Below are 144,179 nucleotides of genomic sequence, written 5' to 3'. Positions count from 1 at the left end.
CACCTCATAACTATCAAGACTTGGGTATGAGCCCTAACAGCTACTAGCACCTATTTATCCAAGCATGCAGGGCAAAGGTGATAGCATTATCACAGCTAATTGCCTCCTGCTGCAAGCTCCTCACTTTTCCTCAAATATTTGAGACGAGATCTTGCTTTATAATTCGTCCCAAAGTGGCCTAAAATGACAAAGAAAACAAAGTGGATGTCTATTGGATTTGCTGTGCTGGGTGTCTTATAACTTCAATTGGAGAGATACCTGAAGATCTGAATCTGAATATAGCTACAACATCAGTAATGACATTGCTACGAATGTATCAGAAAAACAACAGTAACCACATAACACACCAAGATAAAGCAGATCTGTTTATCTTTAAAGATTGACAAACTAAGAAGGGTCCAGAAGTAGTGATCATATGGGGTTCTAACACCAGTGAATGAAACAAATATTGAACCTTTGTTAAACCACTGTTTGATTTCTCAACTCTTTTACCTTCTTCCTCTGGCACTGAGTAAGCAAGCATCTTCTGTCTGCTCTAGTTAGATATGATCCAACTGTATGTATGGTCATTAATCCCACATCAACTCTCCCCCCCACCCCCATCCCTGAAAGGGACGGGGGTGAAAGATGGCCAAAGAGGTTGAAACATCTGGTTCTGAATAAAACTCGCTACTCTAGCCTTAAAGTGTCATCAGTGGTGGCAGTACTGCACCACTAATTCAGCAACCCAACTTCAAGCCTTGCCCAGGGCCAAAAATTTCAGCATCACTACACTGTGAGCTGGTGTTCCAACTCTGGTGGGCAAGGAGTTGTGTGGGTGTAAGGTCACATCATTACCCACAGATCAGGCTATAAATTAGTTCTCATCCAGGAGGGTTATAACTTTTGATCACGAGTTCAACTTGTCGTAACTGGTTTTTGGCAGAGGCCATATAGGTGATTGTCTTGGGCACCACCAGCTAGATGGGGACCATGACAGCAAAAATATCATGAATGTTTATTAATTGATTAAACATTTTCTGCAATGAGATGACATTAGTTTGTGAACTTTGCCACTGTCAAATGAAGTTGACTGAGTTTATAAGTTATTATAAATTTACATTATATATATATATGTGTATATATATGCACATATGCCATATGCTTATGCATGCATAGTGTACATGTGTTGGACAGGAGAAAGACAGAAGGGGCAACAAGTTCTGATCTTGCCTAGGGCGCCAAAATAGCTAGAACAAGCCGTGCAACATGTGATCCAAGACTATGGTGAATCAAGAATAGAGGCTTCCTTCTTACATGGTCTTTATTCTGAAATTTTTGTCGGATTTTACATTTTCCTACTCGAGTTTCTTAGGCCGGAAACTCGTGGCCCCAAAGCAGTTGTTAACAATCCTTGTGTCCTCTGATAAATCTCTCCAAGAAGGAAAGCTGGGAGGTCAGCTGTCTTGAGTTGCATAAATTAAAAACCTATTGCCCAACTGTAGCTGGCTACAGTACTTGGATCCTCCCAAAAGATCTCTGGGAAGAGACTTTGGACTGTTGTCTGTGTTGTGCGAGTGTAAGACCATTTCTGTCACTGAGTAGGAGGAGAGGAGCAGTCACAGGTTGTCAGTTTCTCATATGTGATAAGGTGGAAGAAACACAGCTGAAGCTGAAGCTGTCTGAGAGAGAGAGAGAGAGAGAGAGAGAGAGAGAGAGAGAGAGAGAGAGAGAGAGAGAGAGAGAGAGAGAGAGAGAGAGGGAGAGGGAGAGAGAGGAGAGAGAGAGGAGGGAGAGGAGAGAGGTGAGAAGAGAGAGAGGGGAGAAGAGAGAGAGGGGAGAAGAGAGAGAGAGGGGAGAAGAGAGAGAGGAGAGGAAAGGAGAGAGATAGAGAAAGAGAGAGGAGAGAGATAGAGAAAGAGAGAGGAGAGAGATAGAGAAAGAGAGAGGAGAGAGAGAGGACAGAGAGGAGTGCGGACAGATAGGAGAGAGGACAGAGAGGAGTGCGGACAGATAGGAGAGAGGGCAGAGAGGAGAGATAAAGACTGAGAAAGAGATAAAGAGATAGATAAGGATAAAGAGAGGAGAAAGAGAGGAGAGAGAGAAGGAGAAAGAGAAAGATATATAAATATTCCTTGACACTCATGGCTTAGAATTAAAGTGAATTGTGGTTGATATATATATATATATATATATATATATATATAGAGAGAGAGAGAGAGAGAAAGAGAGATATGTGTGGGTCTCCTACAAGAGTGACCTGGGAAAATGGAGAGACTGATTGACCAAAGAATTTTTCATTCAGTCTACTTTTTATTTTGAGACTATTTGAGCATGCTACTACCTTGGGCCCATTCTATTCCTTTCTTATATAAGCAATTTTCTATTATTTAGTGTGTCTCTTTATCACAAAATTTCCTACGGTTAGCTTTGTTCAGAAATCCCTAGTATGCTGACAATATATCCTCTGACTCAACAGGAAACCAAGATGTAGATAACCATTACATCAAATGTCATCATGTGAGATTAGCATGTTGCCTCATATCCAGCCCTCATAAAATATCAACCATGCACATGCCTCATTACATTTTCCGTCCAAAAAACTTGGATATTTCTATATCCAATGGCAATGTATGTTGGAAATACGTGTGCTAAGGAAAGAGCTCCTGAGTTCTTGCAAGGTCTGGGAATACGACAAATACATAAACTTTTGCATGCAACTCCCTTCTTTATACAACTTAACTAGTCGTGTCTATCATTGAGCTTTCTTGAATTATATTTCACACATTTTACTCAAAATCTGTATTCTTGATTTTTTTTCCCTTTTCTTTCAATCTTGCCCCAGTTTGACAGTTGACTGCTCAAGCAATGAATTATAGTGTGTAGAGTGCAATGCTCTGTACTAATTTGACCTTGTTATTCCAATGAAAAGTTTGTGTACAGGAAAGAACTATTTCACCAAGAAGAAACAATTCCTAAACATTTTCAGTTTCTCATTACCAACACCCTGTAGTTATATGCAGTCAATACTTTAGGAACTTTCGTGGTATCTTTACAGACCAGTCATAGAGCAGTCTTTTATGTTTAAGGTCATGGAGGACTGATGGTTTACTTTTTGACCTTTACTGTTCTTAATTAAATCTCTTTAATATCACTCCTACAACACCACCTTTCCTTTTCTCATGATCTTGTGGCATGGGGATGAGAATGCCACTATAGTGTTTCCATGTGTGTTATCAAAGGCAATCAAATGGAGGTGGAAATTGAGGATTGGAAGTTTCTTTCCTGTATTTCTTTCCCATAGAGAGTCGATGCATGCTTTGATTTGGCTATTCCCTTTACAAGAGAGAAAAGGGGCACAGGAATACACAATAAATACATACTAATTACCAATTAGGAAACAGTAGCTACTCAATAGGCAATATCTGCTTGGATTGTATTTGTTACCCAGAAACAGCACTTATATCCTTGATAACAATATTGTACTGAAGAAGTGGAGTTGTAGAGGTGGTGAAGGAGATTTAAGGAAGGTAGTAGAATGGAGGGGTAGTGATGATGATATGGTTTAACGTCACACACTCCCCCTATCGGGAGGCTAGGATGGTGCCCCTCACAGAGGTGGCAGGATTCGAACCGCCCTCACCTCGACCTTCGCCACAAGTAACGACGCCCTAACCCACTCAGCCAGCGAGCTTCCTATAAGAACATAAAAATGGGAGGAGACTGCAAGAGACCATAAGCCCTACACTTGGCAGTTCCATGTCCATTACCACCTATCATCCCAATCCATAAAGTTATCTAAGCTTCTCTTAAAGCAACCAATTGTTTCAGTACTCATGATGTGGTTACTAAGTCTATTCCATCCATTAACCACTGTTGGTAAACCAATTCTTACCTATTTCCTTCTTAAACCTAAATTTGTCCAATTCATATCCATTACTCATGTCCAGCCCTGCTGTCTTAATATAAGAGAGAGACTTGATTAAAAGTGGGTTTCATGAAGTTATGGTAAAAAATTGAAAAAGACTGTCTGAAGGATATGAAGATTTAAACTTCTCCATGCATCTTAGCCTAGAAGATAATATAGTCCAAACAGGGACCATACATGAATTTAAATCTAGATATGATGACTATAGTAGTGTTCAGAGCATGCACAAATGTAATGTTATCAGTTGTGTCACTGCTGTATTCACAGCCAATCATAATAGTGAATATGGCATTGTATCAATTGAGCTGTATTCGTTATTATGATCAACTATGAACACGGGACTGCTCGGACAGACAGTCTAGGGAACAACAACAACTATGAACACGGCAGTGATGTAAGCAGAAGTTGGGTTCTATATTTGCATATGTGTATGCTCAGACCCTAACTTAACCTAAACCCTAACCTAGATGTAAACTAACCTTACCTAGACCTAACCTAACCTGGAATGGCTGTTGTATTATTTTCCACTATGGGTGCAATGCAACTCCAGCTTGGAAAATTTCAATCGGTGATTGAATCACCTTTTAAGGGTACGTTTTAATACCGATTCAATTGTTCGAGCTCTCTCTGTGTACAGTTTACAATAATGTTTTTGTTAGTAAGTTTAAACTGCATTTTGCAACTCTTCAAATGAAACTGATTTGAAATAAACTTCAAATTTCACCTGGAACTGTTCATCAGCTTCAGTCATTTTGAATTTCTAACTTGATGTGAGTAGAGCAGTGGAAGTGGAACTCAATTCATCTATGCAGAGAAGTGTGCTGTTTTCTTAGTCAAGAAAATTTGGAGTATGGTTGCTGTACCTCTAACCAGTTCATAAAAAATAATAATTGATGGAATTTATCCAAGTCTACCACATCAATCACATTTCCATTTTGGTATAATTTTAATTATCTACATCTAATAACCTTTTTCCCCCTCAAGAGATCTAGTTTCTCTGATTACATTAACTACATGATAAAATAATTGCAAACATATAATAAAAGCTCCACTGTATATACCTAGGTCGCTTAATGCAACACTCACCAACCGCCACTTGTGCAAACATTTGAGCCCAGGACATAAACCAAAGTTGGGAATTGGCCCAGGACATAAAACACCACCAATTCCCATTTGATACAAAATGAGCTCAAATGGATGGCAAGGTCACACTTCCCAGAACCTTTGAAAGAACTTACAAAGAGAATTGCTCTCTTATACTCTGTTTCACTAATTTGTGGCTCTATAGTAATCTGGCAATTAGTTACTTTACATACTAGAAAAAAAACAAAACAATAATAATAAAATAAAAAATAAAAATTCTGGCTTTTTTTTTTTTTAGAAGTGCACACCTATGGAATACATCATTAGAAAATTAAATAATAATCTTGTAAATTATAATACATCAATGTAATATACATTTTTTTTGGCAGAAACCAACAGAAAAAGTTGCTACGAGTGATACACAAATTAACAGAGCCACCATCTTTGTTTTAATAGATTCAGAGGTTCACAACAACAACAATGATCCTGATTACCTCTAGAATTACAGGTACTGCATTACTGAATGCAGGTTAGGTTAGGTTAGAACAGACGAATTTATCATACTTTAATTTCTTCGACCTCCACATCTATCAGCTGCTGCAGCTCCTTTTGTAAGTGTACTGCTTTTAGCAACTTTTTCTGTTATTGCTTTCTGCCAGGAAAAAGGTATATTATGTTGATGTATTATAATTTACAAAATCAACATTAATTTTCTAATGCTATATTGCGCAGATGTGCACTTCTAAACTCTTTTGGACAAAACAGGCTTTGAGTATTTATAGTTTTTACTGTATTTACCTAATTGTAGTATACAGGAAAGGAGCAATGCTCATTGGGTCCAGTCTCCTATTCTCTAATTTTCTAACATACCTAGACTCAAATTCATGTACAGTTCCAACTTAATCTATATCTTTGATTTCCAATTATCATATTTAGATTTGAACTTGTGTATTGTTTGAGTTTGGGATATATCACCTTCTAAGCTATTCCACATATACATCCATATGAAAAACTGTATTTCTTTATATCTTTTCGACATGTGGTCTTTCTTAATTTACTTCCATAACCTCTTAAAGCCCTCCCATCTTTACGCAGGAGATCTCTTCTATCAATGCAATCTATCCCCTTTAGTGACCTGAACACTATAATCGTCTCACCTCTTTCTCATTGATATTTCAAGGTTGGCAGACCCACTACCTTTAGTCTTTCCTCATATGATTTATCTGCCAGGCTGGAGACCAGTTTGTTTGCTGCCCTTTGTATTCTCTCAATCTTGCTTATATCCTTTACTTCATGTGGGGTTCATAATACATACATACATACATATACCAAGGCTCCTTCCCCCTTACAAGGGAGGTAACCAAAAAGGGAAAGGCATAAAATAATTTCCACCCATTCCATCCCTGAATACACTCCACACCCCTCCACCCTCCCTCTTATCTGAGCACCTCCTGGATGACGGGTCATCCCTGCACCTTGTCCACTGCCCTGGGTCAGAAGCAGTGTCGCAAGACACAGCACATCCACAGCAAGGCTGCTTCATTAAATCGGCAACCTCCCCTCTCTGTCCCCTCATTGCATAAAATGAGAGGACGGGGAGAAATCCCTTCGGGCTGCGTCAAATTTTGCTCACACATACTACCTCACCCCCCACCCCCTGCCCATTCCACTTCATGCAATCACAACATCATCCATATACAACCATTCTCCATTCACCCCTGTCTTCTGTCCTCTCCTGTCCTTCCTCAACAGACATTCCCCTCTTCCCCAAAGGCCCCTTCACCCCATCCATCCACCTCATCCTAGGACGTCCCCTCATGTTCACTCCCTCCACATCTGCCTTCCATACCTCTTTTACTAGTCTTTCTTCACTCATTCTTTCCATGTGTCCAAACCATCCTAATATTCTTTCATCAACCCTATCTCCCAGCTCCTTTTCCACCCCTGTTCTCCTCCTCACCTCCTCATTTCTCACTCTATCTAGCCTAGTAACCCCTATCATATTTCTCAGACACCTCATCTCAAACACATTCAAACTCCTCTCTTCTTCTCTTATGTTCCATGTTTCTGCCCCATACAGTGCTGTTGGCACAATCACTCCTTCATACAGTCTCCTCTTAGCATCCATTCCCAAATGTCTATTCCTCATTACACTGACCCATATTCCAGTTTTGGACATATCAGGGTTTTGATGAGTTTTTACATATCTCTTCACCCATATAATGGAATGTCACTTTAATCTTCTGCAGTAGTCCATATGTCTCTCCCACAATCCTGCTGCTATGTCCGTCATTTGACAGGTTGTCTTTTATCAACTCTCCTCTTTTGCTTTTGTAATGTGTTCACTTCCCAAGGAATAGTTTAATGATGGCCTTCTGCTGCTATTGCCTGTTTCCAGTACTTTGCATTTTTTGATATTGAACTTCAATTCCTATTCTTGGCTCCACGCAAAAATAGTATCTAGATCTTTTTGCAATATTCCACAGTCCTCCTCAATTTTCACTCTTCTCATGATTTTTGCATCATCAGCAAAGATGTTGGGATAACTTGTTGTTCCTTTCATCATGTCATTAATATGGACAAGAAACATTATTGGTACAAGCAACCTTGTGATACTTCACTCGTTACTCCTTTCCAGCTTGACATCTTGGCTTTGGTTTGTGCTTAATAGATTTAGTTTTCCTATACAAATTATACTACATAATATACAGTCAATAACTAATGACAACAATGATAAAGAAAAATTTCCAATTTTGTGTTACTCACTTGTGGGTGCCATGTTCTCAATGATTTTCACAAAATTACTTTGCTTTTGTGGTTGTTTTCCATTATGTTCCTATCATTCTAAGGTTAAAGCACCATCAAACATATATATTTTTTCTAATATTCAGCACTTTCTTACATCACTAAGTTTTGATGTGAAATGCTCAAAATGACAGCACTCTCCATATACTCACATAGACATAATACTGTGAATCCAGCTCTGGCTTTTAGGTCATAGGTGGTGGTCAATTTCTTATAATCAAATGTCTCACAGTTTTGGCTTCCACCACAGATCTCGGTAATGTGTCCCATTTGTTCACCACCTTAACATGAAGAGTTCTTTCTCTTATCTAACCTTGTCCTGTTCTTATAAAATTTCATAGCATATCCTTTGGTTGCTTGATCCTGTCTTAATACAAAAATATCCTTACATTTCTTGATCGAATACACCACATAAGATCTTAAATATCTCAATCATGTCTCCTCTTGCTCTTTTGTACAATAAGATCATAAGAATGAAGGAGACTGCATAAGAGACCATAAGGCTTACACTAGGCAGTTCCATGTCCATTACCACCTGTTATCTGCATCCATAAAGTTGTCTAACAGTTTCTTAAAACAACCGATAGAGCTGACAGAAGCCTTTCTTTATAACATAAGTTACTTAAAGTGGGCACCATTCTATTTGCACATCTCTGAACATTTTCTATTGCTTCCATATCCTAACTAAATGGGGGCCCCATATCTGATTTGCATATTCTAAACTGGTCCTCATAAGGGCCACATATTTCCTCATCCATGGTAGCAAACAACCTCCTTATCAATCCTACTATTTTGCTGGCTTTGTTCACTTTTTAGGAATGTTCTAAGAATTATAATTTGCTGTTGAAACAACACCTACATCCAATGGTGACCTATTCCAACATACCATTCAAACTGTATCCTTCATCTCCATTATTTTCCTGCATACTTAGTCCTGGCCACCTTCCTCCTGTTAGACTGCTATGCTCTGTCAGTTATTGCATCAGAGGAATCTTCTCCATTGGGTTTTGTCTTCGTATGCATTTGTTCTCTCAGCTTCTTCCATAGTGGTTCCTCTCTTCTCGATGGCCCTCTCTATGTTTGTCCTCCACCTCATTCGCGGTCTTCCTACAGGTCTTTTTCCAGTTGGTCTCCATTCATAATACCTTTGAGGGTATCTTTCTGGTTCCATTCTTTTTACGTGCCCACACCATCTTAGTTGTACTCGTTCAACATAGTCCAACACTGAGTCAAGTTCAAGCTTGTCAAGTATCATTTTGCTTCTAATGTGGTCCCACTGTGAGCATCTTCTAATAGCTCTCAGTGCTTCCATTTCAGCTACCTGAATTTTCCTTCTTGCATGCTTAGTACAATATATTTAAATTTGTCTGAGTGAAACCTTATTAACCATTCATCTTTCTATTTTTTCATATCATTGATGTCTTGCTAAAACTGGTCAACTTCCTCATTATTGGTTATCTGCCTACAAATCTTCGTATCATCAGCATATACATATTGCTTCCATTTTTAATATACCAAATTTGTATATTGCAAATCCAATACCAATCTTATAACAAGTTTCCAATTTTTTTTTTTATGGGACATATCGTCAGTGTACGTTCAACTCACCCCATTGGTAACTAGGCCCATCTACTTGACCAAGTCGGCCCACCATGGTTAGGTTACATGGGTTAGGTTAGGTTAGATTAGGTTAGGTTAGGTCTGGTTAGGTGGGTTTGGTTACAATAGGCAAAGTTATCATACTTATTTCTTTGACCTCCATATATATCAAAAAGATTAAAGATGGCATCTCAAGCAGGCGATGGGTCGAATTGGTGATGGGCCAAACTGGCCGGCAATCATCTCTTACGAGCATTATATATTTCTGGTGAACATGATTACCATTTGAAGCACTCTATTTACCAAAATAAGGGGGAAGGATTCTTCTCTTGAATGTTTTCATTTATAAAAAAAAAAAAAAAAAAAAAAAATTGCAGTGTTTAGCACCAAAGGGAAGAGGGAGGAAATTATATTAGTGGATGAGACCTCCAGGATTCCCATGCCCATCTGAACATATACTATTAAGATTTCAACATAGCAATTCTGATTACCTGAGACTATCCATAATCCTTCTACATGTCAAAAAAGTTATAAAAAAAAAAAAAAAAAAAAAAAAAATACTATCAGATAAAATTAATCAACTACGAATCTTGTAAAGTTTGATGGTGATATAGGTATTTTTAAACATAAGTAAAAATGGATACATATTCCTATGTGAACATTGTCAATCGAAAACAATCGTGTACCCACCTGATGTGCACAGATTTTGACAACCCAAAACTCCACTTGATAACCTGGTCCATAATAAACAGCGGTGGAACTCTAAGGGCTGTATCCATTATACTTAAAATTTTGAGTCTCACAGACATCTTGGAAGTTTAGTAGTGAGACCTATAATATATATTCAAACTGGAAATCCGCCAACAATTGTGGCACCGTAAAAGTTACAGACATCCACCATCGTTCGTTTGTTTACAAATGTTACAGTAGTATCAACTCAGCTGTTTGTATTCCAATAATGTGGTCTGTGAATAATTATAGTCACCTACTTCAACCCGTATTCTGGTTTTGCTATGAAAGCTGTTGTAGAGTCCACCAAAAATATGTTGTCACATATTTTTTTATCGCCCTTATTCTTAATTGTGCAAATTTACAGATTTTATCAAGTACATCTTGTTCACCATTTTCCTAGTTTCAAAGCGCTAGACAAGGGAAGAAATTACATGACTTATAACCACACGTTATGCAACAAATCATCTTGTCGATATTGAACTAAAATAATTAGAGACTATATAGAAATATACTATGGGTGGAAATAATCTACTCCATTTGGTATCGATAACAAAACACGGAAAGTGAATGGAGAACATTATCAAGGTTAAGTGAATTTCATTGTCCTGTGGCGGACAAGCCCCCTCATGTACTATGTCGGCTTATAGCATCGCAGACTCAGAAGTTAGAGGAACCTAGAGTTGAGGGACTGTGTAGAAATAGTTGACCAATGTAACATACGGTGATGTCACTTGTGCTTAGGTGCCGAAGGAGTGAAGGAGACTCCGGTGAGTTTGGTGACTTTATTCTGGTTAGCTTGAGAGTCGACAATGTAACATACGGTGATGTCACTTGTGCTTAGGTGCCGAAGGAGTGAAGGAGACTCCGGTGAGTTTGGTGACTTTATTCTGGTTAGCTTGAGAGTCGACCGAGGCTGGGTCGGCGGGCCGGGGCTCAGAGCCCTGGCCTAAACCACAAGGTGAGACCGCGGGCTCGGCCGAGGGTACAAGTACTGGTTACGAGGACAAGAACTGAACTGGGGCGCGACCTGACCCCGGCACCCCTTAAGTACTCTTTGTGAGTACCGAAAAGTAGCGTGCCTCTGGCTGGCACAGGGTTGCCGGGCGTAGGCCTGAAGTGTGTTTCTATGAGGATACAAATACATGCAATACAGGACCTCTAAAGACTTATTGTACACACAAATAATATAAGGCCGAGGGCCAGCTAATTCTACACAGTCTATCAATTCATGGTTGCTCTCGCTGCTGGCGCTGCGATGCTATAAGCCGACATAGCACATGTGGGGGCTTGTCCGCCACAGTCCTGCCGTTGTTCCGAACTAAAACCACTACAAAGGGGTTTTGTAGTGGACTGGTTGCGCGAGCTTTTGACTTCAAAAGTCCATCACTTATTAACAAGCTATATACATCGTTATTTCGTTCACATTTGGAATATGCTGTTTCCGTATGGTCACAGAATCTCATTAAGAAATCTTTAATCTCTTTTTGGTTATAAGCCACAAGGTGCGACACTAGAAGTGTCACATGAGAAATATAGGTGCAGCTCGGACTAAGGCCACAGCTTAGTGGAGCTGGTCAGTTGTAGCTGGACGGGGAACCTAACGTCAGAGAGGCTCGATGGGACGGCTACAGAACACTACTGACACGTGAACCCTCTCCCCTCCAAACCAATACTCCCCTCCTGCCCCTAACTCCCCACCACCACAGCACCTGCAGCAGCCCCCCAAACTCACACAGATCACACGTACACGACGGCAAACCCTTATCCTTCTCCCATCCCACAACCACACCCTTCTACAACTGTTCCCGGACCCCCCCCCCAAGATCCTCCCCACCCCACGCCCACGCTCTACCATGCAATGCAACAATTCTCACCCAACCTTATGTCACCACAGCTCCATACTCAACCGACCCCCCCTCGCCAGGCCTCCGACCTCGACCACACCACCCTGCACTCGAGCCCCCCTCCATCAAGGCCCTCCTCGCCAGACATGCCCCCTGACGGAATGACCACTCGTTCGAGGCGATTGATACGTAGGCCAGACCAAGGTCTATATACACCAGGTCTAACAGTTTGAGCCGTTCTGCGCAGCTCCTGACGTCATCTGGCTGCTTCCGTTTTCTCTTTGTGAAACACCGAAGAAAACTGAAACGCTAAGGAAGACTAGAATTATTATGTTTCCCCCCCGTTATCTCTCTCTCTAGCTCATTGCTATTGTCAGTGTGTGTGTATGTATTTATTTATATACTACTTGTATGTTACGGGAAGGGGAGGTATCGTCGTGTGTGCTTATATGTGTACTCGTTCACATATGTGTATTTACCTTACCTAGTTGTATTTACCTAGTTGTATTTTGCGGGAAGGGGAGCTATGCTCGTGGTGTCCCGCCATTGTATCTCGCAGTGTCTAGTTTGCTTTTAAACTCATGAATGGTTTTTGCGCATACTATTTCATTATCCAGTTTGTTCCAAGTGTCCAAAAATCTATGTGGAAAATGTTTTTCTTCAGTTCTCTTCTATAGCTATGTTTTTTTATTTTCTTTCCATGTCCTCTTGTGTTTCTCTTGTCCCAGTTAAGTAAGTCCTCTCTATCAAGTATCTCTGTGCCTTTCATGATTCTGTAGATGGTCAGTAGGTCACCTCTCTCTCTTCTTTGCTCCAGTGTCGGTAACACCATTTTAGCCAATTTCTCCTCGTATGATAGGTTTGCAAGTGCAGGTGCCATTTTTGTAGCTGCTCTCTGGATTCTTTCTATTTTCTTTATATTCTTTTTGGTACTGGGTGACCACAATGTCGCCGCATACTCTAGTCTAGGCCTTATCAATGTAACCAATATTTCTTTTATCATGTCTTCGTCCAAGTATGCAAATGCCACTTTTATTGATCTTAGCAAGTTGTAAGTCTCCCCGACAATTTTGTTAATCTGTTTATCATAGGACAAGTCGTTTGTGATGATTACTCCCAAATCTTTTTCGGATCCTACTTTCTTTACTTCCTTGGTTCCAATTGTATATTTTCCTGATATTCTGTTTTTGCTTTTTCCAAACTCCATTATGCTACACTTCTTAGTATTAAAGTCCACTTCCCATTTCTGGCTGCAGTTCCATACCCTATTCAGGTCTTCCTGCAGTTCTTCACAGTCCTTATCAGTTTCTACTTTCCTTAACAGTTTGGCGTCGTCTGCAAAGAAGCTCATGTAACAGTTCACGTCCTCGTCCATGTCATTCATATAGATAGCAAAAATTATTGGTGCCAGTACAGATCCTTGCGGTACTCCACTGATCACCTCTTTCCAATCTGAATATTTTTCTCTGAGCACTACTCTCATCTTTCTACCAGTCAGGAAGTGTGTATGTGTGTGTGCGTGAGCGTGTGTGTATATTTACCTAGTTGTATTTTACGGGAAGGGGAGCTATGCTCGTGGTGTCCCGTCTTCATATCTCATTTTATCTAAACTATTTTTAAATTCATGTATTGTTTTTGCACACACCACTTTCTCATCTAACTTGTTCCAACTGTCTATTACTCTGTGAGGAAAGCTGTTCTTTTTCAAATCTCTTCTATAGCTGTCTTTCTTGATTTTCTTTCCGTGTCCTCTTGTATTTCTATCATCCCATTTTATCAGATTCTCTCTATCAATAATTTCTATGCCTTTCATGATTCTGTAAATAGCTATCAAATCTCCTCTCTCTCTTCTTTGCTCTAGTGTCTGTAGTTCAAGTTTTGCTAGTCTCTCTTCATATGATAGTTTTGGGAGTGTTGTGCCAATTTTGTAATTGCTCTTTGTATTCTTTCAAGTTTTTTTTAATACATTTTTTTGTACTTGGTGACCACATCATTGCTGCATATTCCAATCTTGGTCTTATCAGAGTGATTAGAATTTTCTTCACTATTTCTTCATCCAGGTATGTAAATGCCACTTTGATTGTTCTTATTAAATTATAAGTTTTTCTAAAAATCTTATTTATATGTGTCTCTCAGGTGACATATTATTCATAACAATGACTCCCAGGTCCTTCTCATTTTCTACTTTTTTATTCCTTCTTCTCCCAATTCATATGATCCTATTATTCTGTTTTTGCTTTTTCCAAATTCCATTATACTACATTTTTTAGTGTTGAACTCCATCTCCCACTTCCTACTCCATTCCTGTACTTTATTTAGATCACTCTGTAATGACTCTCAATCTTCTTCCGTGTTCACTTTTTTTTTTAATAGTTTTGCATCATCTGCAAAGAAGATCATATAACTTTCAATTCCTTCATCCATATCATTAATATATATATAGCAAACATTATTGGGGCCAGAACTGTTCCTTGTGGAACACCGCTTATTACTTCATCCCATTTTGAGTGTTTGTCTCTTATCACTACTCTCATTTTTCTTTCTTGCAAAAAGTCTTCCATCCATTTAAGCAGTTTGCCCTGTATTCCTCCTTCAGTTTCTAATTTCTTAAGCAACTTCTTATGTGGTACTTTGTCAAAAGCTTTTTTTAGGTCTAGAAATGCACAATCAGCCCATCCATCTCTTTCTTGTATTATATCTATTAGCCTTGAATAGAAACATATTAAATTGGTGTTGTTTACAAATCTGTAAAATAGTTTTGGTTGATCTTTACATTTTTCTATGACATCTTTTTCATATTTTCTCTTCTCTTCTCTGCACGCTTGTACATATTCATTTCTATAACAAGTATATATTTTCAATTTTTCAGGTCTTTTGTTTTTCTTACATTTGGTCCAAGCTTTGTCTCTTTTGTCTTTTAACTCCCTGCAATTTTTGTTGTACCAGCACTTTACATATTGTTTTTGCCTTGGGACATACTTTTCCATTCCTTTTTTTTTATATAAATTTTTGTCAAAATATTCAATTTCTCTTCCACTGTTGTTTCTTCTTTGTATATTCCTTCCCAGTTTTCTTTTTGAAAGAATTCTCTTATTTGATCAAAGTTTGTTTTTTCATACATCATTCTTCCTTTTCTATATTGTTCATTTCTTTTCATGTTTTTTCCTCATTTAGTTCCAGTTCAATCAATATGTGGTCACTTTTACTTATTGGGGTTTTATATTCAATCTTTTCCACTATTCTAGGTTCAGATGTGATTATTAAGTCTAGTCTCAATGGTTCTTCTTCATTTCTATACCTAGTGTTCTCCTGTATCCACTGTGTCATTGTATGTTCAATAATCATCTCGAGTAGAACATTTCCCCATGAGCCGTCTCCACCCTTTACTGTCATCTCTTCCCAGCAGACTTCTTTGCAATTAAAGTCGCCCATCATAACTATTCTTCCTCCATCTTCCATTATCTTATTTAATGTTATCTTTGTGTCCTCTAACATACTTTTATGTTCATTCTCTTCCCACGAGGCTGTTTTTGGAGGCACATAATTTATCACAAACTTTCTGCTCTTCTTATCTCTGTCTTCCACTTCGATCATAATCATCTCTACTGTATTCTTTCCATATGTGACACACCTCACGTTTATATCCTTCTTAGTCAGGAACATAACTCCACCCCCTTGCTTTGTCTCTCTGTTTCTAATCCAATAATTATATGCATCATGTCCTATACTGTTGGGTGGTAGTGGACCTTTTAATTTCGTTTCTACAATTCCCATTATGTCCGGTTCTTTTTCCTTCAGATAATCATTCAGCTCATTCAATCCTGTTATTAATCCATCTATATTTGTGTAAGACACTCTTAGTTTTCTGCCACTTCCATTGTATTCTCTGTTTCCCTTTTGTTTTTCTCTAGTATGTTGTATTTCCTTACTTTCATATTCACTACTCTCCAATAGAACTTCTCTTTTTCTGACTCTGTTCTCATCTCGTTTTTTCCTTAGCTTCATGTCTTTTCATTTTTTCCTCTCTTTCCTCTTTATTCATTTCTCTTTTTATCCATACCTTTTTATATTGTTCACTTGCTGCTAGTTTCCCTGTTTTTGTTAAGATATTCTCTGCCGTCGTTTGTGACCTGAATTTAATCTTAATTGGTCTGGTCTTATCTGTACTATACTTTCCGAGTCTATACATCTCTTCAATTTGTTTCATGATTTCAGGTTCATCTTCCTGAACTAATTCTAGTAAACTGCTTACTTTTTCTTTTTCCTCATTGATTCTTGAAGTTCTATCTAGGTTATGTTTCTCTTCCATTCCTAATATAATTATACATTTCTTTTTATCTGCTAAGTCTCTTACTATATTCTCCTTCTGTCTCATCACTTTGATAACTGAGTCTTCAGTTTGTTCTTTCATTTGCTGTTTAATTATGTCAGTAAATGCAACTTTACTGTTTTCCTGGATTTTTTCCCAACCCTGTGCTTCTTTTGCTATGGCCTCTTTATTGTCTTTATTATTCCTCTTTAATTCTTCATTCTCCTCTTTTACTTCTTTTTAATTCTTCTATTTCATTAGTTAAATTTTTGTTCACCTTCTCTAGTTCTTTCAAATTTTCAAATCTTTGCGTAACTTTGGCTACGTTACCGAACCTATTTTCCCAATGTTCGGTCGTCTTATCAAGTTTTTCCTCTAGTCTTGCCAATCGCGGGAGGTTGGTATCCCCCCCACCCTCTTTAAATCCTTGGAAACTACTACCATCACCTTCCACTGTGCTGCTCTTACCTATACTTCTAATCTTTACATTTTTGTTGATTCCATCGTCACCAAAATCATTATTGTCGGTCCGCCTCTTGTTTACAAGACGCCTGGCCTCCTGGACCATGTCCCTTTCTTCCTCATTTCCCTCAATAATCCCTTCCCTTCTCCTTCCCTATCACTCCCCCACTACTCCACGAGCACTCCCCTTCCCTATAAATACAATAAGGCACTTCCTGGACGTTGAGATCCACGTAGATTTTCCTTTTTCTTCGGTACACAAATTCTCGCCGTCCATTCGACGAAAGTGTGTGTGTGCGTATGTGTGTGTATGTGTGTGTGTATTTATATACTTGTATTTTACGGGAAGGGGAGATATCGTCGTGTGTGCTTATATGTGTACACGTTCACATGTATGTGTGTATATATGTGTGTGTGTGCGTGTGTGTGTATTTATATACTTGTATTTTACGGGAAGGGGAGATATCGTCGTGTGTGCTTATATGTGTACACGTTCACATATGTGTGTGTATGTGTGCGTGTGTGTGTGTTTATACTTGTATTTTACGGGAAGGGGAGATATCGTCGTGTGTGCTTATATGTGTACACGTTCACGTGTGTGTGTGTGTGATTCACCTTGGTCTTTTGGATCACGTGTTGGACTCGTGATCGACAGCTATTTCCCTCCCAGAAGAGAGCTCAGAGCTCGTATGTCCGATCTATGAACTTACACGCACACACATCCCCAACTCCCCGCCCACGAGAGTTGGAGTAACGACTCGAAGCGCAGTGATACTGAAAAAAAAAAAAAAATCTTGGGCAGGGATCGAACCAAATACCGCCGATATCTCCGCAATAATTATCTGAGTCTCTACCAACCGCGCCACCGAGTCAATGTACAAATAATTGTTTGTGTGTATTTATATACAATACTTGTATTTTACGGGAAGGGGAGATATCGTCATGTGTACTTATGTGTACACGTTCACATGTGTATGTGTGTGTGTGTTTATATACTTGTATTTTACGGGAAGGGGAGATATCGTCGTGTGTGCTTATATGTGTACATGTTCACATGTGTGTGTGTATGTGCGTGTGTATGTGTGCGTGTGTGTGTGTATTTGCAGGGAAACGATGAAAATTAACATTTGGCTTACTTCCTCTTTGGTTTGAGCCACAACCCTTAATGGCACAATAAGCCATATTGTCAAGATCTATATATACCGGTATATATAGATCTTCATTGTCAGAATATAACTAATTGCGTGGAGCGGTGCGAGCGGAGGCAGCAACATTCCCATGCAACGAACCAGCTACAACTAACAGCGATGGGACGCGCGAACCCCACTTTGAGCAGCCAGGTGACGTCACGGGCCCGCTGCGCCAACACCCTCGAAATTCGGTCGGAAGTGGTTAGACCTGGTATATATAGACCTTGGGCCAGACCTTTTCAACTACGTCGCATGCGTCGCTCCCTATCCTTCTCGACGCCCGCTTTCGAAGAGAGGGGGGAGTAGTGTAGTGACGCAGCCGCGGGCTGTCTTACGCTGATCCAAAAAACTTCCGGCATATCGAAAATCCGGATAATGTGGGTCTGCGAAATCGAGGGTCGAGTGTACAAAGAATTGGAGCTGCAACTAACACATGGGAACATTTACACCCAGAAAAAACAACAACAACAACACTCTAATCATACTACAAATTAACATAAATGGACTCGCTAACAGAGCTAATTTTTTTTTACATGAACACACTATTCGTATAGCATTAATTAGAAAACAAAAGTGCCCTTATTCACTGATTATACAAAAAAGACAACTATTGTATTGCATTGTAAGATAAAATAGAGAAACCCACGATCAGAAATGTGTTGAAAGTTATGGGTATTATATAAACGCTTAGAAAAGCACTTAACTGTTTATTGTTCTTCAAAGGCACACTTACTTGACACACATAAGTTTATGTTCTGACAATAGTTTACACATCAACCTTTCCACACCGTGGCTCCACCATGACTGACTTGCAATGGCGTGGCTTCCACCTTAGCGCGGGAAAAACTCTCAGGCCTAGCAACTGAACTTTGTTATACAAGCAAATTAAGTACAGATTATACAATAAATCAAATGAAAAATTCCTATTATACATTGCATTGTACATTCAATAAAAAATAACACAAGATGCACCATAACAAATATTTATACTTCAACACTCCTCAGATTGTATTGTTTTTGTAAATTCTATTCATTCATTTTTGTTCAGTCATTTCCATCCCTTTTCTAAATTTTTTAAACTTAACTACAGGGAGAGCTTTGGTCAATATATCAGCCAACATATTATCACTTGGACAATATTTCACACCAATGGTTTCGTTATTGATCAACTCTCTCACAAAATGAAACATTATATCAATATGTTTAGTACGAGAATGATCTTTCTGATTCTTCGCAAGGACAATAGCAGACTGATTATCCTCAAAGATAGTTATAGGACTTTGACAATCGTGTTTCAAATCCGTTAGCAAAGATTTAAGCCAAACAGCTTCCTGTGCTGCACCAGATAGTGCTACATATTCAGCTTCAGCAGTTGAGAGTGCAACGCACAATTGCTTGTTTGAACCCCAAGAAACCAGTCCACAAGTCCCGAGCCTAAAACAGAAACCTGATGTGGATTTACGGTCAGATCTATCACCAGCCAGTACATCCATCTTTCTTCTCACAAACATACTGCCTATCTCTTCCCTTTTTTTTCGACACCCTTAAGCATCACAGCCTAAGAGATAAGAGATTTATGGAGAGCATCCCCGCACGTTTGCTTATCTCCTCGTCTACGCCCTGTATGCCGTCTATCACCCTAGATTCTAGCTCTGTTAGACGTGCTACAGCCTACTGAATTCGGAAAGTACTGTTACCCGAGAAAATTCCCCCTTCTTGTGGAATCTCGCTCTGGCAGGATTATGCCCTGCATAACTCTCCCTGCACGATCGGTGTAGCCCTTGTGGTTCTTTTAAAAATCACCTTTACGGCGGGAGAGGAGGGAACGCCTCGTCAAGAAAAGTCCGGTTTCGCACACTCTAGTGCACTCGGGCCTCGTATTTGATCGCTTACTGCTAGGTAGACAGGTATCGTAAAGCGAATCAGCACCAACCGTTAGTAAACGCCCTCGCCCCCCTGCCCCTTAGATTTCCGCCTTTTTTCACGAAGTTGTTGAGGATACATAGTTTTTTTTTTCTCTCGTTATCAGTGCTGCCATGGCGGCTACTGACACCGTGACTGGCGTGGTGAAACGTAGGCGCTGCGCTCCAGGATCAGAGCCTTCATCCGATGATGAAGCTGCCGTGGTGATGGCCCCTGCTCATAACAAGGGTGGCAAGCTCCCCACCTTCAAGGTCGTACCCTCAGCGGGGTACGATACAGCTTTTGAGGTGGTACGAGCTCTTGAGAAGGGCCCCCTCCACGGTAAGCTTGTATCCCTCCGGCCCCTTGGCGACGGTAACTTGCCTCTGTTACCGAGCAGTTACTAACTCGTCGAGGAGCTGGAGGCAGTGACATCATTGAATGGAAAGCCTCTGACCCTGGAGAGACTCAATCCCGAGGACAAGCGGCACAGACTCGTGGTGCACAATTTTCCGACCTCATACATGACTGAGGCCATTGAGGACCACCCTCAGGTAATTGGAGCCACGAGAATGCGCCGCTGGGATAAGACGCCCACCCGCCAAGTCTTGATCACCATAAAAGGCGAACCCTTTAACCGTATTGACCTGGGGATGTATGGCAGCTATGATGTGCGAACGTACATCCCTGATCCTCTCCGTTGTTCAAGTGTCAACGCTATGGTTATCACCAGGCGCGGTGCACTTCCAAGCTACCGAAATGTGGCATTTGCAGCATGTCTCATGCTACCGAGACTTGTCTCAACAAGTTTAAGGCTGGCACTGAGACTGTGGCCAAGTGCCCCAATTGTAGCAAGAAGCACCACGCCTGGAATACTTCTTGCTCAGCTCGTAAAGCTCAGGTCATTGCCTGTAAGGAGAGGACAGAGAAGCGACAGGACTTCATACCTGCCCCCCCCCCAGGAACATTTGTATGGGGCAGCAGGAAGCACTCTCCCACTGCACCACAGACACCTACACCTAATGCTCCTGATTTAAACAATCAGGAACACTTCCCTGCACTCGACACAGACACACGCACACACACCCGAACTCAGCCAGCTCCCAAAAAGACCCCCACACCCAAACCTACGCCTAAGCCCACGCCTACCCCTAAGCCCACGCCTACCCCCAAGCCCACGCCCCCAGTACCAACCCCGCGAGCACAGGAACGGCGGCCCCCTCCACCTCAGTATCCGTCTGATGTCATCCCCCTTAAGGAGGATGACATCGACTTGATTGTGACCGGTGTCGTGTCTGCAGTCGCTACGACCTTTGGGGAGAGTGATCCAGACAAGATGCTGGTATTGGTGAACAGGGCCGTCAAGAACGTGCTCAAACTCCTTAAAGAGAAGAGGAACCCCAGGCGAAAGGAGAGGACCCCCTCCCCCTCCACCTCCTCAACTTCCGCCTCTTCCTCCCCTTCCACTTCCCCCAAGCCCGCTACACCCACTTTCACTATTGGGAAGGCAACACCTACAACTTTAAAGACGAGGAAAGTGCCTTCTGCCAAGCCCCAACGCCATTTTGCGCTTAGGCTTGAAGACTCCTCTTCTGATGAGGAGGAAGATGTCCCCACTGATTCAAAGACGCAACCCATCTTGTCCTCTGACCGGGGAGAACAAGATGAGACAGTAATGGAACTAGACAGGGAAGACAGTCGCCCTGTTCAATAATCACCTAAGGTTGCTACAGTGGAACATAAACGGGTTCCGCAGCAAAAGCTCGTATCTCCTTGCGCATGCGCAAGAGCATGATTACGATATCATGCTTCTCCAGGAGACATTGGTGAGCGACGAGGTGCGATTTCCGGGATATCGCATCTTCTCCCTCCCTCGCTCACTCACTGCTAGGGGGTGCATGATCTTAGTCAAATCATCCATCCCCTGCAGTGAGATCACGGATCCTGTATCATGTGGGGATGGTGTAGAAGTTCTTGCGGTTCGACTCCATCGGGCCCACGAAACGTACACCATCTACAACATATACAGGGGCCAGAGAGCGGAACTGGACCTTGGAGAAGTGTGTGCTCTTGCTGCGGACAGGCTCCTCATCATAGGAGGGGACTTCAACGCCCATCATGAAATTTTGATGTCGTCCCATGGGCCCAATGTCGCTGGGCGCCACTTAAATTACGTGTTAGATGAATGCCCTGACATTGCGTTGTTGAATGATGGAAATCCGACGCACGTGCAAGGTGGACGACTTGATCTGACCTTGGCGACGGCCACTCTCCTTCCTAGGGTAACCTGGGAGGTGCATCCTATTGTCACTAGCGATCACTTCGCTGTCTCTGTGCACATACGGGATACACCACCCATACCAGCTGTATTACCTGTTCCCAGGTGGAAGACAGCTTTGGCAAACTGGCCAGTGTTTGAGAGGTCTGTTGAAGAATGGGCAGCGTCCTACGTTCCACCACAGGACGTGGAAACGTTGGAAGCTGACTTTTCTGCAGCCATTCAGGTGGCTGCCAACAGAGCCATCCCAAAGACTCGCCAGTCCCCCAGAGAACATAAGAACAGCTGGTATTATACCCCCGAGGTGAGAGAGGCCAACCATCGGGTGAACATGCTTAGGCGTGTTTTCCGACGGCGCCGAACTCAGACCAATTTGGCCAACTTGCGCGCTGCAGTTCATGACGCTCACGTCATAGCTGCAGATGCCAGAAGAGCTAAATTTCTTGAATGGTGTGAGGCCTTTAACGCTCACACCTCCCTAGCAGAGCTGTGGTCTAAGCTCCGTATGGCTACTGGCAGGACTCAACCACGACGCACTCATCATGCCCCTGATGCTGAGGCGCAGCGGCTGGTGCAGGAGTTTGTCTCTCGCTCCAGCAGCACCTCACTCCCGCAGTGTGTTCAAGACACACTGCAGGACCTCCAAGGAGTGAGGCACTATGGTGTTGAGGACATGATGAGTCGGCCGGATGATACTGACGCTAGCTTTACGCTTCAGGAGCTACGGGTCACGCACAGGACCAGCTCAGACACGGCACCTGGAGAGGACCTCGTCACCTATTCCATGCTGACCCACCTTGGGCCAGCGGGTGACGAGGCACTTCTAAGGGTGATAAACGCGTCTTGGAGGACTAGCAAGCTACCAACAGCCTGGAAGACGGCAATCATAACGCCAATTCCAAAGCCAAAGGAACCTAGTGCTTACCGCCCCATCAGCCTGACAAGCTGCATGGGGAAGACAGCGGAGAGGATGGTGCTAAACAGGCTGCTGTGGAAACTGGGCCCAATGCATGAGCATATCCATGCTTACTGCAAGGGCACTGGCACAGCAAAAAGTATGGAAACACTCCTCAATGCGGTCAGTGGCACACCGTCCATCGTGGTCTTTTTGGATTTGGAAAAGGCGTTTGAGCTGGCCAGTCCACTTGTGATATTAGACACCCTTGCTCGCAAGGGCGTAAAAGGCAAGCTGCTTTCTTGGATTGCTGACTATCTCAGTCACCGGTCTGCGAAAGTGCGCTTTCAAGGTCATATATCAGAGGCCAGAATGCTGGAGAGTGGCACTCCACAAGGGGGGATCCTCAGCCCCACTTTGTTCAATGTGCTTGTCTCCAACATTCTGGAACTACCTCTACCACATGGGTGCAAGGTCATCTGCTATGCAGATGACATTGCGCTCATAATTACTGGGAAACGGCAGTGCTTCAACAGGGCTCAGCGCTGTTTAAGCACTGTGGCGACGGAATGTTGCAGGTTAGGGTTAAAGATCTCCCCTACAAAATCGAAGGCCATGGCATTGAGACTCTGGAAAGAAGGGAAGCACCTCACCATCCAGGACCTTAGGCTGGACTGGGTTTACCAGTATCAGTACCTGGGGGTCTGGATTGATGAGAGGCTCACCTTTCAGAAGGAACTTACCTATCTCAAGGAGAGACTGAAGGCAAGAACCACAGTTATGAGAGCAATGACGGGGAAGGCACTTGGTGCCACGCATCGGGTCCTTCGCACATTCTATGTGCACGCAGTCCGCAGTCTGGTGGACTACGCTGCCCCAGCTCTCATAAATGTGGCGACTGCCAAGCTTGAAGACCTGGAGCCTTGCCAAAATGCCGCTGCAAGGATTATCCTGGGAGCTCAACCTTGGACTAAGATCGTTAACCTCCAAATGGAGGCTTCATTGCCTTCATTAACATCACGGGTCAGAAGGCTGGAGGTCGACTTTCTTGCCAAGTTGGTCCAGAGCCCCAGGATAACTGAGCTAAGTCAGAGCCTTGTGACAGCTCTGGGACGGGTGGGTACTCTTATCCACTCCGATACCTGGCTGTCACAAGCGGCAGGGATCCTGGACTCCTTCAGGCTCACCAGCACTCTCCTTGAGAAGGGTAGGGACTCTCCACATCCAGAGTTCAAGCCCCCACCACCATGGCTGTCGATACCTGCAACCTTCGTTGTCACAAAGCTTCCCAGTAAGAAGAAGTTATGTGACCAGGAAAGAGTACGAGCACAGGCCCTACAAGGCGTCCGCGCACTGTCGGAACCTGGAACGGCGGTCTATTACACGGATGGCTCCGTAGACCCCAACAGGCCTCGCAGTGCGGGGGCTGCTTTCGTGACGGATGGTTTGACCTACGGCAGGAGAGTATCTGATCATGCGTCCACTCTCCAAGCTGAGGCCATAGCGGTCCAAGGAGCGTTAGAGCATGCTCTAATATCTCGAGCTGGTCCTGTGGTAATCCACACGGATTCACAGTCTCTGCTAGGCAGCTTGGAATCAATACAGCCCAGCGACAATGTACGCCTACTGACCTCCATCCTAGCACTCCTGCTGAAGCTGCATCAGCAAGGCAGGAGTGTTACGCTCAACTGGGTGCCAAGCCACGTAGGTGTCCCAGGTAATGAGCTAGCCGACGCCGCAGCTGAAGCGGCGCGCAAAAGACCCGAAGTCGATGTTGTCGTCCCTCTCAGCAGAAATCAGTTGCGTCTACGCACCAGGGCTCTTAACCAGGTAAAACGGTTCCTTCAGCACAGACTTGAGGCAGAGGTGTCAGAGAGGGCGAGGTGGTACAGGGCAGTCACAGACTACGAGCCCCTTGTACTTCCTCGCTCCACACCTAGAAAAGTGGAAACTCTGCTCTTCCGTCTGCGACTGGAGGACCGTTGTTTCTGGCAGATAAAGAATAATGCAACACCTGAAGAGAGAAGATGCCGCCATTGCAGCCACCCCGAAGCCACCCTGAAGCACTACCTCAAGCATTGCCCCGCAACTGCTTTTCTGAGGAGAGGGCCTCCGACAACATCTGAGGGTCTTGTGCGTCGCCTATGCCGCCACCTTAGCGATTACGAACTGCGTCGGCTGGTGGAGTGTCAGCCCCCCCCTTTAATTTTTTCATATTATTTCCACTTGTACTCCGTTCACATTAGGAAGGGTGAATTCACCGAGATGTGCATAAGTATTTCACATAGGCATGCACATCCGGTAAATGTATGGGTGGGCGTGGCCAAACCACGACCACTCATACATTGAATCACCCCCTCTTTTTCTTACAATTTATATATGTTACCATCTTTTAACACCGTACACAGTTCACATTGGGAAGGGTGCATTCACTGAGATGTGCATACGTATTTCATATACGTATGCACATCTTGTGAATGTATTAGTGTGTGTGTGGTTGGGCCCACACACACTCATAAGTCAAATCACCCACCAAACGGGCCCAAAACCAAAGCCTGTGGGAGCTTAACTCCCGAATTAAACAGAACAGTCTTCCCTTTTATTCTCATCTGTACCACATCCACGCACATTAAAAGACCCAAACCTTACGGTACTGGTTGGAAAACTCCCAGACCCTCTTATGCCATTACTTTCTTTTTTAGGAATGTCCCCTTTTGGGGCTACAGGTAGTAGGACTCCTAATCCCATCCCCCATCCCGTTTTTTGTCGCCTTTTACGACTCAAGTGGAAGTAATTGGTGGCAGTATTCTTTTCCCCCACCACAGGGTAGGTAGGCGAAAAAATGAAATTAATATTCAGAGAAATGGTACAGGACAGTAACAAGGGGTTGGGGGACAGCATAACGGAGGGACAGTCGTAGTATAAAAGTGTCATCATTTCTCTATGTACAGAGTTTTCCTCTATCACAGACAAAATGATGTGTGGCTCTGGTCCGGAGGGGCGCCCCATATAGACCCTAAAGTATCAACTGCATGCTACTTTGCCACAATAACATGCAGCCAATACCCCAGACGGGGTATTATATATATATATATATATATATATATATATATATATATATATATATATATATATATGTATGTATACACACACACACACACACACACATATATATATATGTCACAACTTTGGGTTGTGACACACGGCCTACTATTCTTTCTCATTTTCTTACGTCTGCTCTCAAACCCCAGTTACCAAATACTTTCGCTCAAGGGCCTAGCCGACGCAGGCTCCACATTTTTTCATCTCCTTTCAGCCCTTTTCGGCTATCAATTCCCTCTACTCTTTGGAATTGCCGGAACTCTTAAGGCCTCTATCAACTACTTCTTAATATTTTTCCTTCTTCTTATCTTCATTAACTGTTGCGCTAATTTGGCAGTCAATTACAGTGCCTTAACGAATTTGAGCGAGACTTCTAATTGCTCAGGAAAACCCTCCCCCCTCCTCTTTATAGGTGTCTACATATGCCTGCGAGCAAAGACACGAATGTTTAATATTAAGTGTAGGATTCCACAACCTCTCAGTTTTACTGTTCCTTCATGCAGTTGTAATTTGCTACTTTATGAATAGAATTGGTGTATTGCATCCAAGTGTTACCGTTCGAATTGGTTCTAACGGTTCAACCCCCTTCCCTGCGCGCTTGCCATTTATTGTTTAGGCTAGTTTTAATTAGACTAGTTAGGATCATATCTTCCTCTCTCGTGATTAGTGACTACCCTCAAGGAATAATAGAGATGATTCAACTTCCACATAGACGTTGCATTGCGCTCCCTTCAGAACTAGTGATTTGAAATTAGAAGTACCAGAAACAGTGCATGCCATCAGTGTATGGGTAGGCAGTTGACCCGACAGTGCCTGTCCAGCAGTTATCCCCCTGGGTCCCCAAAAGGAAGAGGTGGGCCACTCGTACTCTCGGAAGATCAAACGCGCCCTACCCTCCCATATGGTGGCTATCGAGGATTTTTACATTAATACGACCCGTTTACGCACCGTCAGGCCCTACACGAGTGATTCATGTGCAAAATCCCCCGCAGACTTATCGAATTAAAGACAGTGATGCGAGTGACGCCCCGACCCTCGTGGGAACGGGTTTGAACGGTGTCGCGACGATGTCAGCCTCCAGTGAACACACCGCGCTTAGGGTCGGCGGAATCGCCACCATTGTGCCAATTCGACGATTAGCGTGAGCAGTTCCCCCTTTTCGGGACATCCTGACCAGAAAGGAACTTGTGCCAGAGTGGATAACGGGGAGAAGCTTACGGAATCGAACTCGCTTCCCGCCACGAAGTACCACCCCATGAGGACAGTCAGTTTCCCACCGAGCTCAACAGCAAAGTTATCCTGCCACAGCAGAAGCATCCTGCCTGAAAGAGGGACGCGCACCTATTTGAAGACATCCCCGTAACCAGCAGAAGTCACTTAGAGATGGGAGAGTATATCGACCTAGTGGTAAAGTATTAGTTAGATGTCATAGGCTTTGCGCAGGGGTTAGTTAGTCAGGATACATAAGTGAAATTAGATTATTTATAAAGAGATCCTACTAAGGATTTGAGTTGCATGCCAATAATGTTTGATTGTAGAAATAATCTTGATCATTAAAACTCACAATAGGATGATCTGTTTGATTAGCCTAGGTCTGTGCTTTGATTGAGTTGTCCCACCCCACTTTTTGAGTTATATACACGCGCGCCGAGAAGGGAGCGCGCGTGGTCCATGTCGGTGACTCAAATCTCCTGGACTTCGGCTTCCCACTGCAGCTATCCATCCCCCTTCACCCATCCCCTGAGGTAGGAGTATTTCCCACGCACCCACATCCACCACCTCCTCCTTCCACTGTCCAGGGATTTTGTGACAATATATATATATATATACATATATTTTTATATATATATAATTTTATATATATATATATATATATATATACATATATATATATATATATATATATATATACAGTATATGTATATACATATATATATATATATATATATATAAATATATATATATATATATATATATATTATATTATATATATATATATATATATATATATATATATATATATATATATAAAACTTGATGTATAATTTGTGTTTTATTGTACTATCTGCTGCAAGAAATTTGTTGTATTGGCAAGTTACATTCATCTATGACAAATCGTTAAGATACTGTGAAAACCTAAAATCCAGTTGTTGTAGTAACGGAGGTTTGTTATGGTTACAAGTACAAGTCAGAACTCTAGAATCATAAACAAGGTGGCTCCCTGTTAGGTTTACATGGAAAGTTGATAATAAGCCCCTGATCTATCACGTGATCTCACAAAAAACTTAAAATCAAGAATACGTGATAATTAATCAAACAGCTGTCCAGCTACCATAACCATGTCAGATAATGTAAATGTTCTTTTGCCAATAGTTAGTGGTGTGATTCACGGACTAAATGACAGCAACAAAATCAAAAGAAAGAAAGCTCTTGAAGAATTAAATTCTTTGTCTTTGATATTATCTAATAGTCAGGAAACTATTGTCCTTACTTCGGGTGATAGAGAACAATTCAATGAACTTACCACTAATTTTGTTTTAAGATTAAATGATTCATCAGAAGTTAATCGGCAACTTGCCATTGATTCACTTCTTAAGTTTACCAGACAAGGATGGCTAAATGAAAGAAATTTAGTTTGTATCATTCCTAGTCTTCACAGTCGTATTGGCAAAGAACCTATTCAAGAAGACAGTGAAGATGTGAGACATTTCAGGAGTTTTGTTGATCCAAGCACTTACACATCAGTTTCAATCCAAGATGGTACATTACTTGAATGATGTTATCAATATTCTAAAAGTTCTTGTACTGGATAAGAGCCCAGAAGTTCGGAAAGTTGCCTGCGAATGTGTCAGTGTGTATGCATTAGCTGCAAAGGAGAAATTTCAGATGCAATCGTCTTCTCTCATTAAGCCCCTGCTTAAGAGTTTACAACACCAGCGTTTCAGAATTAGGGTAGCGAGTATCATGGCGCTTGGTAAGTGTAATTTCATTTGGTCAATTCTGAGTTACAGTTAATAACTAGTTGACATTGTCTATTCAACCTTCTCACAGTTCTGATTTAGTAAGAATTTAGGGTAAATTTCTAAAAGTACACACCTATGTGATATAGCAATAGAAAATTAATTATTAATTTTGTAAATTATAATACATTTACGTAATATACATTTTTCTTGGTGGACATCACTAACAGAAAAAGTTGTTAAAATCAATACTCAAATGAATATATTAGTAAATTTTTAGTTATGCACACCTACGCAATATAGCAATAGAATATTAATTATTAGTTTTGTAAACTATAAAACATCAATGTAATATGCAATTTTCTTGTTGAAAATCAAGGTAAATGTTCAGTTTTGCACCTGGATGCAATATAGCAATAGAAAATTAATTATTAATTTTGTAAATTATATTGTATCAATGTAATATGCAATTTTCTTGGCGGAAATAAAAAACAAAAAAGTTGCTAAAACAGATAATTTCATAAGTAACGAAGTTGCGCTGGGCAAATGATATGCCATGTTTGTTATAATAGATGCCGACATCGAAGAAATGAAAGGATGATAAATTTGTCTAACCTAACTTAACCTAACCTAACCTGTGTTTAATAAATCGGTACCTGCAATTTATAGGTCATCTGGTCATTTAGTAATTCAGTACCTCAAATTCTAAAGATCATCCGGGTTGTCATCGTTGTCATGGATGCTGACGGCCTGATTATTATTGTACCTCAGGCAATTAACAGACAATGGCAGAACCCAGTGTTCCCTCATAAAGTCCAAGGAAGCCCTGTTGTCTGTAACAGCGCTTATTAACATCACCTGTAGTTGGAGAATACCCGGTCCACAATGTGAAAGCCATCGCCTATCTGACAGTGACTGGACTGGACAGATGACAGCATGATGTTCGTACTGTAGATATGCTTGTAGCAAGTTTTTTTTTGTTATCTATTTCCGCCAAGAAATTGCATACTATGTTCATTATTTTAATTTATAAAATTAATATTTAATTTTCTATAGGTGTGCACAACTCAAATAATACCAATGTAGCTGCTGCAACTGGTTAAGATGCCATCTTTGGTAGATTTTTAGAAGTGCATGCCTACACGATATAGCAATAGAAAATTAATTATGAATTTTGTAAATTATAATATATCAATATGCAATTTTCTTGATGGAAATCATTAACAAAAAAGTTGCTAAAAGTGATTTACTAATGAATGATGTCATGGTTGAATAATATGCCAAGGTCAAAGAAATGAAGGGATAAATTTGTCTATTCTAACCTAAAGAAAATGGAGAAAAGTGGGAGGTGAGCCAGCTGTTGTTTGCGGATGACACTGCGCTTGTGGCAGGATAGGAGGAGGGATTGAGGAAGTTGGTGACAGAGTTTGGGAGAGTGTGTGAAAGAAGAAAGCTGAAGATAAATGTGGGTAAAAGTAAGGTGATGAGATGTACAAGGGGTGAAAGTGGCAGCAGACTGGAAGTGAGCATTAACCTCTTCCCTCCGGGGCACATCGCACGTCTGGCAGCATTAGCTGCCCGACGTGCGATGTCTCGAAATAATAATCGCATTATAAAAAATAAAGTCAGTGCTAAATTGTCCGTTCTCTTTCACCCGTGTATTTTGATAACCATAGAAAACTGATGAAGCCAGTTTAGAGAGAATGAAAATTACGTAGGTACAACTACAATAAATATAATCAAGATGGCGACTTCGGCATCAGCGAGTACCTACTTGCTCCTCATGCCGCCTACGTAGGCGGCACCGTATGGAAGTGGTTAAGGGAGAGAGACTGGAGGAAGTGGATAGTTTTAGATACTTGGGTGCAAATGTGGCAGGAAAAGGTGGAGTGGGGGTGGAGGTAGAATGTAGATTGAGAGAAGCGAGTAAATGCCTTGGTGGAATAAAAAGTGTAATGAGGAATAGACATTTGGGAATGGATGCTAAGAGGAGACTGTGTGAAGGAGTGATTGTGCCAACAGCACTGTATGGGGCAGAAACATGGAACATAAGAGAGGAAGAGAGAAGAAGTTTGAATGTGTTTGAGATGAGGTGTCTTGAGAAGTATGATAGGGGTTACTAGGCTAGATAGAGTGAGAAATGAGGAGGTGAGGAGGAGAATGGGGGTGGAAAGGGAGTTGGGAGATAGGGTTGATGAAAGAGAATTAGGATGGTTTGGACACATGGAAAGAATGAGTGAAGAAAGACTAGTAAAAGAGGTATGGAAGGCAGATGTGGAGGGAGTGAACATGAGGGGATGTCCTAGGATGAGATGGATGGATGGGGTGAAGGGGGCTTTGGGAAAGAGGGGAATGTCTGTTGAGGAAGGATGGGAGAGGATGGAAGACAGGGGTGAATGGAGAATGGTTGTATATGGGTGATGTTGTGATGCATGAGGTGGAATGGGTGGGGGGATGGGGGTTGAGGTAGTATGTGTGAGCAAAATTTGACACAGCCTGAAGGGATTTCTCCCCGTCTTCTCCTTTTATGCATGGGGGGACTGAGAGGGGGGTAGCCGATTTAATGAAGTGGCCTTGCTGTGGATGTGCTGTGCCTTGCGACACTGCCTCTGACCCAGGGCAGTGGACAAGGTGCAGGGATGACCCGTCATCCAGGAGGTGCTAAGATGGGATGGAGGGGAGTGGAGTGTATTTAGGGATGGAATGGGTGGGAATGATTTTGTGCCTTTTTCTTTTTGGGTACCTCCCTTGTAAGGGGGAAAAAGCCTTGGTATATGTATGTATGTATATATATATATATATATATATATATATATATATATATATATATATATATGTATATATATATATACATATATATATATATATATATATACAAAGATGGAAGAGAAATGGAATATATTAAAAGAAATTTATAAAGAAGAAATAGATAAATATATACCAAAAAAGAAAGAGGAAAGGGTGTACATTAAGTGCTGGTACAACAAAAAATATAGTGAGGCAAAAGATAGAAGAGACAAAGCTTGGAAAAGATGGAAAAAAGAAAAAAACAGGGTAAGTGGCAAATATATTTCAAACTAAGAATGAATATGTAAAAATATGCAGGGAAGAAAGAAGAAACTACGAAAAAGACATAATAGACAAATGTAAGGACCAACTTAAATTATTCTACAGATATGTAAATGGTAAATAAAAAATAAACAAGAAATAGTGAAACTGCATCAAGGGAATGAAGAATATATAGATGTAGAAATGGCTAAAATCATGAACAAACATTTTAAATCTGTATTCACAATTGAAAATATACAAAATTGGGATGAAGAACAGAGAGAAAGATCACCCCAATGAAAGAAATAATTGTGACACAGAAAGAAATAAGGGACCAAATAATAAACCTTGATGTCAGAAGATCACACGGTCCAGATGGAATTGCAAACTGGATACTAAAAGAATGTATAGATGAACTAACAGACAAAATATATAAGTGCCACAAGATTGGAAAAATGCAAATATTATACCAATATGTAAAGGAGATAAGAAAGACTCAACAAACTATAGACTGGTCTCCCTTACAAGCACAATTGCTAAAATATGTGAAAAAATGATCAAAGTAGATGGATATCTGGAAGAAAATAAGATACTGAATCCAAAACAGTTTGGCTTTAGACACAGAAGATCATGTGCCATTAACTTGATTTGTTTTTATTTGAGGCTAATAGACATAATGAAAGAAAGGGATTTCCTAGATTTACGAAAGGCATTTGATAAAGTACCACACAAAAAGCTACTAAGAAAACTTGAAATAACAGGTGTACAAGGAAAGTTATTGAAATGGATGGAAGATTTCTTAAATGGGAGAAAAATGAGGGTGGTACTTAGAGACAAAACCTCAACCTGGGAAGAAATGATAAGTGGAGTCCCACAAGGTTCTGTATTAGCTCCAATAATGTTTGCCATATATATAAATGACATGGATGAAGATGTAGAATGTTATATGAATTTCTTTGCAGATGATGCAAAACTACTAAAGTACAGATAAAGACTGAATCACTACAGAGAGACCTGGACAAAGTCTGGGAATGGAGCCAAAAGTGGGAAGTAAACTTCAGCATCAAGAAATATAGTATAATGGAGTTTGGAAAAAGTTGAAATAGAATATCAGGGCAATATGAATTTGGTACAAAGGAAGTAAAAAAAGTTAGATCGGAAAAGGACCTAGGAATAATTGTTAACAAAAACAGGACACCAGACAAACATATTAACAAAATAGTCAGAGAAACCTACAATTTACTAAAATCAATAAAGGTGGCTTTTAACTATTTAGATGAGGTAATGGTAAAGAAAATATTAGTCACACTGATAAGACCAGGATTGGGTTATGCTGTGAGACTATGGACACCTAGCATAAAAAAGAATAAGAAAAAATTAGAAAGAATTCAAAGAGCAACAGCAAAGATGGCACCAACACTTTCAAAATTGACATGCAAAGATTGTCCAAACTGGAACTACCAAACCTGGAACAAAGAAGAGAAAGAGGAGATCTACTGGCCATTTACAGAATCAATGAAGGGAGGGAAGTTCTTGACAGAGAAGATTTATTGAAGTAAGAAGAAAAAAAAAAAAACACATGAAAAGAAACTCATAAAGGATAGTTATAGAAGAGATCTGAAAAAAAGTTTCCTACACAGAGTGGTGGACATCTGGAACAATTTTAGAATAGATACTTGTGCTTCTAAAATACCCGATTTCAGTAAAGCTCAGTTCATAGAACTACGTCAGGAGCTTCAGCTTACAGATTGGGAGGAAAAATTAAACGAAAGGCCTGTAGATCAGATGTGGGAAATATTTCAAAATACGCTCACTAAGATGATTCAAACTTACATTCCTTTTAAGGACAGACGTCCCCCAAATCAGGCTCGCCCCAAGTGGCTCGACAAAGAAACTGAAAAAAAGTATTGCTAAAAAGAGACAGGCTTATAAGAAATATAAGTGCTCGGGTGCATCAAATGACTATGAAAGTTATGTATCAATACAGAGAGATTTAAAAAAGACAATAAGAAAAAGAAAACGACAATACGAAATGAACATCGCTGAGAAATCCAAAGAGAATCCCAAAGAATTCTATAGTTACATTAGAGAATAAAAAGGTTGTTAGGAATCACATTGGTCCACTATTATCTGCTGACAGTCAACTTGAATATTCAAATGAAGGAATGTGTAATCTCTTAAACAATTATTTTAGCTCGGTATTCGTAAACGAAAACACCTCAAAGTGAATTCCAAACTGAAAAGCTGTGAAAAGTCTGGGGTAAACTTACTCACTACGGTAAATATAACAAAAGAAACAATTAAAAGGTGTATAGACAAACTCAAAGTTAATAAAACACCAGGGCCTGACGGTTGGCATCCAAGAATCTAAAGGAAATGAAAAATGAGATTGTTGTTCCATTAGAAATTTATTTTTCAAGAAATCCATCATATCCGGAGATGTCCCAAGAGAAATGGAAGCTAGCTAACGTTACTCCCATATTCAAAAAAGGTGACAAAAAGAAACCAAATAACTATAGGCCTATTAGTTTGACTTCGATCGTAGGAAAAAAAATAATGGAAACTATCATCAGAGATGCTATCGAATATCATTTAGAAAGTAACCGTTTGATAAATGATAGCCAACATGGTTTCAGACGGAAAACGTTCTTGCGTGACTAACTTACTCGAATTCTACAACACAGTTGTCTCGAATTATGACAAAAGAAACAATATAGATTTAGTATATCTAGACTTTGCAAAAGCTTTTGATACCGTCCCACACGAAAGACTACTTACTAAATTAGCTTTGCATGGAATAAGTGGTAGCCTATTAGGTTGGACTAGTAATTGGTTGAAAGGTCGAAAACAGAGAGTTGTTTTAAATGGAAAAACTTCTGGATGGAAAAGTGTTGCAAGTGGAGTTCCTCAGGGTTCCGTTCTTGGGCCACTTCTATTCATAGTATATATAAATGATATAGACCATGGACTAAAATCTACTGTTTCCAAATTTGCTGATGATACAAAACTGTGCGGAGTGGCAAATGATCACTCAAACCAATTAGATATTCAAGAAGATTTAGATCAATTACAGCAATGGTCTGAAAAGTGGCTAATGAAATTTAACACAAGTAAATGCAAGGTAATGCACATAGGTAAAAATAACAGTAAGTACGATTACAAGTTATTTGGAAATTCGTTAACAAAAGTGGATAGTGAAAAAGATCTCGGCGTAATTATCAGTAACGACCTCAAATCATCCAAGCAGTGTATTTCAGCCTCTGAGAAAGCAAATAAGATTCTGGGATTGATTGCGCGATCTTTTGATTTCAAAAGTCCATCACTCATTAACAAGCTATATAAATCGTTAGTTCGTCCACATTTGGAATATGCTGTTTCCGTATGGTCACCGAATCTCATTAAAGACATTGACAGACTGGAAAAAGTACAACGGCGAGCCACAAAACTGATTCCAAATATCAAAAATAAATCATACGAAAATCGACTTAAGCACATGAATCTGTTTTCCCTAAAAAAGCGTAGACTCAGAGGTGACTTGATACAGGTCTTTAAGATTTTAAATGGAATTGACAACATCAAAAGTGACCAAATTTTTCACATTGAATGAGAATCAGACAAGAAACAATGGTCTCAAACTGTCCGGAAATAGATTCAATTTGGAAGTAGGTAGAAACAACTTTGCCAACCGTGTAGTTAATGAATGGAATAAACTTCCTGCACAGGTAGTGCAATGTAGTTCAGTTCGAAGCTTTAAGAATCATTTAGATAAATACCTAAGTAAGATGCTGTAATTATTATAATTTATGTTATATTATTTGTTTTTGTTTTGTTATAATTTGTCTGTCTGATTTTCATTTATTATTAGTTATATGTAAATTTTTTATCATTTACTATTTACCTGTTTGTTTGTTATTAAACTATACCAATGAATTTATTTATTTATTTTAATTGTTATTTACATTTTTATAGTTTTAATTTATTATTAATATGATTTTTTTTTTTTTTTTTTTTTTTTTTTTTTGCATCCGACCTAGATATGGATCAAAAGGTCTCCTGTCGGCATGCTTTGCCTTTGTAATCCTTTGTAAAGTGGACAAAACAGTAGTATGTGCAAAAACCATACAAGAATTTAAGAATAAACTAGATGGTGAGAGATACAAAGACGGGTCACTACAAGCATAGCTCCCTTCCCATAAAATACAACTAGGTAAATATATATATATAGAGTAAGTCCTCGTTATACGGTACATATGCGTTCCTGAAAACCTTACCGCAAATTGAAATTACCATATACCGAACCCATTATAACATGTAATAATAGGATATGACAGACGTACCTTCTCTCTGCTCTTTCCTCTTCAAAACATGAGTGGATACTGTATCTGTGAATTTTTCTTACCATAAATAGAATCAAGGGTAGTAATTACCAAATACTGTAAATGTGAATTTGCCAGATAAAGAATTACCATATAAGGAGGACTCACTGTATACAGTACTTGTCAAAAGTATGCGACCCCTACCCCTTGCAGCCACATATTTATGTTGAAAATAGGAAGGCATTTTCTGAGGTGGAATTATGTAGGTAGAATATATTTCGCAACACCCTGCTGTAACACTGGGCCAACAGAGTGGAACATGAGGGAGAACCCAGCCAGTTGCTCCCACACTGCCATGGGAAGAGCATTTACAGGTAACCCCTCTCTTTGGGACCTTGCCTTTTTTCACACTGGTTTTCTTCATTTCCCTAGGGTCTGTATCATTACCATCCATGGTACCCACAAAGGAATTAACTAGAGTGGTAATTGCCCAAGTCATTGGATTAAAGAAGGCAGGCCATGGAACTAAAGAAATCAGTGAAATGTTGAAGGTGGCTAAGTCCAAAGTCAAGAGATACATGGTGCAATTTCAGGAGGGAGGAGGGCTGGAGATACCATCCCAGTAACTTGGTATAGGGGATCCTAAGAAGGCTTCTCCTTCAGAGATTTTGCTTTTGTTAGTGGATTTGACTCTAAAGTACATTTTATGATATTCAGAACCATTGGAGGAGTCTTCTTAGGACGCCATATCTTAGGTTTCTGGGATGATATCTCCAGCCCTCATCCCTCCAGAAATTGCACCATGTATCTCTTGACTTTGGGCTTGGCTACCTTCAACATTTCACTGATTTCTTTAGTTCCATGGTCTGCCTTCTTTAATCCAATGACTTGGGCAATTATATCTTTAATTCTTTTGTAGGGGCCATGGTAACGATACAGACCCAATGGAAATGAAGAAAACCAGTGTGAAAAAGGCAAGATCCTGAAGAGTGAGGTTAACTGTAAATGCTCCTCCCACGGTAGTGCGGGAGTAACTGGCTGAGTTCTCCCTCATGTTCCAGCGTGACAGCAGGGAGTTGCCAGATACATTCTATCTACATAATTTCACCACAGAAAATGCCTTTCTATATTAGTCATGAATAAGCAGCTGCAGGGAGTAGGGGTCACATACTTTTGATGAGTACTGTATATATATACAGTATATATACATATATATATATATATTGAGGTGTGAAGACAGAGTGAGTGGTAGGGTGGTGAGTTTAAATGCCAAGGAATTTCTCCAGGAGGAAATTAATTACATTTTTGACATTTAAAAAAAATCATATTACCCAACAGGCTTTTTATATAGAAACAAAGAAAAGGCGTTACAAATAAGAAACAGGGGTGGCAAAAGTAAAGAGGTTAATGATGAGAACCGTGGGTATCTGTCCGTACCCAACTCCAAGTGCTCAAATGCCATAGAACAAAATCTCACCAAGGCAGGCCTGAAACTGGCATTTAGCACGGGAGTAAAAATAAGAGACGTTGTGAGAAATAAAATTAGAACCAAAATCAAAGACGAAGATAAATGTCTAGTTGATAGAATTCCATGCAAAAGCTGCCCCGCTTGTTACTATTGCTAAACTAGCAGAGGAATTCACAAGCGGACGATTGAACACAAGAATGACATCAAAGCCTACCGGACATCCAACTCATTAGTGGTACACATCGACAACTTTGGCCACCTGCCGGATTGGGAAAAAACAGAGGTGCTCCATAATGGACTCAACAAAAAGGAAAGGACAATTGAGGCAGCATATATTACCTCACTCCCGTGCAGCAATCATCGGGACGGTTTTGTCAAGTTGGCGAGGTGTATTGGGTGGCTAAATGAGTGCGCAAGGGAAATTGTCAAAGTTTATATTTGGATATACACAATCACAACGAATGCGAGCACGCGCCAACAAGGCTGCTAAAATACTGACGCGCTTATCTACGGTCAGGTCTAGATTCCATACTCGCTAGTAGATGACGTCACGTTCAGTGGCCCAAAGAAAACGCAATATTAGACTTCAAGCTTCTTTTATGGAAGAAAATTAAAATATCAAAACTTTATAACATTTTTTCACGTGGAATGATGAATTATATAATATATAAATATATTACTATTACTGGGTGGACGTTTTTTACATTAAAAAAGTTTGAACTGCTAGGAAAAGACAAGAGACTTGATTTTTTTTTTTTTATATAAAAATGGTCTTATTTTTATTTACAGCAGAACAATATTAAAATACATGTATGTGGAAAATCTCAATATTAAAATACATGTATGTGGAAAATCACTTATTCTTATTTACAGCAGCACAATTAAAATACATGTAGGCCTATACATGTAGGTGGAAAATCTCTACTGGTAAAAACACTTTATTTTTATTTGCAGCACAATTCTCAATCATTCCTACATTGAGGGCAAGTGTAAGTGTCATCTGTTTACATTTCCCTGACATCATGCACAGGCAGATTTATACAGTTGTTATGATACCATTGTTTGCATCTACTAGCGAGTATGGAATCTAGACCTGACCCTTATCTACAGATTTTGCGCGCGAAGACGTGCATCGCATCTGCGATATCTTATACAAGTACTGTATTATTATACATAATGTAAACATGGTTACAATAAATAATAAAACAATGAACAATAAATTATACCATAACTTTACAAAGAGGGGGAAACACATAATTCCCCAAAAGCAACACACCAACACGACTGTACGACATGTTACAATCCCCCACGCCGTATCAGTACGACGTACGAAGCATATTACAACCCACGCCAACACAGAGGGCAGCAAGCGGCCTAATGGGACCTTTCGCAGTGAGCGTTTTGATACCAGACACCGCCAGATTTTGTAATTCTTGCCGGAAAATAAATACTTTTTTGGGCAAGTATTATAAACTTACAGAGGTGTATCGTTGTACATTATTGTGTCTGAAATTTAAGTCAATTAATTTCATGATTGCAAACGGCATATAGCATTGTTTGAGCCTCTATTTATAATTACAGATGATATTCGTAAAACAGCCTATAATTGTATCAAGCCGAGCAATTTGTCATTTTCTACCGATTTCAATGGACTTATACTGATATATACTTTCAATTGAATGCACCAAGCAATAGGCAAATCTATGTAATGTATAGAAAATATAATTTTGCATCGAAGACCTAATTTTTCCGGTACGATTACTAAAGCCCCGTCCACACGTACCATGACGCATCAGCGACTTGATGCAGTAGTCGTGTTTAAAACTTAACATTAGCGTCCGGACGGGCTGCACCACTGCGAATACCTTGCGCGAGCAACCAGATCTCCGTCATCATTTGGCTCTCACGGGATGAGGATGTCTACCGACGCTCTACTCATTTAATCATTAAACCACCACAGCTTTGGAGTGTATATATTTTTCGTGCCAGCACCAGACTTCTTTGATGCATTGATGGCAGTCATTTCCCTGTGAAACTGTGTTTTCAGTGTATGAAGTTTTTTGGTAATGTCTTCATTCCGCACATTACATTTTGTTAAAGAAAATAAGTCAGCTTTCGATGTTTGTACTTTTTATATTTCTCATCTTATATTCCAAATGGCTGGGTACTGCTTTAGTAGCTTAATGTAATGTAATACAATAGTCTTCGTCCACTCGAAAGGCTTTGCGGAAGTTGCTTGTGCCATTGTATGAAACTAGAAGAGCGAAGCAGAGCGCGTGCATCCTCTCCCTTCGACTGTTATTGACACACTGCGCAGTAGTGGTGGGCAGCTACCGGTAAAGTTACCGGTTTTATCGGTAACAGCCTTGACGGTAGCTTACCGGCAATAATTCTGCTACCGTTAAGGTTCCGTTAACCGATAAGCTATACCAAACACTCGTGGAGCGGTAAGCACGTCTCGGCTTGGTGGTACTGAGTGACGGTAGTGGTGGGCAGCTACCGGTAGTTACGGGTTTTATCGGTAACAACCTTGACGGTAGCTTACCAGCAAAAAATCTGCTACCGTTTAGGCTCCGTTAACCGATAAGCTATCCCATAATACTCAGAGAGCGGTAAGCACGTTTCGGCTTGGTGGTACTGAGTGACAGTACTGACGGCCCTACGTAGGATGAAAATTAACAGGAACGTATTCAACGTGCTAGATCGTCCTGCTCCCTTCTCGGCCCACAGATGCACAGTACGAAATGTACGTATTCGAATATGAAAATTAACAGTCGTGCTAGATCGTTTTGTTCGCATCTCGGCCCGCAGAGGTTCAGTGCAAAATGTACGTATTCGATTAGTCAGCCTATGTTCCGGTGGGCATGTATCCAAATGAATGCACAGAATAAAAAATTTAAATAAAACATATGCGTGTGTTTTTTTGTCCATTTAAAGGTACTATAATATAAATATAGGGATCGTAATTAACGTAATTCCAATATAAAAAATGGCAACTATGAACAATTGAAAAAAACTTTGACAGAAATTCAAAGGGTTGAGATTGTGTTCCTGAGCCTAATATAAGAGGAACTTGGTAAAAAAAACATTATGAAAATGACCTACGTATGTCAATTCATCTCGCACAAAACCTTTATTACCTCAATTGTACAAAAAAAACTTTGTCCTGACTAAATGAAAAATGGGTGATTTTGGAAATGAATTTTTATGTGTAATGTGTAAAAATGATGCATGTAATTATTTTTCTTTTATGAAATTGTGTTTCTATGTGAAAAATATATTCTTTGTATGAAATTGCACTTACATAGAGACGGAAGTGGGGTGTGAGAGGGGGAGGGGGGATTGGTGCGTAGGCCTATGCACTGAGGGAGAGGAGGTAATGCTGTGACCTTACACGCACCCCCTCCCTACTCCCCGCCCACGAGAGTTGGAGTAACGACTCGGAGCGCAGGATTTTTATAGTGACGACGTTACAAAACTTGTGACTACACACCATAGTAGGATGAAATTTGTTTAGATTTAAGTCATAAAGGCGACTCGAACTTGGGACGTCACTACTACCTCACGAGTCTTTTACCGGTAAATTACCGGTAATTCCGGTAACGGCATTGTTGTTTACCGGTAATTCCGGTATTGAAATTAGCGGTATTTGCCCAGCACTACTGCGCAGCAATTAGAAATCGGTACGCCCCATGATGCTGCGACGAATTGAAAGTCACGTTTTTCAACTCATCGCTTCAATACATCGCGCATCAAATACTCGTACGTCCGCCACCACTGTTGTTATATTTTATCTCACTGATTATCTTCATATACAGGACGTGACAGTGATATCCATTATTTTTCAACACTCAGATAAAATGCAAAACCGAAATCAACATCCTCTAATTTTTACTGCTTATACTTACTTCAGTAAAAATAATTACCTATTTTTAGTTTTATCTTATAATTAAATTAACAAAGCCTTATCACACACCAGTAAGTAAAATTTATAACATTAAGAGTCATGTTTTTAATTCTAAATACACTTATGCAGCAATTTATGTCGTATTTTTTTTTAAATATCGGTTTCCAAATTAGCTAAGTCACCCCTTTGCCTCATGAAATCTGAGACAATTGAAAATTCTAGCGCTAATAGGAAACTACGAGCCTGACTGCGAAAGGTCCCATTATCCACGAGGCAAGACGAAAGCGAGATGGCAACAGCATTGACCGGGGAGGAACGGGGTGAGCTGTGCGATTATATAACTTGTCTTTGTCCCACTTGTGTATACTCTGAAAAAGTCCTAGTTGGACGAAACGTCAGAAATAAAACTTCAACGGATTCTTGGCGTTTAAACTCGCCACCCTACCACTCATATACAGTCACTATCCGAGTTACGACCTAGATTGGTTCCGATCAACCAGTCGTAAGTCGCATCTCATTCAAAATGGCCGACACGAGGGTTATACGCTAGGATAAATTATATCAATCTGTTGCGTTTTTAAGTAACTTTTTCTGTTGAATACTATTATATACAAGTTCTTTACTGTTTATATATCAATTCTATGCTTTTTAGTTTCATTTTTTTTGTCTTTTAATGTTTTAATACTGTACTATTTTTCAGTATATATACGTATACAAGTATTGTATGTATATTCTATACCTGTATACACACACAACACACACACACACGCATTAGATATAACCTTGCTTACCATTTTTAAGGTTTTTAAATTGCAGTTTCCTTTTAATAATTTTTCTCTTAACTTATGGGATCCAATGTATTTAACGTTTCATCCAGCAGGGCTTCTTCAGAAATAACATAGTGGACAAACATCTGACTCCTTAAATAACCCAAGCTTGCGGGGAGAAACGAACATAAAACTGGTGTAAACACAATTTGCGTAAATTGCTTGTTACTTTGTTATCAAAATTGCTAGAGGTTTATTTATTGTAAAAAATCCATTGTTTTGATCTATATTATCAATGAGAGATATAAAAGCAGATTCAAAACATCTAAGTTTCATAGTATGGTTTTCATATTTAATAATCTTAGAATTATTCCAGTCAGCATTGTGGCCTGTATCGTATCTATATCTAACAATGGCATTATTCATATTGTAAGTTTTCATATCATATTTATGTTCCGATATTCTTTTATCAACACCACGGAAACTTTCACCAATGTAGACCTTTTTACAACCTAAACATGGCACACAGTAAACACCTGCTTGACGAACATTTTCCCTACTTTTATTTCTGCTTTTTATAAGATTGTCAACTGTTACCGAGCTGGTGGTAATGTTGTGAAAATCAGTTTGGTAAGCTTCCGTGGTGTTGATAAAAGAATATCGGAACATAAATATGATATGAAAACTTTCAATATGAATAATGCCATTGTTTGACATAGATACGATACAGGCCACAATGCTGACTGGAATAATTCTAAGATTATTAAATATGAAAACCATACTATGAAACGTAGATGTTTTGAATCTGCTTTTATGTCTCTTATTGATAATATAAATAAAAACAATGGATTTTTCCCCAATAAATAAACCTTTAGCAATTTTTATAACAAAGTAACAAGCAATTTACGCAAATTGTGTTTACACCAGTTTCATGTTCGTTTCTCCCCGCAAGCTCGGGTTATATAAGGAGTCAGATATTTGTCCACTATGTTATTTCTGAAGAAGCCCTGCTGGGCAAAACATTGGATCCCATACTCTGCGTTTGGCTTCTCTCCTACAGTTGTATATAGCATTGTTTTCAGTTGCAAGTTGTTTTCAGTTGTTAATATGATATGGTAGGTTAAAGAAAGAAAATACTTATAGAGTATTCTTATTAGTAAACTCATAATAGGTGTCACAATTTTTAATATTATTGTGACACCCGACTCGCTGTCTCCCCTTCCCATTTTCTTTCGTCCGATTTCTCACCGTCTCGGTCATTCATTCCCTATACTCTGGGGAATTTCCAGAGTCCTTAAGACTTCTAGTAGCTACTTCCTGTCCTTTTTCCTTCTCCTTATTCTCATCAACTGTTGTGCCATTTTGACAATCAATTACAGTGCCTTAACGAAGTGAGAGACTTCTAATTATCTAGAGAACCCCCCCCCCTCCCTTTAGATTAAAATGTTCTCACACGACGGAGGCCAACGGTTTTCGCGCCCAAGCACAAAGCGACCTTGTTCCAGCTTCGTGCGAAAACGCCCCCCCCCCCTGCGCGCTGCCACATATTTGTTTTAACCTAGGCAATTAGAATAATTAGGATCGTATCTAACACGCTCGTGAACAGTGTCTACCTCAAGGAACAATTGGAACTGTGTCATCTCCCACATGAACATTATTCGTAGTACCCTTCAACACTAGTGGCGGGAACGAAGAAGTATTGGCAACGTTGGATGCTAACTGGCGGGCCTTTTTGACCTCACATGCCGTGGGACAGAGGTCAGTCTTCACACCGGGTTCAACAAGGGAGGTCGGGCCGCTCATTCTCGGAAGTCCAATCGTGTCCTTTCCTCCCTCATGTGACTATTAAGGATTTTCATCCTTAAGTGACGTTCGAGTATCAAGTGATTTGGGTACAGACCCCTCCCGCCAGAACTCTACACAGTGCGGTACGATTGACCAAGAATACGTCGGTGAAGTGTCGCTTACAAAGCCCATCTCAGCGCCCGTCCTTAACCATCAAGCTACGAAGTCGGTCAGTTTCCCGCTCAGATCCACACGAAAACCGTCGCCTCCCGCCCCCACCAGAAGCGGAGCCGCGCCGGTCGTAACTCAGCAGGAGACCGCGCCAATTGAAGACGTCTCCACACGCAAGACACACAAGTTAAGGTTTAGTATAAGTTATAGCTAGGAAACGCGCGAAGGGAATAGTTAGGATGTATGTGAAATCCAGTTAATTGTTAACTCACATTGTTAATGATAATTCTAGTGTCTAATTATAATTCTAGTGTCTAATTATAGAATTATTTAATCCATTAAAACTCACATTAGTTCTGGGTTTCATTAGCCTAGGACGGTTCACTTAATGAGTTGCCCCATCACCCCCCCCCCCTCTTTGATTTACATTCACGCTCGCTCGCTGGAGGAAGCGCGAGTGGTCCCGGATGGTGATACAAATCTCCTGGACTTCGGTTCCCCAACTGTAGCTATCCTCCTCCTCCCTTCATCACTCACTTAAGGTACGTATTACCCACACCCCCTCATCCATCACCTCCTTCCACTGTCCAGGAAATTCGTGTCAATAGGCATCTACTAGACGTGGTCGTAAGTACGTAAATATCCTTAATCCTTAATTAATTTATCAAACTCTTCCACAAATGCTTTAGCTACAGGCGCATTACTGCTAGCAGCCTCACCTTTCGACAACACGTGGTGAACCTGGTAACGCTCTCGAAAGCGACGAAACCACCCGGCACTCGCCATGAATTCACGTGAAGCGTATTCTTCACCTGCACGTTCTTCCAACATGCGAAATTAATTTTTAGCCTTACTTTGCACTGCTTGCAACATCACTTTTACATTTCTTTTCATGTGATCTTCCAACCACGTGTATAGCAACTTTTCCATCTCTGCCATAATTGTCGTATGCGATGCCGGGTTGCCACAACAATCTTACGCGCTGTGCTGCCAGACATATACAGTAAACTCATAATAGGCATCTGCTAGACGTCGTAAGTACAGGTGGTCGTAACTCGCGTACGTCGTAACTCGGATAGTGACTGTATATATATATATATATATATATATATATATATATATATATCAAGGGCTACTATTACACAGGACGTGCGCACCCAGATTCCTGGCTCTGCTAGCGGAGGCCATTGCTTTCTTTGTAACCTAACATTTTACATTGGACAAATATATAAAAACTAGAAACCTAACATTATATATAGGACAAATATATCAACCATTGGCTTATTCAATGCAGTATAAGTTAATATAAACTTTTATAGTGAAATAAGAAACTATTTTTAAGGCACTGTTATGCTTTGAAATGCCAATTTTAGCCAGACTTAACAGGTATTATTGTATGAGGTTAGTGGACACCAGGGTTGGCACGCTCTTTGTCAAGAGGATGCTTGGCTGTGGCACGGCAATCACCCGGAAAATCAAACAGCTTACAGTACTGCTGGTTTATCTTGTGGTTGTCTGTGATAGACCCGATGACACGCCCACCTGCCCTCTCAACATCAGCTGCCGCCTCCTTCACATGCTCAAACTGGTATGCTGCTGTAAGCTTGTGGACGGGTGTCACAGAAATCATAATACTTGGCTCTCTGTGCAGCGACTTCATCATAATACATAGCATAGAAGTGGCCTTGCAGTCTGGCTTGTTCACTGCCATGCCACTCAGAACCCCACCAGAAAATGCAACAGTTGGCCGAATCTGTACTTCATCTATCAAGAGAAATACATTCTTCTGCTGCAGTGGCTTCACTTTGGCAAATGTTTCCCTCATCACCTGATCCATGTCAATAGATGAAGTGATGTACTGCAGCTTGTGTTTCCTTGGCAGCACCAAAAAGTCTCTGAGCTGTTCATAACTACACTTTGGGTATAATTCAAGAGCAAAACAATAATCATTCATGAAAAACTGTTTCTGTGATAAAAGTTCCAACTGACATGTCAAAAATACCAGCTTCTTCTCATTCTTGGTGTTTACACAGGCTGACGTGTGGGTTTGAAGAAGAGTAACAATAATCTCGATCTTTTTGTCAAACGGGATGTCATAGTTAATTGCCAAGCGCACAACCTAGGCAAACTGACCATATGACCTCAAACCATTGTTGGGATGAAGTGTCTTACCCAGTGGTACACTAATGCCCTTCTTGAATGCATGGCAGATCAGTGGGCTACACAACGTGGGCGTGTTTTCGACAATCACAGTCTGCACTCACTGAAATTTTCTGTCATGAACGGACACACTAATCTTTCTTCCGATCTTGAAATAATTAAGTTCTTGTACTGCTTCTGTAGGTCATGTTCAGGCCTAAAAGCATCAAATGAAGTAATCGTATCATTCTGAAGAAAATGCCTCAGTTGCTTGTCTTCGGCCTTTGCCGGGCAAGGTACAGGTTTTGAAGATGGCAGACATGAAGCAGGCACATTGAAGACACTGGGGGGAATCTCAGGTCGCGTAGAACCACCAGGCAATTTGATAGAAGGCGTGTTGGGACCCCAGTGTTTCTCACAAATGAAAAATCAGTCAGAATCAAAAACAAATTTCTTAAGCCACGTCCACACGGTCGAGCACTGTCCGCCGGGCACGAGGGCTTTGCTCGACAACGGGCAATTTCATCGGGCAAACCATCAAACTGTCCGTTCCCGGCGCCATTTGCGGGCAGTGGATGGAGGGCTGACATCGCTGCCAAACGCATGAGGTGAGGTACGAGCAAAGTTAGCAAACCCGCTCAGTACAGACCGAAGTTACCTTACTACCATGTCCGCACCTAGTACTAGTGTGTACTGGTCTCGACAAGACGTGCTATTGGTGCTATGCTTTTCCTCATATTTGTCTCTTGTCTTTGTATATATGGTTCCACTTTCGAAAGGAGAAAAGAAAAGCTGCTTATGTTCATTCTCGTGTAACTGCAAAACAATTGTTCATTTTCATCCTGCAATTCACGTAGGATTGTCACTGAGCTTCCCATTAAATCACGTCTTTGTAATCACTCCCGGCATCAGGCATGTCTCCGTGATTTCTTGTTTTTCTTTTTAATGCAGGCAGCAATTATAATGCTGTAAAGTGCTACCTTCTTTCCAAGTATGGCGGGAACCATGGTTATCGTACCGCACTGAATCACTCCCTCCCAACCTCTGCTTGCAGCCAACTAACCTCCAACCACCATCGTCAGCCGTGTGGACACTTTGCGGGCAGAGTCTGCGGACTTTGCCCGGTAAGGGCAAAGTCTGCCAGGCATAGCTCGACCGTGTGGACGCGGCATTACATGGTGGCAGCACATCAATCCACTTTTTCTGTCTTTCATAACGGTCTTTTGGCAGTGGAAACACTCGGCACCTGTTATCCTTGTTATAATTACTGTTGCAGTTCACAACACCACACTTATTCGGCATTTTGAATACACAAAATCAGCAAGAACATATGTAAACAAATACAATCCACTTCTAAATGCAGCCACGTGGGAAAGACGGAGTAACACAACCTTAACACCTCCATTGCTAGTAGCACACTGGACCAGTGTTGCCACTCTGGAAAATGAAAAAACCTAGACAGCTTGCCAAAAACTACTACATTGAACAAAAAACTACTAAGTTCGAATTATATTACACAACATACACATGAAAACATTTTGAAGTTAGAAAGCTGCATACATCAAACTAATTACCACTGCCTGTAATGGTGCAATAATCCAAACTTTCACAACCAATCACTGGTTAGTCATGTAGACAACTATGAGCTAAACTCGTCCCTTGTATGCAGGCAAGACTGTTGTTGCATTGCTCTTTACGATTCTGCACTTACAAACTAATAATTCGGATAATACAAACCTCAACCATCATGCAACCATCTATATACGAATGTAACCAATCAATCGCGCAAACATGCTATAAGCAAATAACAAGGGCGCCAATGTGACTGACAATTTCTATGGAGTTTGTATGATGATTTAGATTCAATTCATAGTAACTGCACGTGTGAATGTGTTATAGCTAATTTTCAAAACCTCTCAATGACAAATCATGCTTTCATGGAATAATTTGAGAAGTATTAGACAGAAATGATGCAGAAAAATAACATTTTGCGAAAACAGATACAAACTTCGACGCGAGCGCGACAGCCTGCTATATTTTGTGCTTTGTAGGATGGTTGCGTGATTAGTAGGCAGGGTTGCCAATTTAGCACTTTTGGTACCAGATCTGGCACTGTTTTTCTGTGTTTGGCTCAAACTTTTTCAATCTAGCATCTGGCTCCAATAATTTGGCTCCGTAATGCAAAATTAAACGTTTTTATTAGGATCTTCAAAATATACTAGATTCTTGATATCCATGACGAAAAACCACTAGACTACTAGATTGAGGCAAAAAATAATAGATCTAGTGGGAAAACACTAGGAGTGGCAACCCTGCACTGGACTGGCCTTCGCTAGTGGACCCAGGGATCTGGGTGCGCACGTCCTGTGTAATAATAGTCCTTGATATATATATATATATATATATATATATATATATATATATATATATATATATATATATATATATATATATATATATATATGGGGGAAAAGAATACTGCCACCAAGTATTTCCACTTGGATCGTAAGAGGCGAGAAAAAAGGGACGGGGATTGGGACTAGGCATCCTTCTCCTTGTAGCCCCACAGGGGACATTCCTAAACGAAAAAGTAAAGGTATAAGAGGGTCTGGGAGTTTTCCGACCAGCACCCTAAGGTTTGGGTCTTTTAATGTGCGTGGATGTGGTACAGATGAGAGTAAAAGGGAAGAGATAGGTAGTATGTTTGTGAGAAGAAAGATGGATGTGTTGGCTTTGAGTGAAACTAAGTTGAAAGGCTTTTTCCCCCTTACAAGGGAGGTAGCCAAAAAGAAAAAGGCATAAAATCATTCCCACCCATTCCATCCCTAAATACACTCCACACCCCTTCCACCCTCCCTCTTATCTTAGCACCTCCTGGATGACGGGTCATCCCTGCACCTTGTCCACTGCCCTGGGTCAGAAGCAGTGTCGCAAGACACAGCACATCCACAGCGAGGCCGCTTCATTAAATCGGCAACCCCCCCTCTCCGTCCCCCCATGCATAAAAGGAGAAGACGGGGAGAAATCCCTTCAGGTTGCGTCAAATTTTGCTCACACATACTACCTCATCCCCCATCCCCCTGCCCATTCCACCTCATACATCACAACATCATCCGTATACAACCATTCTCCATTCACCCCTGTCTTCTGTCCTCTCCCGTCCTTCCTCAACAGACATTCCCCTCTTCCCCAAAGCCCCCCTTCACCCCCTTCACAAACAATATATTAAATACAAAATTTGGCTTTAGAAGTGGAAGATCGTGTACCACAAACCTAATATGCTTTGATGTAGTTCAAGAAAGAGATGGTTGGGCAAACTGCGCCTTCCTGGATTTGCAAAAGGCTTTTGATAAGGTACCACATAAAAAATTAATAGACAAAATTGAAAAAATAGGAGGAATTCAAGGCAGTTTGTTGGAATGGATAAAGGACTTTTTAAATGGAAGAAAGATGAGAGTGGTTCTTAGAGAGAAAAACTCGAAATGGGAAGAAGTAAAAAGTGGCATCCCCCAAGGCTCTGTTCTGGCTCCCTTAATGTTTGCCATATACATAAATGATATGGACAAAAGAGTGAAATGTTATATGAACTTCTTTGCCGACGATGCTAAATTGTTCAGGAGAGTGATAACAGAAGAAGATAACAAATTGTTACAAGAGGATTTACATAGAGTATGGGAGTGGAGTCAGAAACATGAAATGAATTTCAACATCAAGAAATGTAGCATAATGGAGTTCGGTAAAGGCAAAAATAAAGTCTCAGGAAACTATATGATTGGAGATAAAGAAGTCAAAAAAGTGAAATCAGAGAGAGAATTGGGAGTAATCGTCTCAAGTGGCTTTACTCCTGACAAACATGTAAACAAGATATTTGGAGAGACTTACAATTTGTTAAGATCTATGAAAGTGGCCTTCGACTACATGGATGAAGAGATGGTTAAGAAACTAATTGTTGCATAAATAAGACCGAAACTAGAATATGCTGCATCATTGTGGGCACCTAGCATAAAGAAAAACATAAAAAAATTAGAAAGAATCCAGAGAGCGGCGACCAAGATGGCACCTACACTATCAAATTTAATATATGAACAAAGATTGGAGAAATTACAACTGATAACACTAGAACAGAGAAGGGAGAGAGGTGATTTGTTGACCATCTTTAGAATTATCAAAGGAATGGAAGTTCTTGATAGGGATAACCTATTAAAATGGGACAAAAGAGAAACAAGAGGACATGCAAAGAAACTAAAGACAGTTATAGAAGAGACCTGAAAAAGAACAGCTTCCCACACAGAGTGATTGACGTCTGGAACAAATTGAACAGTGAAACAGTTAATGCCAGAAATATACACGAATTCAAAAGCAAACTAGATGTAGAGAGATACAAAAACGGGTCATAACGAGCATAGCTCCAGGCCCGTAAAATACAACTAGGTAAATATATATATATATATATATATATATATATATATTTATATATATATGTATATATACAGTCGAACCTCGAAAGCTCGGACTAATTGGGGGGAAGGGCATTACGGTCATGCCAAAAGTCCGGTCATTGAAAATGTCGCCCTAACACCTGTAGATTTTCGTAGCGGTATACGTATAGGTAATGAATTATATGGCATAGAAACACATAAGAATAATACTCTAACACTGTAATAATAACAATACTGTAATAATAATACTATAATACTAATAATTCTGTAATAATAACTGTAATACAGGCATGTAAATGTACTGTACATACAGTGTACTGTACTATATTTTTTATTACATACTGTAAATATCGGAAGGTATGCACACGGGACAGTGGTGGCGGCCAGGGTTGCCGCGTTTTCTACACTGCCGTGTAGAATGGGAGTGTTGCCATACCGGGGCATACATTTTTCTCGGGCGTGTGCAGACTTTCATAGCAAGATATATACTTGTCAAACTTTGACAAAATGTTGGTTCTAGTTTTTTTATTCTTAAATGTATATAAGGCCCCCATGCCCTAACATATTCAGTAAGATATATTTTTTCTTTAATATTATTATCGCTAAAAGAAAACTGAAACTTATCTCTTGGGGTATAATATTTTATAAGTAACACAATTACCAATAAAAGTCATATTTTGATGTACCATTTATTATTTGATAACTAGTTCTATGATTTTTAAACAAAAGTTTGAGTTTTTGAATGTTTTTAACAGCCAGCTGATATGTAGAAAAAATTCCTCATGTCCTTGTGCAGTTGCCACATGCCGCTATTTTACTACGTTTTGGTACAAAATTCTACGAAACGGCAGCCCTGGTGCTAAAAGAAAGCTGAAACTTTAGCGTAGAATTTTTTTCTACACCGTAAAAACGTATCTTTTGGGGTATAATATTTTATAAGTAACACAATTACCAATAAAAGTCATATTTTGATGTACCATTTATTATTTGATGACTAGTTCTATGATTTTTAAACAAAAGATTGAGTTTTTGAATGTTTTTAACAGCCCGCTATGTAGAAAAAATTTCCTCATGTCCTTGTGCAGTTGTCACATGCCGCTATTTTACTACGTTTTGATACAAAATTCTACGAAATGGCAGCCCTGGTGGCGGCTTGACTGGGCCGGGTTTGAGTACACGTGTACGGCCATCGCTGCCACCTACCGGACAAATAGGAAACTTTGCTTGAAAAGTCCGCCCTTTGTTCATTTCGACCGGTCATACGAGGGTCCGGGCATTCGGGGTCCGGGCTTTCGAGGTTCGACTGTATATATATATATGTATATATATATATATTTATATATATATATTTACATATATACATATATTTACCCATATATACAGTACTTGTCAAAAGTTTGCTACCACACCCTTCCATCCCACTCCCCTACCAAGATATGAAAAAAAAAAACATCAATGAAAATGTGTTTATTTACTTTGACTAATACCTGATTGGGCCACCCTTATTCTTGATGGTGGCAGCTGGTATTTTGTTCCAAGATTCCTGGATAGCTGCCTCCAGCCGTGGAATGGAGCTGATGTCCTTGCCTTGTAAATCTTTCTTAACAATAGCCCAGAGGTTTTCAATAGGATTATTGTCTGGGCTATTGCCAGGCCAATCTTCAATAAAGGGTACCTGACAATCCCGCAGCCACTGGACAACAGGCCTAGCCATGTGAGATGTTGCAACATCCTGTTGAAAGACCCTGGCCTGACACAGCTCAAAACACGCTGGCAAATGGTCATTCAACAGTTCGGATTTGGCATAATGAGCCCTAAAATCATGTATGAGCACCCACCACTCATCAAATAAAGGGGACCTCATGGAGTGGAGCGTCACAAATAACCTTGCACCTGGAGTGCTCACAGCACACTGAGGGTTTGCTGCAGGATCTGGCATGTCCTTGAGGCATCCCATAATAGATGTATGTGGTCGCAAAGATCTTGAAAAACATGGTAGACCCCCAAAAACACCATTCTTTTTTTGTCAAAAATTTGCAACCACTCGGGGCAGTGGTTGCAAACTTTTGATGAGTACTGTATATATACATACATATATATATATATATATATATATATATATATATATATATAAATATATATATATATATATATATATATATTTATTTCATTTTTTTATTATCTTTTTTCCCCCCATATCTGACCTAGTTGTGGACCAAAAGGTTTTGTGTCATCATGCTCGTCCTTTGTAATTCTTTGAGATACCAGGGGCAATGGATTGATTGATCTATGGAAGTGTTCAGAGACTGATGCCAGCCACTGTGTTGGTTTGGGTTTCCAGTCACAGAAATGTGATCAAATAATTACTAAAGTTATTATTGTACTCTTACCATTGCCATCACTCTCACTAACCCATAACCACCACTTTCACTGCCATTAAGTGTTGCTGTCAATAACAAAATCATTGTTTCCTCCACAGGAACTATTACCATTGTAACTATCACTATTATGTATTTCTATAGTAGTATTGTATTTTTTTTAATTTTCTTTTACATGGTAACTTTCAGGAGACATTGCACTTTATGGTGAAGATAAAGGACTGGAGGAAATAAGTGGGCCATTGACTCAGTGCTTTCTAGATTTACCACAAGTTCGATTAGCAGTCGTATCTGTTGGTGGCATCCTGGCATTAAAGTTGCCAGATCGCTACTCCTATTGGCACCGTATTCTTCCTCTGATTCTTACTGGGTAAGCTCAGATATGTTTTTCTTTGTTTCTGTTTTGTAGTAGCTACAATTACAAATGAGGATTAAGTTACATTATTAAGAAATTGTTTGACATTGCTCACCTAAAACAACCCTACTAAGTATTTCAGCGGCTTTGACCCATCGTTTTTCGCTCATATTTCCGAAATAACCATTCACATCAGTATGATATATTAGCACAGCCTAATTCACACCCTGCCCTAATTTTTGACGTTATAGTGCATTCACAAGTGTATTTAATTACGGCGTTTACTCTTGATATTAAGTGTGTCGTAGCCGACACCCGTGAAGTAAATCGAACAGGTGAAGTCGTGACGTCATCACAAACTACCTCGTGTATCCCAAATTCACTTGTTCGATTTACTTCACGGGTGTCGGTTACGACACACTTAATATCAAGAGTAAACACCGTAATTAAATACACTTGTGAATGCAATATAACGTCAAAAATTATGGCAGGGTGTGAACTAGGCTGTGCTAATATACCATGCTGATGTGAATTATTATTTCGGAAATATGAGCGAAAAACGATGGGTCAAAGCCGCTGAAATACTTAGTCAATCAAAGAAATATCCAAAAGTTAAACTGAGTAGCAACTTCTATCTATGGACAAACACTAAAATCCTAAAGAGAGGGTTAATGAGTAGCAAGTACTGACTTTGGGCAGTAGAAAGAAACAATAATCACAGTTGTCAAATCCCTCACAAAAACCACCATTGACTATGCCTCTGCAGCATGGTTCCCAACAATAAAAACAACAAAGACATCTACAAACAGCACAAAACAAGGTATTAAAAGTTATAACAGGATACATTAAAACCATCCCAGTAGAACATTTTCATGCAGAAAGCAAAATCTTCCCCATAAAAATGAGACATACATATACCACAAGGCCTATTACTTCTTATGAGTGTGTGTGTATTGGGGGGAGGTGACCTAGTTAAGACATGCACTCACCCTTCACCCATCCCATGCCTATCTACCACTCATTTGTTTCCCCTTCTATTGTAGCTTCATGTGGATGAAGGGTCATCCCAATCTCCTGTTCACTGCTTGGGTCAGAAGCAGTGCAGCAAGAAACAGTACTTCTTGAGTAGGGCCCAATAGCCAAATCTGGTTTACCCCTACCACTTCATTATATAGTAACCTCTCCCTCATCCACTCTAAGAATTTACAAAGCTGACAAGAAATCCATTCAGACTGCATTATCTCTCACCATCTACTTTCTCTGTTTAACAGACATTCCCCTTGTATCCAAGGCCCCCTTCACCTCATCAATCCTTCATATTCTTGGTCTTCCCCTTGAATTCACTCCATTCACTTCTACCTTCCACACTCTTGTTTTGTTTGTCTTTCTTCACTCATTCTTTCTATATGCCTAAACCAACCCAGGATTCTTTGATCAACCTTATCATCCAGCTCTCCTACCCTCACTCCTCCTCCACTCTCTGTCTCACCTCTTCATTTCTCACTCCATCCATCCTCATGAAATAATGGAGCAACAGGTCAAGGAAAATACCAAGGAAACGATGGTCCAAGTAATTAAAGAGAAAGGCAACTTAGTTAGGGACACAGTAGATAAAAAAGATGCATTGTAATCTATGGCATTAAAGAGAAGCATGATGTACCTAGATATCAGAGGGAAAAGGAGGAGAAAGAGATCGCTAAGGAAATTCTGAAAGAATTACAAGCGGAAGGACAAGGCTTGCATAGGGAAATCAAGGAGACCTATAGGATAGGTAGATACTCTAAAGAAATACAATACAGGCCACTGAAAGTAAAGCTTAGATCTCAAACAATTGCAGAGGAAGTACTATCCAGAACAATGAAATTAGCAAATAGTGCACATTACAAAAATATATGGATAAAAAAAGAAATGAGTGTGGAAGAAAAAGAAAAAGAACTTATAGTCAGCGCAAGGAGAAATGACCGATAAGGCGGGGCTAGGAGATTTCCCGGTGTTGCCACATGTGGGCATCCATGGCGAGAACGTGCATGTGGATGCAATGTTTTCTGAATGCAGTGTGAGGGGGGGCGGGGCCAGAGATTAGATGTAGCGGCAACGTCGCTCTCTCATGCACATATGCCATATCTAGACTTAAAGAAACGAAATCTTTGTATAGAAAACATTGCTTTGATTTTTACCTCAGTGGTGGTGTGTGACAAAAATTATAATATAACCATATGAGGCAACATTATAAAATTATAAAATAAAATTATAAAATAATTATATGTGGCACCACAGGGGAACTCCCAGTGCTCCGCCCTAACGGTCAGATCTCAGTGCAACGGGTATAGTAACAAAGCAAATGAAAAAACAAAAAGAGAACTGAAACTGAAAAAAAAAAAAAAAAAATTGGAGAGTGGTGGACCTGAGGCTGAGAAAATGGTATACAGACGCTCCTCAACTTGCGTTTTAGTTACGTTCCGAACGGCCGAACGTAACGTTCCAATAATGTATGACCGTTCAAAGTGTACTATACATCCATAAAATCTATTACCGTATCTTATAAAACACCCCTAAATCATTAATTATAAACATAACATTGTAAAATAATAACATTAATTTCAAATAAATTAAATTCAAGCAACATAAAGTGAGATGGTGGAGGAGGAGGAGGAGGCAAGGCACGTTCAGTCTGTCGTTTGTGCCATGTAAACAATGGACGCAGCATCATGCGTAAGTATCATTTGAACGTTTTGTACTACGGAGAGCGCGCTAAATTAAAAAATTCACTCAAAAGTTTTTTCTTTTATAAAAACTTTTTTACAGTCAGATCAAACGTAAAATCGAAAACACGTAAAACGAATGAACGTAAGTAGAGGAGCATCTGTATAAGGAAAAAGGAAACAAAGAAGACAGAAAAAGATGAGAAGAAAGGAAATTAGAAATAGCTTATACAGTAATCCCTCCCATATCTGGATCAATTGAGCCACGGCCGTGACGGATACACGAATTTTTTTTTTTTTGAGCCATTATTATAAAAGAAAACGAAGGTTAAAATACAAAAAAAAAATTTATTGTGCCCAATACACTTGTTTTATTGTAAATAAATGTATAAACACACGTGTACATTAATGTGTATATAAAAAAACCCACACACACAGTACTGTACTACATGATTACATCATGGTGTGGGCAGTGGTGGCAGTGGTGGTGACGGAGTTGACTGAGGTGTTGCTGGAGGAGAGCGAGTTGGTGGTGGTGGTGAGTTGTCACAAGTCGATGGTGGTGGTGGTGGTGATGATGACTCGTGACGAGTCAATGGCCCTGGGTGTGGTGAGTCCTCATGAGTTGATTTTGGTGGTGGTGGTGGTGATGACGAGTCGTGATGAGTCGATGGCCCTGGGCATGGTGCGTCCTCACGAGATGATGTTGTTACCCTGAAGAAGGTGTCCAGCTTGGTCTGCCTCATCGGCCACTTGCTGTGTTTTCTGATCAGCATTTCTCGAATCATCCGTAATGATGAGGTGTAGCTGCGCATTTCTTCGTCAGCAGCAGGATGCTCAATAAAATCCAGGAGCACTTCAAGGCTTGCCCTGGCCTCAGAAAACTTAGGCCTTGCCTCAAGAACAACCTCATCATTATCATCATCATCACTATCAGAGTGAGGCTCGTCTGGGTGCATCACCTCTTCAGCAATTTCTTCTTCGGTTTGTACATGCATCCCAGGGTCTCCTTCGTCACACTCTAGCCAGTCTTGCACGTCCTCTTCTGTGGCCGCTTCACCTGCTTGTATTGATGGTGAAAGTTGCTTGCCTCGAACCCGTCAAAGTCGACCACCGTCTCACCCGCATGCAGCAGGCGATTCCAATCACTAGCTAGAGTCGACACAGAGATCTCTTTCCAGGCTGCGTTGATGTGCAACACTGACAGAAGATTGTACCGTTTCAGGTTTGCCAGTGTGAGTTCCCCCACATTCCTGTCCTCATCCACAACAACTGTCACCTCTTCAAGGAATTTATGTCGATGTTATGTATTGGCTTTTCCATATGTGCCAATTAGTTTCCCTGTTCTTCATTGTCACACGGAAGGGTTGAAGGAAACATAGGCTTCCGGCACTGTGTGTATTTTACACTCTGTTTACATTATGGCGCTCCGGGAAGCGCGCGAATTCAACATTTAACAAAACAGAAACAGAAGGCGCATATCCCATTAACCTAAACATTTCTTTAATGTGAATACACTACATATTCCTCCCCTCTTATTTTTGATGGATTTACACAAAATAAAATGTTACATGGTTTCTATTAACCTTTTACTAGGTTTCACTGACCTATTTGACCTCCTCAATAGAGGCTCAGTAGGAACATAAGGTTCATTAACAGATTTGTCAATGTTATGATTAGGAAGTACTTCAGTGGCACCTGCAGGTTGCAAAATGGTATCACTGCCAACACAGTCATTTACAGTTTCCTTGTTTCCAACATTACTGCTAATAGTTGGTTTAATAAGTGAATTTTCAACTTGATAATTAAACAGAGAAGATGCAGAAACTGGTGATTTTCCATTTTCAATAGTATTATACCTAGCTTTCAATTGATCACAATGTCTACGCCAAATTAAATCTCCACTTTCGGTTAACACTTTTACAACATAGTTTCTGACACCTGTAACCTCAATAATAATGCCTGGTAACCAAGGTTCACCTCTAGAATAGTTTTTTGCAAAAACTGCTTGCCCAACTTCAAATCTGCTTTCTACACAATCAAGAGCATTCTTCTTGTTAACTAGCACACTCTCTTCCTCCTTTGTTTTAGTCGTTTTACATATGTCCAGAGGAGATTTAAATTTTCTGTGAAACATCATTTCTGCAGGGCTTTCTTTTGTACCTGAATGAATGGTTCTCCTATTGTTATACAGAAACCTACTAACTCTTGTGTTAATTGATCCACTGTGATATTTTAGCATTCCCTGTTTAAAACTTTTAACAAATCTCTCTGCTAATCCATTAGATGCTGGGTTCAAAGGAGCTGGATTGATCAGTTTTATTCCATTCCTTTCATAAAACTCTTTGATATCAGCAGAAACAAAATAAGCAGCATTATCCGAAACAATGACATCAGGAATACCAAAATTAGCAAAGCTTTTTCTTAACAATTCCATAGTATTAGCACTTGTCATGCTTGAAGTATATTGAACATCAATAAACTTAGAATAAGAATCTACTAAGATCAAAAAATACTTATTTTCTATTGGTCCACAATAATCAATGTGAATCCTACTCCAAGGCTTACTAGCAAAATTCCACATCAATTTGCTAGAAGAAACTTGATTATTTCTAACACTACATTCATTACAACTCTTTGCAAGCTCTTCAATATCATCAGAAAGCCTGGGCCACCAAATGTTTTCTCTGGCTTCAGCTTTCATTGCCACAATTCCATTATGACTGGAATGCAGTAGCTCTAACACTTTAGCTCTTAAGGCAGATGGAGCAATAACTCTATTTTTAAATAGAACAACACCCTTAAGAATTGATAAATAATTTTTAACATGAGAATATTCTCTACATACATCCGAGTTGTTAGTCCATCCAAATTTTACCTGAGAAATTAATTTACTCAGTACAGGGTCTGCTTTTGTCATTTTCTGTACAGCTTCAAAAGAAAAGTTAAAAGCATTGAAATTTTCTATAAGTTTCACATATTCTGGTGGTGTACCTGAATTGATTCAATCATTAATAGGTAACCTACTCAAAGCATCAGCAACCACATTGGTTTTACCACTTTTATGAACAAGATCATAGATATATTGTGACAACAGAACAGACCACCGGATTAATCTTGCATTTGAATTGATTGGAATTGCTTTGTTTTTTCCAAATAATCCAAGCAGTGGTTTATGATCCGTTCTCAACTCAAAATTCCTACCTAATAGATAGTATTGAAACTTTGTGACACCAAACACTAATGCTAGCCCTTCCCGGTCCGTCTGTGAGTAATTTTTCTCAGCAGAAGTAAGTTTTTTACTAGCAAATGCAATAGGTTTTTCAACATTATTTTCAACCTGTATCAATACACACCCTACACCTACTGGAGAAGCATCACATTCTAGAATCAATTTTGACTTTCCTGTAAAGCATGATAAGACATTAGATTTACATAAAGCTTCTTTAATGACATCATAAGCTACTTGGCACTGGTTTGACCATACAAACTTGACATTGTTTTTTGTTAAATCATAGAGTGGTGACAAAATTTCGGAAAACTTAGGGATAAATCTACTATAGTAGGTGACTAATCCAAGAAATGACTGTAGCTCATGCAAGTTTTCTGGTACAGGAGCATCCTGAATAGCTTTAACCTTATTTGGTGATGGAGATAAGCCTTCTCCAGAAATTACATAACCAAGGAAATCAATGACATTTTCCCAGATTCAACTTGACATTAGCTTCAGCCAATTTATTCAAAACAAGCTTAACTTTATCACTTTGGTCTTCTCTCGACTTGGCGCATATAAGGATGTCATCTAAATAAACAATTAAACCATCAATATCACTTAATAACTGTGATATGTACCTTTGAAAAATTCCCGGCGCTGATGCCAGTCCAAAAGGTATTCTTTTGTATTTAAACAATCCCCTTTCAGTTGAGATAACAAGGTATTTTTGGTCTCCTTCAGACACCTTCATTTGCAAATATGCATTACACAAGTCAAGCTTACAGAACACCTTATTATCTCCAACTGTAGCCAACATTTCATCAAGCTTAGGTAGTGGGTATTTCTCAATATTAATTTGACCATTCAAATGCTTAAAATCAGCACAAATTCTCATTTTTCCTGAATCTTTCAAGACGGGTACAATGGGTGAAGCCCAATCACTATAATCTACAGGTTCTATGACTTTATTTTCTACAAGCTCCTGTATGGCAATATCAACTAACTCTGTGTGCTAAGGGCACTAGCCTTGCTTTGATGAATTTAGGAGTAGCATCTTTTTTCACATATATTCTAGCTTCAACTCCTTTAATAGGTAAATTGTCATTTACTTTATAACTATCCAAAAGTTGTTTAGGATTATCAGAAACATCCATGTCATTTACTGAATTCACTTTCAAAGCTTCATCTAAACCAGTTATCTTTATGCCTACTTTGTTCATCAAATCTCTTCCACATAAATCATTACAGTGTGAATCAGTAACAAAAAATACATGATTTGTACTATAGTTATTAAACCTTACTACAAGATCAACTTGACCTTTTACCTTTATTTGATGACCTCCATAAGCAGTCAATTCTTTGGAAGATGGAGTCATTTTAAAATTTAGTACTTTTATCCAATTTTCACCTATCAGTGAAACACATGAACCAGGATATATCTCTAAAGGTATAGATTTATCATTTAATACAAAATTGTACATTTCTGGTTTAACAGATTTTAGACAATTACAAGAAACTTTCAGCAACATGCTTTTATCAACAACATTATTAGCACTACACTGGTGTTCTTCATGCTCTGGTTCCTGTTCAGAAACTGATTTGACGTTTTTATTCTTAAAACTTTTAGAGCTATTTTGCTTGTATGCATCCTTTTGCTTAAATCTAATTTTTTTTTCTAAATGACCCTGTCGACCACAATAGTGGCATTCCGAGTCTTTAAACCTACAAGCAAAACTTGGATGTGGGAAACCACAATGCTTACACTTTGACACAGTCTTGTTATGCACTTTTTGTACTGTACCAGATGAACTGTGATTACCTGTCTCTCCTTCCCCCATACGAGCTTTTTCAAGCAACAGAATGCGTTCTAGGAGTGTTGAAGATGTTAATGCTTCTAGTTTCAGGTCTTCGGCAAGTAGATATTTGAAATAGGGTTCATGGTCCACAGCCATAAACAGCTGGTCTCTCAGCCTGGCATCAAACATGGTGCCGAAGTTGCAATCCTTTGCCAGTCTCTTCAAGTCTGCATAGAGCTCTTTCACAGTTTCTTTTTCAACTTTACGTCGTTGTTGGAATGAACACAAACTTCGGTGATAGGATGGCTTTGTAATGAAATGTTTTTTCATTAATTCTATCAGCTCATCATATGTCTTCGTAGTTGGCATATCTGGTGCTGTTAAATTTGCTAAAATTCCAAACATTTTGGTGCCTATGGACACAAATAACTGATTCTTCTTCTTGCCAGCATCAGTTATATCCTGTGTGGCTACATGGGCTTCAAACAAAGCCAAGTAGACATCAAAAGGGAGTTCTTCAGGGTTAAACGGCCCAATCTTGTTTGAAGATGCCATCTTTCACCCTGGTCTAGCTTCGTGGCTAGAAAACTATCAGACACTTTAGGAAATTGTAACCCTTTCTCCTCTCATGTAGGAGAAAACAAGTGATGTCCGGTGCTGTGTAACAGGAAGCCATATAAGCAAAGGCACCTACACCCTGTGTGGTCACCTCTAGCGTAGCTTACCCCGGCGTTATGACGCGCGTAGCTGAAGAAAGTTTTCCTGCATATAGACCGTTCATCACTGTTTCTGGCCTAAACCACCAGAAAAAACACTTTGATCCTCGTCGCCATTGTTGTGTATTGGCTTTTCCTTATGTGCCAATTAGTTTCCCTGTTCTTCATTGTCACACGGAAGAGTTGAAGGAAACATAGGCTTCCGGCACTGTGTGTATTTTACACTCTGTTTACATTATGGCGCTCCGGGAAGCGCGCGAATTCAACATTTAACAAAACAGAAACAGAAGGCGCATATCGCCATTAACCTAAACATTTCTTTAATGTGAATACACTACAGTCGATACAGACTCTTGAAAGCGACAATTATTCCTTGATCCATGGGCTGGATGAGGGAAGTGGTGTTTGCTGGCAGATATTTCACCTGGATGCGTCCATTGTCAGCAACAAGTTCAGAGGCGGTGGGTACACAGGTGCGTTGTCGAGCAGCAAAAGGGCCCAAACACGGTCATGACTGATGTTCAGCACCTGAGTCTGGTAGTTGATGATTTCCGGCACTGCATGGTTGAAGTACCAGTTCTTGAATATTTTTGCAGTGAACCATGTCCTCTCCCATCCTTCCTCCACAGACATTCCTCTCTTTTGTAAAGCCCCTTTCACCCCATCCATCCATCTCATCCTAGGACACTCCCTCATATTCACTCCTTCCACCTGTGCCTTCCACACTTCTTTTACTAATCTTTCTTCACTCATTCTTTCCATGTGTCTAAACCATCCAATACTCTTTCATCAACCTTATCTCCCAGCTCCCTTTCCACCCCTGTTCTCCTCCTCACCTCCTCATTTCTCACTCTATCTTGCCTAGTAACCCCTATCATACCTCTCAGACATTTCATCTCAAACACATTCAAACTCCTCTCTTCCTCTCTTATGTTCCATGTTTCTGCCCCGTACAGTGCTGTTGGCACAATCAATCCTTCATATAACCTCCTCTTAGCATCCATTCGCAGATGTCTATTTCTCATTACACTTTTTAATCCACCAAGGCATTTACTCGCAAACTGGGATAAAGTCTCTAAAGAGGAAACAAAGATGGAAGACAAATGGAACGTATTCAAAGAATACAAGGAAGGAATTGATAAATATGTACCAAAGAAGAAGCAAAAAGAAATTTATACAAAGTGTTGGTATAACAAAAGGTGCAGTGAGGCTAAAGGCAGATGAGACAAAGTCAGGAAAAGATGGAAAAGAGACAGAAAAACATCCAAATTGCAAACATATATAAAACATAGAAACAAATATGAATATATGCTGGAAAGAAAAAAGAAAGTATGAAAAAGATATTATAGACATGTGTAAGGATCAACCTAAACTCTTTTACAGATATGTAAATGACAAATTAAAGGATAAACACAAAATTGTAAAACTGTATGGAGATAAAGAATATATAGACAACACAGAAATGGCAGAAGTTATGATTGGACATTTCAGGTCTGTTTTTACAATTGAGAGCTCACAATTTTGGGGAGATGGACAACAAGAAAGATCCCCTAAAATGAAAGAAATAAAGGTAACACAGAAAGAAATAAGAGACAAAATAAAAACCTAGATGCTAGGAAATCGCATGGACCAGATTGAATTGCAAATTGGATACTGAAAGAGTGTATAGATGAACTGACAGACAAATTATACAAGATGATAGACTTTTCAGTCAAAGAAGGAAAGGTACCTCAAGATACAAACATAGTATATACATACATATACCAAGGCATTTTCCCCCTTACACTGGGTGTAGCCAAAAAGAAAAAGGCATAGAAACCACTTCCACCCACTCCATTCCCTACATATTCCACTCCCCTCCACCTTTCTCCCTCCCGCTTATCTTGGCACCTCCTGGATGACGGGTCATCCCTGCATCCTGTCCACTGCCCTGGGTCAGAAGCAGTGTCACAAGACACAGCACATCCACAGCAAGGCTGCTTAATAAATTCGGCAACCCCCCCCTCTCCTTCCCCTCATTCAGAAAAGAAGACGGGGAGAAATCCCTTCGGGCTGTGTCAAATTTTTTCTCATACATACTTCCTCACCTCCCATCCCCCATTCACTCCCCCTCATGCATCACAGCATCATCCATACACAACCCCTCTCCATTCACCCCTATCTTCTGTCCTCTCCTGTCCTTCCTCAACAGACATTCCTCTCTTTTGTAAAGCCCCTTTCACCCCATCCATCCATCTCATCCTAGGACGCCCCCTCATATTCACTCCTTCCACCTCTGCCTTCCACACCTCTTTTACTAATCTTTCTTCACTCATTCCATGTGTCCAAACCATCCTAATACTCTTTCATCAACCCTATCTCTCAGTTCCCTTTTCACCCCTGTTCTCCTCCTCACCTCATTTCTCACTCTATCTAGCCTAGTAACCCCTATCATACTTCTCAGACATTTCATCTCAAACACATTCAAACTCCTTCTCTCTTCCTCTCTTATGTTCCATGTTTCTACCCCATACAGTGCTGTTGGCACAATCACTCCTTCATATAACCTCCTCATAGCATCCATTCCCAGATGTCTATTTCTCATTACACTTTTTAATCCACCAAGGCATTTACTCGCTTCTCTCAATCTACATTTTACCTCCACACCCACTCCACCCTTTCCTGCCACATTCGCACCCAAGTATCTAAAACTATCCACCTCCTCCAGTCTCTCACCCTTAATGCTCACTTCCAGCCTGCTGTCACTCTCTCCCCTTGTACATCTCATCACCTTACTTTTACCCACTTCAGCTTCCTTCTTTCACACACCTTCTCAAACTCTGTCACTAACATCCTCAATCCCTCCTCTGATCCTGCTACAAGTGCAGTGTCATCAGCAAACAACAACTGGGTTATTTCCCACTTTTCTCCATTTTCTTTAACCATCTCCAACCCCTGACCCACTGACCTTGCATTCATCTCTCGCACCACCCCACCCATGTTTAGATTGAACAGCCAGGGCGACATAACACATCCCTGACGAAGTCCCACCTTTACCTCATCCATTCACTCTCTCCATTTCTAATCCTAACACAAGCTCTACTACTCTCGTAAAAACTCTTGACTGCTCTTAACAGCTTTCCTCCTATTCCATATATCTGCAACACCTCCCACAGTGCCCTCCTGTCTACCCTGTCATAAGCCTTTTCCAGATCCATAAAAGCCCAAAAACATCCTTACTTTTTTGTATAGCTTTCTCACATAATTTTCTTACCACAAAAATCTGATCTACACAACCCCTACCTGTCCTAAAACCACACTGTTCCTCACCAATTACTCCCTCTGTTCCTCTCCTAATCCTCTCAATCAAGACCCTCCCATAAGCCTTCCAAACTACACTCAACAAACTAATCCCTCTGAAACTACTACACTCACACTTGTCCCCCTTTCCCTTGTAAAGCGGAACTATACAGGCACTCCTCCAGTCCTCCGGCACTCTACCCTCTCTTAAACAAACATTAAATAACCTTACCAGCCAGTCCACCATCACTGTACCTCCTTTCTTCAGACATTCTTGCATGGCATCCATCCAACCCAGGTGCCTTACCTGCTCTCATCATCTTAACAGCTGCTTTCACTTCATCCTTCCCTATTTCTCCTCCATTTTCCTCATTCATCACGGTCATTTTCTTAGCACTTCCCACTGCAACTACCTTTCCCTCCCTATCCTTCTTCACATTTAGCAACTCCCTAAAATACTCTGCCCACCTTCCTCTCACTGCCTTCTCTTCCATTATCATCTCTCCATCTGCACCTTTTACCTTTTCTTCTCTACTTGATTCGCCTCCTCTTCCTCTTTTAATTTCTTTCCAAAACATCTTTTTATTGCTTTCAAAATTTTCTGTCGTATTCTTACCCCATTTCACATCTGCTCTCCTCTTTGCTTCCTTTATCTTATGCTTAACTTCCTTTCTCTTTACTTTGTACCTCTCATATGATTCCCTTGTCCTAATTTGTAGCCAATCTATGAATGCCTGCTTCTTCTCTTCTACACCCTTTGCTTCCTCATCCCACCACTCACTACCCTTCCATTTCCTCCTGTCCTCCTTGTTCCACACACCATCTTTGCACACCTTATGACTCCCTCCTTGAACCATCCCCATTCCTCCTCCACTCCTAGTTCTACTCTATCCTTCACTCCCTCCCACTCCTCTCTCAGCTTCTTCTTATACTCATTCTCCTTTTCTTTCTCATTTAAGCAGTTCACTCTAAGTACCTCCCTACCTTCTGCCCTTTTCCTCTTTCTCCACCTATTCTCCACTCTCAATTTCCCTTCCACCAGAAAATGATCTGATATTCCCCCACCCTCTCCCCTTAGAACATGTACATCCATAACTCTTCCTACCATACTCCTGGTCACCACTCTGTAGTCCATTAACACTCTATCTGCCACCCTTCCATCCACCACCCTCTCCCATGTGTACTTATGCGTGACTTCTTCCTAAACACTGTATTTGCTATCATCAACTCTCTTTCAAGACACATCTCCACCATCAATTCTCCACCACGATTTTTGCCTGGAACTCCTTCCCAATCACTTCATCTATTGGTTTGTTTCTTACCCTAGCATTAACCCCTTCTATACGGTGCCGCCTACGTAGGCGGCATGAGGAGCAAGTGGATACGTGAGGCTGCCATATCGGGGTCTTGATTATATTTATTGTAGTTGCCCCTGCATAATGACACTCTCTAAACTGTCTTCATCACGTTTTCTATGGTTATCAAAATTCACGGGTGAAAGAGAGAACGATCGATATAAGCGGTGACTATTTTTTATGATGCGAGTATTATGACGACACATCGTATGTCTGGCAGCTAATGCTGCCCGCGAGATTTTGGCCCGTAGTGAAGTGGTTAAGGTCATCCAATACAGTTACATTGACATTTCTCCCTAATCCCTCTATGCACTCATTTATATCTACCCAAAAAGCCTCCCTTTCCCTACGTTCTTCTCACTACCAGGCCCATACGCACTTACAAAAACCCACATCTCCCTTCCCAGCTTCACCTTCATCCACATCAACCTTGATGAAACCTCCTTCCACTCCACTACATGCTTACTTATCTCTTCACTTACTAGTATAGCCACCCCTTCTCTCCCTTGTCCCCTCTTCACTCCTGAGTACCTCCCAGCTACACTCCCAAACTCACACTTGCCCTTCCCTTTCATTTTAGTTTCACTCAAAGCCAGCACATCCATCTTTCTTCTCACAAACATACTGCCTATCTCTTCCCTTTTACTCTCATCTGTACCACATCCACACACATTAAAAGACCCAAACCTTAGGGTACTGGTTGGAAAGCTCCCAGACCCTCTTTTGCTACTCTGCCACAATAACATGCAGCCAATACCCTAGATTGGGTAAAAAGGAGGAAACAAAGAAGATCCTACAAAGTTCAGACCAGTATCCCTTACAATCACAGTAACAAAAATATGCGAAAAAGTTATCAGAAACGAATGGACGAAACACCCGGAAGAAAATAAAATAGTAAAACCTAAATAATTTGGCTTTAGAAGTGTAAGATCATGTACCACAAACTTAATATGCTTTTACTCTAGATTGATTGAGATAATACAAGAAAGAGATGGCTGGGCAGATTGCACCTTCTTGGACTTGCAGAAGGCATTTGACAAAGTACCACATAAAAAATTAATAAGAAAAATTGAAATAATAGGAGGAATACAAGGTAAGCTACTGGAATGGATGAAGGATTTTTTAAGTGGGAGAAAAATGAGAGTGGTACTTAGAGACAAAAATTCGAACTGGGAAGATGTTAAGAGTGGCATCCCGCAAGGTTCTGTATTGGCTCCTTCAATGTTTGCCATATATTTAAATGATATGGATGAGGGAGTGAAGTGTTACATGAACTTTTTTGCTGATGATGCCAAATTACTCAAGAGAGTAAGCACAGAAGAAGATTGCAGATTGCTACAGGAAGACCTGGACAAAATATGGGATTGGAGTCAGAGATGTGAAATGAACTTTAACATGAAATGTAGCATAATGGGATTTGGAAAAAGCAAAAATAGAATATCAGGTCAATATAAAATTGGAAACATGGAAGTCAAAAAAGTCGATTCAGAAAGGGACCTGGGAGTGATTATCTCAATTGACTTGACACCTAATAAACATGTCAATAAATTATTTGGAGAGACTTTTAACTTATTGAGATCAATGAAAGTGGCCTTTGATTACATGGATGAAGAAATGGTAAAGATAATAGTTTTTACACCAATAAGACAGAGTATGCTGCAACACTATGGGCACCTAGCACAATTTCTTTTTTTAGAAAATTAGAAAGAATCCAAAGAGCAGTGACAAAAATGGCACCTACACTATCAAATTTGACATACAAACAAAGATTGGAGAAATTACATGTATCAACACTGGAACAGAGAAGAGAAAGAGAGGATTTGTTAACCATTTACAGAATTATGAAAGGGATGGAACTTCTTGATAGAGACGACTTATTAAAATGGGACAGAAGAGAAAGAAGACAAGAAAAGAAGGTAAAGAAGGACAGTTACAGAAGAGACCTGAAAAAGAATAGCTTCCCACATAGAGTGATTGATATCTGGAACAAACTAAATAGAGAAACAGTTAGTGGCAAAACTATACAAGATTATAAGAATAAACTGGATGTGGAGAGATACGAAAATGGGTCACTATGAGCATAGCTCTTGTTCCGTAAAATAGAACTAGGTAAATACACACACACACCCTGACAGTCAAATGAATCGGATGTGCCTGAAAAAATGCTTCGCTAGCTTACGCTAAAATCTAGCGATTCATCAACCAAAGATTGAAGCTTTATCTAGTTGTAAACAGATGGAAAGGGGGCAATGGTTAGTGGAACTGTGATGTAGCAAAGTGATTAATTTTAGCAAGAATAAAAAAATAAATAAATAAAGGAGGGAAATGGATGATAAGGATGATAAACTGAAATACGCTGAGACAACCAAAAAAAGATTAGATATGAGTAAGTATGAAATGCCTTTGGGAGTGGTTAGAATTTTTTTTTATAATATTGATAGTCCTAGATATGAAGACGAATTATTCCATGGATTCAGAACAGAAAGAGGTATGGACCTCAAAAGCATACTAATAAACCAAGAAATATTTGAAATGAAAAGAGAAATTGTTGAATGGAAAAGGGAACATAACCAATTATACAAAGAAGTGAGTGAATTGAGAAAGGAAAATGCACTATTAATTAGGAAATGGAAGAAGTAAAAAAGGAACTGGCTATAGTAAAAAATGATAATGAAAAGATGAAAAATGATGACAAATATAAATAACTTTGTTGAGGGAAGTTGATGAGAAGATATTATTAGAGGCAGGCAAAGTTGGTAAAAAAAAAAAAAAAAAATGAAATTAAGCTCCAAATGAAAGACAAAGAAAACCAAAAAATACTATTTAAAGAATTAGTCAAAGAACAAATGAACAAAAGTACGAATAAAAGTTGCATTTGCATACTTGGACGAAGACATGATAAAAGAAATATTGGTTACATTGATAAGGCCTAGACTAGAGTATCCGGTGACATTGTGGTCACCCAGTACCAAAAAGAATATAAAGAAAATAGAAAGAATCCAGAGAGCAGCAACAAAAACGCCACCTGCTCTTGCAGAGAGATTGGCTAAACTGGAGTTACCGATGCTGGAGCAAAGAAGAGAGAGAGGTGACCCACTGACCATCTACAGAATCATGAAAGGCACAGAGGTACTTGATAGAGAGGACTTACTAAACTGGGACAAGAAAAACACAAGAGGACATGGAAAGAAAATAAAAAAACATAGCTACAGAAGAGAACTGAATAAAAACAGTTTTCCACATAGAGTAGTGGACACTTGGAACAAACTGGATAATGAAATAGTATGTGCAAAAACCATTCATGAGTTTAAAAGCAAACTAGACACTGCGAGATACAAAGGTGGGACACCACAAGCATAGCTCCCCTTCCTGCAAAATACAACTAGGTAAAAGGTAAATACAAAGGACGCTGTGATAGAAGTAATAAATGAAAAAAGAGATTGGGTAAGAGACATAATAGACAAAAAATATATATATATTGTATTGTAATCTATGGTATCAAAGAGAAACATGGACTAATAAGGTTCTAAAGGGAAAAAGAGGAGAAGAATACAGTGAGAGAAATACTAAAAGAAATACAGGAGGAGGGACAAGGACTTGAAAAGGGAATAGAAAAAATTTACAGAATGGGAAAATATTCTGAAGAGAAGAATAGACCTCTCAAAGTAAAACTTAATTTGCAGAGGATAGTGGAAGAAATATTAACACAGGAAGACTAGCAAAAGGTAATAACTACAAAAATCTAGGGATAAAAAAGGAACTGAATGATGAGGAAAAAGAGAGAAAAAACACTAAAAGAGGAAGCTAAGAAAAAGAATGGAGAATGAAAGAAAGGATTTTTTATTTTGAGAGTGATGGACTTGAGACTGAGGAAATGGTACATAGGGGAAAAGAAAATGCAGAAGCAAGAAGAAAAGGCAGAAAAGGAAAAAAATTAAAGGTACCATATGCCAACATAGACAGATTGGTATCAAGAACAGATGAATTGAATGACTATCTGGAACAAGAAAAACCAGATATAATGGGGATTGTGGAGACAAAATTGAAAGGATCATTACCACCAAATAGTATAGGCCAAGGATTATATAATTGTTGGGTCAGAAATACAGAAACAAAGTAGGGTGGAGGAGTGATGTTGCTAACCAAGAAAGGCCTAAGTGTGACAAAAATTGCAGAAGGAGAGAACAATGTGGAGTTGATAAGAGTTGAGGATAGAGATATGAAAAATAGAAAGTATGCAGTGATTTATGTCCCGCCTAAAACTCACGTATGGAATGAAAGTAAATACTCCAAAATGCTGGAAGACACAAGAAAAACACTAAATGAAATACTAAAGAAAGAAGGAAATCTGGTAATTATGGGTGATTTTAACTCGAAAGAAATATGTTGGGAAGAAATGACTGTGAAAGGTGAAGATCACTGGGGAAACATATTACTGGAAATGACCATTGATTACACATTGATGCAATGGGTCAAGGAAAATACCAGATATAGAAATAACAATGAACCTTCAAGATTGGATTTGATATTCACATCAGAACCCAAAATTGTGGATAAAATCGAATACAAGATACCAATTGGAGAAAGTGATCACATACTAATAGAACTAGAACTGAATGAAGAAACAAATATAGAAATTAACAAAAAACACAGAAAAGGAAGACTGTACAACAAAACAGATTTTGAGAAACTTAGAAAATTCTTTCAAGAAGCAAATTGGAAAAAATTTAATAATGAAGAAACAAAGGTGGAAGAGAAATGGACAATTTGAAAGGAAATCTATAATGAAGGAGTGGATAAGTATGTACATAGACAAAATCAGGAAAGGTTATATATAAAATCCTGGTATAATAAAAAATGCAGTGAGCCAAAATACAGAAGAGATAAAGGCTGGAAAAGGTGGAAAAAGGAAAAAAAACTGAGAAATGGAAAATATACACCAAACTAAGTAATGAATATGTAAAAATGCGTAGAGAAGAGAAGAGAAATTATGAAAAGGACATAATAGACAAATGTAAAGATCAACCCAAATTATTTTATAGATATATAAATGGCAAGCTAAAAAATAAACAGGAAATACTTAAATTATGTCAGGGTAACAGAATACACAGAATATATAGAAATGGCAGATATTATGAACAAACTTTTCAAATCTGTATTCACCAAAAAGGAAAAAATCTACAAAACTGTGATCAAAGAATTGAAGTAAGATTTCCTCCATTGAGGAAATTAAATATTACTCAGAATGAAATAAGTAATCAAATATCAAAGCTTGACTTTAACAAATCACATGGCCCAGACAGAGTTGCAAACTGGATACTGAAGGAATGTATGGACGAACTAAAAGGAAAAATATACAGATTAATTGAATGTTCACTCAAAGAAGGAAAACTACCAGGAGACTGGAAAAATGCCAATATAGTGCCAATATATAGAGGGGGAAATAAGGAAGACCCAACAAATTATAGACCGATGTCCCTAACGAGTACAATAGTTAAAATTTGTGAGAGAATCATCAAAATAGATGGACAAAATATCTGGAGAAGAATAATATACTGAACCCGAGGCAATTTGGATTCAGACAAGGAAGATCATGTACCACTAATTTAATTTGTTTCTATTCAAGATTGATAGATATATTGCAAGAAAGGGATGGCTGGGCAGACTGTGCCTTCCTGGACTTACAAAAGGCATTTGATAAGGTACCACACAGAAAATTACTATATAAACTGGAAACAATAGGAGGCATACATGGAAAACTATTGAATTGGATGGAGGACTTCCTACATGGAAGAAAAATGAGAGTGGTGCTCAGAGACAAATATTCAAAATGGGAAGAAATGAGTAGTGGTGTCCCACAGGGGTCAGTACTAGCTCCGATAATGTTTGCTATATATGTAAATGACATGGACGAAGGCATTGAAAGTTACATGAACTGCTTTGCGGATGATGCAAAATTATTAAAGAGAATAAACTCCGAAATAGACTGTGACTCATTACAGAGTGATCTGAACAAAGTCTCAGAGTGGAGCAAGAGATGGGAGGTAGAATTCAACATCAAGAAGTGCAGTATAATTGAATTTGGAAAAAGCAAGAAGAGAATATCAGGACAGTATAAAATTGATGGAAAAGAAGTAAAGAAAGTAAATTCTGAAAGGGACCTAGGAGTAATCATCACCAAAGACATGTTGCCAGATAAACATATAAATAAAATAGTCGGAGAAACATACAATTTGTTGAGATCAATAAAGGTGGCCTTTAAATACCTGGATAAGGAAATGATTAAGAAAATATTACAAACACTGATAAGGCCAAAACTGGAATATGCAGTGCTGATATGGTCACCCAGTACAAAAAAGAATATAAGAAAATTAGAAAGAATACAAAGAGCAATGACAAAGATGGCCCCAACACTTTCAAACCTGACATATGAACAAAGACTGGCTGAACTGGAATTGCCAACCCTAGAACAAAGGAGAGAATGAGGGGCCCTACTAACCATCTACAGAATTATGAAAGGTAAAGAACACCTTGATAGAGAGAACCTATTAAAGTGGGACAGGAAAAACAAGACATGCAATGAAACTAAAAAAAAGATAACTACAGAAGAGACCTGAAAAAGAACAGCTTCCCACACAGTGATGAATATATGGAACAAATTGGATGAAAAAATAGTGTGTGCAAACACAATACAAGAATTTAAGAACAAACTTGATCTTGCGAGATACAAAAACGGGTCACCACGAGCATAGCTCCCCTTCCCATATAATGAATACAACTAGGTAAATACAGAGTGGTAGATATCTGGAACAAATTGGATGAGGCAACAGTGTGTGCAAAAACTATACAAGAATTTAAGAACAAACTAGATGCTGAAAGATACAAAGACGGGTCACTACAAGCATAGCTCTCTTCCTGTATAATACAACTAGGTAAATACATCCTGAAAGAACCCACAGTGCTAGCAGTGCCACACAGGCCCAGCAGTTCTAGTAGGAAACAAACAAATTGCAGAAAGTTTGGTTGGTCAATTGGTTGGATGTTTCTCTCATTTTATCCAACTTGTAACATGTTTGAAGGTCAGATAATAGGAATTTACCAATATATGTGAATTAATCTAGATAGGAAATTTTGACCTTGTTCATAAAACATTAAAGTATCATTAATTAATATCAATATCTTTTGCAGATTGTATTGAACCACATCTATCATGGCATGCTGGCAATACTGCTGGAGCTCTGCGAACAGCTTCTATTTCCTGCTTGCTGGCTCTCTGCACAAATTCAGTTCTGCAAAATTGCCACTTATCAGGTAGTTAATATAATAGTGCACTCTATGAGCATGGAAAGAATAAAAAAAGGAAGGCTGGCAAAAAGGGTGTGGAAGGCAGAGGTGTAAACCAAGAATGAGGTGAATAGATGATGTGAAAGGGGCTTTGCATTAAGGAGGAATGTCTGTCAAGCAGGGAAGGGAGAAGGCAAAACATAAGTGTGAATGGAAAATAGATTTATGCAACCTGAAGGGATTTCTACTCATGTTCTCTATTTCTGCATGAGGGGACAAGGAGGGAGGGTCACTGCATAATAGAAGTGGCTGGCCTTGCTGTGGATGTACTGTGTCTTTGTTACATTGCTTTTGACCTGGGCAGCAAGCAGGGGACAGGAATGACCCTTCATCCACAAGGAGCTATAATAAAAGGGAAGTGATTGATGGGTTGGGATGGGTGCATGTGTTAGCTGGCTGTTTACTTTGTAAGGGGAGAAGAAGCCATTTGGTGTATAGAATGATATTTTACTAACTACTGTTTTGTGTTGTACAGGAAAATAAGATAATCAGATGAAATAATCAGGAGGACAAACATAGACACTATACTAACCATGCAAAATATAGTACAGTACTGAGAATAATAACAGGATGCACCAAAAACACCACAATAGAAAATGTGTGTACAGAAACCAAAATCCTCCCCATAGAACATCACATAAAAATTATAGTTGCAGGGTTCTATGCCTTACTTATCTATGTCATGACATCACATGAAAAAAATTAAATAAAAGGAAAACAAAAAAGAAAGCATAAGCATGATAAGGATAAGATGTCAAGATGGACAGCAGTAATGAGTGGACTTCCACAAGATTCAGTGCTTACACCAATAATGTTTCTTGTCTATGTCAATGACATGATGGAAGTAACAAGAAGCTATGCCAGCATATTTGCAGATGATGCAAAAATCATGAGAAGAGTGACAAACAAGGAGGATGGAAGACTATTGCAAAAAGATCTAGAGACTTTTTTTCATGGAGTCAAGAATGGAAAATGAAGCTCAATACCAAAAATTGCAAAATACTGGAAATGGGCAATAGTGGCAAAAGGCCATCCTTAAGCAATTCCTTGGGAAGTGAATCCATCATAAAAGCAGAAGAGGAGGAAGACTTGGGAGTGTTGATAAAAGACAACCTGTCACCTGACAGACACATTAGTGGGATTGTAGGAGAGACATATGGTCCACTGTAGAAGATTAAAATGGTGTTCCACTATGTGAATGAAGAGATAATGAAAAAACTCATTGAAACCCTGATATGTCCAAAACTGGAATATGCATCAGTAGTATGGTCTTCACACTCGGTGAAGGATATAAGTAACAGACATTCCCCTCTTTCCCAATACCCCTTTTACCACATCCATCCATCGAAACCTAGGTCACCCCCTCATGTTCACTCCTTCCACCTCTGCCTTCCAAACCTCTTTTACAAGTCTTCCTTCACTCATTCTTCCCATGTGTCCAAACCATCCCAGTATTCTTTCATCAACCCTATCTCCCAACTCCCTTTCCACCCCTGTTCTCCTCCTCACCTCCTCGTTTCTCACTCTATCCAGCCTAGTAACCCCTATCATACTTCTCAGGCACCTCATCTCAAACATATTCAAACGCTTCCTCTCTTATGCTCCATGTTTCATCCCCATACAGTGCTGTTGGCATTTGATAAAATACCACACAAAAAGCTATTAAGAAAAATGGAATCAATACATGGTATTAAAGGAAAATTATTGGAGTGGATGGAAGATTCCTTGACTGGGAGAAAAATGAAGGTAGTACTGTACTTAGAGACAAATACTCGACCTGGGAAGTAATGATAACTGGTGTCCCACAAGGTTCGGAATTGGCTCCAGTCATGTTTGCCAGATGATGCAAAAATACTAAAGAAAGTAAGTGCAGAGGAAAATTTTGAATCACTACAGAAAGACTTAGATAAAGTCTGGAAATGAAGTCAAAAGTAGGAAGTGAACTTTAACATCAAGAAATGCAGTATAATGGAGTTTGGAAAAGTAAAAATAGAATATCGAGGAAATATAAAATTGGTGCAGAAGAAGCCAAAAAAGTGAGCTCGGAAAAGGACCTAGGAGTAATTATCAGCAAAGACATGTCACCAGACAAGCATATCAACAAAATTGTCAGAGAAACCTTAGATTTACTAAGGTCGATGAAAGTGGCTTTTGGCTATTTGGATGAGGATATTGTAAAGAAAATATTAGGTACACTGATAAGACCAAGATTGGAGTATGCTGCAACACTGTGGACACCCAGTACTAAAAAGAATATAAAGAAATTAGAAAGAATACAAAAAGCAATGACAAAGATGACACCAACACTCTCTAAATTGACACATGAACAAAGATTGTCCAAATTGGAACTACCAGCCCTAGAACAAAGAAGAGAAAGAGAAGATATACTGACTATTTACAGAATTATGAAAGGGATGGAAGTCCTAGATAGAGATGATTTATTAAAGTGGGACAAGAGAAAAATAAGATGACATAAAAAGAAACTTTGGGGCTAGAGAAAAGTATGCCTATTCCTATCCCTGTCCCATTTTTGTCGCCTCATACAACTCTAGTGGAAAGACATGGTGGCAGTATTTTTTTCCTCCACCTTAGGGTTAGGTGAAGAAAGGAAATGAATATTCAGAGAAATGGTACAGGACAGTCACAAGAGTTGGGGGGGGACAGCATAATGGAGGGACAATTGCAGTATAATAAAGTATCAACATTTCTCTATGAACAGAGATTTCCTCTACCATAGACAAAATGATGTGTGGTTCTGGTCCAAAGGAGTACCCCATATAGACCCTAATGTATCAGCTGCATGCTTCTGAGCAGCTTTTAACCCCACAGTAACATGCAGCCAATATCTCAGATGGGGGTAAGGGGGAAAAGGCCATTGGTATATGTATGTATTTACTTAGTTGTATTTTATGGGAAGAGAGCTATGCTTGTAGTGACCCACTTTTGTATCTTTCAGCATCCAGTTTGATCTTAAATTCTTGTATAGTTTTGCACTCACTGTTTCTTCATTCAGTTTGTTCCAGATATCTATCACTCTGTGTGGAAAGCTATTCTTTTTCAGATCTCTTCTGTAACTATCCTTTTTAAGTTTCTTTTTGTGTCCTCTGGTTTTCTTCTATCCCACTTTAATAAGTCATCTCTATCAAGAGACAAAATTAAAAGGCCCACTACCACCCAATGCATATAATTATTGGATTAGAAATAGAAAGATAAAACAAGGGGGTGGAGTTATGTTCCTGACTAAGAAGGATATAAACGTGAAGAGAGTCACATATGGGAAGAATAGAGTAGAGATGATTATGATAGAAGTAGAAGATAGAGATAAGAAGAGCAGAAAGTTTGTAATAAACTACGTGCCCCCAAAAACAGCCTCATGGGAAGAGAATGAACATAAAAGCATGTTAGAAGACACAAGAGTAACACTAAACGAGATAATGGAAGATGGAGGAAGAATAGTTATGATGGGCGACTATAATTGCAAAGAAATATGCTGGGAAGAGATGACCGTAAAGGGTGGAGAAGACTCATGGGGAAGTGTTCTACTTGAGATGATTATTGACCACACAATGACACAATGGATCCAAGAGAACACTAGGTATAGAAATGAAGAAGAACCATCGAGACTAGACCTAATAATCACATCAGAACCTAAAATAGTGGAAAAGATAGAATACCAGGCACCAATAAGCAAAAGTGACCACATATTGATAGAACTAGAACTAAATGAGAAAAAAATACATGAAAAGAAATGAACAATATAGAAAAGGAAGATTGATGTATGAAAAAACAAATTTTGATAAAATAAGAGAATTCTTCCAAAATGAAAACTGGGAAAGAATACACAAAGAAGATACAACAGTAGAAGAGAAATGGAATATTTTGACAAAAATCTATAAAAAAGGAGTAGAAAAGTATGTCCCAAGACAAAAACAAGAAAAAGAATATGTAAAATGCTGGTACAACAAAAGTTAAAGGGAGATAAAAGACAAAAGAAACAAAGCTTGGACCAAATGGAAGAAAAACAAAAGACCAGAAAAATGGAAAATATATACTTGTTATAGAAATGAATATGTACAAGCGTGCAGAGAGGAAAAGAGAAAATATGAAAAAGATGTCATAGACCTAAAAAACAAACAAGATTTGGAAAAATTAAGACAAGGAGGAGTTGAATACACAGAGGAAATTGAAATGGCGGAAATTATGAACAAACATTTTAAATCAGTGTTTACAAGGGAGAACATACAACCTGAAGAGATTGAATGGAAAGAGAAAGTCCCCCCTATGAAAGAAATAGAAGTAACAAAGAATGAAATATTGAACCACTTGAGTAATCTTGATGTCAGAAAATCACATGGACCAGATGAAATAGCAAACTGGATTTTGAAAGAATGCAGGAATGAACTAGCAGACATAATACATAGCATAATAAACAGTTCCTTGAAAGAAGGTAAAGTTCCAGAAGATTGGAAAAAAGCAAATATAGTACCTATATATAAAGGAGGAAATAAAGAAGACCCTAACAACTATAGGCCAGTCTCTCTAACAAGTACAATAGCAAATCTTTGTGAAAGAATTGTCAAAAATAGATGGGTAAAATATTTAGAAAAAAACAATGTGCTCAATCCAAGGCAATTTGGATTCAGACAAGGACGATCATGCATCACCAATTTAATATGTTTCTATTCAAGACTAATAGATATAATACAAGAAAGAGATGGATGGGCTGATTGTGCATTTCTAGACCTAAAAAAAGCTTTTGACAAAAGTACCACATAAGAAGTTGCTTAAGAAATTAGAAACTGAAGGAGGAATACAGGGCAAACTGCTAAATTGGATGGAAGACTTTTTGCAAGAAAGAAAAATGAGAGTAGTGATAAGAGATCAACACTCAAAATGGGATGAGTGTTCCACAAGGAACAGTTCTGGCCCCAATAATGTTTGCTATATATATTAATGATATGGATGAAGGAATTGAAAGCTATATGAGCTTTTTTGCAGATGATGCAAAACTATTGAAAAAAGTGAACACGGAAGAAGATTGTGAATCACTACAAAGAGATCTAAATATAGTACAGGAATGGAGTACAAAGTGAGAGATGGAGTTCAATACCAAAAAGTGTAGTATAATGGAATTTGGAAAAAGTAAAAACAGAATAACAGGATCATATAAATTGGGAGAAGAAGGAATAAAAAAAGTAGAAAATGAAAAGGACCTGGGAGTCATTGTTATGAATAATATGTCACCTGAAAAACATATAAATAAGATTTTTGGAGAAACCTATAATTTAATAAGAACAATCAAAGTGGCATTTACATACCTGGATGAAGAAATGGTGAAGAAAATTCTAATCACTCTGATAAGACCAAGTGCAAAAAAATGCATAAAAAACTTGAAAGAATACAAAGAGCAATTACAAAATTGGCACCAACACTCACAAAACTATCATATGAAGAGAGACTAGCAAAACTTGAACTACAGACACTAGAGCAAAGAAGAGAGAGAGGAGATTTGATAGCTATTTACAGAATCATGAAAGGCATAGAAATTACTGATAGAGAGAATCTGATCAAATGGGATGACAGAAATACAAGAGGACATGGAAAGAAAATAAAAAAAGACAGCTATAGAAGAGATGTGAAAAAGAACAGCTTTCCTCACAGAGTAATAGACAGTTGGAACAAGTTAGATGAGAAAGTGGTGTGTGCAAAAACAATACATGAATTTAAAAATATTTTAGATAAAATGAGATATGAAGACGGGACACCACGAGCATAGCTCCCCTTCCCGTAAAATACAACTAGGTAAATACACACACACACACACTTCAACGAACGGACGGCTTAGAGGACGTTCTGAAGAAAAAGTGAAATTTCGTGGATCCCGAAGCAAAGGAAGTACCTATTGTATTTACAGGGTGGGGGGGAAATTGCTCGTGGTGTAGGGGAAAGTGAGGAAAAAGGAGAAGGGGAGGGATTACTGAGGGAAATGGAAGGAAATGAGGAAGGTGAGGACTTGGCCCAGGCAGGCAGACGCCATCTAAACAAAAGAGGTCCGGACCAATTTAGCGACGACGAAATGTCTAACAAAAATGTAAAGATCAGAAGTATAGATAAGAGCAATACAGTAGAAGGTGATGAGAATATTTTCCAGGGATTTAAAGAGGGTGGGGGGACACAAACCCCCCCCGGTTAACAAGACTAGAAGAGAAGCTCGATAAGATGATCGAGCACTGGGAACTTAGGTTCGGTCACGTTAACAACATTGTGCAGAGGGTTGAAAAATTGGAAGAACTTAACTAAGGAAATTGAAGAATTAAAAAAACAGTTGAAAGAAGTAAAAGAGGAGAATAAAGTCTTAAAGGAGAATAATAAGGACAACAAGGAGGGCTGGAAAAAAATTCAAGAAAACAGTAAAGTTGCATTTACTGACATAATCAAACAGCAAATGAAAGAACAAACTGAAGACTCAGTTATTAAAGTGATGAGACAGAAGGAGAATATAGTAAGAGACTTAGCAGATAGAAAGAAATGTATAATTATATTAGGAATGGAAGAGAAACATAACCCAGATAGAACCACAAGAACCAAAGAGGAAAATGAAAAAGTAAGAAATTTACTAGAATTAGTTCAGGAAGATGAGCCAGAAATAATGAAACAAATTGAAGAGAAATTCAGGCTTGGGAAATATAGTACAGACAAGACCAGACAAATTAAGATTAAATTCAGGTAACAAACGACGGCAGAGAATATCTTATCCAAAACAGGGAAACTAGCAACAAGTGAACAATATAAAAAGGTATGGATAAAAAGAGAAATGAATAAAGAGGAAAGAGAGGAGGAAATAAAGAAAAGACATGAAGCTAAGAAAAAAAACGAGACCAGAACGGAGACAGAAAAACAAGAATTCTACTGGAGAGTAGTGAATATGAAATTGAAGCAATGGAAAATAACAGAGAGAAACACAAAAGAAACAGAATACAATGGAAATAACAGAAAGTTAAAAGTATCCTACACAAATATAGATGGATTAATAACAGGACTGAATGAACTGAACAAATATCTGAAAGAAAAAGATCCAGACATAATGGGAATTGTTGAGACAAAATTAAAAGGTCCACTACCACCCAACAGCATAGGACACAATGCATATAATTATTGGATTAGAAACAGAGAGAAAAAACAAGGGGGTGGAGTTATGTTCCTGACTAAGAAGGATATAAGCGTGAAGAGTGTCACATATGGGAACAATAGAGTAGAGATGATCATGATAGAAGTAGAAGATGGAGATAAGAAGAGCAGAAAGTTTGTAATAAACTACGTGCCCCCAAAAACAGCCTCGTGGGAAGAGAATGAACATAAAAGCATGTTAGAAGTGGAAGATCATGTACCACAAACTTAATATGCTTTTATTCAAGATTAATAGATATAATACAAGAAAGAGATGGATGGGCTGATTGTGCTTTCTTGGATTTACAAAAGACTTTTGACAAAGTACCACACAAAAAGCTACTAAGAGAATTTGAAATAATAGGTAGAATACAAGGAAAGTTATTGGAATGGGTGAAAGATTTCCTGAATGGGAGAAAAATGAGGGTGGTACTTAGAGACAAGAACTCAAATTGGGAAGATATGATAAGTGGAGTCCCACAGGGCTCTGTATGGGCTCCAATAATGTTTGCTATTTATATGAATGATATGGATGAAGGTGTGGAATTCTATATGAACTTCTTTGCAGATGATGCAAAACTATTAAAGAGAGTAAGTACAGAGGAAGACCACAAATGTTTTCAAGAAGACCTGGACAAAGTCTGGAAATGGAGTCAGAAGTGTGAAGTGAACTTCAACATTAAGAAATGTATAATGGAATTTGGAAAAAGGAAAAAAAGAATATCGTGTCAATATAAAATTGGTACAAAGGAAGTAAAAAAAATAAACTCGGAAAGGGACCTAACACACCAGACAAACATGTAAACAAATTAGTTAGAGAAACTTTTACTTTATTAAGATCAATGAAAGTAGTCTTTGACTACATGGATGAAGAAATGGTAAAGAAAATACTAGTTACACTGATAAGACCAAAATTAGAGTACACTGTGACACTATGGACACCTAGTTCTTAAAAAAAAAAAACTAGAAAGAATTCAAAGAGCAACTGGAATTGCAAATTGGATACTGAAAGAGTGTATAGACGAACTGACAGACAAATTATACAAGATAATAGACTTTTCACTCAAAGAAGGAAAGGTACTGCAAGATTGGAAAGATGCAAACATAGTACCAATATATAAAGGGGGAAACAAAGAAGATCCTACAAACTTCAGACCAGTATCCCTTACAAGCACAGTAGCAAAAATATGCGAAAAAGTCATCAGAAACAAATGGATCAAACACTTGGAAGAGAATGAAATATTAAACCCCAAACAATTTGGCTTTAGAAGTGGTAGATCGTGTACCACAAACTTAATATGCTTTTACTTGATATTACATACATACATACATATACCAAGGCTTTTTCCCCCTTACAAGGGAGGTAGCCAAAAAGGAAAAGGCATAAAATCATTCCCACCCATTCCATCCCTGAAAACACTCCACACCCCTCCACCCTCTCTCTTATCTTAGCTGTGATGCATGAGGGGGAGTGGGTGGGGGATGGGGGGTGAGGAAGTATGTATGAGAGATAATTTGACGCAGCCCGAAGGGATTTCTCCCTGTCTTTTCCTTTTCTGCATGAGGGGACGGAGAGGGGGCTCATCAAATTAATGAAGCGGCCTTGCTGTGGATGTGCTGTGTCATGTGACACTGCTTCTGACCCAGGGCAGTGGACAGGATACAGGGATGATCCGTCATCCAGGAGGTGAGAGGGAGGGAGGGAGGAAGGTGGAGGGGAGTGGAATATGTAGGGGATGGAATGGGTGGGAGTGGTTTCTATGCCTTTTTCTTTTTGGCTACCCCCCATGTAAAGGGGAAAAAGCCTTTGGTGTATGTATGTATTTCTTTCTGTGTCATGGTTGTTTCATTGCAGGGGATCTTTCTCTCTGTCCTTCCTCCCAATTTCGTGAGCTTTCAATTGTGAATACAGATTTAAAATGTTTGATCATAATTTCAGCACTTTCTACATCATATATTCTTTATTTCCTTCGCGCAGTTTCATTATTTCATGTTTGTCTTTTAGTTTGTCATTTACATATCTGTAGAATAGTTTAGGTTGGTCCTTGGATTATTCTATTATGTCTTCTTCATAGTTTCTCTTTTCTTCCCTGCATATTTTTACATATTTGTTTGTTAGTTTGATGTATTGCCATTTTTTTTTTTTTCATCTTTTCCAGGCTTTGTCTCTTCTATCTTTAGCTTCACTACACTTTTTGTTATACTAACACTTTATGTATACCCTTTTTTGTTTCTTGTTTGGTACATATTTATCTTATCCCTCCTTGTATTTTCCTTTTAATATGCTCCACTTCTCTTCCATCTTTGTTTCTTCATTTAAATTTTTTTCTCAGTTTGCATTTTTTTTTTTCAATTTTTTTTTTAAGTCTGTTTTGTTGTACATTAGTCTTCCTTTTCTATGTTTCTCATTTCTTCTCACATTATTTTGTTCTTTTAGTTTGAATTCTATTAGTATGTGGTCACTCTTCCCAGTTGGTGTCTTGTATTCCATTTTGTCCACAATTTCAGGCTCTGATGTGAATATTAAGTCTAGTCTCGATGGTTCTTCATTGTTTCTATATCTGGTATTTTCCTTCCCCATTGAGTCAACGTGTATTCAGTGGTCATATCCACTAGAATATTTCCCTGAAGTTCCTCTCCACCTTTTACTGTCATTTCTTCCCAACATATTTCCTTTGAGTTAAAGTCACCCATAATTACAATGTTTTCTCCTTTCAATAACTCAATTAATGCAGTCTCTGTGTCTTGCAGTATTTTGGAATGATCACTATCAGTTCAAACCTGTGCTTTTGGAGGCACATATATTACTATAAATTTTCTACTTTTCATATTTCTGTTTTCAACTTTAATCATAATCAATTGCACATTACTTTTTCTTTCTGTTATCTTTGTAACATGTAAACCTTTCTTAGTCAAAAGCATGACTCCTCCACTCTGTTTTTCTGTTTTATTTTTGCTCAGCGGTTGTATAGACCTTGTCCCACAGTATTTGATGGTAGTGGAGCTTTTAATTTTGTCTCCACAATTCCCAATATGTCTGGTTTCTCTATTAACAGATAGTCATTTTATTTGTTTAGTCCTGAAATCATTCCGTCAATGTTTGTATATGTTATTTTTATTTATTTATTTATTTTTTTCTCTTTTTTTGGTTTATGTTTCCTTTTTTTCTGATGTATCATTTTCTCAGCCTCAGGTCCAGTACTCTCTCAAAAAAAGAAAGAAAAAAAAAAAAAAACTCATTCTTTTCTCATTTTTTTTAATTTGCTCATTACTAAATGCCTTATCTTTCTCTATTTCATCATTGCTCATTTCCTTTTTTATCCCTATATTTTTATAATTTTCACTATTTGCTAGCTTTGCTGCTTTTAATAGTACCTCTTCAGCTATCATTTGAGTCCTTAGTCTGATTTTTAGTGGCCTATAGTGCTTTTCTCTAGAGTATTGTCCCATTTTATGCACCTCAATATCTTTGTCTAATTCTTGTCCCTCTCTCAGAATTTCCTCTGCAATTTCTCTTCTTTTTCTCTTTAGTATTTGTATACATTATGTTTTTCTTTAATACCATAAACTACTAAGGACTTTTTTATCCACTGTGTCTCTTACCAGTTTTCTTTTTCTTTAATTACTTTAATTACCATTTCTTTAGTATTTTCCTCTACCTGCTGTTGTACTATTTCTTTAAATGTTATTTTCTGATTTTCTTGTTCTTGTTTCCACTGATTTTTTATTTCTAGGAGATCCGTCTCCTTAATTGATTCTCCCATGTTTTTGGTCACTTCTTGTATTTGCTCTTTGACCTCTTTTTTCAGTTCCTCATTTTTGTTTCTGTCTTCATTTTTCTTTCGTTATCACTTCTGATCATACTTAGTTCACTTTTTAGGTCATTAAGCTCTCTGTTCATTTCTTCATTAGGTTTTTGTAGATTGGTAATTTTTCTGTGTATTTCTTAATAATTCTTAAATATATTAGTTCCTCCATCAAGTCGTTAACGTCTCAATTTCTTAGTACACTGCTATGCATAGTTTCTCTTTCTATATCTAAACCTTTACCTAATAGTCCTCTTTCTCTTTGAAACCCTGAGAAATAATTGTTTTCCCATCTTTGAGTTGATTTTGGGGTTATGTTTAAACAAGTCCTCTTTGGTATCACTCCTAGTGGCAATTCGACTTTGCTTATGTCCAATCCTCTCTTTGTTGGTCCATTATTCTTTTTTTCTCTTCTCCTTTTCCTTCCTCCATATTATCTGTTAATACACTTTATCAAACTGGATACTTTTACACCATAGCAGTCACTCAAAAACCACAACTTCTCCATAAGTACAAACATAGGTGTTTCCTTGATCTTAGCAAAAAAGTGCTGGCTTGGAGCTTGTCAGCTAGCCTTTTGTTCACTCTGATGTTCAGTGTGTATGTGTTCTTTATGGTGTGTGCATGTAATTGTGTATAATTATGGGCGTTGTTGTTCCAAAGACTGTCTGGTTGGGCAGTCCTGTCTCCCTAAAGAATGCCATGGCTGAAATGGGGTTTACCCATGAATCCTTTATATTGTGTTGTTGATGTATGTGACTGTGTACAATGCAGTCTTCCATAATGTGTTGTATAGTATGGGGGAAGTGTTGCATCCTGGACAGTTATCTGCAATGCAGTCATCCAGCCTCTTCTGGTAGCTTAGAAGGGCTGGAGGGTGACAGCACTGCAGTTGGACCAGGTGGACTCTTGCAGGAGAGAGAGGATTCAGAGGGCATTTAGCAATATATTGTCCTTCAGTTTATTGATGGAGCAATGAGTGATATGATTATGGATGTGTCTAGTGGTTGTGGAGGAAGAGAAGAGAGTATTTGTATGACATAGGCATTTGGGTATTGTTTTAATGTTTTTTGGCATGTGTAGGTGTTCTTTTATACAATTTTGTGGCTGTGCTGTGTTTGTGGGGGCTGCAACAAATGTTTGTGTGCTTTTCATGTCAAAATGATCCTTGACTTTGAGGACTTTTGTTTCATAGTGTAGATGGTCTATAAGTGTTGTGTTTGTGCAGCCTGTAATTGTCTTTAGGGCTTTGTTTTATATAACCTGAGAGGTGTTGAGGTATGTCATATTGAGATTAGGGACCTATGTAGGGCTTGCATAATCCACTGAGCATATGCATTGTTTATATATTGTAATATTTGTTTCTTTGTTTTGTCCAAATGTTGTACCTGTAATTGATTTCAGTGCATTAAGTCTAGGTGTGCATTTAGTCTTTATGTTTGTGGTGTGTTGTTTGAATGACATGGATGTATCATATGTTACGCCAGGAATCTTAGGTGTGTGGTATGAGAGTGTTGTTCATTTGGTGAGAATGGCTGTGGACTTGGGTGGGGCTATTTTGAGTCAGTTTGTAGTGAACCAGGTGTTAAGTGTCTTTAAGTATAGTTGAAGTATTTCTGCAGCTTTGTCTGCATTACGGTGTGTGCATTTAATTGTTATTTTGTCTGCATAGGAAGAGATTTGTATTTCTGAGGTGTCATTAGGTGTGGGTTTATCATACATGTATAGATTAAAGAGTGTGGAGGATAGAACTGATCCCTGTAGTACTCTGTTATTAGCATTTCTGTTTTGTGATGATTGGTCATTATATGACACGTATTTCTGCCTGCCAGATAATTGGTTAGCCATCTTTTGGTATTATTGTGCATGTTTATGTCATAAATTTTGTAAGGTTGTGATGGGGATAGCATTGAAAGCTTTACTAATGTCTAGTGTTATGAGAAGTGTTCTGTGATGGAGCCTTTCTGAATTGATGTCATTTAAAGCTCTTTGTGTGAGGTTTACCAGCAGAGTGTCTGTGGAGTGTAGTGGTCTAAAACTGTGTTGTGATTCAGAAAGGGTGGTGTGATGAGCTGTAATATGAGGCATTGTGTGACTCCAGAGGGGATGCAGAGAAGTGTGATTGGGCAGTGTGATGTTGGAACTGTTGAGTCTTTGTTGAGTTTGGGGATGATGATGATTTTCCCATGCTTACAGATGTTGGGTACAGTGTTGTGCAAATTGCTGTAGTTTGTAATGTTGATGAGTGGATGTATACCATGTGGTCCAATGTGTTTTAGGTGGATGTTATGCTGTTAGCGCCACAGGTGGATGAGTCTTTGAGGTTATGGATTATATGTTACATCTGGCTGTCTATGAAGGGTGTATAGTTTGGGTCTGTGTGGAAGTGTTTCTTACATTGAATGGTGCATGACTGTGTTTTCTTGTTGTCTGCTTAAGGGTAAATTGACTGTTGTTGTGGTTATTGCTGTGTGAGAGCATGTTGTGTTACAGTTGAATAGTGTAATACTGTTGAGTGTTTTGTACAGTTTACTGGTGTTTGTTTTGGGATTAGATGTTGACAATATTTTGCCAATTTTGTGTGTTTTGTTTATGTATTTTGTTGTTTATCTCATTGTTTAGTGCTTATATCTGGTCTGCTATGTTCTGAGGGATAGGTGTGGGGCTATTGTGTTTAAGTGTATTGTGTTGTCTGATGAGGCCTTGAATTTTTGGTGTGAAGTTGGGGTTGTATGATTTTCTTTTGCCTCTGGGGATGTATTTCTTGTCTGCATTTTGTATGATTGTACAAAAGGTGTCCCACAGTAGTGTTTATGTCTGTAATTGGTGTACTGTTTTGTGTCTCAAGTTGTCATTCTGTCTCTTCAGTAAAAGTTTCCCAGTTTGCTCTGTTGTAATTAGTGTATGTGTGTCTGTGGCCAACTGGAGTGCTTCGTGTTTTAGCGATGATGATGATTGGAAGGTGTGGTTGGATCCAAGGGCTCTGACCATTTTCCATGAAGTTGTTGGGGTTAAACAGGGGGAACAGAAGGTGATATCAGGAGAGGAGGGGATGTGGAGGGCCTGATTGTGGATTTGTGCATGATTATGTGTAGTTGTGTTAGCATATCAAGCCATGTCCACATGTTGGAGTTGTTTATATACTATGCCGACAACTTGGCATTGAAGTCACCACCCATGATAAGGTTAGGGATAGTGGCAAATTTATTAAGATAAGGCCTAAAGTTATTTGGAACTGTTGGAGATGATGGGGGTAATGTACATGTTAACTATTCTTATTGTGGACTAGTTGCCTGTTCAGATTTGAATTGATTATGTTCACTGGTGTTGTCTGTGGTAGAGAGGTGTTGTTCATGACTGTGTTTCAGTGATGTCTGTGGTAGGGAAGAGTTGTTCATGATTGTTAGTGAGTCAAGCTGTGTTTGTAATTCAAACCCTCTGCCCTAGTTGGGATTGTTAACGTAGCAGGCAGAAGAATTGACATTGAAGTCGCCACCCAGAATAAGGTTAGGGATGGTGGTGAGTTGACTGAGAATGGGCTTGAAGTTGTTGTTGTTGTTGTTGTTCCCTAGTCTGTCTGTCCGAGCAGTCCCGTCTCCCCAAGGAATGCCACAGCCGAAACTGGGTTTTCCCACAAATCCTTCATAGAGTGTATGTTGTGTTGTTTGCGTGCATGATTGTGTATAATGCAGTCTTCCATTATGTGTTGTATGGTATGGGGTGAAGTGTTACATCCTGGGCAGCTGTTCACAATGCGGTCATCCAGCCTCTTCTGGTAGCTTAGAAGTGCTGGGTGGTGGCCGCACTGCAGTCTGGCCAGGTGGACTCTGTCCTTTTGTGGGAGAGAGGATTCAGAAGGGTGGATATCAGGGGGTCTGGCATGCAGCAGTGTGTTAATGGAGCGGTGAGTGATATGATTATGAATATGTTTCCGGAGGCTGGTATTTGGTGGTTGTGGAGGAAGAGAAGAGAGTATCTGTGTGTGATACAGGTCTTTGGGTGTTGTTTTAATGTTTCTTGGTGTGTGTGGGTGTTCTGCTATGTAGTGTAGCAGGTGTGATGTGTTTGTGGTGGCTGCGGCAAGTGTTTGTGTGCCTCTCATATCGAGGTGGTCCTTGACTTTGAGGACTTTTGTTTCATGGTGTAAATGGTCTGTAGGTGTTGTATTTGTGCAGCCTGTAATTATTTTTTGGGCTTTGTTTTGTATGATTTGAAGGGTGTTGTGGTGTGTCTCAATGAGATTAGGAGCCCATGCAGGACTTGCATAATTCATCACTGAGCGTATGCATTGTTTGTATATTGTTGTATTAGTTTCTTTGTTTTGTCCAAATGTTGTTCCAGTGATTGACTTAAGTGCGTTAAGTCTAGGTGTGTGCATTTGTTTTTTATGTTTGTGATGTGTTGTTTGAAAGACATGGATGTATCGTATGTTACACCAAGAATTTTCGGTGTGTTTGTGTGTGGTATTAGAGTGTTGTTGATGTAGAGATGAGGTATGTATTTGTGTTCTTTTGTCCAGTTGGTGAGAAGTGTTGCTGTAGATTTGGTTGGAGCTATTTTGAGTCAGTTTGTGATGAACCATGTGTTGAGTGTATCAAAGTATGGCTGGATTATTTCTGCAGCTTTGTCTGTATTACGATGTGTGCATGTGATTGTTATGTCGTGTGTGTAGGAAGAGATTTGTATTTCTGAGTTGTCTGGTGTGGGTAAGTCATACATGTATAGATTAAAGAGCGTGGGGGATAGAACAGAGCCCTGTGGTACTCCATTCTTAATATTTCTGATGTGCGATGATTGGCCATTATATGACACATAAGCATTCCTACCTGCCAGATAATCGGCCAGCCATCTTTTGGTGTTATTGTGCATGTCTGTGTTATATATTTTATTTGTTAGGCTGTGGCGGGGGATAGCATCAAAAGCTTTACTAATGTCTAATGTTATAAGAAGTGTTCTGTGGTGGGGCCTATCTGAATTGATGCCATCTAAAATTCTTTGTGTGAGGTTTATCAGGAGAGTGTTTGTGGAGTGTAGTGGCCTAAAACCGTGTTGTGAGTCAGCAAGGGGAATATGTGGTGTGACAAGTTTAAGTATTAAGCGTTCAATGACTTTAGAGGGGGTGCAGAGAAGTGTGATTGGGCGGTGCGATGTTGGGATTGTTGGGTCTTTGTTCGGTTTTGGGATGGTGATTATTTTACCATGCTTCCAGATGTCGGGTATAGTGTTGTGTGAATAGCTGTAGTTTGCAATGTGAGTGCGTGTATACCTTGTGGTCCAATGTGTTTTAGGTGGATGTTACTTATGTTATCAGGGCCACAGGCAGATGAGTGCTTGAGATTATGTATTATGTGTTTTGTCTGACTGTTTATGAAGGGTGTATAGTCTGAGTCTGTGGGAAAGTCTTTCTTATGTCGAATAGTGCGTCGGTCGTCAGGGTGAGAAGTGAGATGGCTTGTCTGTGCAAAATGATTTATGAGTGTGTTTGCTTGTTGTCTGTTTGTGGGTAGATTGTCTGTTGTTGTGATTATTGCTGCGTGAGAGCGTGTTGTGTTACTGTTGGATAGTGTAATGCTGTTGAGTTTTTTGTACAATTTGCTGGTGTTTGTTTTGTGATCAAGTGTATTGATAAAGTTTTGCCAATTTTGTGTTTTTTGTTCGTGTATTTTATTGGCAATCACAGTGTTTAGTGTTTGTATTTGGTCTGCTATGTTTTGAGGGATAGGTGTGGGGGTATTGTGTTTAAGTGTGTCTCGTTGTCTGATGAGGCCTTGGATTTCTGGTGTGAAGTTGGGGTTGTGTGATTTTCTGTTGCCTCTAGGGATGTATCTCTTGTCTGCGTTTTGTATGATTGTATTAAAAGCGTGCACAGCATTGTTTATGTTTGTGATTGGTGTACTGTTAAGTGTTTCAAAATGTTGTTCTGTCTCTTCAGTAAAAGCTTCCCAGTTAGCTCTCTTGTAATTGGTGTATGTGTGTCTGTGGCCAACTGGGGTGCATCTTGTTTTGGTGGTGATGATGATTGGAAGGTGGTCAGAACCAAGGGTTCCAACCACTCTTCATGATGTTGTTGGGGTTAGGCAGGGGGAGCAAAAGTTGATATCAAGAGAGGAGGGAGCGTAGAGGGCTTGGTATGGGATATGTGTATGATTATGTGTGTTGTTCATGATAGTCAATGAGTCAAACTGAGTCTGTATATCAAGCCCTCTGTCTGTGTCAGGGTTGTCGACATACCAGGCCGACGACTTGGCGTTGAAGTCACCACCCATGATCAGGTTGGGGATTGAGGCTAGTTGGCTAAATTGAGGCCTGAAGGTGTTCGGAACTGTGGGGGATGATTGGGGGGGAATGTACATGTTAACTATTGTCAGTGTTGATTTGTTGCCTGTGCGGATTCGAATGGATTGGATTTCTGTAGTGTTATCTGTGGTAGGGAGGAGAATTTTAGTTGTGGCACTTGTGTCCACAAAACAGATGGAATGGTGGATCAGGGTGATGAGTCCACCGCCATTGCCGTCGGTCCGGTCTTGTCTGATGGTGGTGTAATTATGAAATGATGGTGTTTTGTGTGAGTGTCTTAGTTTTGTTTCTTGTATAATTGCAATGTGTATGTTGTGTTGTTTAAGAAAGTGTTCGAGTTCATGTTTTTTCGTGTTAATACCGTCAATGTTGTGTTGTAATATGTTGATGTTGTGTGTTTTGTATGTGTTGTATGTTGCCGTTTGGGGTTGAGGTTGGGGTGTTAATGGGGAAGGTATAGGATCTGGGTTAGAGGGGGGGAAAGGAGAGATTGGGGACAAAGGAAGGGGAGTACTGATTGGGGTTTAGGGCGAAGGGAAGTTGGGAGTGGGTAAGGGTGCTGGCTGTGGTTGGGGAGGTGGGAGTGGGGTTATTGGAGGGCAGGTAGAACATGTCCAAGTGTTTGTGTATTGGTTTGTGTCAGCAAGTGTTGTACAAGTGAGGTGGGCCCAGTTTTTGCACATATTGCACTGAACTGAGCCCTTTGTCTGTCTGTATGAGGTAATGGGTTTAGAGGATGTTGGGCATGTGTATTTTGTGGTGGGCCCAGGATTGCTCTCTACATCTCCGGCTAAAAGTAGAAGAAGAGGGGTGATTGCCGGAGAATCACCCATCGGTGCAGAAAAAACGTAATAGTGCATGTTGTAAAAAAGGATTGTGGTACTCCCCAAGGCAGTCGTAGCTCCTCTTGGGGATCAGTGCCACCTGCGTAGAGCTGGTGGCCAGGGCTGGTTGCCGCCGTTTGGCCCCCAACTCTTGGGGTTGGGGGGTGGTCCCACGACGTAGACGCTGCGGCTCCAGGAACTGGGCTTGAAGTTGTTAGGAACTATGGGGAATGATTGATTGGGGATGTACATGTTGCCTATTGTGATTGTGGATTTGTTACCTGTTCGGATTTGGATTAATTGTGTTTTGGTGGTGCTGTCAAAGGGAAGGAGGAGAGTTTTGGTAGTGAAACTTATGTCCACAAAGCAGATGGTTTGGTGGACTTGGGTGATGAGTCCACCACCATTGCTGTTGATCCAGTCTTGTCTAATGGTGGTGAAATTATGAAATGAGGATGTTTTATGTGATTGTTGAAGTTTTGTTTCTTGTATAATGGCAATATGTTGTTTGAAAAAAGTGTTGTGAGTTCATGTTTTTTCATGTTGATGTCATTAATGTTTAATTATAATATGTTGATTTTGTGTGGTATGTATATGCTGGAAGTTGCTACATGGGTTTGGGGTACAGGTGGGGAAAGAATAGGATCAGAGTTAGGAGAAGGGGAGTGGATTGGGAGATTGTGAGGCTAGATTAGAGGGCAAAGATAGGGGTGTGGGCAAGGATGCAGGCTGAGGGTGGGGAGATGAGGTTGAGATCAGGGGTGGGCATGAGGAACAGGTCTAGGTGTTTGTGTAGTGTTTTATGTCAGCAAGCGTTATGCAAGTGAGATGGGCCCAGTTTTTGTACAAATTGCATTGAACTGAACCCTTGATTGATGGCTTGAGGTGATGGGTTTGGAGCATGATGAACATGTGTAATTTGTGGTGGGTCCAAAGTTGCTCTCTACATCTCCAAGCTAATAGAAGAAGGATGATCACTGCAGAGCAAGGGCTTAGTGTCATGGTTTGGCTCCCATTCTCTTCTTGAGGTTGGGAGGTGGTTCCATGACATAGACACCACCACAAGAGGACTGCACCACTACCACCACCACCACCATTATCACCACCACCACTACCACTGTCATTACTACTATCACCACCACCACGACCTCTGTGCAAACATTTAATATTTTTTACATCAATATCCAGAGCTTCCATCCTTGGGGACAACATTGTGCTGAAGAAGGGAAGTCATAGAGGTAGCAAAGAGATTTGAAAAGGGATTAGTCTCTGTTCATAAAGAAATACATAATTCTGATACGTAGGGGCATCAGGTGACTTGTGATCTGGAAGAAGCCTTAGGTTTATAGATAGATAGGTAGACTTCTGATAATGTTGATGTAGGGGACTACTCTCAGCCCATATGTTAAGATCTGACCATAAAAAACAAAAATAATAGTAATAATAATTAGTAATAAGTACAGGCTTTGGACAGCTGAAACTGATCACAATCTACAAACAGTTCTCAAGAACCTTACTCTACTACACTTCTACAGAAGTCTCCAATAATTAGGATAACATAGACATCTTATAACCTATACAAAACAGAATATTGAGAATGATAACTGGTTGCACCAAAACCACCTGATAGAATGCATGTACACTGATACCAATTTTTTTTCCATATCACATGAAAAATTATAGGTACACAAATTTATGTAATGGCCTTCAACCATACTCACCTATCTCATTGCATCACACAAGCATGACCATCTGAATACAATAGAAAAACTACACTAGCTGCATACTACTCAAACATTTTAACTTACCACTTGTAACAAGGTCTTCAAGACTGATCTCCAAACTCCCTATTCCATTGAGCACCCTGGTTGTCAATAAAACAGAAAAATGCTTGCCAAAATAAGCAAGAATCATTCAAGTATGCTAGTGTTTAGGTCACCATCCAGCACTAAGAGAGTATCAGCACAGAACAGACCTGGCTAGAGAAAGAAAACTGCCCCAGATGCAACCATCACACAGAGAACACCAAACACCTTTTACTACACTGCCCATCCTAGCAACACCAAAACAAGAACATAGTGCATTTTGTTTTCCTTGAGTAATGTATGGGCCAGTGTGCTGGTTACTTTGGAGCCATGGGTTTCCTGCAAAAGAGACCTCAGGCAACAGATTGATTGATTGATTGCAACTGAGAAATTGTAACAAAATACATTTTCTATGTAACATGATTTCTATATTACTAAATAACATATATTTCTGCTCATTTCAGATATACTGCTGGTTTTAGGAAGACTTTCCCCCAATACTGTGGTGCCAGCACTAGAAAAGGAAGCTCCCAATTTTTTTAATCAACATTTATGTGCAAAGCTCATTGAGCAAATAACAAAGAATAAACAAAGTTAATTTATTCATCACCAAAAATTTTGTTTCTTTTATCTTATAAGATATATAGTAAACCCTTGATATAACGGATCTCAATATACCAGATATCAGATGTAACGGACAAAAAATCTGACTGGACAAACCCTCACTCTAACAAATTTTCATCCATTATAGCAAGGGATCCTTGGTTATAACAGATCTTCAGATATAATGACAGACCCCTGTCCCCACATTGTCTATAATATCAAGGGTTTACTGTATTTTCCAATCCTACTATTTTCTAATACTTGACAAACTTCGGGATATAATGGATCTGTCCAGTATTTCCATTGGATATAACAAATCCTCTGTTATAACAGATCTTCAGATATAATGACAGATCCGTCCCCATATCATCCGTTATATTGAGGGTTTACTGTATGAGTAAGTTGCTATGAAGAAATTATGTGTTGGTGTCATAGACACACATGACTTGTCAAATTATCTTTTGTATGCTCTAGTTTCTGGTTTAACTTTGAAGCTATTGGCACACATGCGTGATAAAGATAGAGGTGTACATTTGATGGTACTCATCAAACTGTAGTTCAACCTAGACGTAACTTACCACAAGTGGACTAGTGAATGTGTTCAACATATTGCTGCTGTAGACATACTTGAAAGGTAATTACCATAGTCTTCTTAAGCAGCAACTGTAGATGACAGTGGCTGGTTTTGATAAGAGTTGATTGTTCCAATCTTGAGTTCTGAACAGAACCAATGAGTTCACTATTTCTTAGGTAAAAGCCAACTGTTCTAAAATTATTGGTTGAATAGGAGGTATCAATTAGCCAGTTGTTCTAAAATAATTGGTTGTTGAATAGGAGATATCTAAATATAAAAACAGTTTGTGGTGAAAGTGTACAGTAGGGATATGACTTTTTCAGATTTAAAAGCCTGTAGTGGCAAGTGATGAACTTTAGCCTAAAACTCACAAAAAATGCCTTTCTTTTTGTCAAATTGGGGAAAAATTCCTGCACCTAAGGAGATTTTGTATTAGGCTGAAGTATCAAAAGAAAATTCTGCCATTTACAAAAGCATTTATTTACAAATGAATATAATGTACAGTAAACTTTAAAAATGCTTTTAAGTTGTGAGTTACTGTTTATGAACTTGCTGTTGAGATATTTATCAGTTTTGCAAGTGCTGTGAAGCTCTTCCATCAGCTTCACAGCTTGCTCGGCCACCATATTTGAGTGAGGCACATCAAGCACTGATCGTTCCTTTATCCAGTGGGTGGAAAAACATTTTAAAGCCTTAGGACACTCAATTTAAAGATAGAAGCATGCAACTCATTGTAAGTGTCTTCTAAATAGTGTTGATTTGAGAATCATGCCTTCGCCTGTGTAGCTGCGATGAGGTCACAAGTAGCTTTCAGCTGATCTCTCCATTGTGGAAGGAGAAAAAAAGCAATCAATCCAAAGATTGCCTGTGAATTCCACCTAGCAATATGAAGGGAGGGCAGCTTCCGTCATTTCATATGTGGTCATTTTCCCTCCATGTATTTTACCTAGTTGTATTTTACGGGAAGGGGAGTTGTGCTCGTGGTGTCCCGCCTTTGTATCTCGCAGTGTCTAATTTGCTTTGAAACTCATGAATGGTTTTTGCACACACTATTTCCTTGTCCAGTTTGTTCCAAGTATCTATCACTCTATGTGGAAAACTGTTTTTCTTCAGATCTCTTCTGTAACTATGTTTTTTTAATTTTCTTTCCATGTCCTCTTGTACTTCTCCTGTCCCAGTTTAGCAAGTCCTCTCTATCAAGTATTTCTGTGCCTTTCATGATTCTGTAGATGGTCAGTAGGTCACCTCTCTTCTTTGCTCCAGAGTCGGTAAATCTAGTTTAGCCAATCTCTTCTCATATGACAAGTTTGCGAGTGCAGGTGGCATTTTTGTTGCTGCTCTCTGGATTCTTTCTATTTTCTTTATATTCTTTTTGGTACTGGGTGACCACAATGTCGCCGCATATTCTAGTCTAGGCCTTATCAGTGTGACCAATATTTCTTTAATCATTTCTTCGTCCAAATATGCAAATGCCACTTTTATTGATCTTAGCAAGTTGTAGGATTCTCCAACAATTTTGTTAATCTGTTTGTCATAGGACAAGTCGTTTGAGATAATTACACCCAAATCATTTTCGGATCTCTCCTTCTTTACCTCCTTGGTTCCAATTGTATATTGTCCTGATATTCTGTTTTTGCTTTTTCCAAACTCCATTATGCTACACTTCTTAATATTGAAGTCCACCTCCCATTTCTGACTCCAGTTCCATACTTTATTCAGGTCTTCCTGCAGTGATTCGCAATCCTCTTCAGTTTTTACTTTCATTAACAGTTTGGTGTCATCTGCAAAGAATCTCATGTAACATTTCACATCCTCATCCATGTCATTCACATAAATAGCAAACATTATTGGAGCTAGTACAGATCCTTGCGGTACTCCACTGATCACCTCTTTCCAATCTGAATATTTTTCTCTGAGCATTACTCTCTATGTGGTAGTACTTATATGCTTCAGAGTTCAAAAAGAAACCTGAAGTCCTCTCTCCATCAGGGTTTTCTTGTGTTGGCATCATTTCAATACCGGAAGAGCTTTTTTGTAAGTTCTCATAGCCTTCCAAAACATAATCATGAAATAATAGTTAATGCTGGGTGATTGTGATTTGCCATAGAACCAAGTCGAGAATATGATGTTGGCATCCAATTAGCTGAGGCTCTTCTAGTCCCTTTTGTCCAAACTGTCTCTGAAGTCTAACAACATTGTCACTTTGGTGGCCTGTATTGACTACTGTGGTGTTGGAAATAATTATTTTAACACTCCTCTAAGCATTGTATTCATCTAGCAGGACTTGCAGTGGGATAAAGATATCCTCAGCTGATCTGCTTTCACAAGCCAAAATGCTGAGGTGAAGAGTTCTTGCAGAATTCTTTACACTGACCACATGATATTTTTTATTGTCAATTATTGTCCCATCAAATGCAAGCAAAATTCTTCTTCACCAATAATTTCTTTCAGCCAGTTCTTGACTCTTTCTGCATCCTTGATCACCCGACGCCAAATTCCCATTTGTAATGGTATGGGGACATCTATTCCTTCTTCAGCCAAGTTTTGAAGAATATTTGATGCTTTCCCTGTTGACAAGGACACTTGATACCAGCTTGGCAGCAGATTTTGTTGTGTGATACTTTCATTTCATGAGAGGAAACTCTTCTGCAACATCAGAACCAGTGCTGTCATTTTCTTCTTCACTACTTCTACTCAACTTTTGCACTTGAGTTGCTGATGGTTCTGATGAATTTTTGGGCCATTTTGAAGGGTGGATCATTGACACAGGAGCCACTTTCTCAGTTGTGTATCCCACTTGGCATCCTGATTTTATTTGTTTTTTTGTAAAGTTCTTTGTCTTCCAGGAGGTGCCAAGATAAGAGGGAGGGTAGAGGGTGGAAGGGAGTGGAGTGTATTAGGGATGGAATAGGTGGGAATGGTTTTTATGCCTTTTTCTTTTTGGCTACCTCCCTTGTAAGGGAGAAAAAGCCTTTGGTATATGTATGTATGTATGTTGTCTTCACTGCAAAGCCAGTTTCCGCTCGGTTTTGTAATATTTAAAAGATGAGTGAGATTTCTTTCAAATTCTTCATTTTGTCGCTTTCTGTCTTTTTCAAACACTTTCACTATCTTGTCAACCTTTGCTGAAACTTGCTGCTTAGAAAGAAAAGGGAAGCTAAGTTTCTCCCAGAGCTTCAGCAATTCTTGAGATATCTTCATTATTTGGTCTGCTCACCCTTTGAGTTCATCGTACAACCCCAAAACTCTACCAACAATGTCCCTGTTCAAAGGCATTTTGCACATGATCTCATTTATGTCCTCTTTCATATCTGGTATGCTAGGACAGTGTTTTGTAGTTGTCAAATTCTGTGTCCATTTCTTTCCAGCTGATTCCACTGCTGATTTGGATTGTTTACTTTTAAAAGACATGATTACATCTGAAAACAGAATACATGCAGTAAAAAATGAGAATGGAGAATACACTAGCTGTTGCAAAGAGTATTTAAACCAATTTTGATTTTTCATTATAATGCAGGAAAGGTATCTACTATCCAGTAATATGTAAGTATCCATTATCCACCTATTTTACACATGTATTTGAAAATGCTACATGGTAAGAAAACTTATTCCATAATACTTACAGAACTGTAAAGTTGTAAAGTCACCGTTTCTTTGTCTACACAGCACACACTCAAAACTACAGCTAGCAAAATTGACTTCAGACAGCTGCTACCGATACTGCTGCTGACACCCCCTCAGGCCCTCACTTCCTGTGTACAGCAAAAATGAAATGATGTTGGGTGTGGGAGGCTTTTACATAACCAAAATAAAATACCGGTAATATAAAAAACTAACATGGAGGCAAAGATTCATCAAATGCAACATCAGGAAAATGAAAAATTTGAAAAAAGTTAAAACTCATATCCCTAGTGTACAGTATTGTAATGTTCATGTATTTACCTAGTTGTATTTTACGGGAAGGGGAGCTATGCTCGTGGTGTCCCGCCTTTGTATCTTGCAGTGTTTAGTTTGCTTTTAAACTCATGAATGGTTTTTGCGCATACTATTTCATTGTCCAGTTTGTTCCAAGTGTCCACTACTCTATGTGGAAAACTGTTTTTCTTCAGTTCTCTTCTGTAGCTATGTTTTTTTATTTTCTTTCCATGTCCTCTTGTGTTTCTCTTGTCCCAGTTTAGTAAGTCCTCTCTATCGAGTATCTCTGCCTTTCATGATTCTGTAGATGGTCAGTAGGTCACCTCTCTTCTTTGCTCCAGCATCGTAACTCCGGTTTAGCCAATCTCTCCTCATATGATAGGTTTGCAAGAGCAGGTGGCATTTTTGTTGCTGCTCTCTGGATTCTTTCTATTTTCTTTATATTCTTTTTGGTACTGGGTGACCACAATGTCGCCGCATACTCTAGTCTAGGCCTTATCAATGTAACCAATATTTTTTTTATCATGTCTTCGTCCAAGTATGCAAATGCCACTTTTATTGATCTTAGCAAGTTGTAAGCCTCCCCAACAATTTTGTTAATCTGTTTATCATATGACAAGTCGTTTGTGATAATTACCCCCAAATCTTTTTCGGATCCTAAATTCTCTACCTCCTTGGTCCCAATTGTATATTGTCCTGATATTCTGTTTTTGCTTTTTCCAAACTCCATTATGCTACACTTCTTAGTATTAAAGTCTACTTCCCATTTCTGACTCCAGTTCCATACCTTATTCAGGTCTTCCTGCAGTGCTTTACAGTCCTTATCAGTTTCTACTTTCCCTAACAGTTTGGCATAGTCTGCAAAGAAGCTCATGTAACATTTCACATCCTCATCCATGTCATTCACATAAATAGCAAACAATATTGGTGCCAATACAGATCCTTGCAGTACTCCACTGATCACCTCTTTCCAATCTGAATATTTTTCTCTGAGCACTACTCTCATCTTTCTACCAGTCAGGAAGTCCTCCATCCATTTTAGTAGGTTCCCTTGTATTCCTCCTATGTGTTCCAGTTTTTTTTTTTAGTAATTTTCTGTGTGGTACTTTGTCAAAAGCTTTTTGCAAGTCTAGGAAGGCACAATCAGCCCATCCATTTCTTTCTTGCACTATGTCTATTAGTCTTGAGTAGAAGCATATTAAGTTTGTGGTGCATGATCTTCCTTGTCTGAACCCAAATTGTCTTGGGTTTATTATGTTGTTGTCTTCCAGATGTTTTACCCATCTATTCTTGATGATTTTCTCACAAATTTTGGCTATAGTGCTTGCTAGTGATACTGGCCTATAGTTGGTGGGTTCTTCCTTGTTTCCTCCTTTATATATTGGTACAATGTTAGCATTTTTCCAGTTTTTAGGTGTCTTTCCTTCTTTGAGTGAGCTATTTATTAGGTTGTGTATTTTGTCCGTTAGTTCTTCTTTGCATTCCTTTAGAATCCAATTTGTAATTCCATCCGGGCCATGTGATTTTCTGACGTCAAAGTTTGATAGGTGTTCTCATATTTCTTTTTGTGTTGTAAACTCACTCATGGGGGGAGATTGCTTGTTATTATCTTCGTCCCAGTTTTGTATTTTCTCTCTGGTGATTGTTCATGACTTCGACCATTTCTAATTCTTCTGTGTATTCTATATTCCCTTGGCATAGTTTCACCATTTCCTGTTTGTTTTTAAGTGTACCATTCACATATCGATAGAATAGTTTGGGTTGCTCTTTGCATTTATCTATAATATCCTTTTCATGGTTCCTTTTCTCCTCTCTTCTCACATTAACATACTCATTTCTATAGTTTATATAAATTTGCCATTTACTAGGTTTTTTATCTTTTCTCCACCTTTTCCAAGCTTTGTCCCTTCTGTCTTTTGCCTCACTGCATCTTTTGTTGAACCAACATTTAATGTACTCTCTCGCTTTTGTCTTGGTACATGCCTGTTTACCCCTTCATTGTAATTTTCTATCAAGATATTCCATTTCTCATCCACTTTTGTCTCTTCCATATAGAATTTTTCCCAGGTTGCATTCTGGAAGAATATCTTTAGTTTTGCAAAGTCCGTTTTGTTGTACATCAATCTTCCTTTCCTATGATTTTCATTTCTTTCCATGTCTATTTCTTCCTTTAATGCAGTTTCGATGAGTATATGGTCAAATTTCCAATTGGTGTCTTGTAATGGATTTTGTCCACAATTTCAGGTTCTGTTGTAAATATTAAATCTAGTTTCAACGGCTCTTCATTGCTTCTGTATCTGGTGTTTTCACTGACCCATTGGGTCATTGTGTATTCCATGGTCATGTCCAGCAGTACATTACCCCGCAAGTCGTCTCCTCCTCGCACTGTTATGTTTTCCCAACAAATTAGTTTGCAATTGAAGTCCCCCATAATTACCAGATTACCCGTGCCCATTAGTATCTCATTTAGTGATTTCCTTGTATCTTCTAGCATTTTTGTATGTTCATTCTCTTTCCAAGCGTTCGTTTTTGGGGGCACATAGGTCACCACAAACTTTCTACTTTTCATATTCTTGTCTTTGACTTTTATCATGATCAGTTCAACATTACCTTTGCCCTTCGCAATTTTTGTCACGTTTAAGTCTTTCTTGGCCAAGAACATGATTCCTCCTCCCTGTTTTTTATCCAGTAATTATATAGTCCTTGTCCAATATCGATGGATGGTATTTCACCTCTTAGTTTAGTCTCTACAATTCCCATTATGTCTGGTTTTTCTTCTAGCAGGTAATCATTGAGTTTGTTCAGACCTGAAATTAATCCGTCAATGTTAGTATAGGCCACTTTTAATTTTCTTCTTCCTCCATTATTTTTTCTGTCTTTGGTTTTTTCGTTTTGATGTGCCATTTCCTCAATCTCATGTCGATTACTCTCCAATGGAATTCCTTGCTTTCTGTCTCTGTTCTCTTCAAGTTTTTTCCTTTGCTTCTTCTCTTAGTGACTTTTCTTTTTCTAATTCCTCAGTATTCATTTCTCTTTTTATCCATATCTTATTGTACTTTTCACTCCTTGCCAAGTTGCCTACTTTTTCAAATATTTCTTCTACTACCATCTGTGACCTTAATTTTATCTTTAGAGGTCGATTTCTATCCTTAGAATAGCGACCGATTCTATATGTCTCGTCCAGGTCTTTGCGTGCGTCTTGGTCTGCCCCCCTGAATTTCATTTAGGATTTCTACTGCGGTCTCTTTTTCTTCTTTTTCTCTCATGCACCTCACCAATCCCTGTTTTTCTCTTAGTCCATATACCACAGTACATTTTTTCCTATCTACTGTATCTCTGACCCAATTAGCTTTTTCATTAATCACTTGGATAATTGTGTCTTTTGCATTATCCTGCATTTGCTGTTTGACTATTTCTTTGAAAGCAATTTCCTTATTTTCAATGTTTTCCTTCCACTTAATTTTCTGAATACTTTCCTCACCTAGGTTCTCTTCAATTTTTTCCGTCATTTCTTGTATTTATTGTTCACATCTTTCTTTAAGTTTTAGCTCTTGTTATTATCATTAATTCTCTTCTTTTCGTTATCACTCTTCAGGTCATTTATATCCCTTTTCATTTCTTTAATCTCGTTTGTAAGATCCAAGTTGGTTTTTCTTAGGTCAGAAATTTCGTGATTAGCTTGTGCTAAGTAGTCCATTAGGCCAATGATATCCTTTCTTAACTCCATATTTTCATTCTCCCACCGTATCCTATTTTTGCTCATATCCCTCTCTATCTGTAATAATCGACTTAAGTTCCTGCTTTCATACTTACTAAATCCTGGAAAATCTTCTTTGTCGTTGTTGTTGTCGTTCCCTAGACTGTCTGTCCGAGCAGTCCCGTCTCCCCAAGGAATGCCATAGCCGAAACTGGGTTTTCCCACAAATCCTTTATAGAGCGTATGTTGTGTTGTTTGCGTGCATGATTGTGTATAATGCAGTCTTCCATTATGTGTTGTATGGTATGGGGTGAAGTGTTACATCCTGGGCAGCTGTTCACAATGCGGTCATCCAGCCTCTTCTGGTAGCTTAGAAGTGCTGGGTGGTGACCGCACCGCAGTCTGGCCAAGTGGACTCTGTCCTTTCGTGGGAGAGAGGATTCAGAAGGGTGGATATCAGGGGGTCTGGCATGCAGCAGTGTGTTGTCTTTCAGTGTGTTAATGGAGCGGTGAGTGATATGATTATGAATATGTTTCCGGAGGCTGGTATTTGGTGGTTGTGGAGGAAGAGAAGAGAGTATCTGTGCGTGATAAAGGTCTTTGGGTGTTGTTTTAATGTTTCTTGGTGTGTGTGGGTGTTCTGCTATGTAGTGTAGCGGGTGTAATGTGTTTGTGGTGGCTGCGGCAAGTGTTTGTGTGCCTCTCATGTCGAGGTGGTCCTTGACTTTGAGGACTTTTGTTTCATGGTGTAAATGGTCTGTAGGTGTTGTATTTGTGCAGCCTGTAATTGTTTTTAGGGCTTTGTTTTGTATGATTTGAAGGGTGTTGTGGTGTGTCTCACTGAGATTAGGTCCTGGAGCTGCAGCGTCTACGTCGTGGGACCACCCCCCAACCCCAAGAGTTGGGGGCCAAACGGCAGCAACCACCCCTGGCCACCGGCTCTACGCAGGTGGCACCGATCTTTGTCGTTGTTGATGCACGTGGTTCGGGAGTGTTTGTTTACATCGCGGTTCGACAGACTGACGCCAGATGGCTCTGGTTCGTGGTTGGCTTTCGAGTCGTTGTTTTCTTTCATTTTTGCTAATTCCGTGTTAATACAATTGACTAGCACTGCAGAGATATCATTTCAGACACTCACGATCACTCCCCACCCCTACAATACAAAGTTTCCTTTTTTGTCGTAAATCCTCTTCTTGGTCCCGCGACGACGACGACAACGACGGAGGTGCTTATATACATGTGACTGTAGTTGAGCTTCATGACATTACTGGTGTGTATAGTGCTGAATATTGTTATGGTAGTATGGTGAATTCTTTGAAGTGCAAAGAATATACCATACTGCTATATGAAAAAAACAAAAAACAAGTAGTTTGAGGTAAAGGTGGGGCTGCAACAAGGATGTGTCATATCACCATGGCTGGGGTGGTGTGGGAGGTAAATGTAAGGGTGGGCAAGAGACTGGAGATAAAGAAAATGGAGAAAAGTGCGAGGTGAGCCAGTTGTTGTTTGCAAGTGACACTGTGCTTGTGGCAGAATCAGAGGGGGGATTCAGGCAGGTAGTGATGGAGTTTGGGAAGGTATGCGATAGGAGAAAGTTGGATGTAAATGTAGATACAAGGTGATGAGATGTACAAGGGGAGAGGATGGTAGAGGGCTGGAAGTCTTGAAGGAGACAAGCTGGAGGAAGTGTTTAGTTTTAGGTATGTGGGGTTGCATGTGGGATGAAAGGGAATGTAGGTAAGTTGTAGATTGAGAGAAGCAAGTAAATACCTTTTGGTATTAAAAGGTGTCATGAGAAATAGGAATCTGGGAATGGATGCAAAGAGGAGATTAATGAATGATTTTGCTGACAACACTATGTAGGGTAGAGACTTGGAATTTAAAAGGGGCAAAGAGTAGAAGTCTACTTTTGAGATGAAATGTCTGAGAAATATGGTAGGGGTTATAAGGTTGGAGTGAGAAATGAGGAGAGCTGGGGTGGAAAAGGAGATGACAGGGTTGATGAAAGAGTATTGGGATGGATTGGACACATGGAAAGAGTGAGAAAAGAAAGATTAGTAAAAGAGGTGTGGATGAACTGAACTTGAGGGGATGACCAAGGATGAGATGGATGGATTGAAAGGAGCTTCTAGCAAGAAGGGAATGTCTGTTGAGCAAGGGAGGGAGAAGGCAGGAAATAGGAGTGAGTGGAGAATGGCTGTGTATAGATGATACTGTGATGCAAGGATGGGAGGGGGTGGGGAATAGAGTGGGTAGGGAGTGGTTGGGTGTAAATGATATTCTGATGCAGTCTGAAGGGATTTCTCCCTGTCCTCTCTATTTTCTGGATGAGGGAATGGAGACGGGGGGTCGGCAATTAAGCGAACCTGCCTTGCGGTGGATATACTGTGTTTTGCTGCATTGCTTCTGACCTAGGACAATGGACGGGATGTATCGGGGTGGCCAATGAAACAGTCAAATAATGCAATAATGATAAATATTGTATTAATTACAAGCACTACAAAAACGAGCGTGCGGTTGCTTCGTAAGCAAGATCAAGACTGACGCTAAGCGACGCGACCAAGCTCCCTTGGCGGGAAAACATACACGCTTAAAATGAACACTTGGTTCTCACAATAATGTATATAATATAATGTATAATATACAATGTATGTAATGATGTCATATCTCACAATAATGATAAATAAACAATATTACAAATACGTATGTACAACACACAAAGAATATTCTATGCCACCATTACATAGCTCGGCCACCACCACTCGGTGACCCCACCGAGCAAACAAAAAGAAATGACCAGGCAAGACAAAAGCAAACATAACACAGTCCACACACATACAAAGGTGAATACAAAAGTGTGGAAAAGAATAATATTAGCACACCCTAAAACATAAACAAGAATACAAGAATATATATATAAGAATCACATACGACACAATGAAGGTACATAAGAAACACAGACAACAAAATGAAATAAGAACTGGCGCCAGTTAACCAAAATGCAAAAGGCAGCAATTGCCGGACGTCCGGGACATGACAATAGCCAAACAAGAGGTACACACACAAATCAATACACTTAACAGAGAGGAAAAAAAAAAGTACAGGTCAAGACAAACATAAATAACAACATAAACACTGTACATTTTCAGTTATGAAGACACAGGACCCCTTGAACGGAGATTATAATTGTGAGGGGTAGATACAGAAGGCATAGTTTGTACAGTGGGCCTTGGAGGAGGCCGGGTAAACGCCGGTATGGGCACCTGAGTGACCTTAAGTCTGTCCACATGCACCACTTCGCTCAGTCCCTGTGAAGGATCAAAGACCCTGAATTTGTTGGGATGCAACTTCTCAGTAACCAAAAAGGGGCCAGTAAATTTACAATTTAACTTAGATTGGCGGTCAGGCATGCTCTTATAAACATGATCACCAACAACGATGGTAACAGGCTTTGCACGAATATGTTGGTGTTTCAACATTTCGGCCTTGGAAACATCAAGTTTTTCTTTCACAGAGTCATAAATGGCATGCAACGTGTGACTCTGGAGTTGACTATAGTCATCAAAATTGTAGAGGGGACGAGCAGGGCTGTCAATCACATCATAAGGGAGCCGTTTTTCAACTCCATAGATGACATAATGAGGCGTTTTGCCCGTAGAAACATTAATGGTGCTATTAATACAAGCACTGACATGGGGAAGCCAATCTTCCCAAGATTCATGAAAGTTACTAGCAATGTGTCTGAGTATATCTAGAATTTTCCTATTCGTCCTCTCTACAAGACCATTGGACGCCGGATGGTAAGCAGTCACGAATGTTTGTGTGATGCCGTAACGTTCACAAATACTTGCCAAAACCTCGTTCCTAAATTCAGCACCATTGTCACTTAGGAGCACCGAAGGAATAGTGTATGGACACAAAACATGAGAAACTAAAGCATGGGCTACAACTGGTGCAGACTTGTTATGCAAGGGAGCTAATATTACAAAACGACTAAAGTGGTCCACACACACAAGGACATACTCAGAACCTTGAGTGCTACGAGGCAGTTGCAAAAGGTCTATAGCCACAGTCTGAAAAGGGCGAGAAGGAGTAGGGTACTCTAAGATGGGAGCAGTGCGCGTAGAACCTTTGTTCTGGGCACAAGAACTACACCGGGCTACATGAGAGGTAATGTCTAGTCGCATTTTAGGCCAATAATACTTCTTACGCGCCATAGCCAGAGTTTTGTCACGACCTGGGTGACCAGCCTGAGGGGCATCATGAGCAAGGGACAAAACAACGGGAACTAGAGACTCAGGGATCACTAACTGTGCCACATCCTGCTCAAACACTTCCACATTACGAATGAGAACCTTGTCCTGCAAGGAAAATTGGGACAGAGGTACCGGTAAAGCTGGTAAGGTGGTATCATCACCAGACTCCAAACCATAAATGACAGCAGACCAAACAGGGTCTTCACGCTGGGCTTTGGCCAGATCCATCAGGGAGAAGTTGTCGATTACTATAACAACAGCAACAGGGATATTATGTGAAAGTGCATCAGCAACGTTGTTTGCACGCCCTGGGATATGCTTAAGGGTTGGATTGAATTCCTCAATCGTGAGGAACCATCTGGCTAGGCGGCCTGAAAGATTTTTGCCCTTGAAAAGCTGAGTGACAGCAGTGTGGTCCGTGTAGACTGTAATAGGATATCCAAAAATGATATCACGGAAATGCTTTAAAGCCCACACCACTGCCTGGGCTTCTAAATGAGTAACAGAGTAACGGGACTCTGGCTTATTAAGAATGCGACTAGTATATGCAATAACATGAGGTCTGCATCCATCTACTTGTTGCATGAGTACAGCTCCAATGCCTGTACCAGAAGCATTTGTACAAATAGTAAAGGGGAGACAAAAATCTGGGAAGGCTAACACAGGCGATTCAGTAAGGGCAAGCTTCAAGGAATCAAAACTTTCCTGACGAACATCACGCCACTGGAAGGAAGAGTCCTTCTTGAGGAGGCGAGTGAGAGGGGAAGCAATTGAAGCAAAGCCTTTAATGAATGCACGATAGTATCCTATAAGTCCAAGGAAGGAACGTACATGTTCAACTGACTTCGGTATAGGGAAGTCCCTCACCGCCTTGATTTTATCACCTGTGGTGTGGATACCATGTTTGTCTACAACATGACCTAAGAATTGGATACTAGACTTGAAAAAGGAACACTTGGGTAAATTGAGTTTCAACCCAGCCTCAGCAAAACGTTGCAAGACCATGGACAACTTAGTAAAGTGGCTTTGCATATCTTTGGAAACTAAAATTAAATCATCCAGGTAAACAAAAAGTCCATCCCACACTAAGCCATGAAAAATGGAGTCAACCAAGCGCTGACAAGTCAAGGGAGCATTCCGCAAACCCATGGGGCAACAAAGCTATTCATAATGTCCACTGGGAGTCGAGAAGGACGTGACTTTACGAGACTTCTCCTCCAGGGGTATCTGCCGAAAACAGGCTTTTAAATCTAAGGTGGTGAAAACCGTATTACCAGTGCCAATGGACTGGAGAAGGTCGCTTAAGACAGGCAAAGGGTAATGGTCAGGAACAGTGACCTCGTTAACTCGCCTGTAATCTATAACTGGACGAAAAGATCCGTCTTTCTTAGGCACCAGGAGAAGAGGCGAGTTCCACTCTGAGTGGGACTCCTGTACAACGCCTTCACGCAATAAGTCGTCAACCAAGGATTGGGCTATAAGCCGACGAGAGTGAGGTAACCTGTAAGAGGGGACGTAAACAGGACGAGCACCTGGCTTAAGATAAATTTTATGAACCACACGATCTGTAACATCTAATGGATCACCAGGCAAAGCCAAAGCTTGACGGTGGGTAACTAACAGTTCAATGAGACGAGGTGTCTCACCACGAAAATTAATCTCGCCTACAAATGTGGCAAACTCAGCAACTAAGTGAGCAGGGTCACGTGTTGGAGACTGTAGTACAGAAGCTGCTATGATAGGCGAGTCCTGGAAAGCAACAATGTCAACCACATCAAAGGAGCCTAAGTAGCTGAGAGGAGAGAGAACAATAGGAACAGCCGTGACGTTTGTTACCATCGCCGTGGTAACATGACCCTCGCGAATAGTGGAGAGAGTTCCTTCTAATGCAAGGCGACGAATACGAACAGAGTCAGGCAGAGAGAGAACGTCAGACCCTATCGGGGCACCTGAAACGCGCACCGGAACTCGAACTGAACTTGAAGGTCCAATAAGATGCTCCCCTATAACAACAGCAGCACAAGGAAAAGTAGGGTTAAAGCGCTTAGAAGCTGGTGAGGGCAAATGTGCGGACTGATCAAGCACAGGAGAATCACAAACAGAAACTGGCCTATCTGATGCAGGGATAACAAAATTGCAGAAAGTCACTACACGGCGACTAGGAGAAATATCTATGCCATGAGCTGTAAGAGCATCAATACCCAAGAGACAGTCACACATAAGGGCAATACCAGAAACAACAACGAAAGTGACATGGAAAACTGTAGCATGCGAGGGAAACTGTAAGGGAAGACAAACAGACCCAAGAACATGCAAGGGAGAACCTTGCACAGAATGCAAATTATAACAGATAAAGGAAGATTGTACAATTCCCGGAGAGCAAAATAAGCCTTTCTACTTAAGACTACATTCTGCACCAGTATCTACAGTGCCTGAAATAGGCGTATCCCTAGTAAGAAATTGGAAAGTAAGTAATTGGGAAGACTCAACAGCTACTAAGGGGATGATTTGAGACCGAACATTACTGGTCAAATATTTGGGTTGTGAAACAAGCGCTGGTGAAAATGGGATTGACGAGGCTGATGAGAAGTCTCATCTCTAAGTTTCAAAACCTTGAAACATTGATCAGTCGAAAGTTTACAATGACCATGGATATGGCAGTAACTGAGTTTATCCTGTGGCTCTACTCTAGAAAGGTCATGCGTCATATTAGAAGAAATATTAGATACACTCCTGCGAACAGGGGACTGTCTTGACTTGTGTACCTGGCGCCTACGGCGGTAACAAAAATTGCTTGTATGACCAGACCTGTTACAAAAGGTACATGTAAGGATAGGGGAGGTAATTGTAGATTGAGGGGAGCTATGAGTAGGAACTGTAGACTGAGAGGGCTGGAGAGAATAAGGGACATTGGCATGTTGAAGAGCATTGTTGATACACAAAGAACTAGAGGGCATTTCACTTAGTTTACAGGAAAGCCTTGTTGCAAAAGATAATAGAGTTTCATCAGTCTTATAGCTGAGAGAAGATGCAGCTCTTCTCTCAAAAGGCACCAAAAAAGGATGTAAAGCAAAAAATCCTAAATAAGGCGGAACCTATCTAAAGTGATAGTGCCATTATCTACCCAGTCTGAATGTGAGAGTGAATCGAAGGCGTCAACAACAATTATACTGGCCTGGGCTTGAGCACGCCTGTAGTCAAGAGTACCCAGTCGGGATACGAGGGTATCAGCCAGTTTGAAACACCATTGAAAAGAATTGCCAACAGGGGTATCTGATTTTTTTTTAATGAAATTAGACCTAAAGATGTCATAATTATAATCCAAAGACTTGGGATCCAGGCCCGATGCAGACAGCATCTCTGACGCTAGTGAATTAGGTACAAGTTGTGACCTCACAAAAGATATCTTTTCAGGCCCAGTCGAAACATTTGAGTTCACTATAGCATCCTCGCATTGGCGAATAAAATCTATAGCCTTATAATGGGGGTCTTGGCCTGAGAATTTAATAACAGAGGGTTCTTGGTGTAATAAAGTTAAGGTATGAGCCATTGTTTCAGATGGTTTTTGGGGATTGATAAAAGATGGTACCTTTGGTTTAGACATATTAGAAGGGGGGCAAGATAACTGCACTCCACTACGTAATAACATCAAAATCAAAACAAAGAAAATACAGTTAATAATGGTGATCGCAATGAATACACTCTCCGAATCGGAAGAATGGATCACCTGAAAGAACGTAAGCAATAATATTCGCTCTAATACACAAAGCAAGAGCGTTATTAATACGTAATATATGATTCACAATTAAGCCACGTAATCACCACAATTCTCTAATAACTATAAACAAGGAAAACCGTTACTGCACAGGGGTAACTATAGTAGATCTTAAGGAAAAGGAATCATGATCATGACGTCACAAAATGGCCACCGTAAACACCAACCAATTTGGCTATCTTGCCAGACAAAGAACCATTGACCATTTATTTCATTATAAACAGGAAACACAATATGGCCACCATATGCAATAATGATAGATATTGTATTAATTACAAGCACTACAAAAACGAGCGTTCGGTCGCTTCGTAAGCAAGATTAAGACTGACGCTAAACGACGCGACCAAGCTCCGACTTTGGCGGGAAAACATACATGCTCAAAATGAACTCTTGGTTCTCACAATAATGTATATAGTATAATGTATAATATACAATGTATATAATAATGTCATATTTCACAATAATAATAAATAAACAATATTACAAATACATATGTACAACACACAAAGAATATTCTATGCCACCATTACACCATAAGCCTTTCCAACTACATTCAACAAGCTGATCCCTCTGAAACTACTACACTCACACTTGTCACCCTTTCCCTTGTAAAGCGGAATGATACAGGCAGTCCTCCAGTCCTCCGGCACTCTACCCTCTCTTAAACAAACATTAAATAACCTCACCAGCCAGTCCACCATAACTGTACCTCCTTTCTTCAGACATTCTGCATAGCATCCATCCAACCCAAGTGCCTTACCTGCTCTCATCATCTTAACAGCTGCTTTCACTTCATCTTTCCCTATTTCTCCTCCATTTTCCACACTCATCACTCTCATTTTCTTAGCGCTTCCCACTGCAACTACCTTTCCTTCCCGATCCTCCTTCACATTTAGCAACTCCCTAAAATACTCTGCCCACCTTCCTCTCACTGCCTTCTCTTCCATTATCATCTCTCCATCTGCACCTTTTACCTTTTCTTCTCTACTTGATTCACCTCCTCTTCCTCTTTTAATTTCTCTCCAAAACATACTCTTACACCATTTCACATCTGCTCTCCTCTTTGTTTCCTTTATCTTTCGCTTAACTTCCTTTCTCTTTAGCTTCGCTGCTACTAACACTTCAGTGAAATTGTAATTCATTTACAGTTTCCTTCACTTTCTTTCTTTAATTGTAGTAAGGTAAGTCACTCGTCTCAAGGCCCCATGCCACTCTCGTATTGTAAGTTTTTAGTCAAGTTTCATTATTCAATAATGAAGGGGAATTAAATGATATTGATTTTTCTTATCCTTTTTCTTCCTAGTAATACACTTGGTTTAAATTACACCAAGGGACTCCCACCCAGGATCCCTGTTCATCCCACCAAGCCACTTCTGCTCCGACGTCACTATTTAATTCAACCAGTATCTTTTTACTTGTCAAATAAGTACCACCCTTTAAGGGCGTGACTTTACCTCCATGCACCAATCATTTTTCTCCTCCTCCACCTTATTCTCCAATCAGAAAGACTGTTGTACTGTCTCAAGCGATATTGTTTACGCAAGAATTTTGTCGCAGCAGAACGAGCTCTGTGTTTACTTTCACAACATCAGCACCTCTCGATATCCATATCTATATTTACAAACACAAGACGTTAAGCTAGAATATGCAACTCTCTGCAACTTGCAGTCGGCCATTGTATCATAACAACTGGGTAAAATTTACATATCGTTTCACCTACCCCTCGATCTACCTAAATGTCTACCTCTATCTACCGGCCTCTTACAGCTCTCCTCTTTGCTTCCTTTATCTTATGCTTAACTTCCTTTCTCTTTACTTTGTACCTCTCATACGATTCCCTCATCCTATTTTGTAACCAATCTATGAAAGCCTGCTTCTTCTCTTCTACACCCTTCTTTGCTTCCTCATCCCACTACTCACTACCCTTCCTTCTATTTCCTCCCGCCCTCCTTGTTCCACACACCATCTTTGCACACCTTATGACTCCCTCCTTGAACCATCCCCATTCCTTCTCCACTCCTAGTTCTACTCTATCCTTCACTACCTCCCACTCCTCTCTCAACTTCTTCTTATACCCATTCTCCTTTTCTTCCTCATTTAAGCAGTTCACTCTAAGTACCTCCCTACCTTCTGCCCTTTTCCTCTTTCTCCACCTATTCTCCACTCTCAATTTACCTTCCATAAGAAAATGATCTGATATTCCCCCATTCTCTCCCCTTAGGACATGTACATCCTTAACTCTTCCTACCATACTCCTGGTCACCACTATATAGTCCATTAACACTCTATCTGCCACCCTTCCATCCACCACCCTCTCCCATGTGTACTTATGCTCAGCTTTCTTCCTAAACACTGTATTTGCTATCATCAACTCTCTTTCAAGACACATCTCCACCATCAATTCTCCACTACGATTTTTACCTGGAACTCCATACTTCCCAATCACTCCATTTATTGGTTCGTTTCCTACCCTAGCATTAAGGTCTCCCAATACAACTACATTGACATTTCTCCCTAATCCCTCTATGCACTCATTCAAATCTACCCAAAAAGCCTCCCTTTCCTCTACTCTCTTCTCACTACCAGGCCCATACGCACTTACAAAAACCCCCATCTCCCTTCCCAGCTTCACCTTCATCCACATCAACTTTGAAGAAACCTCCTTCCACTCCACTACACGCTTACCTATCTCTTTACTTACTAATATAGCCACCCCTTCTCTCCCTCGTCCCCTCCTCACTCCTGAGTACCTCCCAACTACACTCCCAAACTCACAGTTGCCCCTCCCTTTCATTTTAGTTTTACTCAAAGCCAGCAGTCGTTGTATAGCAGTGGTGGGATTAATGCTTGTGAATAATAAATAATAGATGCCATTTTGGCGTCACATTTTTGGTGGCAGCATTCTGGCACTTCAACGCAAAAATGTTTCCGTCCGAATCCATGCTGGCTATCTAATGGAACAACAATCTTATATTTAATTTCCTTTAAGATTCTTGGATGCCAACCGTCAAGCCCTGGTGTTTTATTAACTTTGAGTTTTTCTATAAACTTTTTTTTTTTTGTTATATTTACCATAGTAAGTTTACCCTAGACTTTTCACAAGTTTCAGTTTAGAGTTCACTTCGAGGTGTTTCGTTTAGGAATACTGAGCTAAAATAGTTGTTTAGAATATCACACATTCCTTCCTTTGAATATTCAAGTTGACTGTTAGCAGATAATAGTGGACCAATATGATTCCTAATAATCCTTTTATCTCTAATGTAACTAGAATTCTTTGGGATTCTCATTGGATTTATCAGCGATAATTCATTTTGTATTGTCATTTTTTTTTACTCTCTCTGTATTATTACATAGGTGCACCCGAGTACTTGTATTTCTTATAAGCCTGTCTCTTTTTTACATTTTTTTTTCAGTTTCTTTGTCAAGCCATTTTGGGTGAGCCTGATTTGGGGGGCGTCTGTCCTTAAATGGGATTTAAGTATGAATCACCATAGTAAGCATATTTTGAAATATTTCTCACATCTGATTTACAGGTCTTTTGCTTAATTTTGCCTCCTAATCTGTAAGCTGAAGCTCCTGACATAGTCCTATGAACTAAGCATTATTGAAATCGGGTATTTTAGATACACAAGTACAGTATCTATTCTGATTTTTTTTTAGCAGTTTGAATCTAAGTTGTGATCACTATTTGCAATAGTTTCAGCAACTTCTACATCGGTTATGATGCTTTCTCGGCTAGTGATCTATAGATCGAGTAAATTTCCATGTCTTGTGGGCTCTTTTACATGCTGAACTAAATAACTGTCACCGAGAAAATCTATCAAGCGACTACCTATATGGCCATGTTCAAGGGTCATCCAATCAATACCAGTAAAATTGAAATCACCCATTATCATTAAACCCCGATTGCAGAAACTAAACAGTTCTTGAAACAACATTTTGTCATCTGCTGATATTTTTAGCCTATATATTGTGTCATTCCATGTCATCTGAATATGCTCTGGCAGCTGACAGTCCCTCAACTAGCCAATTCACAAGACACTGGAAAAATGCTCCACTGATTTTCATTCCAAATGAGATCACTTTGTATTGAAAGTGCCTTTGTGAGGTAACAAAGCAGATATCTTGGTGGCTCTGCTTGTAAGAGGGATCTGATGATATCCCTTCATCAAATCTGTCTTTGACAAGAACTTTGCAGCAGCAACTTCCTTAATAAGATCATCTATTCTGGGGAGAGGATAAGGGTCCACCTTCCTGTAATCAACACATAGTCTCCACTCACCTCCAGGTTTTGGTACTAATACAGCTGGTGAAGCCCAAGGACTTGTACTAGGATCCACTAATCCTTGTTCCATAATCTGCTTCACTTCTTCCTCCATAATCCTCTTCTTCTGGGATGACATTCTGTAAGGGGTTTGCCTCACTGGCTTGGCTCCATCTTCAAAGACAACGTCATATGATATGGCTTGAGTAACGGTGGGGCATGAGGAAAAATCTTGGCATTTTTGCAGAGGAGTGCCTGGACTTCTTTACGCATCTCTCCTGCTAGTGATAACAGAGATCCCTTTTATGCCTCACCTATGTCTGACCTGTCTAAATCGTAAAAATAATTTAGATTCCCAATATCCAAATCAGTTTCCATCAGCTTGTCTTGTCTCAATCACACCTACTGCTTCCTCCTGCTCACCGCCCCTTCTCTCAAGCACCTTGAATATTTAATATTTTTGGGTGCAATGAGGTAGGCTGAGGAGATCAAGCTAAAACATAATCTCCTACATTGAATTCTCTCCTAACAGTCTTCCTATCATAATAACCTTTATAAATTTCTTGTGACTTTTTTAAGTTCTTAGCTATTTCTCTAACTTTCTTCAACTTTTTGAAGTTAGTATCTACAAACTTTGAGTACAGGGTATTTTCTTCTGAATCCTTTGGCAACATTTTCTCATACAAGGAGGCAAGGGGCTTCTGTGGGATTCTACCAAACATCAGATAAAAAGGAGAAAACCCTAGACCTTCATGCATTGTTATTCTAGTGGCATATAATAGCAAATCTATGTCTTCATCCCAATCCTTCTCAAATTCTAAGATAAATGCTCTGATCATACATTTTAGAGTTCCATGGAACCTCTCAAGATTCCCTTGACATTGTGGGTGATATGCTGATGTGACCACATGTTTTATGTTGAAACCTTCCAGGGGTTCCTTGAATATCCCACATAAAAAGTTAGTACCTCTGTCACTTTGTATCTCCCAAGGCATAACCATCTTACTAAAATAAGACATTAAGGGCTTAGTGATTGTCCTTATTTTTATGTTTGGCAGGGGTATTGCTTCAACATACTGTGTGGATTGACAAATAAGAGTAAGGAGAAATGACCTACCAGACTTTGTTTTTGGGAGGGGTCCTATACAATCAACAACTATTCTACTGAAAGGTTCCTCACTGACAGGAACTCGGCACATGGATACCTTTTTGGGAGTGTCACAAGGTTTTCCGGTCAACTGACACACAATGCAGTGTTTAATTATCCTTTTGATGTCTTCAGCTAAACATGGTCAATAAAGATGTTGCAACACTGACTCTTTGGTCTTAGCCTTATGAGCCAGCCTCATGATCTCCCTAATCTTCTGTAGAACTATGTCTTGCATGATAACATCACCTACTACCTTTTCTGGCATTTTATATCTTTTCGGAAGTACACCATCTTCCACAATGAACTTGGTCTTGCTGTACTCTTCTTCCTGTTCCTCCTCCCCGGCTGTATGGCGCATCTTCTTCAGCTCTGGGTCCTCCTGTTGTAGTCAGATGAGTTCCTCTTTATCTATGGATTTCTCGAGAATCATTTCATCTGCTTGGGCATCGCCTCCCTGGTCTCCTCCTACAACTGCTGCTACACACTTCACTTCCATGCAGAGTTCATCTTGTGATTTTTTGGGGGGATATTGTTTGCATCATCTGCTATAGTTCGAAACAGGAGTTTAAGGTTGACTCCATTTAGTTCATCTTCCTCATGGACCTTCTTGGTCTGGGATCTGGTGATGTCAGATTCGTCATCATTTGTCTATCTGATCAAAGGGTCATTTACCGTTTTTAGTCTAACCAGGGCTATCTCACCTATATAATTTCCGAGGAGGAGGTTTATCTCCTTCACTGGAAGTTCTGCTATCCCTGTTTCAACGCTTGCTGTCCTACCATCTATTTCAAGTAACACCTTAGTTATGGGTGCTAGTATCGTCACTCCTCTGGCTAAACTGGCCTATGTATCTATCTTCTAATCCTAGCATCACATTTGGCCTCACAATGGTGTGGGATGCCCGTGTCTCACAGAGACTTGACTACATATTTCCTTTCACTTCCTTCTACTCTTATCTTGGTATCTTTCACATAAGGCAACCACTCTTGGCTTATTCCTGTATTTTCCATTTTGTCTACCCTATCTTCACTTACACAGAAATTACTATCATCTTTATTCCCTGCTACTTCCTTCTCCTTTGTCTTGCTAGTCTTTCTCTTGTCTCCATTCTTGTGTGCTCCCCTTGCTTCCATTTCCCTTGGGGCAATTTTCCATCCCATGACCGTATTTACCACAGGTAGCGAAAGGTACCGCTATAGTTCGACTACATAAAGATACAGAAAAGATCAGGATCGAGAAAGGAGTACGGCAAGGCGATACAATTTCACCCAAACTATTTACAGCTTATTTAGAAGATATTTTCAGAAGGTTGAGTTGGGAAAATAAAGGTTTGAAGATTAGCTGAGCTTCAGCTTCTGTCCATGATGAAATCGGCTGTGGCTGAAAAGCATCGGGATGAGAGCAAACGGCTGTTGCAGAAATTCTTGGACAGTTCGTCTCAAATGCTAGATGATTTTAAGAGATTTCGATCCCAGCGGTGCCTTGAATCGCAGACATTTGCATTTTGGGATCAATTTGTCCATATGGTAAACAGTCTGAGGGATCTAGTGCGAGCAGATAGAGAGGGCAATTGGGAATTACACTTGCATAGTGTACAGCTAGTCTTGTCACTGTTTTTCTGGTTGTGATCGTACGAACTATCTTCGTTGGGGGTCGGTTTACCTCGAAGACATGAGGCGACTGCCTGAAACGGCACCTCATATCCATGAGAATTTCATGGCAGGACGGTTTTCAGTCAAGAAAACACAAGGGCGTTTTGTTGCAGTGGGTGCAGACATGTGTCTGGAGCAGACAATAAACAAATCTGCAATACCAAGAGGAAAGCGTACGTGGCTTAATGGCAAATGATTCATCATGAAATGCTAGCTGTGTTACATAAACAGCGAGAGTTGAGTGGCATTGAATTAGCCAACACAGAGCTACTGGTGAATCATGAGTTTACCAAACCAGCTACTTTGGTCAGTGAAACTGACATTCGGGGTGTCATTCATTACATCCAGCACCATGAGAATCCTGTGTTGGTCCCAACCGATGTTGGTAGTGATGGTGGAAAACTCCACAATATCATCACCCAGGAAATTGTCTCTGATGATGTAAGCAAAAGTTTGCTTAATTTCACATCAAAGTCCACTGAGCTCTATGAAACATATCGGACAGAGACATTTGTAACGAAAAAGAGATCTGTCTTTGACACAATTCATAAGAACAATCCGAAAACATTCAAGGGTCCTGAACCTGGGAAGTCAGCTGTAGCAAGTGAGCAAAAGGATAAAGGTCTAAAGCAGTTAGCTGAAGAACAGAAGCTATTTGACATAGCACGCATGCGAGGATATGACATAGAAGATTTGTTGAAGTATGACCTGGTTGATGCCTGATATCTTTTTGATGGCAAAGGGCTTATGATCAAGTCACAAAAGAGTGACCTTTGTGCTGAACTGGAAAAAGTTCTCTCAGATGATGACTATGGTTCACCAAAAACATGGTCACCAGAACAGACCGCTACCATTGTAGATATGATGGGTTGGGTGCGCCGAATGCAGCTTGGGTCTATTAAGACGTGCAGTGATCTCTGTACCAACTTTTTGAAAATGATCTACAGCATGAGTATCAATTCAAAGCGAATTGACTTTGTCTTTGACACATACATTGACGGGTCAGTTAAAGACAGTGAACGTATCAGACGGTGCACCACAAACCCAATTGACATAAATGAACTTGGTAAACAAACAAGGTTGCCGGTGTCAAAAGATGCATTTTGGGCATCATCGTCAAATAAAGCCAATTTGCAGAAGGCGCTTAGGTGTCACATCTAAGAATGAAAATTTTGAACTGGTTGTTAGTGCAATGGGTGGAGATAATATGGAACCTTGCAAAGCTGTATTGAATGGTAGTTTCCGCGTTTTGCCAAATCTTGATGTTTATATTGAAGAAGCTGATGTTCGTTTGATTCCGCACACACTTGATGCTGTCAAATCTGGATCAAAGAGGGTTGTGCTCCTCTCGAATGACACTGATGTTGTAGTTCTGGGGCTGTATTACTGGAAATTGTTCAAAGAACATGGGCTGATCGAGTTCTGGATACGCGTTGGTGTAGGGAATACAACAAGGTATCTTCCTCTCCACACAATGGCGGAGAGGTTGGGGGAGAATTTCTGTGATGGTATCATAGCCATGCACTTTTTAACTGGGTGTAATTCAACCAGTAAATTCGGCACAAAATCTGCTGGGGTGAAGGCAAATCCTGTGCAATACTTGATTGATTTTGGCAAGGATTTGGAAGTAGATCTGGCGCTCACTGAACAGTATCTTGTGAAGGTATATATTAAGTCAGAGACTTATAAGTCAATGGATGAATTCCGATATCACTTGTACCATCACAGTAAGACAACCATTTTGGACCTTCCTCCTACCAGCCGAGCATTGCATGGTCATATCATGAGGGCATTGTATGGTTCTTATCTTCAAATGCATTGTCTTGACCATTCCCAGGTGTCTATAGACCTAACCAAATTTGGTTACCTCAGAGAAGGTAACATGTTGGTGCCAGAGGATTTTCAGAGGTGCCAGAGGATTTTCCGCACCCATGGAAATGCCAATCATGCGCCACGAAGAGATGCCTTTGTAGAAAATTGGGATTGCAATGTTGTGAATACTGTAACTGTGTCATAAATAATGGCTGTAAGAACCCATTGTAGATATGTTAGAGGAACTGTATCTAGGTATCTGAACAAGACCTGTGGATGAAACGAAACAGTAAAAAAAAACATACATATATTAGTGTTTAAGTCAAAATTGGCACTTCAAAGTTCTCTAAAATAGGATACAAAGCATGGGAAACATGAAAGTTTATTTTAACAATTTAATTATTGTTTGATTTGCCAACTTTGTCACTTATTTGTTTCACTAGACTGACTTTATCATTTTCAGCGTTTTTGGCCAAAATATTGATTTTTCCAAATTTTTGTCAATTTTGAGTTAGCCACCAAGCGTTTAATTATTACCATATTTTCTCCACTGTTGATTTAAAAACTTACCCATGACCTGAGGTAGAAATAAGAGAAAATTGAAGAATAAACTATCATTTTTTCCTATACCATGGTATCATTTTGTGTTTGGAGGCCCAGATTTTAAGCAGGTGACGTTTTACGTCATAGTTTGACCTCTGGTGACCTCTGGTCTTGACCAATTGCAATGATCTACCCATCATTATAAAGCTGATACTTAGGAAATTCAAACGAGTGGTCATTCATTAAATTTCACTGAAAACTGATCGTTCCAGGTCAAATTGACTTTCCCCTACCCCAGATTTTGGTCATTATTCCGAAAGCCGACGCCCATCATAAATCCTCAAATATCTACCTTGCTGCCAGTCAGCTGAGCGTCCACCTTGATTTTTCAGATGTCTGAGGTGACCCTCTAACCAGATCAAGAGAAAAACTGAGTGGCACTCTTATGCATGCAAATGACCCCTGGCTCTACGAGTATAACTTTTATTCTCTTTGACGAAGGTTTAACTCCACCAGATATGTAGTGACCTAGATATTCAATAGATCTAGTATTCAATTTTTTTTTTACCTTTATTTATTTGGACATAATGTTCTGCTAAGGGTTTTAAACCCCTTCTCAATCTGGTATTATATTCTACTTGAGTAGAACCACAAATGATATCAAAATATGCAGCAACATCCTCCAGATTGGCAAAAAAATTGCACAATTAATTTCTGCTAAGGGTTCTCACTCTGGTATTATATACTACTTGAGTAGAACCACAAATTATATCAAAATATGCAGCAACATCCTCCAGATTGGCAAAAAAATTGCACAATGAATTTCTGAGAATGCCGGGAGATGAAGATAAGCCAAACAGTAAACATTTGTATTTAAACAATCCTTTATGAGTATTACTAAGTAATCTTGGCTTTGTTCTTCTACAGGTATTTGTAAATATGCATTCTGCAAATCCATTTTGAGAACAATGTTCCTTTACCTACTACATACAATAATTCTTAAATTTTGGTAATGGATATTTCTTACAATGAAGATTTTTATTCACAACTTTAAATTACCACAAATTCTCGTTACTACCTTGTTTTCTTTCAAAACAGGAACAATGGGAACTGGCCTAGTGCTGGGCAAATACCGCTAATTTCAATACCGGAATTACCGGTAAACAACAATGCCGTTACCGGAATTACCGGTAATTTACCGGTAAAAGACTCGTGAGGTAGTAGTGACGTCCCAAGTTCGAGTCGCCTTTATGACTTAAATCTAAACAAATTTCATCCTACTATGGTGTGTAGTCACAACTCAAGTTTTGTAACGTCGTCACTATAAAAATCCTGCGCTCCGAGTCGTTATTCCAACTCTCGTGGGCGGGGAGTAGGGAGGGGGTGCGTGTAAGGTCACAGCATTACCTCCTCTCCCTCAGTGCATAGGCCTACGCACCAATCCCCCCCTCCCCCTCTCACACTCCACTTCCGTCTCTATGTAAGTGCAATTTCATACAAAGAATATATTTTTCACTTAGAAACACAATTTCATAAAAGAAAAATAATTACATGCATCATTTTTACACATTACACATAAAAATTCATTTCCAAAATCACCCATTTTTCATTTAGTCGGGACAAAGTCTTTTTTTTTTGTACAATTGAGGTTTTAAATGTTTTGTGTGAGATGAATTGACATATGTAGGTCATTTTCATAATGTTTTTTTTTTACCAAGTTCCTCTTATATTAGGCTCAGGAACACATAATCTCAACCCTTTGAATTTCTGTCAAAGTTTTTTCAATTGTTCATAGTTGTCATTTTTTATATTGGAATTACGTTAATTTTGTATTAGCAGGACTCTACGATCCCTATATTTATATTATAATACCTTTAAATGGACAAAAAACACACGCATATATTTTATTTTAATTTTTTATTCTGTGTATCCATTTGGATACATGCCCACCGGAATCGCCAGCGCGCGCCACCTCCACCAATCTAGGGTAAGGCTCGCAAATATTAGTTACTACGCGAATAATAATTACATGCGTATCACTAACAAAATATGATTTTTGAATAACACGTTACCTTGCGTCGTAGAGGCCACTTCAATGGGCACAGTGTTAATCCACCAGAATCTTTGATCGTCTCTGCCCGCTTATTCTTGTCTCCGCTTTCCGTGAGTTGTGGTATACTGCATTCCCTGCACCAACCCATAGCTTATATATATATCCTTGTCAGTCATCACTCGTGCGAGTCTGATAAGTGTATTTGTGAACTTGTTTGTGATTAACTCCAATACAAGTACAGTACAAATAGATTGTAACATGCAGATGGTGTCTTTCATGAGCAACTGCGTACATTTATGTAAATATGCATATATTAATAAACATTAAATATAAAGTTAAATATGAAGGTCTGGTAAGTGTGGAAACAGTGTCTCTCCAATCTCCCCGTACTGTGAGCTTTCATGTCCGTTCTACAAACTTTACAACGTGCCTTATTTCCATCCTCTTTCACTTCCGCTAACCATTTTTTAAACAGGGGATCCTTTAACCAGGCAGACTGAAAAGTTTTCGAGTAGTTTGACCACCTCTTCATTTCTAGATCACATAGGCTGACTAATCGAATACGTACATTTTGCACTGAACCTCTGCGGGCCGAGATGCGAACAAAACGATCTAGAACGTCTGTTAATTTTCATATTCGAATACGTACATTTCGTACTGTGCATCTGTGGGCCGAGAAGGAAGCAGGACGATTTAGCACGTTGAATACGTTCCTGTTAATTTTCATCCTACGTAGGGCCGTCAGTACTGTCACTCAGTACCACCAAGCTGAAACGTGCTTACCGCTCTCTGAGTATTATGGGATAGCTTATCGGTTAACGGAGCCTAAACGGTAGCAGATTTTTTGCTGGTAAGCTACCGTCAAGGTTGTTACCGATAAAACCCGTAACTACCGGTAGCTGCCCACCACACTCAGTACCACCAAGCCGAGACGTGCTTACCGCTCCACGAGTGTTTGGTATAGCTTATCGGTTAACGGAACCTTAACGGTAGCAGAATTATTGCCGGTAAGCTACCGTCAAGGCTGTTACCGATAAAACCGGTAACTTTACCGGTAGCTGCCCACCACTAGGAACTGCCCATTCACTATATGAGATAGGTTCTATCATACCATCATCTACCAATCTCGTAGTCTTCAATCATTCCCTTATAAGCATGTGGAATTGTATGTGCTCTCAAAAAGCATTAGCTCCACATAAATTTTAAGATACAATTGAGCCAAACACCTGAAATGGGTTTACTAGTATCTACACAATAGTTATCAATCATGCCTTCCGCCTTTACCTCATCCATTCTTTTAACTCTAGATTCATTATCTATACGAGCCAGATGATTACCCATATTATTAATCAAATCACGTCCCCCTGATTTGTGTCATGAGAATTGACATAAAAGGTTTGTATAACATAATATTTACTATATTGGGCCTGAACTACTACTTTGCCTAAAACCTCCAAGTTTCTATTATCATAAGCAGTAAGGCTTTTATGACATGGTTCAACTTTCAAATTCAATTTTTGTACCCACTCTTTAGTCAAAGTCGACACATCAACACCACTGTCCATTTCAAACGGTACCAAATCCAGTATTCAATCTGAAATAAACTTCATTATGACGAAGAGCACCATGTTCTTTCACCGTTAACTATTTATCATTATTAGATTCCTCACCGCCATTCAGACCCTTAATATTTTCTTGTTCTTGCCTTTACTAATTGAAGCTTTATATTAAAATTTCTTTCCATTAAACCTAGGAGAAAATGTTTTTCCTCTTTACATTCTGTAAATGACCAGTTTATAGTACAAATTACATACTATCATGCGAATATCTACAATGTCTACACACTTTATACACCGATTTAACCTCAGGCTGTGAAGTCAGGGACCTCACATGGGTAGGGAGGCATATGCCCTGGGGCGGCACATTTAGGGGGGCGGCAATTCTAGTCTGGACATTCCGACCACAAGGCTGACAAAATAATTATAATAAAAAAAGGTCAAGGGAGCCCTGAATATTTTACCATAATATACAAATTTTGCTTTAGAATCAACAGAATATGAAATATTTTTCTTTTATCCTTTCTGCAATAGGGACATTAAATGCAATTTTTAAAATCAGTTTAATTATTTCGCAAGCCAATAGCTAAAACAAGCTGTAAGGGATGGTGGAAATAGGAAGTAGTGAGAGAATGGAAATTAACTAATGTAACTCCCATATACAAAAAGGAAATAATTCTCTGCCCAGTAGTTATCGTTTCACTTCAGCTGTATGTAAATTTGTGGAAACGATTCTAAGGGATGAAATTGCGGACTCACTTGAAGTGGAAAAAAAAAAAAAAAAAAGACTCGCAACACTGTTGGCTCAGTTACACTACGCGTCAAATCGCGGGGAACTGACCCTCGCGGTCCTCGCAACACACTAAAATTGAGGCGTGCGGGGCACTAGATTCGCGCCACTGGCCTCCCATCAGTGGTGGATTGGTGAGACGTAACAGAAGACCTATCAACGATCGCCTCATTCCTTATGTCACAGAAGTCGCAGCTCTACTTGCGTTGTGCGGACGTTACTCAACTGATAGAAATGCACAAGGATAATGTAAGTGAAACATCACCTGTACAAAGACAGAAATGCCTGGGATGAACTGAGTAGTGTGCGTTATTCACCCTACTTCCACTCCTCCATCTCCCCCCTCCCACTCCATTCCTCCGCTTCAACCTACTTCTCTTCCTCCTCGCCCTCCCACCTTACCTCTCCTTTTTCTTCCACCCCACGTTTTCTCCTTCCCCCTCGCACTCAACGCCATAACCTCCATCCCACCCTCCTCCTACTCCCCACTCCAACCCTACTCCCACTCCTCCTCCTCCCCCTCCCACCCCACTCTTCTTCCTCCTCCCACCCACTCTACGCCATCTCCTCCAAAAACTCCTCCAAACCCTTTCCACCCTCCTCCTCCCTCTCCCTTTCTATTACTCCTCCTCCTCGCCCTCCCACTCTACTCCTCCTCTTCCTTCCTCCAAACCTACCCTCCACTCTCACACGAGCAGGACACGGGTTCGACACTCTGGTACCGAGCGCCTTCCCGTACCCCCTGGGACCTCGCTCGACCAACTTTTATGTTCTCACATAACGCGCTTGCACTACAACATAGCCCCTGTGGTTTTTTAAAATTGTTGGAACTGCATTCGTGGAGGAACCCACATTCCCGGTCACTTTTCGCGCACCCTAGCGCACCGGCATAGGTTTGAGCTCATAGGGCATCGCTAGACTGTGTCAAACCCACCCCCACAGGGTCAAAGGCCATGGCGGCCTCTCTGTCTCCGAACAGGAAAAAACGCCGACGATGAGGAGAGGGCACCGGAATCCACCCACAACACCCAAAACTCCAGGCTCATCACCTACAAGGTCCACTACATGGACGGCTTCGACTCGCCCTTCGACGTCGTCCGAGCCCTCGAGATTGGCCCCTTACAGGGAAAGCTAGTTAACTTCAGACTACTGCATGATGGCACGGTCCTCCTTACCCCCCGCCACCAAAATGTAGTCGACATTCTCGACGAGGTCGAGGAGATCCATGGACACAGGCCAAATATCACGAAGCACCTCCCGGAGGATCGAACGACCAAGATGGTGTTTTACAACTTCGATGCCAAATTGGGGCTACTAACGTATCAGCCCAGAATCACCAGCGCCAAGTGGCTACTCGACAAATTCAAAGGAACAACCCCCCATGTGATCATTGAAGTCAAGGGAGACCCCATCAGTACGTTAGACTTAGGAGGATGGGGGAAATATCACGTGGGCACGTACATTCCCGATCCCCTCAGGTGCTTCAGGTGCCAAAAATATGGCCACCACCAAAACCAATGTAGAGCACGTCTTCCCCGCTGTGGCATCTGCAGCCGCCCACACTTAACAGACACTTGCCTCGCAAAATTAAAAAACGGGGACACTGACCTCCAAGCCAGATGCCCCAACTGCACAAAGAAACACCATGCATGGAATACTCGGTGCACGGTGAGGAAGACTGAGGCCGTGCAGTGTTATCAGAGGGCTGCGAAACGGGCAGATTTCGTCCCGGCGCCACCAGGAACCTTCGTATGGGGGAGCAAGAAGCACCAACCCCACCCCCACCTCAGGTCAAACCACCGCCGACCTGCTACAACCACTGCTTCCTCGATTCCCATCGATGCCGCGCCACTCGTTACCCGAGAAACACAGTCGCCCACAACGTCTCCCGCAACCTTGCCCGGTCCCACACCCACAACCGCTGTGGCGCACCCTACTCCCTCCGTAGTGTCGACCCCTTCGCCCGCTCCTATTGTCCTGGAGGAGAGTGACTTCAAGGAAATTCTCTCCACAGTTATCGAGGGGGTTCAGGCAGCTCTCGGCCACAAAACCCTTGACAGCAAGAGCACCGATACCATTATCAAGAACACCATGGAAATAATCAGCCACCGACGGGCGAAACGCACACACACGAGGGCGAACCGACCCTCCTCTACCCATCGTCAAAAAAGCACAATCAAAACAAAACCGCCAGAGTGACAACACCCCCTCCCCCCCCACTACCCAGACCAGCCCTGCCCGCGACCACCCCCTCCCCCAACTCGGTCAGCTCAGACAGCCCTGCCACTACCGCATCCGCCGAAACCCCTCCCCACTGACCTAGCTGAACTCCCTCCCCCTCCGCGGCAGAACGACGATGACAGCTGCATCTCCTCAGCACCATCCACTTCCGGTGCCACCCGGGGCGACGGAAGTGAGTCAGACATGGACACAGAGGTTACCGATAATGCCTCTCTTCAATAACACTGAGCTGAGCGTCCTTCAGTGGAACATTAACGGGTTCCTTCGCAAAAGATCATATCTACTGGCTATCGCTCAGCAATACGATTTTGACATCATTCTACTACAGGAAACACTACTAAGGGAGGAGGTACGATTCCCGGGATACCGCACCTTCTTACTGCGCAGCGACACCACAAGAGGCTGCATGGTCCTCGTCAAGGACAGCCTACCCTGCAGCGAAGACATCAACCCCATATACTGTGGCGATGGCGTGGAGGCTCATGCGGTTCTCGTACAACGAGGCCATGAAACCTTCACCGTCTACAACTTGTACAGGGGCCGTCAAGCGGTCCTGGACCTTGGGGTAGTGAGTGCCCTTGCTGGGGACAGACTCCTCATCCTCGGAGGGGATTTTAATGCTCACCACCCATCTCTGTCATCCACACAGGGCCCCAATGCTGCAGGGAATCACCTACACCATACACTGACTTCCTCCTCCCACATCGCCTTGCTGAACGACGGCTCCCCGACCCATGTACGGGGAGGCAGGCTTGACCTAACCCTTGTGACTGCCACTCTCTCCTCCCGCGCAAGATGGGAGGTCCACCCCGTTGTCACCAGTGACCACTTCGCCGTATGCACGTACATACGAGATGTGGCTCTCCCCACCGGTGGTGCCACACATCCCGCGGTGGAACACATCCAAGGCCAACTGGCCTCTCTTCTCCAACGCCCTGGCGTCCTGGGCAACTGAGTACAACCCCTCAACTTGGGACGTCGACAGCTTGGAGGCGGACCTCTCAACCGCCCTCCACGCTGCCGCGAGAGATACGATTCCACTGCAGGGACAGCCCACCCGGAGGCACAAGAACCACTGGTACTACAACGAGTAAATGAGAGAGGCTAACCACAGGGTGTGCATGTTCCGCCGCGCCTTCAGACGGAACAGGACGCAGGTCAATCTTGCCAACCTCCGAGCAGCCGTTCGTGAAGCGCATGCCACGGCTACGCGTGTCAGGGTCAACAAATTCCATGAGTGGTGCGAGAGCTTCAACGCCCACACCTCCCTCTCCGAGCTCTGGCGCAAACTTCATGTAGCCACTAACAGGTCTAGCCCACGTCTAACCCACCATGCCCCAACCGAAGAGGCACAGCGGCTGGTAGAGGAATTCGCCTCTCGAACCAGCAGTGCCTTCCTGCCGCAGCGCACCCACGAGATGCAACAACAGCTGCGGGAAGAAAGAATTCACCACGTCGGGGACATGATGGCCCAGACGGACGAGACCGACGAAGAATTCACTCTCGGAGAACTCATGGCCGCCCGCAGACCTAACAAGGACACCGCTCCTGGCGAGGACGGAGTCAGCTACTCCATGCTGGCACACCTCGGACCTGCAGGAGATGAGGCCTTCCTCCGCGTGATTAATGCATCCTGGAGAACTGGGAGACTGCCCACAGCCTGGAAGACGGCCACAATAGTACCAATCCCCAAGCCCAAGGAACCCGGTACCTACCGCCCCATCAGCCTGGTCAGCTGTATGGGAAAAACAGCAGAAAGGATGGTACTCAACAGATTGCTATGGAAACTAGGTCCGTTGCATGAGCATATCTATGCTTATCGCAAGGGCACTGGTACGGCCCATAGCATTGCCACCCTTCTTGCGGCAGTGAGCAGCGAGCCCTCCATTACAATTTTTCTCGATCTGGAAAAGGCCTTTGAGCTAGCCAGTCCTCTGGCGATCCAGGACACTCTCGCATGCAAAGGTGTGAGAGGAAGACTTCTCACCTGGATAGCTGACTACCTGTCACGCAGATCTGCGCGCGTGCGCTTCCAAGGCCACATGTCGGAGCCTACGGTGCTAGAGAATGGTACACCACAGGGAGGGGTCCTCAGTCCGACCCTTTTCAACGTGCTTATCTCCAACGTACTGAAGCTCCCCCTCTCCCTCCCCCGATGATCTAGCTCTCATCATTGCTTGGAAGCAACGATGCCACGACAGGGCACAGCGTTGCCTCGACGCCGTCGCAGCGGAATGCGTCAGGATCGGGCTCAAAATATCCCCTCTGAAGTCTAAAGCCATGGCATTCGGACTCGGACGAGGAAAGGAACCCCTCGTTACTCAAGGATTCGTGCTGGACTGGGTCACACAATTCCAGTACCTGGGCGTATGGCTCGACTGGGGCCTCACCTTCAACAGGGAAATATCCTACCTCAGAGAAAGAATGACGGCCAGAACCACAGTGATGAGGGCCATGTGCGGAAGAGCACTTGGTGCCACACATCAAGTCCTACGCACGTACTACGTACAAGCGGTGCGTTCTTTCGCCGACTACACAGCCCCGGCTCTCCTTACTGTGGGACAAACTCCAAAGGCTTGAGACATGCCAGAATGAAGCGGCTAGAGTTATCCTGGGAGCACAACGGTGGTACAAAATTCTCAACCTCCAGCGGGAAGCCTCGCTCCCTCCTCTCCAACTCAGGATAAGAATGCTCGGGGCGGACTTTGTTGCCCGCGCACTCCACCCCCGCGACGAGACAGGTCTAAGTCGGGACATCTACTCCTCACTTGCACGCGCAGACACACTGCAACGCCCCAACACTTGGCTCTCACACGCGGCCAAGCTCCTGGATTCCTTCCAACTACGGCAACCTCTCCTCGAGAAGGGCATCCCAAAATCCCACCCGGACTTCAAATGCCCGCCTCCGTGGGCACCAGCTCCCGTGACCTTTAAATTTACGTCACTCCCGGGGAAAAAGGGCGGATGCCACCCGGACAAAGCGCGTGTATTAGCAAATAACGGCATCCGTGCACTGACGCGACCTGGTCATACAGTGTATTTTACAGACGGGTCCGTCAAACAACGCAGCCCAAACACGGCTGGAGCTGCCTTCGTCACTGATGGACACATCTTCGGCAGGAGAGTCAGCGACTCCGCGTCCTCTCTTCAAGCCGAGGCCGTGGCGATGCAGGGGGCCCTAGAACATGCCCTTGTATCCCACTCCAATTCCGTGGTCATCCACACTGACTCTCTGAGCCTGATAAGCTGCTTACAACAGGCAGAGCCCGAAGATAATGTCTACCTCCTCACCAACATAATTGCGCTTCTGCACAAATTACACCGTGAAGGACGACATATCATCAACAACTGGGTGCCAAGCCACGTCGGTGTGCATGGAAACGACCTTGCAGACGCTGCTGCTGCCACAGCCCGCAAAAGAGCCAGTGTCGATGTCCAGGTCCCTCCCAGCAAGAGTCAGCTCCAATTTAAAACCAGGGCATTAGCACGCAAGAAGTGGCACCTCCAACACAGCCAGGAGGCGCAGATCTCCCAACGAACGGGTTGGTACATAAAGGTGACAGCCTATGAACCTCTAGTCCTCCCCCGCTCCACTCCCAGAAGGCTAGAAAAGCTGCTCTTCAGGTTACGTCTTGAGGACCGTTGCTTCTGGCAACTTAATCCCCAGAGCACCATAGAAGACCGCCGGTGCAACCACTGCCGTCAAGAAAATGCCGACCTTCACCACTACCTGAGCGATTGCCCCGCCACCTCTTTCCTCAGACGAGGACCACCGGCTCCCCCTGAAGGTCTTGTGAGCCGCCTCTGCCGCCTCCAAAGCCCCTATGAGCTCCATCAGCTGCTAGAGCGTCCACCGCCGCTCTAGCAGCCGCAGCTTCTCTTTTCTACTGCCTCCTATCACCCTCTGACTGGTTATACTATTCCATCTCCTCTCTACAAGATGTGTCTTACATAAACACTCATCGCGGCATGGATGGCGCGGCACCTCACCATCTTGAGACAACCCTTAGCTTTTTGGGGGCACGCCCTCCACCTGGCACTGCCTGCGGCTGAGAGGTAACCCCCCCCCTCTGAGATCAGGGTGGCGCAGTTAATGACAGTGGTATCATGTGGACAACGAACCGTGTATATGAACTGTTCCGGACCACCTGCATGGTCGAGGTCCGAGCGGGCACTAGCCCCGAAAAAAAAAAAAAAAAAAAATCCACGGCAATGAAACCGTTTGAACACAGGAAGGGTAAAAGGCGCGCGCTTTTCACTTCCGCGCCAGGCCACTCAGACTCAAAAGACGCGTAGTGTGACGCGGTTAAAGAAGAATAACAAAAAAAAAAAAAAAAAAAACCAAACTTGACCAACCTCCTTAATTTCTTTTATAATGTTTTTATGTATGACGAAAGCAAATCAGTCGATATGATGTACACATTCACATGGCATCATAGGTATTATTGATAATTAGGTCAAATATTGGATAACAGAGGGAAAAGAATGGATTGTAATCAATGGTAACCCGACGGGTGTGATGTGTGAGCGGTGTTTCTACAGGGGAAACAGCGGTGTTTGGTCAGATTCTCTTTTTTTTTTTTTAAATGTTATATGGATAGTAGTCTGGTATGTAAAATGTCAAAATTTGTGGAGAACACAAAAACTGCTAGCGGAATCAGTAATGCAGAGGAAAGTGATCAACTACAGTCTGATTTAAATCATTTACTTGAGTGCAGCAATAAAAGGCAAATGGAAATTAATATTGATAAATGTACAATTTTAGATATAGGCTACAAAAACAACTGCAATATTCTATGAACGGTAATCAGACTCAGAAATCAGATAAAAAATATCATATTATCTAAAGGTCTAAAAACCGACCTGCCAGTGTACAAAAGCCGAAAAAAAAATCTCCCCAGCAAAGAATAGGATTTTATTGGAATAGCTTTTGAACACGAGACTGAAAACGTAATAATTACTGTATATAATTCTCTTTCAAGACCTCATCTCGAATACCGTGTTTAGTTTTGGTCTCCAAAACTTATAAAAGACAGACAAATAAAAAAAATGTACAACGCAGAATCACTAAAATAATATCTCGTTTACCTAATAAACCTGTGAACAGTCTAAGTGAAGTTAATTCATTTAGCTTATCCAAACGTAGAATGCGGGATGATTTAATTGAAATCTTCAAAATGTCCCATGGCTTCATTGATATGAACATAGATTATCATTATATTGTGGACCGTAGCACTGTCACAAGAAATAACGGTTACAAAATAGTTTATAAGAGATCAAACACCGATGATTAAATTTTTTTTTTGATTGCATTAAAAACGTTTGGAACGAACTACCTGTTCATTTTGTAAGTTCAAATACAATTGACTTTTAATTTTTTTTTTAAAGAAGTTGAGAGAAATGTGGGAGGTGGTAAAGGATAGAGTACAGGTAAGAGTGAAAGAGGAATAGGGATGTTTCAAGGAGGGAGTGACAAGGTGTGCAAAGATGGTAGAACAAGGAGGATGGGAGGAAATAGAAGGAGGGTATTGAGTGATAGAATGGCGAAGTGAAGGTGGTAGAAGAGAAGAAATGAACATTCAGGGACTGTTTGCAAAGTGGGACGGGAGAAACATGAGATATAAAAAAATAGAGAAGCAAAACATGAAATAAAGAAGGCAAAAAGTAGAGTAGATGTAGAATGGGGAGTATGACAGAACATTTTGAAAGTTATAGAAAGATATTTTGGAAGGAAGTTAAGAGAGGAATGGGAGGTGAGTCAGAGAAGAAAAGGTAAAAGGCGCAGGTGGACAGATGCTAACAGAAGAGAAAGTGGTAAGGGTAAGGTGGACAGAGTGTTTTAAAGAGTTGTTGAATGTGGAGAAGGATAGGGAGGGATTGGTGGTAACAGTGAGAGGCGCAAAGAGAATGACAGTGATGGGAAAGGAAAATGTAGGAAAACTAAGAAAAGATGAGGTACAATTATGTTTGAAAATGATGAAAGCAGGCACCTGGGTTAGATGGGTGTCATGCAAAGTGTCTGTAGAAGAGAGGTTCAGTAATAGTAGACATGCTAGTGAATTTTATTTTGTGTCTAATGGAGGGTAGAGTGCCGGAGGACTGGAGGAGTGTTTGTATAGTTCCGCTTTACAAGGGAAAAGGTGACAAATGTGATTATAGTAGTTTCAGAGGGATAATTTTGTTGAGTATATTTGGTGTCACGCCTTAGCATGAATACAATGAAATATTTCATGTCCACCATTGCCTCGCTCCTGCGTGAGTAATCTAGTATTACTAAATTTGCACACAGTATGCATGCAACGTAAATTACAAGGTAATGTGAATGGGAGAGGTAACGTGTATCAAGAAAGGACGTTTCAAACGTCACAGTGATTTCGGTGCACGACACAATTTCGAAAGACAGAACGTCGAAACGACGGAATGTCGAAACGACAGAATGTCTACTGCGACAAAATGTCGAAATTTCAGATATCAACGTGATTATGTACATCAAATCACCGAAAAATGCAAACCTGTGTTCACGCTCAACAACAATAACTGAAATATCCACCAAAAACTTGGTGCCCTTTCCTAATTAACTTTCTTGACTGTACATAAAGTGAATATTCTAATTTCGAAATCAATTCTTGAACTAATCATTGGAATACAATACAAAGAAAACATGGCAGAATTCTTCGTTGCTCAAAAAGGAAGAAAAAACTTTCTTGACTGTACATAAGGTTAATATTTTAATTTCAAAATAAATTCTGAACTACATTCATTCGAATACATTACAAAGAAAACATGGCAGAGTTCTTCGTTGCTCAAAAAGGAGGGACAAACTTTCATATGAGGGTTTTGTTTACATCAAAATCAAGTGTGTTAAGGAAAAAATATACTGGCGCTGCGAGGACCGTGCCTGTTCAGGAACAGCTATAACTGTTGATGATGTGATAGTAACCACAAAAGCTCACAAGGGTTGAGGTCCAGCAATCGATGTCCAGGATTAGGCGCATCGCCGAAGAAACTTTAGAAGGGACGTCGCGGATAATATGCCAAGAACTCTCCAGCCTTCTTCCAGAAGAGGTTCGTGGATATCTTCCGGAAGAGTCGAGCATCAAAAGGATGATTCAGAGGCAGCGTCGTAAAAACCAGCCGCGCTTACCTTGTAGTGTTACAGACCTTACCCTACCTGATCCTTACATCAAGTCTTAACAAAGGGGACCCTTGGATCCTGGCTGATATCAGTTTTGGCAACAATGATAGGATCATAGAGTTTTGTTCAAACAACAACCTGAGAAATTTATAAAACTCTTCGGTATGGTACGGCGATGGCATTTTTGACGTCTCTCCGGGACTGTTTTATCCACTCTACACCCTACATGCACCAGTGATGGGGCAAATGCTGCCTCTCCTTTTCGTGTTGACAACCAAGAAAATCAAAGACGCTTATTATTGTATCTTCTCAGCCATCCAAGAAGCTGCATCACAACGCGATCTGGATCTCAGAGTCAGTATTTACAGAAGTGACTTTAAACGTGCTGCGATGGAAGCTGCAAAGGATATCTTGTCTGTGCAGAAGGTTGTGGATTTGGATTTGCGTGAAATATACGTGAACGACAGCGGTTTTGCACAGACATAAACAGCTCACTGTTATGGCTTTTGTTCCCTCTACCGAGATCTCTCATGCATGAGGGGACAGAGAGGAGTGAGGTCGCCGATTAAATGAAACGGCCTTGCTGTGGATGTGCTGTGTCTTGCTACAATCCTTCTGACCCAGGGCAGTTGGCGAGAAGCAGGGGTGACCCGTCATACAAGAGGAGCCAAGATAAGAGAGAGGGAGGGGGATGAATGGGAGTGGAGTATGTTGGAGATGAAATCGGTGGGAGTGGATTTCATGACTTTTTTTGGGGGGCTGCCTCCCTTGTGGGGAGAAAAAAGCCGTTGATATGGTATGTATGTATATATATATATATATATATATATATATATATATATATATATATATATATATACATATATATATATATATATATATATATATATACATATATGTATCATGTATATATACAGTATATACATATATATTTGTATATATATATATATATATATATATATACAGTAGATATATGTATATACTGTATATATATATATGTATATATATACATATATATATATATATATATACATATACATATGTATATGTATGTATATATATATATATATATATATACACATATATATTATGTATTTATACATTATAGCCTAGTCATTTATATTCATTATATACATTTACATACATATACATTTATATTTGTGTGTATATATATATATATATACATACACACACACACACACACACACACACACACACACTTCAACGAATGGACGGCTTAGAAGACGTTCTGAAGAAAAGTGAAGTCTGTGGATCCCAACGCAAAGAGAAGTGCCTAGTGTTTTTGCAGGGTGGGGGGGAAATTGCTCGTGGAGTAGTGGGAACGTAGGGAAAGAGGAAAAGGGGAGGGATTACTGAGGGAAATGGAAGGAAATGAGGAGGGAGTAGACTTTGACCAGCCAGACAAGCGGAAGGTAAACAAAAGACTTAGCGAGGATCAAATGTCTAATAAAAATGTAAAGATTAGAAGTATAGAGAGGAGCAATACAGAAGAAAGTGACGAGAATATGTTCCAGGGATTTAAAGAGGGTGGGGGGGACACAACCCCCCCCCCCCGACTGATAAGACTAGAGGAGAGAGTTGATAAGGTGATCGAGGACTTGGAGCGTAAGTTAGGTAACGTAGACTCCATTTTCCAAAGAATTGAAAGGTTGGAACAACTAGAGAAGGCTAACAGAAACTTAACTGAAGAAATAGAGGACCTAAAAAGACAGTTAGGAAATGTAAAGGAGGAGAATGAGAAATTGAAGAAGAATAGTAATGAAAACAGAGAGAAAATAGCTACAGAAGCTAAAAATTGGAGAATAACTCAAGAAGGGAATAAGGTTTCATTCACTGACATAGTCAAACAGCAATTGAAAGAACATAATGAAGACTCAGTTATTAAAGTGATGAGACAGAAGGAGAATATAGTAAGAGAATTAGCTGACAAAAAGAAATGTATAATTATATTAGGAATGGAAGAGAAACATAACCCAGATAGAACCGCAAGAATCAAGGAGGAAAATGAAAGAGTAAGCAGTTTATTAAAATTAGTCCAGGAAGATGAACCAGAAATTATAAAGGAAATTGAGGAAAAATTCAGACTCGGAAAATATAGTACAGATAAGACCAGACCAATTAAGATTAAATTCAGGTCACAAACAACAGCAGAGAAAATTCTATCCAAGACAGGGAAACTAGCAACAAATGATCAATATAAAAAGGTATGGATAAAAAGAGAAATGAATAAGGAGGAAAGAGAGGCAGAAAAGCAGAAAAGAATTGAAGCTAAGGCAAAAAACGAGGAAAGAACGGAGTCAGAGAAAGAGAGATTCTATTGGAGAGTAGTGAACATGAAAATAAAGCAGTTCGACATACTAAAGAAAAACATAAGGGAAACAGAGAATACAATGGAAGTAGCAGAAAACTAAGAGTGTCTTACACAAATATAGATGGATTGATAACAGGATTGAATGAACCGGACATAATGGGAATTGTAGAAACAAAATTAAAAGGCCCACTACCACCCAACAGTGTAGGACATGATACATACAATTATTGGATTAGAAACAGAGAGAAAAAACAAGGGGGTGGAGTTATGTTCCTGACTAAGAAGGATATAAACGTGAAAGGTGTCATATATGGAAAGAATACAGTAGAGATGATTATGATAGAAGTGGAAGACCGAGATAAGAAGAGCAGAAAATTTGTGATCAATTATGTGCCTCCGAAAACAGCCTCATGGGAGGAGAGTGAACATAAAAGTATGTTAGAGGACACAAAGATAGCATTAACTAAAATAATGGAAGACGGAGGAAGAATAGTTATGATGGGCGACTTTAATTGCAAAGAAATCTGCTGGGAAGAAATGACAGTAAAGAGTGGTGATGACTCATGGGGAAATGCTCTACTTGAGATGATTACTGACCATTCAATGACACAATGGATACAAGAGAACACTAGGTATAGAAATGAAGAAGAACCATCGAGGCTAGACTTAATAATTACATCTGAACCTAGAATAGTGGACAAGATTGAATATAAAACACCAATAGGTAAAAGTGACCACATATTGATTGAACTGGAACTTAATGAAGAAAAATATATGAAAAGAAATGAACAATATAGAAAAGGAAGAATGATGTATGAAAAAACAAACTTTGATAAAATAAGAGAATTCTTCCAACAAGAAAACTGGGAAGAAATATACAAAGAAGAAACATCAGTGGAAGAGAAATGGAATATTTTGACAAAAATTTACAAAAAAGGAGTGGAAAAGTATGTCCCAAGACAAAAACAAGAAAAAGAATATGTAAAATGCTGGTACAACAAAAGTTGTAGGGAGTTAAAGGACAAAAGAGACAAAGCCTGGAACAGATGGAAAAAAGACAGAAGACCTGAAAAATGGAAAATATATACTGGTTATAGAAATGAATATGTACAAAAGTGCAGAGAGGAAAAAAGAAAATATGAAAAAGATGTTATAGAAAAGTGTAAAGATCAACCAAAACTATTCTACAGATTTGTAAACAATAAACTGAAAAACAAACAAGACTTAGAGAAATTAAGACAAGGAGGAGTTGAATACACTGAGGAAATGGAAATGGCAGAAATTATGAACAAACATTTTAAATCAGTGTTTACAAGGGAAAATATACAACCTGAAGAGATTGAGTGGAAGGAAAAAGTCCCCCCTATGGAAGAAATAGAAGTAACAAAGAATGAAATATTGACACACTTGGGTAATTTTGATGTCAGAAAATCGCATGGGCCAGATGAAATAGCAAACTGGATTCTGAAAGAATGCAGGAATGAACTGGCAGACAAAATACATAGCATAATAAGCAGTTCCTTAAAAGAAGGAAAAGTTCCAGAAGATTGGAAAAAAGCAAATATAGTACCTATATATAAAGGAGGAAATAAAGAAGAACCTACCAACTATAGACCAGTCTCTCTAACAAGTACAATAGCAAAAATATGTGAAAGAATGATCAAAAGTAGATGGGTAAAATACTTGGAAAAAAACAACGTACTAAATCCAAGGCAATTTGGATTCAGACAAGGACGATCATGCGTCACCAATTTAATATGTTTCTATTCAAGGCTAATAGATATAATACAAGAAAGAGATGGATGGGCTGATTGTGCATTTCTAGACCTAAAAAAAGCTTTTGACAAAGTACCACATAAGAAGTTGCTTAAGAAATTAGAATATGAAGGAGGAATACAAGGTAAATTGCTAAATTGGATGGAAGACTTTTTGCAAGAAAGAAAAATGAGAGTAGTGATAAGAGATCAGCACTCAAAATGGAATGAAGTAATAAGCGGTGTCCCGCAGGGAACAGTTCTGGCCCCAATAATGTTTGCTATATATATTAATGATATGGATGAAGGAATTGAAAGCTATATGAGCTTCTTTGCAGATGATGCAAAATTACTGAAAAGAGTGAAAACTGAAGAAGATTGTGAATCACTACAGAGAGATCTAAATAAAGTACAAGAATGGAGTAGGAAGTGGGAGATGGAGTTCAATACAAAAAAGTGTAGTATAATGGAATTTGGAAAAAGCAAAAACAGAATAACAGGATCATATAATTTGGGAAAAGAAGGAATAAAAAAAGTAGAAAATGAGAAGGACCTGGGAGTCATTGTTATGAATAATATGTCACCTGAGAAACATATAAATAAGATTTTTGGAGAAACTTATAATTTAATAAGAACAATCAAAGTGGCATTTACATACCTGGATGAAGAAATGGTGAGGAAAATCCTAATCACCCTGATAAGACCAAGATTGGAATATGCAGCAACGATATGGTCACCAAGTACAAAAAAATGTATAAAAAAACTTGAAAGAATACAAAGAGCAATTACAAAACTGGCACCAACACTCTCAAAACTATCATATGAAGAGAGACTACAAAAACTTAAACTACAGACACTAGAGCAAAGAAGAGAGAGAGGAGATTTGATAGCTATTTACAGAATCATGAAAGGCATAGAAATGACTGATAGAGAGAATCTGATAAAATGGGATGACAGAAATACAAGAGGACACGGAAAGAAAATAAAAAAAGACAGCTATAGAAGAGATTTTAAAAAGAACAGCTTTCCTCACAGAGCAATAGACAGTTGGAACAAGTTAGATGAGAAAGTGGTGTGTGCAAAAACAATACATGAATTTAAAAATAGTTTAGATAAAATGAGATATGAAGACGGGACCCCACGAGCATAGCTCCCCTTCCCGTAAAATACAACTAGGTAAATACAACTAGGTAAATACACACACACACACACACACACACACACACACACACACACACACACACACATATACACACTCACACACACGCACGCACACACAAACACACACATATACACACTCACACACACGCACGCACACACACACACACACACACACACACACACACACACACACACACACACACACACACACACACACACACACACACACACACACACACACACACACACACACACACACACACACACACACACACACACACACACACACACACACACACACACACACACACACACATACACAGGGCTGAAATAATTTCAGTATCGTTGCGCTGCAAATCGTTACTCCAACTCTCGTGGGCGTGAAGTTGTGGGTTTGTGTGCGTGTAGGTCACAGCATTACTCATAGATCAGTCATATATGAGGTTTGATGTCTCTTCCGGGAGGGAAATAGGTGTCGATCAGAAATCCAACTTGTTATCCATGACCAATGCAATGATTTAAATCCCTTAGATGCAAAAACCCCCACTTGAAACTTGCCCTGTTCTGATATTATATTTATGTTGTTTATTCTCAATTTTAAATCCTTGACTGTTTGTCCAATATAATTAAAGTTACAATTTTTGCAAGGGATACTATAAACACAGCCTTCATTACAAGCAGGTGAATTTTTAATCATTCTGTAAAAATAACAGTGATGTTATTTTTAAAGACAACTTGGACACCAAATTGATTAAAAATACGAGTTAAACTAACAAAATTTTGATGAAAAGGGAGGGTTAAAATATTCTTTAAACTGAAATGCTGTGTTTTGAGCTACGTCAATTAAGTGTTTTGGATATTTCAATTTATTACCAATGTCATAAATGGTTTCAATTTCTTGGTCTAAAAATTCTGGACAACAAACTCCGGCTACTATATATATATATATATATATAATATATATATATATTATATATATATGTATATATATATATATATATATATATATTATATATATATATGTATATATATACTGTATATATATATATATATATACATATATATATGTATATATATATATATATATATATGTATATATATATATATATATATATATATATATTCTTGAAGTAGGTGTTCACATCCGATCACATACATGAGAACAGGAATAAACAACATTTGAACAAAGGTAATATAGTTGTTATGTACGTAAGGATACAGACATAGAAACACACACATACTCAGGCACACAGATACAGACACGGGCACAAACAGACACGAACATAGAAATATACAATGGAAAAGGTCGACATTGTTGGAATGATGATTACATTGTGTGTTGCCAACGTTTCGCTGTGTCTGAGCCTTAAGTCTATTATAATTATGATTGAATTACAGATGTTCCTACAGAGCAAAGCATTGTTGTTATGAGACAATGTAGTCTTTACTTTCCCAGTTATGTTTTATTTCACTCCTGTTTCGACTTTGTTTCAAGTTTCGTCTTCTGATAATTTGCTGATGGTCACAACAAATTCACTTACGTAGTTGTCGGTAGAGATAATTTAATGTCGTTAATGGATAAAATGCTTCTGTATGCAGAATAAAGTAAAACATAAAATGCTAAAAACAAGATCATTTAAGTAGTTGCTGGGCCTGACAGAAAATAAAGGCCGGAGACAGACATTAAAGATGCGTGCGCTTTGAGGAACAAACACACCCACGCGCGCACTGCGGTACCGTTCGCTTCAACCATTGCAATTTGTTACTGCCTCCCTTGAACAAGGGAATGGGTGTATGGTGTAAGCTCACATAAATATCTATCTATCGGACTACATGCGCTCTGATTTCTCATTCGAGAAGGTAATGGCTGTTCGTCACGAGTCAAGAACGCGACTCAGAACCACACTGAACTACATGTTAAGTGAAAAAAAAAAAAAAAATCTTGTAGTTTGAGGATGAGAAAAATTAAAGTAACATAGTTTATGGAGGGAGCATATTTATAAGCCCCCTAAAAAAAGGTTCTTAACCACAAATTAAATGGAGATCTAAATCGAAACAGCTTCCCACAGCTGCCACCACCAATGTGGCCGCCATTGCCACGAAAGTTTGGCCCTTAAGCTCTACCTATGAACTCATTTAACTATGATGAACCGCATGGCGTTGCGCCACAACATCCACTTTCTTTACATAAACAAAAAGCAGCTAAAAGCCTCTCCAAGTTAGGTTGCGCTTACGAGGGCGCTCACTTTTAAAACATTATGAAGACAAAATTAACTGCGTTTCTTGGTTCTTCCTCTGTATAATGCATATGGTAGGAGAAATCAACCCACGACGGAACTAATTGAACTGAAAGAGGCTATATAACCCCCTTGCCAACGAAGAGGTGCCACGAAGATGAATAAGATAGCTTCGGTGTGGTCACAATACGGATGGTGTTAATCCTAAGGTTTGGTAGAGATTTTCCTTACATTAATAAAACAGCATGGCGGCAGGTAGAATACGCACTAAAAAGGCAGAGAAAAAATTAATCGAGATAAGTTCAAGATACGGACTTAAATCAATATGACGATTTCTAAGTTCGTGTTCGTAGAAGAAAAATCAACATCATAAATAATTTCCCGCCCTCTCTTTTTCTTCATGAGCACAAGGGTTTTTGAATCCAGGCATTGCCCTCAATAACAGGCGTAGTGATTTGGTAGAGAGCACCACTCCAAAGGAGTCAAGTACCATTACTTCTGGTGGTAAATAATCTCATCATTTAAACCACAGAAGCTTATCCATGTAGCGCTCCTTCGCCATGCAATATATTACAGACAGAGTGAAAATAGCTCTTACACACTTAATCATCTCATTTCACTTCATAACAATGGTCAGAAAAGGTCTGATACTTGATCACTTTTCTGGGCATTTCATATACGTCTATGAATCAATGAAAAATTGTGGTCGTAGCGACTATAAGTCAGGAGAAAAATGCGTTCAAGATCGTCACCTTTGCCCTATGTGTGCGGGTTTCCTAGGCAAATAGAAGTCTGGTAGCTGTAATAATTGCTACAAATATGCTTTCGATATCCCCAGGGGGCAAATGTTTGTTTAATGCTATTTCTATGGTAACTTATTAGACAGTCAACAAATCATTCGCTACTAAGAATCAGCTCTGGCGTACTTTCGGCCATTAAACCCTCCCATACCATACCATGTTGGACTCTTCCTTTTATTCTGAGTATCACGAGGCTATTCTATTTATCTCATTAGCACTTCTTATGTGGCGGAAAGATCATAACCAATCTCGATTAAATAACTGATTAGATTGGTAAAGATTTATGGATCTTTGGATATAAATGAATATACACAAACACACACAGACACACACACACACACACACACACACACACACACACACACACACACACACACACACACACACACACACACACACACACACACACACACACACACACAGACACACACGCGCGCGCACACACACACACACACACACACACACACACACACACACACACACACACACACACACACACACACACACACACACACACACACACACACACACGCAAAGACACACACACACACACACACACACACACACACACACACACACACACACACACACACACACACACACACACACACACACACACACACACACACACACACACACACACACCGTCTTAAGCAATACTGCTTACACAAGCAATTTCAACATCGAAGCGGAATGGCCTAGTTTCCATATTGTCACCTCAGGTTCACAAAAGAGGAAACAAATATGGAAGACAAGTGGAACATATTTAAAGAGAATTACAAAGAGGGAGTTAACAAATATGTACCAATAAAGAAGCATAAAGAGATATATATAAAATGTTGGTTTAACAAAAGATGCAGTGAGGCTAAAGCTAGGAGAGATAAAGCCTGGAAAAAATGGAAGAAAGATAGAAAAACATCCAAATGGCAAACATATAAAGTACTTAGAAACGAATATGTAAACATATACAGGAAAGAAAAAAATATGAAAGGGATATTATAGACAAATGTAAGGATCAACCGAAACTCTTTAACAGATATGTAAATGACAAAATAAAGGACAAGCATGACATAGTAAAACTATTTGAAGGTGATAAGGAATACACAGATGATACAGAGATGGCAGATGTTACGATCAGACATTTCAAGTCTGTTTTTACAATCGAGAACTCTCAACCCTGGGAGGATGACCAGTTAGAAAGTTCACCCATGATGAAGGAAATAACAATAACTGAGAAGGAAATAAGAGATCAAATAAAAAGCCTGGATGTCAGAAAATCGCACGGACCGGATGAAATCGCAAATTGGATATTAAAAGAGTGCATAGACGAACTGACAAATAAAATACATAAGATAATAGACTTCTCATTAAAAGAGGGAAAGGTACCACAAGATTGGAAAGATGCAAACATAGTCCCAATACATAAAGAAGGAGACAGGGAAGATCCTACAAATTTTAGGCCGGTGTCCCTCACTAGTACAATAACTAAAATATGCGAAAAGATCATCAGAAGTAGATGGATAAAAAATTTGGAAGAAAACAATATAATAAACCCCAAACAATTTGGTTTTAGAAGTGGAAGATCGTGCACCACAAACCTAATATGCTTTTACTCGAGACTGATTGAAATAATACATGAAAGAGATGGTTGGGCGGACTGCGCTCCTGGATCTGCAAAAGGCTTTTGATAAGGTACCACACAAAAAATTAATAAACAAAATTGAAAAAATAGG

The 144,179-nt window shown here is 40.0% G+C and overlaps 2 protein-coding genes across 4 annotated transcripts in view; one reads left to right on the top strand and one right to left on the bottom strand.

Annotated features, from left to right (window-relative positions):
• Nucleotides 1-10,516, bottom strand: part of LOC143038715 (protein TRC8 homolog) — a 22,744-nt gene extending 12,228 nt beyond the window's left edge. Inside the window, exon 1 of one of the 3 annotated variants that reach the window (XM_076208264.1) lies at nucleotides 10,384-10,516. Coding sequence is in view for 1 of the 3 variants with exons in the window: in XM_076208263.1 (XP_076064378.1) it covers nucleotides 10,085-10,203 (119 nt within the window). In the remaining 2 variants the exon portion in view is untranslated. Of the gene's footprint in view, nucleotides 1-10,084; nucleotides 10,344-10,379 lie in introns of those variants that run through there. The other 2 variants (XM_076208266.1, XM_076208263.1) reach the window with 2 other exon arrangements.
• Nucleotides 10,517-28,250: 17,734 nt separating this feature from the next.
• Nucleotides 28,251-94,978, top strand: Dnaaf5 (Dynein axonemal assembly factor 5). Its single transcript, XM_076208254.1, has 5 exons — nucleotides 28,251-29,082; nucleotides 53,676-53,856; nucleotides 67,869-67,996; nucleotides 74,092-74,214; nucleotides 94,611-94,978. The coding sequence occupies exons 1-5, from the start codon at nucleotides 28,866-28,868 to the stop codon at nucleotides 94,742-94,744; spliced, it is 783 nt and encodes a 260-aa protein (XP_076064369.1). The 5' UTR covers nucleotides 28,251-28,865; the 3' UTR covers nucleotides 94,745-94,978.
• The last annotated feature ends 49,201 nt before the right edge of the window (nucleotides 94,979-144,179 follow it).

This window comes from Oratosquilla oratoria, chromosome 2, assembly GCF_046742065.1.
Source record: "Oratosquilla oratoria isolate Oo_2021 chromosome 2, ASM4674206v1, whole genome shotgun sequence".
NCBI classification, from domain to species: domain Eukaryota; kingdom Metazoa; phylum Arthropoda; class Malacostraca; order Stomatopoda; family Squillidae; genus Oratosquilla; species Oratosquilla oratoria.
The sequence above is the reverse complement of the archived record's forward strand: the minus strand, read 5'-3'. Positions and strand labels throughout refer to the sequence as shown.

Coding starts and splice junctions, on each gene's coding strand:
- Dnaaf5 (XM_076208254.1), top strand. CDS start 28,866: ATGGTACATTACTTGAATGATGTTATCAATATTCTAAAAGTTCTTGTA. Junction 29,083..53,675: donor AGCGAGTATCATGGCGCTTG/GTAAGTGTAATT, acceptor GGTAACTTTCAG/GAGACATTGCACTTTATGGT. Junction 74,215..94,610: donor GCAAAATTGCCACTTATCAG/GTAGTTAATATA, acceptor TGCTCATTTCAG/ATATACTGCTGGTTTTAGGA.